Here is a 144,179-nt window from a genome sequence, read left to right as displayed (position 1 = left end):
TTCTCTTTATTTTCAACTCTTCTTTCGTCAGCTTTTGTTTTATGAAATTAAACCTCAAAAATGTAATTTTTGACTCTGTGGATTTACCCCTTCCCAAAATAACTATTTGGCGATTGGCTGTGTACTGTAGGCTATTTGGCACATTTAGTGAAGCCCTGAAGCTTAGGTTTATGCACTAATACCAGATAACCTAAAATAATGAAATTAAAACCTCCATGTAGCCTACATAAAGTGCACAAGAATTATACAATTTTTTATTTTTTTTAAGGTATTGTTTCTCTTTATTCAACCCGCCCGCCACCTGTCCTTCAGCCACATAATATTTAATGACCTTAAACCCATCCGCCATGCGACTATAACCCGAGTCAACCTGTGCATCACTCGTTCGAACCATTCACTTTGAAAGGTTCGCCATTGATTTATATTAAGAACAGTTTCCAAAAGTTGAGCCAACATAGCGTAGTTAAAACACTTTCCTGCAGGACCAATGTTAGGCATATTTGCATATGCAACAGTAGTGTCAATGTGTGCTTTGTGAAACGTGATACAACTGTAGTGTTTACATAACCCATCACACTACCCAACTACATTGAAGGCCATGACTGCCAGAGAGCTAAAATAGCTTTTCAGAAATCCACCGACCTGCCATTTGGTTAAAAACAGCTCCAAAGGCATTCATTGACTGACATTTAGCTAGCTGTAGGGTGATCTGAGTGATAGTTTACATAAGCCAAACAAAAATCACCCTTACAGTCTAGTCTCGAAAACCTGACCCTAGGGCAACACAGTGACTAGGATCTGCTTTCCATGAAGGACTCCTTTGGACTCCAACCATGTCACTGTCTATGTCGATAAGGGCAAAATAATCTGGGGGATCTCCCAACAAATCATAAGGCAGATCTGCCAGAATGTTGTGATTCAAAACCTAAGTTTGCAGGCAAAACCTTTGCAGTGGTTTTAGTGGAGGTAGTTGATGCAAACTAGCCACTTGTAAAATGCACTCATTAAAAATAACCTCTGTGATCTCAGTCTTGCTAGCTACTATTTTGTATTTTATTCAAGCGGATAAAGTAGTGATGTAGGCAGTGACGTGGTTCCTCCATGTCATAAAGAGTCCATCATTGAAACCAGACCCTAGTCAGTGACTCTTTTGTCTAGGGTCGGGTTTTCGTGACTACTTACAGACTGGGCATGTACAGATGTGGGATCTTAATTTGATCACTCTTTTGTTGTGGAGAATTTTACTGCACAGCAGGAAATGCAAACTTGTGGTGTATTTGTATTTTTAAAATGGCTTCTAAAGTTTGTAATTTCCACTTTGAAATTGCAGACTTGATTTGCCCTATGAAAAATGTAACAACCTCTACACATGTCCATTAATTATAATCCACCTTTCCTAATGCTGCACGATTATTTTCCTGCTGTAGAAAACTGTCTCAAATTAAGATTCTACATCTGTATGGCTTAGAATAAGCAAGAGTAACTGAATGTAGAGACAGTTGAATAAACAGCAAGCTACAGTGAGCCAGTGGGAAAGGTCATAGGGAAAATGAGAGAGATTGTGAACATTCATGCTTAATTACAGTACAATGCAGTCCTTTGTGAGTCATGACGCCGCTAACGGCTAACCGCTCATGTTGGCAACCAGGCCTTCGAGCCCCGCACCTTGTGAAGAAAAAATAAATACAAATTGTGAAACAAGAATCTGACATTGCAGAAAGTGCAAGCACAAGCATTTTGCTACACCCGCAATAAAATCTGCTAAACATGTGTATGTGATAAATAAAATGTGATTTGATTTGAAGAGGTCACCAGGTACCTGAGATCAACCTAATTTCACAGCAACTGTTGTCTTGACATAAAGCTAGAAAAAAATCCCTTAAATCCTTAGTGTAAAGTGATTCATTCATAATTATCTGTGAATTATGTGTACTGAAACCCCATTTGAAAGTGTTTGCTTAATGAATATCTTCTAAACCTGATTAGTTTGCACATTCAACAATACCACCTCACCAATGATGTTTGTACCTAATTTACTCACTCACTCTCCAAATCACAAACCATTTCCATCCAACCATACAATAACGCGATGGCATATTGTATGGTCATCCCAGTACCACTACGATGGGAAAACACGCGGTTAAACTACAGATTAAATAAATTATGAACTTCACTGGGTGGTAATAGTGTAGGGTTGATGCGCCTTTCCTATAGATACCAAGGGTTTTATTATGGTGACATGATAATCCATGTTTAGCTGCAGTTTGACAAATAAAAATAATCTCGATCTTTTGTTATTAATAATAATCTCATGTAGGTTGTGTGCTCTAGCCAACTGCGCGCAGATAGTGATGTTGGCTAGAGAGCACGTGCCAATACCGGGCACACTCACTATATAACGCTTTTTTTTTTTGAGAACACCATCACACACTTTTATCGGCAACAAGTAATTTTGATGGAAACACATTACTGGTGGGAAAATTCGCATCTTTTTTTATTGGGATTTTAGAATATTCTCATTAAAATCTGTTGCCAATTGGATGGAAAAGAAGATTAGAGCTGCACACTCGGAGCTCAGATGCAATATTTGAATAACATAATATCCAATGTTTCAACTGACAAGCTGTCTTCATCAGGATATAATGACAAACGCTGCAGGGGTGACTAGTTTATATAGTGTCAAAGGACACACAGGTGTCTAATCATGGCCGGGTGTGGCTTGAAATCGTTGGTTAATTTTCAGATATAAATAGAACATACAAAAAACATGAATGGATAGCATGGATCACAGATACAATTTGGCTACATAGGCCTACAAACATTTTACAATGAATAGCAAAATCACAATAATCACAAGATTGGCTTCAGATCAAAGTCTACGTTGAGACCGAGGGAAGCAATGGTCTTTATATTAAAGATCCAGGCAGCCTCTCGTTTTAACAATAAATTGTCAAGGTCACCCCCTCTCCTAGGGAGGGTGAGGGCGTTCGATGCCGATATAATGTAGGGAGGAATTCGAGTGGTTCGCTTCCAAAAAGTGGGCCGCAACTGGGTAGTCAAGTTTTTGTACCTAATGGTGCAACGATCCTCTGACATTCCAATTGGATGGAAACCTAGCTAATGTCGAAGAACATATTTGGATCATTCAGTGATTGAATCCACCCATAACTGTCATATATTGTCTAAACTGTTCAATGATGCCTTCATGAGAGACCGTCTCCCTATTCATTGCTTGATTAGACAAATTAGCTCTAAATGCATGACTATTTACGTTACTTAGGAAGGAAAGGCCATAATTAATTTAGACGCACAATGCTCAAAAGCCATATAAAATGCATGAAAGGCCACAAATATTAGACGGTCACATTTTGATCAGTTCAAACCACTTACAGTGATTCAATCTTCTGTACTTACCGAAGTTAAACTCAATAGTAGTTTATGGGCTATGTTGTCATATGATTTTTCTGATAGCATATCAACATTTTACTCAACTTATGTAACTCTGTAACAATTGAAGCACCTAATGAGTGTCCTGGGACAGGCATGATGAAGGGTCATGACAGCTCAGCTTCTAGAACATTAGACTGACACAAAGTGTCAAACCAAACAGACCAGCATGAACCCCAAGTGGAGAAAGCGTAGACATCCACTGGGCAAACAGAGACAGGAGGGGGACAAAAGTATGTTATTCTTTCTAGGTGACAGTAATGCCTTGAATACACTAGTTTGGCTGTAACTAATGCTAGTAATAGCATAGCTGGCTAATCCTGGCAGAACAATCAGTTGTTTAATTTATGAACATTTAGTGAAATGACAGACTGTTTGATGTAACTATTTGCAACAGTTGTTATTTTGACATTATAACCACGCTGTAAATGTATTTCTGACAGGTAAATTAACCTTAGTTTAAGGTCTAATCTGTGGGAGCCGGCTGTGATGTCATGAAGAGTGTACCATCCTTGTGTAACCTGAAAATCCCTTTTATGAAAACTTAAGAGTGAATGCAATTAAAGAAACAGTGTATCAACCAACATGTTTTTCTAATTTGATATGTTGTCACTTTTCAGTGATAGAAACAAACTGAATATGAATACCAACGCATATGCTCTTCTGAATGGCATCTGCATTGCCCACAGCTAGACTGAGATCAGTTCTGTTTGCCTGAGCCCTGCATCGCTCCCCCAGTCCACTTCTATAGTATACATCTATGTAGGCTAGCATGTACCCTAGCAGGATATAGTACCTTTAGTGGAGGCTGCTGAGGGGAGAACGGCTCATAATAATGGCCGGAACGGAGCAAATGGAATGGCATTAAACACATGGAAACTCATTCCACTGATTCCGCTCCAGTCATTATCACAAGCCCGTTCTCCCCATTTAAGGTGCCACCAACATCCTGTTCTGTATACTGCAAAGCCAGCTCATCTCCAAACATGCTGAGCATGGATACTGTATTTCACTGGCTCACTGAAATGGGATCAATTATCAGCTGGGCCTTTTTATAGGTCAGTGGGTAGTCTAATGCTGAGATCACAGATGGCTTTACACTTAGCCTATCTGTGTCATCAGTCATGTGACAGATTCACTTTCCACTTCCTGGTAAAATGCGGACTGGACTTACCTGCATTCTTGTGCAAGCACGTCTGATCTCATCTCATCAAACAACTTAGTGGTGTTGCTTGAGGACAGACTTCATTCACAGTAACCTTCCCAGTGAGCACCATCCGACGCTCACTGGTTTGTCATCGAATTACATCAATAAAATATTCAGGACAATGTACTAAACGGATTAAGTGGACAATGGCAGTGCTTTAAAGTCTGTGGCCCGAGTTTGTGTCTGTCTGTTCTCGTCCACTTTAATTGCTAACCTCTCCAGTCTCCTTGTTTGTTTGACTCTTTGAAAATATGATGATTCTAGTGATAGACAAGACGACAAGTGAAATGTAATGTTCTCGATCAAATGTAATAACAAAACCCACTAAATATGCAACTACAGTTATTAGCAGACCTGGGTTCGAATACTATTTTAAATCTTGCAAATCATTTGAGTATTTGCTCTAGCCTGCCTGGAATGCCAGATGGGTCAGTGTTTGCAGTTTTGGGAAAATCTGCCGCCAATTGGTTGGAAACCTAGCTACTGTGTTGGTTTTAATACATGGTTGATAGTCCAGCATATAGGCCTGGACTAAATAGCTGGTATTCGTCCCCCCCTCCTTTCCCACAATTGATTTTTACATTTTTAGTTCACTACCCACCCGTACAGTAGGTTGCGCTAATACACCAATAGGTGTAGTCTGCCATAAAACCTTGACAAAGAAGAAAGGGCGCCAGTGCATTCATGCTGTCCTTCCATCCATTTAAATTGTTAAATGCGCGCATAGGCTGATCATTACTGCTTTGCCTAGCTTGAAGTAGCTTCATCCGTTGCATTTGTCACATGCGTATTGGCTAAAAATATTGTGTGTGTAAACCTGGGGTAAGCTCTGCACATTTGGCCGTTTCTAGATAATTTGGCGCTCGCATCCTTTGAACTGAATGAACATGTTGTGTGTGTGTGTAAACCTGGGGTAAGCACACACAACCTGACAAATGGACACTATACTGCACCTCAAACAACTTTCCAAGTTGGAAGAGACATTTGCAGTGTTCAAAGAGTGGAAGGTCAACTATAATGAAAGATGAGACTGAGACATACAGCAGCTCTACAAGACGGACTTTATTCATGACCGGAAACAACCATCCCCTTGTGTATCTTGGCTACATTGCTATTTACATTTGGTGAAAATTGTTTGTCAATTTCAGTTAATAGCCTACTGTATGTTACTCTGGTTGTTGGAGCTATCTGTTGTGTGGAGAACTTGGGCTTTATCAAGGTTTATTTGTGAGTAAATCTGGCTTAGATAGTAGCCAGTGCCTACCCAGACACTGATCTCACCTCACGTCACTGGTCAGTAGGTAGGTTTTTGTGTTGTGGCCTTTTGAGTGGCCCTAGAATTGGAGTGGAGGACATCCTGTAAACAAGTTGTGTTGCATTTGATCCAGACATGTTGGCAACCCCACAAGACATGCCTCAAGAGGTCTCTTCACAGTCCCCAAGTCCAGAACAGACTATGGGAGGCACACAGTACTACATAGAGCTATGACTACATGGAACTCTATTCCACATCAAGAAACTGACGCAAGCAGTAAAATTCTATTTTAAAAACACCTTATGGAACACCGGGAACTGTGAAGCAACACAAACAATGGCATACACACACACACACACACAATAACATACGCACTATACATACACATGGATTTGGTATTGTAGATATGTGGTAGTGGTGGATTAGGGGCCTGAGGGCACACAGTGTATTGTGAAATCTGTGAATGTATTGTAATGTTTTAAAATTTTATAAACTGCTATAATTTTGCTGGACCCCAGGAAGAGTAGCTGTTGCTTTGGCAGCATAATAAATACAAACTCACATTCATTGTCAGCACAAAGACAGGTGTTTCAGTTAGCTCCAGTTTGATATGTATGTGAACATTGTGTTGCTGTTGTGTTGCTGTTGTTGTTTTACATTGATGTAGTCCTTCATTCTTCATTCTACAATTACATTTCTGGTCAAATCAAATATGGCCAATTTCAAATACTGTTGAAATCAATTGCTTAGAACTCCATTTAAGTTCAGGTCAATGGATTGGGTAACTTGATATCTTGGTGAGGGTCATGTGAGGCCACTGTGAGTGTGTCAGGTTAATTTGGTATCACTGAGCGGAATCCACCTGCTGATCCAGGGACCAGCATAAGGCTAGATATCCTTTCACAGCCAACTTGTGCACTGCTTATGGGAAGGATCTTCCACTTATCTAATTAGTATTAATTAACCATCAATGCAGTTCAAGAAATAGAGTTAAGAAAATATTTACTAAATAAACTAGTAAAAAAAGTAAAAAAATGTCATCAAAAAGTAACACAAGAAAATTACATAACAATAACGAGGCTATGTACCGAGTCAATGTGCGGGTGTACAGGTTAGTCAAAGTAAGTAGGGGTCAATGTAAGTAGTCCGGGTGGCCATTTGATTAATTGTTCAGCAGTCTTATGGCTTGGGAGTAGAAGCTGTTAATTAAGGAGCCTTTTGGTCCTAGACTTGGCGCTCCGGTACCGCTTGCCGTGCGGTAACAGAGAGAACAGTCTATGACTTGGGTGACTGGAGTCTTTGACAACTTTTTGGGCCTTCCTCTGACACCGCCTAGTACAGTATATACGTCCTGGATGTCAGGAAGCTTGGCCCCAGTGATGTACTGGGCCGTATGCACTACCATCTAGCACCTTACGGTCAGATGCCGAGCAGTTGCCATACCATGCGGTGATGCAACCGGTCAGGATGCTCTCGATGATAACAGCTGTAGGTAGAACTTTGAGGATCTGGGGACCCATGCCAAATCTCCTGAGGGAGAAAAGGTGTTGTTATGTTCCTCTTCACAACTGTCTTGGTGTGTTTGGACCATGATTGTTTGTTGGTGATGTGGACACCAAGGAACTTGAAACTTTTGACTCGCTCCACTTCAGCCCCGTCGATGTTTATGGGGGCCTGTTCAGCCCTCCTTTTCCTATAGTCCACGATCAGCTCCTTTGTCTTGCATCACAGTGTTTTGCGGCATAACTACAGCCTGGGGTTCGATCCCGTGACGGGGAGTCCCATAGGGTGGCGCACAATTGGCCCAGCGTCGTCTGGGTTAGGAGAGGGTTTGGGCTCATCGGGCTCCAGCGACTCCGTGTGGCGAGCTGGGCGCCTGCAGGCTGACTTCGATCGTCAGTTGAACAGTGTTTCCTCTGACACATTGGTGCAGCTGGCTTCCGGGTTAAGCGAGCGAGTGTTAAGGAGCAGGGCTTGAAGGGTCATGTTTCGGAGGACGCATGACTCGACCTTCGCCTCTCCTCAGCCTGTTTGAGAGTTGCAGCGTTGAGACAAGATCGTAATAACAAAAAAGGGGGTAGAAATGACAAATATATTTAAAAAATAAGTAACTTTCAGCCAGTTTTGTAGTATTCGAGACCGGTCTTGAGTCCAGTCGAGACCAGATATTGAGTGTCTCGGTCTTGTCTTGGTGTCGGACAGTGAGGACTCGTAATTTCTTTCCCGAGACCAGCGGAATAAAAAAACTCATCAGCTTCCATTCAGTCAGCGCGTAACACCGCTTCACCAGGCCAAATACATACACTACTTTCTGGAAACATTTATCTTAACAGTCTTTACGTCTATAATAGACATGTTTGCGCAGTGGTGAACCTATAGGCCTTCAGTGGTGAACCTATAGGCCTTCAGTGGTGAACCTATAGGCCTTCAGTGGTGAACCTATAGGCCTTCAGTGGTGAACCTATAGGTCTTCAGTGGTGAACCTATAGGCCTTCAGTGGTGAACCTATAGGCCTTCAGTGGTGAACCTATAGGTCTTCAGTGGTGAACCTATAGGCCTTCAGTGGTGAACCTATAGGTCTTCAGTGGTAAACCTATAGGTCTTCAGTGGTGAACCTATAGGCCTTCAGTGGTGAACCTATAGGTCTTCAGTGGTGAACCTATAGGTCTTCAGTGGTGAACCTATAGGTCTTCAGTGTGTGTGACATGTTAGTACAGTGGTGAACCTATAGGCCTTCAGTGTGTGACAGGTTAGTACAGTGGTGAACCTATAGGCCTTCAGTGGTGAACCTATAGGCCTTCAGTGGTGAACCTATAGGCCTTCAGTGGTGAACCTATAGGCCTTCAGTGGTGAACCTATAGGCCTTCAGTGGTAAACCTACAGGCCTTCAGTGGTGAACCTATAGGCCTTCAGTGGTGAACCTATAGGCCTTCACTGGTGAACCTATAGGCCTTCACTGGTGAACCTATAGGTCTTCAGTGTGTGTGATAGGTTAGTACAGTGGTGAACCTATAGGCCTTCAGTGTGTGACAGGTTAGTACACTGGTGAACCTATAGGCCTTCAGTGTGTGACAGGTTAGTACACTGGTGAACCTATAGGTCTTCAGTGTGTGACAGGTTAGTACACTGGTGAACCTATAGGTCTTCAGTGTGTGACAGGTTAGTACAGTGGTGAACCTATAGGTCTTCAGTGTGTGACAGGTTAGTACAGTGGTAAACCTATAGGCCTTCAGTATGTGACAGGTTAGTACAGTGGTGAACCTATAGGTCTTCAGAGTGTGACAGGTTAGTACAGTGGTGAACCTATAGGCCTTCAGTGTGTGACAGGTTAGTACAGTGGTGAACCTATAGGCCTTCAGTGTGTGACAGGTTAGTACAGTGGTGAACCTATAGGCCTTCAGTATGTGACAGGTTAGTACAGTGATGAACCTATAGGCCTTCAGTGTGTGACAGGTTAGTACAGTGGTGAACCTATAGGTCTTCAGTGTGTGACAGGTTAGTACAGTGGTGAACCTATAGGCCTTCAGTGTGTGACAGGTTAGTACAGTGGTGAACCTATAGGCCTTCAGTATGTGACATGTTTGTACAGTGGTGAACCTATAGGCCTTCAGTATGTGACAGGTTAGTACAGTGGTGAACCTATAGGCCTTCAGTGTGTGACAGGTTAGTACAGTGGTGAACCTATAGGCCTTCAGTATGTGACAGGTTAGTACAGTGGTGAACCTATAGGTCTTCAGTGTGTGACATGTTAGTACAGTGGTGAACCTATAGGCCTTCAGTGTGTGACAGGTTAGTACACTGGTGAACCTATAGGTCTTCAGTGTGTGTGACAGGTTAGTACAGTGGTAAACCTATAGGCCTTCAGTATGTGACAGGTTAGTACAGTGGTGAACCTATAGGCCTTCAGTGTGTGACAGGTTAGTACAGTGGTGAACCTATAGGCCTTCAGTGTGTGACAGGTTAGTACAGTGGTAAACCTATAGGCCTTCAGTATGTGACAGGTTAGTACAGTGGTGAACCTATAGGCCTTCAGTGTGTGACAGGTTATTACACTGGTGAACCTATAGGCCTTCAGTGTGTGACAGGTTAGTACAGTGGTGAACCTATAGGCCTTCAGTGTGTGACAGGTTAGTACAGTGGTGAACCTATAGGCCTTCAGTGTGTGACAGGTTAGTACAGTGGTGAACCTATAGGCCTTCAGTGTGTGACAGGTTAGTACAGTGGTGAACCTATAGGCCTTCAGTGTGTGACAGGTTAGTACAGTGGTGAACCTATAGGCCTTCAGTGTGTGACAGGTTAGTACAGTGGTGAACCTATAGGCCTTCAGTGTGTGTGACAGCTTGGTGATTCTGAAGGGACAGCAACCGTAATACCAGTGCTCTCATGTAGGAGAGTGCACTTTTTGTAAAACACAAAGGGCCAGTGGTGTAGTGTAGGGTATATGCAGGTATAAGCCGTATACCCACTTTTTTTTTTCAGTGGGCATTGCGTATACTCACTTCTTAATCCCTATTGATGCGTATTTAAGTAGTGTAGTGGAGGTATACAACGTGTCAATTATGTAGGACAATAGAGAAATCATGCACCAAGTAACCTACACAACAATCTCAAAGCACGTGAAATATATTCACATCTGCGCCGCACATATAGCCTAGTTTCAGCGGGAATATCATCTGCAGGCAGCATGAGTGTGCAGCTCTCAACTGATTTTGGCATGGAGCAGCTCACAGAAGAATGACAATGGTAGCTGATAGGGTGAGAAGATGTTTATACCAGTAAATGCTAACTAAGGCAACAATGGGTATGCAAACCAGGCATTGAAAAAGTTTAGTCCAAAGTGTTGGTTAGTAGGCTATTTGTGATAGTAGGCTATTTGTCATCATGCGCTGTTTGCATCAGGGGCGTAGACATGGATGGGTCTGGGTGGACATAGGCCCACCCACTGGTTAGCCATGCCCTGACAGGCCCACCCAATCAGATTGATGTGGTTTAAACACTTCTTCAGGATCGGTGGGTCCCCCACGGGACGGTTGAGCTAACGTAGGGTAATGCGATTAGCATGCGGTTGTATGTAACAAGAACATTTCCCAGGACATAGACATATCTGATATTGGCAGAAAGCTTACATTCTTGTTAATCTAACTGCACTGTCCAATTTACAGTAGCTATTACAGTGAAATAATACAATGCCTTTGTTTGAGGAGAATGCACAGTTATGAACTTGAAAAGTTATTAATAAACCAATTAGGCACATTTGGGCAGTCTTGATACAATTTTTTTAACAGAAATGCAATGGTTCATTGGATCAGTCTAAAACTTTGTACATACACTGCTGCCATCTAGTGGCCAAAATCAGAAATTTCACCTAGGCTGGAATAATACAGTATGGCCTTTCTCTTGCATTTCAAAGATGATGGTACAAAACAATAAAGAAATTCGTATTTTCTTTTGTTTTATTTTACCAGATCTACTGTGTGTTATTCTCCTACATTCATTTCACATTTCCACAAACTTCAAAATGTTTCCTTTCAAATGGTATTATAAATATGCATATCCTTGCTTCAATGCCTGAGATACAGGCAGTTAGATATGGGTATGTCATTTTAGGCGAACATTTTTTTTTTTAAAGGGTTTGATCCTTAAGAGGTTTTAAGCATTATTGTTGACTTAGACCTTCAAATTTCTGTATTTTTTTCTATTTAAAAAAAGTGACTTTGAGAGTCAAAATATACAGGAAAACTCATAAAAAAACATAGGAAATAGGAAAAAGATTTTTTCACACGGGGTGACTTTCCTTCATTGGGCGGGCTTTTTGGGAACATATCTAAGTGGTCGCTTGTCAGATTTTTTTTTTTTTAAACTGTCATATTCTTCCTGGGGGTGTATATGAACAGATTTTAATAAGATTTCATGTTACTAAATGCTGTCAGTTCCACTTAGACAAGTTCAAATGCAACAATGCAAATGCAACAATGTTTCACACACACACAAGTTAACAACAGCAAGCGCGCTGCAATAAAAAACACAGTTCCACTCACCAGATTATGATAATTTGAAACTTAACTTCTTGTTGAAAGTTATTCTTGAAAAGGGAGAAGCTAACAAATTAGCAACAACACCCTCTTTGATAACACCTGCTGCAGCCGCTGCAAACTAGCCAACAACAAAAGCTAGCTAGCTAGACCGTGGGAAAACTACTGCTCGCTATTGCGCAGTGACCTCTTCGCCTTCAAGAAGGCAGAAGTTTCCATACGTTTTTGTAAAAACGGTCCCACCCATATACAGTTGAATGGCAGATGCCTTTATCTAGCTTCTGATGGCCTGGCCAATGGCTGACTTAGCTAGCTGTATTTATCTCCTCAGAGACTAGCAAAGAAAAATCCTGATTGGATTTGTTTATTTTCAGTCTTAATCCTTTCCTTTCCAACAAAAACTGAAGAGATTCAATCATAATATCATTAAAAACAACACTATAATTATTGTATAAATCCTTAGCACTTCTCTGAAGGTGTAGAAGGCCCATTGTTCTCCACTGTGTGGGTTAGTAATAATTTGTAGTGGCTCTATTTTCCCTTAGAATGCATTTTTATCACTCTTCTGATGTCTAAAGAGTCCATGTGTTGTTCTGCAATATGAACACAGAAATACTGGACATGTTGAACTCTTATTATGATGGTGATTTGACAAAATTACATTCATGGTTGTTCTGGACCTGTTCGTTGTTTAGCACCCCTTAGTGGCAGTTTAAGTGCGGCAGTGTAGAATTGACCTGTTTGTCATGTGACAGGAAGCAGTTTCAAGAAGTGAAGCAATGTGTAAGATGTGCAAGTGTGACAGATTAGTTGCAATCCTTCAATATACTTCTTTATAAGCTTTGTAAGACTCAATGTCTGTAAGAACATTTGTTGATTAACACAAGATAAATGTTTATCACATCATTTATGTTTCTGTAAAAGATGTAGAATTGAGTTAGCTGTTAGCACTGAAGCTAATGCAAAGTAGCTATTTCTCCCTAGGGTAGGGTGACCAGACGTCCCCATTTTTGGTGGCCTGTCCCCGGCTGGAGCTGTCCCCGGAAATGTCCCTATTTTTAACTGTGCATTTTTAAAAACAGACCAAGTGAAATAAAATTTTACATGGCAAGAAAGACCAGGCAGCAGAGCCTACCGGTTGACGTCTCAATTGCGTTGTGCTTGTGTTGGCCAATAGAGGGGGCTGCTCATTATAGCAGCTTCATTCACTCTTCTTCTACTAACTTCTTGCTCGCGCTAGTTATAGAGAAAACTGCTGTGGAAAACTCGGCCAGAAGTGAATCCACAACATCACCACAAATTTATTTTCAATCCAGGTAAGTTACAATCGTTTGAGATACTAGCTAGTGATGTTATTTCACAATTTATTATATAGATACAGTAGATGATCTGCTCTATAAGGTTTTAAATAGGTTATGCTAGCTAACATTAGTCTACATAGCTAAGTTAGCTAGCTAGGTTAGCTCGTTTTCATTCGTTTTCATTGCAGCCTCGTTTGAATGCCGCGGTTATGCACATTTGTAGGGAATGGGGTGAGTTTACGTTAGCTACCATGACAGTAGCTAGGTTAACTAGCTACTGTCATGGTAGCTAACGTAAACTCACCCCATTCCGTACAAATGTGCATAACCGCGGCATTCAAACGAGGCTGCAATGAAAACGAATGGGACTGTAGTGACTGTGTTGGCATCAAAATCCGGGGTGTGAAACTACGTTTCGATTCAGCGTTGATTGACATGGTAAAGTGCTAACAGTATTGGAGAAAAGATGAAAAAACGAACCCCTCTGATGCTGTACGTTACATCGTGACGTGTCACTACGTAACGTACAGCGCGTATTTGCAACTCATTTTGTGCCGTACAGCCTCTTTCCACCAGGGGTAGCCCTTCTCTCGCAGATTAAAATCATGCTTAACCATGTACACTTGTAAGAAAACTTCATGATTTTTGTCTAAATTAATATAATTATTGCTAATATTAAACTAATATTTCATGACTAGGGTGCCAATTGCATTTTTTTTGCGCGTCATTGCTGCAAGCCATCATGACACTCAAAAGCCGGAACAGCTGCAGTTCACTTGTGAGGCTAACATTAGCGCAGCCCTAAACCCCTCTTCAAATTCGACACAAACCTTCAAACAGGTATGTGATGAGACATTACATAAACTCTTTACGTTTTATTTACATTTTAAAGTTGATTAGTTGGACAAATCGGGTGAAAAAAACTTTTCTTCACACAACATATTTCCCCCTTTCAAGATCACTTCGTAGCCTTCGCTCCCCACCCGCCATTTTTAGAAAGACCTGACGGAGCTCATTGCCTTGTTGAATTATGCAGAGATGGGCATCATGAAGGTCTCAACATTAATTTTGTTGGAAAGGGGAGAAATTGTGCTTTACATTGGTATTGATAGTACAGTTGATCTGGAAGTATTACGTTTTTTGGGCACAAAAATAAGGTCAATTGTACGGACCAAGGCGATGTACAAAAGTGAGTGAGTTTACGTTAGGTTAAAGGTTCACATGTAAACATGCAGTGGACGGGCTATTTTGAAAATATGATTATATTAAATGAATGCACAATTAATTATGAGAATATTTATTTGTAGATTACAATTTTAATGGTTTGACATAATAAGTAGTGTGAAAATATATTTGGAAATTTTCATGGCTAACATTAGCATAATGTTTTCTGTTAGAGAGTGGAGAGGAAGGAGAGGAGGAAGACTGGATAGGAAGAAGAGTGAAGGAGATTGAGGAGGAAAGGTAAAGATATGATTACAGAGCCTGCCAATTTATTATTCCAAACAATGTTTTTGAGATAAAATACAAAAATGAGGCAAGCAATGGGTATCTGTTAACCAAAGTATTTTATCTAATAGTGTACTATTTATTATTAAAGATTGGAGAGGAAGGAGAAGGAAAAATTAAGGGAGTAAAAAGAGTGAAGTGAGGAGTGTAGAAGAGTGAGGTGGAAAGGTAAAGAGAAGGAAAGGAAGAAAGACGAGTGAAGAAAAGAGGAGGAGAAAGATTTGAGGAGAAGAAAAAGTTAATAGAGTAAGAAGAGTGACACAAGGAGAGTGAAGAAGAGCAGACAGAGGTACAATGGCTCTTTCCAAGAAACGGAAATGCCATTTTAATGACAACATGATGAGAGAATTTCCATTTATACTCTCAGGTCAAGACGATAGAATGGTTCACTGCACCCTTTGTAATTCCTCTCTTTCAATTGGCAGCGGGGAAAGAACGGCAGTGGTAGAACATCAACAGACAAAAAAGCATAAAGCCTCTGATTGCCCGTGTTGGTATGCCCTCTGTCACCACATTCTTCAAGAAGGTAGAGCCTTTACCTGTGTAGGAGGGTGTCTTTGCATACCACACTATGCGACACAATCATATTTATGAGCTAGAGTTTACATGTGCTAGGACAAAATGTGACGCCATAGTGAGTAACGTGTTAGCACCATGGGCAACTACTTTGGTGACACAGGACCTAGTCCAGGTTGAATTTGTGTCCCTGTCCATTGATGCGTCCAATCATGGACATGTAAAGTTGCTGCCAATAGTAGTCAGATATTGTAAGATATATGATGGCAGCACATCTGTGGAAACAAAACGGTTTGATTTTGTTGAATTGAAAGGAGAAACAGCAAAGGAAATTGCAGATGAGGTCCTGGTAGTCATCCAAAAATGTAAGTCGTGGCATTCTCTGCCGACAACACAAATATCAACTTTGGAGGACTGAATGGGCTGGGGAGGGTCAATGTCCATACCAAAGTTAAAAATGCTCTGCAACGGTAGGTGATTGGTTTAGGTTGTCCTGCACACATCATTCATAACACGGCCAGAACAGCTTTGGATATGATTCCCCTTGATGTTGAGTACCTGCTCACAAAGATATTTGGATATTTTCACCATTAGAGTAGAGACTGAAGAGCTTTTGTGAGTTTGTTGCCCAGAAGTACCATAACATTTTAGGACACAGCAATGTTTGCTGGCTGTCCATGCTCCCTGCTCTAGAAAGATTGCTGAAAATGTGTGTGCCATTTGAAATCCTTTTTTCTTTCTGAAGACAAATGCCCTGTTGTACTGCGAACAATGTTCGAAGATCCACTGACTGAACTTGGCTGGCCTTTGTCCATGGAAACCTGACTGTATTCAGTGACAAGATCAAGATGCTTGAAGGCCAGGACCGCTGTGCTGTGGCGTTAGCTGCAATTCTGAGAAACGTTGAGGCAAAATTGACTGCAAGACGTGATGACGACTTCATTCCAGTTTTGGTCAGAGAACTTCTGAGAGAGCTAGAGGAAAATGGAGCAATGTCTAAAGAGAGCTTTCTCAAAACATCCTAATCATTCTTCACTACGGCTGTGAACTACTTGCAAGCATGGGGAAAGCACACAGATAATCTAAAAGATTTACATTGTCTCCTTTTAAAAAGGCAACCTCAGCTTGAAGAGATCCAGAAGGCAGGAAAAATGCCCCAATGTGACCATCAATGAGGATGCATTGTGTGACGAGGTTACTGGCCTGCAAGAGTTCCTAAAGGGGGGATCACTTGAAGAATGGAAAACATCTTAGACACCGCTTAGTCAGAGATGGAGCACGGTGGTTACCCACTTCAAAGAGGATGACATCCCACACACTAACCTGGCTAGATTAGCGTCTGTTGTCATGTGCTTACCTGGAAGTAATGCACCAGTCGAGAGAGTGTTCTCCCAAATTAATGATATGTGGACAGCAGCAAGAAATAGGTTCACTGTTCCTACCATCAAGGCCATGCTTATTGTGAAGACGAACTTCAACCTCCCCTGCCAGGAGTTCATGGAGAAGCTGGCCAAAGACAAAGCAGTCCTGAAGAAAATACCTTCTTCTGAGAAATATATTTATATAATATGGCCTACCTGGTTAAATAAAGGTGAAATAAAAAAAATAGGTTGGTACTACCAGGATCACTGAGTGGCTATTCAGATCGGACAGTTCTGTCTTGTCTGTAGTGTTTCAGAGAAAACAACTATTTTACAATCTATCACAGTTAGACTAAATACATGAAACTGGAATTGTCCCCCTTTTTTATTTCATAGATAATAACATTGGATATTTTAATGATATATTGACCGCCGAACTGGAAATGTCCCCGGTTTTTAATTTCAGAAATCTGTTCACCTTACATTAGGGACACCTAGCTTAGCAATATCAAGCATACAGTTGCATTCTAGTAACTTTATTTTATATTTGACTCTAGATTGAGTACTCTTATTCCTTATTTCGTACTTTTAGTGCAGTTATTGTGTAAGACACTCTGTGCTCTATACTACTGTAACTGAAAACATGTACTTTTGTATTTGTTGCAGTTTCACACTGATCCAAGTAAACTTCCGAAACGGCATCCTGCTTCTCACGGAGTTATTTGAATGAGTGTTTAGCTAACTGAATAGCTGGATAAGTGCTACTGGACATTTAGCGAGTCCAGTATAATGGCCTTGAATTGGAGTCGCAGTTTTCTGGTCTTGGTCTTGATTCAGTCCCCCCCTCCCCCCCTTCTGTATTCGTCTTGATTCGGTCTCGCCCCCCCCCCCCTGTATTGGTCTTGATTCGATCTCGCTCCCCCCCCCCCCCCCCCCCTCCTGTATTGGTCTTGATTTGGTCTCGCCCCCCCCCCCCCCCTCCACTCCTGTATTGGTCTTGATTTGGTCTCCCCCCCTCCCCCCCACCCCACCCCACTCCAGTTTATTCGATTTGTAATATCACTTTTTTAAGTTTTCGTTCATTAGCGTAAAGTTCGATGGACACGTGAACTACACATGCTAGCCAAAGTTGCTAATTTGACAGAAGTAATGGACATTATAAAACAAAAAAACGATTTATTGTGGAACTAGGATTCCTGGCACTGCATTCTGATGAAAGATCATCAAAGGTAAGGGAATATTTATGATGTAATTTCGTATTTCTGTTGACTCCAACATGGCGGAGAATGGCTGAGCGCTGTCTCAGATTATTGCATGCTGTGCTTTTTACTAAAGTTATTTTTTAAATCTAACACAGCGGTTGCATTAAGAACCAGTGTATCTTTAATTATATGTTAAACATGTATCTTTCATCAAAGTTTATGATGAGTATTTCTGTATTTCACGTTGCTATCTGTAATTACTTTTGCTATTTTGGAACCATTTCTGAACATGGCGCCAATGTAAAACCACGATTTGTGGCTAGAAATATGCACATAATCGAACAAAACATAAATGTATTGTATAACATGATGTCATATGACTGTCATCTGATGAAGTTGTTCAAAGGTTAGTGATTAATTTTATCTCTATTTGTGGGTTTTGTGAAAGCTATCTTTTCTGTGAAAAAATGGCGGTGTGTTTTTGGATATTGTGGTGAGCTAACATAAATATATGTTGTGTTTTCGCTGTAAAACATTTTAAAAATCGGACATCTTGGCTGGATTCACAAGATGTTTATCTTTCATTTGCTGTATTGGACTTATGATTTCATGAAATTATATTATATTTTAAGAACAAATTCTTACTTACAATGACGGCCTAACCCGGACGACGCTGGGCCAATTGTGCCCCACCCTATGGGTTGGGATTATCGTTAATTGTTTACCTAGCTAGCTACATGTCTTAACAAAAGACTCCACTATACAAGTAACCATTTCAATAGAATGTCACTGCGACAACTGATAGACGTAGCTGGTAAATTCGCTCTGGCTATCTACTCCGATTTCAGAGCACTCTCGTTTGAGTGTGCCAGAGCGCAGAATAACTGACGAATTGACGAATGCTCAACACCCGTTGAAAATGGCCGGTGTCAGTAAGATTTGTCAAAAAAGTGTAAATTGTTGCCAGCAGCACAGTTGCAGTCACCAATGTTCTAGGTAACATAAAAACAGCCTAACCAGCTCTGCTAGTGCAAATAAAATGGTCAGCTGTTCTCTCATTTGTGTCTGGAAGTAGCTAGCAAGCTAGCCAACATTAGCCAGTTAGCTTGGGTGCTTGACTGCTGCTGTTAGGACAGCATGCTCAGATCAACCCTAAAAGAGATGGGTGGGGCTAAATCTTAAGAGGGTGTGAATGATGCTGAATGAGTGTAGACAAAGAAGAGCCCTCAAGTAGATACCAAAACATTCAAAGGCCATTTTCTCAAAGTGAGGTTTCAAGTTTATCAACTTTCAAAGCAGAATGACTTTCCCATTGTTCCTCAAATCAGTGTATGATATACCATTTTGTAGCTCTGTCTCTGCTTTTATTCAATGTAAAAAACACAATTTCAAATTTTGCTACAAGCAATCAAGGTGGTCAGTCACATTTATCCTCTTGAGATGGGGTAAATGTGTTTTTTATTAAATTGAGCATGTGCTCTTTAAAATGATATGTTAAAATTATTTGGAATAAAACATATTTTCACCACGTTACACTACCCGAAAGGGACTCATTTTGTGGAATGACCCAGCAGTGGTAAATTGGCCATATACCAAACGCCCTTGGGCCTTATTGCTGAATTACAGTGGGGCAAAAAAGTATTTAGTCAGCCACCAATTGTGCAAGTTCTCCCACTTAAAAAGATGAGAGAGGCCTGTAATTTTCATCATAGGTGCACTTCAACTATGACAGACAAAATGAGAAAAAAAATCCAGAAAATCACATTGTAGGATTTTTTATGAAATTATTTGCAAATTATGGTGGAAAATAAGTATTTGGTCACCTACAAACAAGCAAGATTTCTGGCTCTCACAGACCTGTAACTTATTCTTTAAGAGGCTCCTCTGTCCTCCACTCGTTACCTGTATTAATGGCACCTGTTTGAACTTGTTATCAGTATAAAAGACACCTGTCCACAACCTCAAACAGTCACACTCCAAACTCCACTATGGCCAAGACCAAAGAGCTGTCAAAGGACACCAGAAACAAAATTGTAGACCTGCACCAGGCTGGGAAGACTGAATCTGCAATAGGTAAGCAGCTTGGTTTGAAGAAATCAACTGTGGGAGAAATTATTAGGAAATGGAAGACATACAAGACCACTGATAATCTCCCTCGATCTGGGGCTCCACACAAGATCTCACCCCGTGGGGTCAAATTGATCACAAGAACGGTGAGCAAAAATCCCAGAACCACACGGGGGGACCTAGTGAATGACCTGCAGAGAGCTGGGACCAAAGTAACAAAGCCTACCATCAGCAAGGGCATTGAAGATGAAACGTGGCTGGGTCTTTCAGCATGACAATGATCCCAAACACACCGCCCGGGCAACGAAGGAGTGGCTTCGTAAGAAGCATTTCGAGGTCCTGGAGTGGCCTAGCCAGTCTCCAGATCTCAACCCCATAGAAAATCTTTGGAGGGAGTTGAAAGTCTGTGTTGCCCAGCAACAGCCCCAAAACATCCCTGCTCTAGAGGAGATCTGCATGGAGGAATGGGCCAAAATACCAGCAACAGTGTGTGAAAACCTTGTGAAGACTTATAGAAAATGTTTGACCTCTGTCATTGCCAACAAAGGGTATATAACAAAGTATTGAGATAAACTTTTGTTATTGACCAAATACTTATTTTCCACCATAATTTGCAAATAAATTCATAAAAAATCCTACAATGTGATTTTCTGGAATTTTTTTTCTCATTTTGTCTGTCATAGTTGAAGTGTACCTATGATGAAAATTACAGGCCTCTCATCTTTTTAAGTGGGAGAACTTGCACAATTGGTGGCTGACTAAATACTTTTTTGCCCCACTGTCTGTACCGGTGTCATCCTAGTCTCATAGACTAGGCGTAACATAGTAAATGTAAATTACAGGACACTTAAATTAGTATGATATGTTTTCTATGGTTACATAAGACAGAAGGTTGCTTAAGGAAGAAATCAAAGTAGGGAGGTTGGATGGGTGGGAAACTTCTTCCAGTGTCTGCCTGCAAGCTGAAAATCTTTGCCAGTGTGTGTATAGGCTACCTGACCCTCCCCCTCCAAAGCAGAGGCTACTGTAGCATACTGGCGATACAAGCGTGATTCAGAAATTAGGCAGAAATTTTGAATTAGGGAAGAATGGATTCACTTTTTCAATGCTAGTTACAGATACTATAGTCATCACGTTTCACATTGTATTTATTAACTCCAAAATGTGAATACGTGTTTTTAATTCTGCTGCAGCTCTGCACACACAAGCTTATTAGCTAGCTCAACGTTGATTTTATTTTATTCTTATTTAACTAGACAAGTCAGTTAATAACAAAGTCTTATTTACATAGACGGCCTACTCCGGCCAAATCCTAACCCAGACGACGCTGGGTCAATTGTGCGCCGCCCTATGGGACTCTCTGGAATCGAACCAGGGTCTGTAGTGACGCCTCTATCACTGAGATGCAGTGCCTTAGACTGCTGCGCCACTCGGGAGACCTAAACGTTAAGCCAACTTACCCTCATTTTCTCACCTGCTGTTTTTCAGCAACAGTTTTCGACAACCATCCACCTCCAACACCTCCAGCTATAATAACCTTAAGGCCAGTCATTGAAACTGGCCTTAAGGGGGGACAATGCCAGCAGCCCTGCATTGGGCCACCTGCCATCACATCATCTGACTGAGGATCAAGCCAACTCTCGGAAGTTCAAAGTTCCTCCATAGAAGCCGCTCCTCCATAGGTATAATTCTGTGGGACAAATTCAGATAATGCATGTCATAACAAGATGCCCAGCGCTTCAAGCCAAGCCTTCTCCTCTACCCTGTCTCACTTTCTCCCCACCTGAAAAATGTGTTGCATCTCATGCCATACACTTGTCTGTCCATCACGCAAATATACAACTATAGCTTGCCTGCTCCATAGCAAGCTGCTCTAGCCGCACTGATTGGCGAAGTCATTTAACGTCAAGCTAATGAACTGTTACTTTTTTAGGGTTCGAACCGGTTCAGAACTGTATTTTGCTGGCCGGAGCAGTGAAACGGAACGAAACAACTATGGTTCTGTTGAGCACGAAACGATTGGAAGTGGTTTCAACCCCTGGTTTTCAGTGACATTCACCCAATAACCAAGTCATGTACAGACTTCAATGAATGAACAACAAAGACGGAACGCAATATGACATTTTATTAAATAGTTTGGGGAATTTGCCTCATCTCGGAGGGAAGATCCTCAGTCAGATGATGTGATGGCAGGTGGCCCAATGCTGGCATTGTCCTCCCCCCCCCCCCCCCCCCCCCCCCCCCCACCCCCCACACACACACACACAGGGGAAAGGAGTTTCAATGACTGGCCTTAAGGTTATTATAGCTGGAGGTGTTGGAGGTGGATGGTTGTCGAAAACTGTTGCTGAAAAACAGCAGGTGAGAAAATGAGGGTAAGTTCTTATATCCCACCCCATTCTTATATGCCACCCCATTCTTATATCCCACCCCATTCTTATATCCCACCCCATTCTTATATGCCACCCCATTCTTATATGCCACCCATGTCAATAGTTCAGAACAATTGCAAGGTGATGATTGCAAGGTGTTCCGATATCTTTTTCAACTGTCCCATTATCTGGTATTAATGTCCATTCTAGAGTGCCCTTTTAGCCAATCAGACATGAGTATTCATCAATGCTGTGGTTTAAATATAAATAATGACACTCAAATTGAAAATCATTAAACGAAATAGGGATTTCAGCCTAATCGAGGAGTAGATTACATCCCACATTCCAGTGTTTAAACTTGTAATGCGGCTGCATGGGATTTCTATTAATGCAACTCAGTGCATCCAGTGGCATTGTCCGCAGTAAGTATAACACCGCAATGATATGTTATGCGTTTGTCGCTTATTGCGGGTTAATGCTGATCTGATTGAAACCTGGCCTTAGTTGAATATCTTGAGCACTTTATGGCCAGAATTGATCCATTCCTCCTTGTCTTGTTTGTGTGCGCAAAAGAGACACAATCGCACACCTCAGAGAAACACAATATCTCACACCTCAGACACACACCTGTTTTGTCGTTGATTTCTCCAGTCTAAATGACCCTTCAATGTACCTTCACTTTATATATATTGCCAACATATATTACCACACTTATGACATAAAAGTGATAAATACCTGAGCTTTGTTGGTCTCTGGCCTAGAAGGGCGACCTACGACCTAGAAGGGTTGCTTTAAGTGACTTGAATTAGTGGACAACCATGCTAGATTGCTCCAGTCACATTCCACCCCAATCAACCCATTGGAGACTCCCATGGTAGTTTTCCACTGACAATTAGGCCTGCTGGAAATCTACAGACGGGACAAATGGAACAAAACAACTGGAACGTTTAAGGCCCAATGCAGTAAAAAATGGGATTTGCCCATGTTTTTATATATATTTACACACTATGACGTTGGAATAATACTGTGACAATTATGATAATGCCCTTTTAGTGTACGAGCTGTTTGAAAAGACTACCTGAAATTTCTGCCTGTTTAAGTGGGATTGAGTTTTGGCCTTCCATGGTGACCTCAACATGTGGTAAATTAGTTAATAGACCAATAAGAAAGAGAGTTCCAAACCTCTCTGCAAATAACATTTCTGTTTTCCCCTCCTGACTCAGACCACTCCCAGACAGTCCTAGGAAAATTCTTGCTTGAGAAATTGCCATTTGCTAAGAAGTTATTTTTGTTTGTTTTCAATTAAAATGTTCAAAAATAATCACAGTAAGGTACTTAATTGTTTGCTCAGAAATGATTTGACATTGATAATAGTGTATAAAGTGTGTGTGGAACGTGGATTCATCTTGACATTTTGATTTTGACTACTTTTGATGTTTTGAAAACATCTAGCATCAAATATCTTGCGATGCTCTGCCTAAGTTTATAACCCACCAGGTGGCACCATGGTGACTGAACGAGAAACTGGGTTCCATTTCAAATTAAGTGATTTTACATCTGTGTGAATTACTTTTCAAAGGGAGCACATTTTGTAATTGAACCCAGCCTCTGTCCCAATTGTGGAAACAGCTTTTCTTAATCTTTCCAACCTATGATTCCAACATTTCTGACTTCTACTCTTTCTTCCACGAGTTGGAACCAAGTTCTGATTTTTGATGGCTTGATTCCAAGACTCTTCTCTAGACCAGGTCTTTCCAGCCCTGTTCCTGGAGAGCTACCGTTTTGTAGGTTTTCACTCCAACCCTAATCCGATGCACCTGGTTCTAATAATGCACTGATTTATTTATTTTTATTTTTTATTTTTCACCTTTATTTAACCAGGTAGGCTAGTTGAGAACAAGTTCTCATTTGCAACTGCGACCTGGCCAAGATAAAGCATAGCAGTGTGAACAGACAACAACACAGAGTTACACATGGAGTAAACAATAAACAAGTCAATAACATGGTAGAAAAAAGAGAATCTATATACAATGTGTGCAAAAGGCATGAGGAGGTAGGCAATAAATCGAATAATTACAATTTAGCAGATTAACACTGGAGTGATAAATCATCAGATGATCATGTGCAAGTAGAGATACTGGTGTGCAAAAGAGCAGAAAAGTAAATAAATAAAAGCAGTATGGGGGGTGAGGTAGGTAAATTGGGTGGGCTATATACCGATGGACTATGTACAGCTGCAGCGATCGGTTAGCTGCTCGGATAGCAGATGTTTAAAGTTGTTGAGGGAGATAAAGGTCTCCAACTTCAGAGATTTTTGCAATTCGTTCCAGCCGCAGGCAGCAGAGAACTGGAAGGAAAGGCGTCCAAATTAGGTTTTGGCTTTAGGGATGATCAGTGAGATACACCTGCTGGAGCGCGTGCTACGGGTGGGTGTAGCCATCGTGACCAGTGAACTGAGATAAGGCGGCACTTTACCTAGCATAGCCTTGTAGATGACCTGGAGCCAGTGGGTCTGACGACGAACATGTAGCGAGGGCCAGCCGACTAGGGCATACAGGTCGCAGTGGTGGGTCGTATAAGGTGCTTTAGTAACAAAACGGATGGCACTGTGATAAACTGCATCCAGTTTGCTGAGTAGAGTATTGGAAGCTATTTTGTAGATGACATCGCCGAAGTCGAGGATCGGTAGGATAGTCAGTTTTACTAGGGTAAGTTTGGCGGCGTGAGTGAAGGAGGCTTTGTTGCGAAATAGAAAGCCGACTCTAGATTTGATTTTGGATTGGAGATGTTTGATATGAGTCTGGAAGGAGAGTTTGCAGTCTAGCCAGACACCTAGGTACTTATAGATGTCCACATATTCTAGGTCGGAACCGTCCAGGGTGGTGATGCTAGTCGGGCGTGCGGGTGCAGGCAGCGAACGGTTGAAAAGCATGCATTTGGTTTTACTAGCGTTTAAGAGCAGTTGGAGGCCACGGAAGGAGTGTTGTATGGCATTGAAGCTCGTTTGGAGGTTAGATAGCACAGTGTCCAAGGAAGGGCCAGAAGTATACAGAATGGTGTCGTCTGCGTAGAGGTGGATCAGGGAATCGCCCGCAGCAAGAGCAACATCATTGATATATAATTGATTGATAAAGCTGAATCATGTAAATTACAACTGTGGTTGGAGTGATCCTACAGGAGGGAGGCTCTCCAGGAACAGGGTTGGAGTGATCCTACAGGAGGGTAGCTCTCCAGGAACAGGGTTGGAGTGATCCTACAGGAGGGAGGCTCTCCAGGAACAGGGTTGGAGTGATCCTACAGGAGGGTAGCTCTCCAGGAACAGGGTTGGAGTGATCCTACAGGAGGGTAGCTCTCCAGGAACAGGAGGAACAGGGTTGGAGCCCTGCTCTAGACTCTCCCATGTAGGCAGGCAGGCACACACACACACACACACACACACACACACACACACACACACACACACACACACACACACACACACACACACACACACACACACACACACACACACACACACACACACACACACACACACACACACACACACACACACACACACACACACACACACACACACACACACACAGTTCCTTCCAAGAGAGCATGACACTCCAACACATGACCCCTACAAGCTGTGTAACAGCCAACAAAGCTGCCATTCATTTCAATAAACACATGTACCCCTTATTTATAGAACTGTTCCAAGTCCAGGCCTGACCCACAAAGCCCCCTAATACAGTTAACAGTCAGGTCATTTGAACTTGACCTCAGACTGGCTTGAAATGACATGTGTTTTATGTAATCGCTAAAGGACCAGGGGTTATCCAAATCTACAGCGCTGTTATGGTACTGCATCACTACTAGATCTTGCGAACATCCACTCATCAATTCTGCTCGTGACATGGTGACCTGATTCAAGTCTTGAGCAGTTTGAAGCTCTGTTATTCAGGCACTAATTTCGCCATTTGAACCCAAATTCACTTTGTACTCATCTCGTGAATGGAGCTATCACAGTTCAATGGGCTCTTTCTTCCACCTGTTCTATAACTTTTCTCCCACAGGAGCTTTGTTGAACAAAAAAGTAAGTGAACAGTCATTCAATTGGATGATAAAAAATGTCATTGTATTTAACCAGGTAAAATAAAGGTGAAATAAATATTTAAGATTGATTTTTGGTTGATTTTGACCTGAAATATACAAAGTTGTTCTTATTATACTTTATTTGGGTCAAATAATTCATTCACCTGGCCTTAAGAGATCGCAGGGATTGACTTAATTCCTCTCTGTTTATCACAAGACAATAACAGACCACCAGATGTCATGCTTTTTTTGGATTCCCCACAAGTTCACATTGTCGACACGCCTGTTTCAACAACAACAACAACAGCAACAGGATTGTGGGTTTTGAACAACAGGAAATGTCATGCCGATTTAAGTCTAGGAGAATAATACACTCATAGTAATGACTGGTTACAAAACCATTCTCATACCCCACAGATGAGCTGAGTGCATATTTCAGAAACCTCTGGCTCATTACATGTCAGGGGATAGTATCCGGTTTCTCTCTGGAGTAACCTGACACACTACTAGACTGTGGAATTAATTTTACGTGAGGAAGTTCCTAATATGTATTCTGCACTAGACTATGGAATTCACTCTACATGAGGAAGTTCCTAATATGTATTCTGCACTACTGGACTGTGGTATTTAATCTACGTGCCATAACAATCAGTTCAAGGGTTTTGAACCAGTCTTTATTATCAATCAATAATTTTGCACAATCACTTTTTTTTTAAGGAGTGGAAGTGGAGAGTCACTCTCCTTGTGTATATTTTTTAATGCTTTATTGATAGACAAAGTATTCAGACCCCTTGACTTTTTCCACATTTTGTTCCGTTAAAGCCTTATTCTAAAATGGATTAAAAAAAATAAAAAACTCATCAATCTACACACAATACCCCATAATGACAAAGTGAAAACTGGTTTTTAGACATTTTAAAACCAGAAATACCTTATTTACATAAGTATTCAGTCCCGTTGCTATGTGACTTGAAATTGAGCTCCGGTGCATCCTGTTTCCATTGATCATCCTTGAGATGTTTCTACAACTTGATTGGAGTCCACCAGTGGTAAATTTAATTGATTGCACATGATTTGGAAAGGCACACACCTGTCTATACAAGGTCTCACAGTTGACAGTGCATGTCAGAGCAAAAACCAAGCCATGAGGTTGAAGGAATTGTCTGTAGAGCTCCAAGAAAGGATTGTGTCGAGGCACAAATCTGGGGAAGGGTACCAAAAAATGTCTGCAGCATTGAAGGTCCCCAAGAACACAGTGGCCTCCATCATTCTTAAATGGAAGAAGTTTTGAACCACCATAACTCTTCCTAGAGCTGGCCGCCTGACCAAACTGAGCAATCAGGGGAGAAGGGCCTTGGTCAGGGAGGTGACCAAGAACTCAATGGTCACTCTGACAGAGCTCCAGAGTTCCTTCCAGAAGGACAACCATCAGACGGAAGCCACTCCTCAGTAAAAGGCACATGACAGCACGCTTGGAGTTTGCCAAAAGGCACCTAAATACTCTCAGACCATGAGAAACAAGATTCTCTGGTCTGATGAAACCAAGATTGAACTCTTTGGCCTGAATACCAAGCGTCACATCTGGAGGAAACCTGGCACCATCCCTACAGTGAAGAATGGTGGTGGCAGCATCATGCTGTGGGGATGTTTTTCAGCAGCAGGGATTGGAGGACTAGTCAGGATCGAGGGAAGGATGAACAGAGCAAAGTACAGAGAGATCCTTGATGAAAACCTGCTTAGGATGTCAGATTGGGTCAAAGGTTCACCTTCCAACAGGACTACCATCCTAAACACACAGGCGAGACAGCGCAGGTGTGGCTTTCGGGTAAGTCTCTGAATGTGCGATGCCTTATGGGACTCACGATCACGGCCAGTTGTGATACAGCCTGGGATCAAACCAGGGTCTGTAGTGATGCACTGTAGCACGGCAATGCAGTGCCTTAGACCTCTGCACCACTCGGGGGACCCTGCAAACATTTCTAAAAACCTGTTTTTGTCATTATGGGGTATTGTGTGTAGATTGATGAGGGGGAAAAAAGCAATTTAATCCATTTTAGAATAAGGTCCATAATGTAACTAAAATTTGGAAAAAGTCAAGGGGTCTGAATACTTTCTGAATGCACTGTATGTGAAGGGAAGACACAAAGAGAAGGGAGCACACATGGATTAGGACCCCGGTCTCCGGCAGGGAGTCTTATATGTGCATAGAGGCGGGAGTGTTACCACTGGACCACAGCTCCCCACACAATCACTTCTTTCACGTGGAAATGTCTACATTTAGTTACACCTAGAAACATCTATATGTTTTTGCTTTTGTCAAACCATGTATTTATTTGGAGGAATGGCCAAACCAATGTTATTGAGTTAGTTGTTTGATTTCTCACCAGGCAAAGATGCCAGATCAACATCAGTTGTTTTTTATTGACAATAAGTCATTAACAAACGTGATATACATTTTTTTCTCGAGTGGGATGTTTTCTACATAGCATCAACCAAGTTGCTCAACCAAGGAAAGGTACTTGAACCCCAGGTTCTGTGTGCATGCTTAGACATTTTGCTGAGTGTATACATTGTGCACATGGAGAGATTATGCAGTGGTGCAGTCAGTACTTTGCACCGGCCTCTGCTGAACTTCAAATGTATGTTAGCTCATGCCTGTATAGGTCCCTTAAAGCGGCAATAAGCAACTGAAACAATAGCAAAGCATACTCCCCGCACCTGTTTTGATAAAAAGCTGAGGGATGGGGCTGGAGAAATGTTACCACCACTCTGAAATTCATAGACAGCTATGGTTGCAAGGACTGGCTATCCATGATATGAAAATTATAGATTTAATCAGGTTTTGAGGCTATAGCTAATTTTCCCCCAACATCGGACCCTCTCTAGTGGTTAGAGGATCAAATCACCTTTTTTTGCGACAAGTCACCTTTTTAGCTACCTGACCACCGATTTTCATTGCAATTTATGTAAGTTAGGTTTTGAGAGTTTTCAAAAAAGTAATATATATATATATATATACAAATTTTGTGGGACACGCTGTATATTGTAAAATTCGACTGCGCGGCAGACCACACATAATTTAATATCCAACTTTTTATCTCTTTTTTTTAAACAAAAGTAAACGGATATATCTTGTAATTGAACAAAATATTAAGGTGGCCAATAACTGGGGACCATATGCCGATAATACAGGATGTTGTTTTTTGTTGCTAAACCACTTATCAAAAAGCTGATAGTAGGTAATATATTTCTTCAACGCTGTTGACCATGCCGATAATACGGGGTGCTACGCTATATTGTTTGTTTACATTTAAACAAACAATATAGTTCTCTGCCGCCAATGACTGGAACGAATTGCAAAAATCACTGAAGCTGGAGACTCATATCTCCCTCACTAACTTTAAGCATCAGCTATCATAGCAGCTTACAGATCATTGCACCTGTACATAGCCCATATGTAAATAGCCCATCCAACTACCTCATCCCCATGTTGTTATTTATTTTATTTATATATTTTTTGCTCCTTTGCACCCCAGTATCTCTACTTGCACATTCATCTTCTGCACATCTATCACTCCAGTGTTTATTTGCGAAATTGTAATTACCACTACGGCCTATTTATTCCCTTACCTCCCTCATCTTTCTTCATTTGCACACACTGTATATAGATTTTTCTATTCTGTTATTGACTGTACGTTTGTTTATTCCATGTGTAACTCTGTGTTGTTTGTGTCACTGCTTTGCTTTATCTTGGCCAGGTTGCAGTTGTAAATGAGAACTTGTTCTCAACTGGCTTACCTGGTTAAACAGAGGTGAAATAAATAACATTTTAAAAAGTAAGTAAACTATCTTATATTTTGGGTTCTGATAGGGTATTACATTTTAACTAAGTTCATGAGGCATTTATATGTTATATTCTTCAAGAATCAATCGGTACATATAATTAATTTTACAAGTCCAAAAATGGATGTAGCAACTGCAGATTGCTACATAAAACAGCTAAAAGTTCACTCGATACGGATAGCATGTGATATATCATAGGGAAAATCGTTAACTTTTATGGTTTAACTGATTGCCAGATTTACTAGGAATTTCCATTGAGTCACAGTTTGCCTCTTGCATCATGAGGCATTAAAGGTGAACTGCATGTGTTTCTTCCGGTGCTCATTAAGAAATGCAGCGGCCGTTATTGAATCCCAAACAAGAGCTGTCTTTGGGGTGTGGTTCAATGTGGGTGTTTCTTGGGTGTGTCTTTGCCATTCAATTACAACAAACAAACAAGGGTAGTAGTGAGTAACTTAGTGACAGTGAGGAAAGCTGAGCTAGCTTTGTTATGGAGAGAAGTTCTGAAGTTGAAGACTTGTCCCCTCCTGAGTGACCTGCCATCTCAAGATGATCTGCTGATTCAGTTCCATGTGTAGGCTAAAGCCTGCCCTGACCTTGTGTTTAGCCAATCTAGCTAGCTAGCTAGCATAGCTTGGGGATAGCTACAGCTGGCTAGCCTATCTAGCTAACTGATATTTCTCTGACAAATCACAGCTATACCAAGATAGCAATTGAAATAAATTCATTAGGCCCGAATCTATGGATTTCTCATGACTGGGCAGGGGCCCACCCACTGGGGAGCCAGGCCCAGTCAATCATAATACATTTTTTAAAGACAGAAACAATCCTCTCAAACACTCCACTCTCTCCCAGACATCTGTATGAACCTGTCTTTTAGTCAGGGGACTCCATGACAAACCATCTCTCCTGTCCTCCATCTGTAGAAAAACAAGGTAGAGTTGGTACACACAGCACTGATTACATTATCAGTGGTTGTTAGCTAAATTGCAGGACAGACAAGTGATAGTATTTTGACCTATGAGCAGATCAAAAGTGCCCAACCTGAAGTGGGACTGGTGTCTGGCCACGTACTTCCTCAGCCTTCTGCTCCTGATATGGTAGGGGGGTTCCCACGACACTGCCGATCAGCAAATCCACCACACTGTTAAAATAGAGAGACTCATAAAACCATCATTGTGTAGTAAAACCATGAAAAGTAGTGCACCTAAGCTGAGACCTGGTGTTGGGAGTTTTTTTAAAATGTAAACCAATGTAAGTGTTATGATACACTGAATATATTTCAAAACAGAATGGATGTACTCTGAAACACCCAAAGTGGTTCTTCAATGTGAGTAATTGAGTTTAAGAGAGTGATGTGAAAACACTTGTTGGTGTTTCAGTGCATGTAAAAGGCTGCAGCCAAACACAAAATGTTTTGTCAGACAGTCTCTCATATAATCAAATGTTTTTTAAATTGCAAATGGTTTATTAAAGCATAAATATTGATTGATTATAAATATTGATTTTCTGTCAATGTTTTAAATAATGTTCATATTTTTTTCCTAGGGTAGACTTTGGCACTAATTATAGGCTACAGTTGCCAGGCAACTTTGAGAGATTATAAATAATGTTACAATCAAAATGTTCAGGGCTACACTACCGGTCAAAAGTTTTAGAACACCTACTCACCTACTTTAGAACACCTACTTTAGAACACCTACTCACCTACTCTGCCTTGATGACAGCTTTGCACACTCTTGGCATTCTCTCAATCTTAACCAGCTTCACCTGGAATGCTTTTCCAACAGTATTGAAGGAATTCCCACATATGCTAAGCACATTGTTGGCTGCTTTTCCTTCACTCTGCGGTCCGACTCATCCCAAACCATCTCAATTTGGTTGAGGTCAGGGGATTGTGGAGGCCAGGTCATCTGATGGAGTGCTGCAAAGCACCATCACTCCTCCTCCATGCTTCATGGTCGGAACCACACATGAGGAGATCATCTGTTCACCTACTCTACAAAGACACAGCGGTTGGAACCAAAAATCGCAAATTTGGACTCATCAGACCAAAGGACAGATTTCCACCGGTCTAATGTCCATTTCTATAGGGCTATCTTCTGTACACCACCCCTACCTTGTCACAACACAACTGATTGGCTCGTATTAAGAAAGAAAGAAATTCCACAAATTAACTTTTAACAAGGCACACATGTGAATTGAAATTACTTCCAGGTGACTACCTCATGAAGCTGGTTGAGAGAATGCCGAAAGCCGTGCAAAGCTGTCATCAAGGCAAAGGGTGGCTACTTTTAAGAATCTCAAATATATTTACATTAGTTTAACACTTTTTTGGTTACTACATGATTCCATGTGTTATTTCATAGTTTTGATACCTTACAGATCTTTATCAATATAAAAATGTCTATCAATATAAAAATGTTTAAGACCTTTTAATGTTTTGTCGTTTTATAATTTGCAAATAGAATATATAGCATTTGAAGCTATAAATCATATCTTGAAAAAGTAATTTTATACTTATTAATTATTATCCTGGACAAACGTATTAATTTGTAATTTCACAACAACAAAAAAATCTCATGTCCTTTTGTTTGAGGATAATACTGTACATTTGACCTTTTAGAATTACCGATGAGGAGTTTATCAACACACCATATAAGAGCAGGGAATATACAAAAAGAGGAGGAACTCCCATTTACAGTATTTGGAGACTCCAGAAGAAGGGATCTAATTCTGCACTAGACAGGATTCAAAACAGCATCATAGTGTTTAGGAGCTTTAGAGAGAGGAAACAACACCAAAAGAGAAGGGATCTAATTTTGCACTAGACAGGATTCAAAACAGCATCATAGTGTTTAGGAGCTTTAGAGAGAGGAAACAACACCAAAAGAGAAGGGATTTAATAATGCACTACACAGGACTCGAAACATTGTAATAATGTTTTCAAGCTTTTCCGGGTTAGTGCTCCCAGTCTTTGGCAAGATGTTGCACAACTCTTGACTATTTGGTGTTACAACATACCATGTCATGTTTCATAACACCTCAGGATGAATGTTTCTTAAATCTGGCCCAATACCATCCCAACCATGTGTTTCAATACTCAAGCAAAGTTAAAGGAAAACTTCACCCATTTGATTCATTAGTCCATTGTTGATATAGTCCCAAAATGTTTTGCTTGTCAGCAATCAAGTTTTCAAGACATGTAACTTTCAAAATACAGAAATATATATATATTTTTTAAATGAGTTTTTGGATGGAGTTTTCCTTTTTAAGGTTTTGTCTCGTTTAAGGTGATGGCAACTCAGTTGCCATTAGTTTTAGTTTTACAAATCACTTCATTTTTGACATGCAAGTTATTAAGTAGCATTGCTGAATGCTTTCTGCCACATATTTGTAGCATGTTAGCTAAAAAGACTGATACTAGACAAGTACCATCCTTCCTTTATTTTTACCATAGAAAATACACAATAGATTGTTTAAGAGAACATGGATGTTGTTTTAGCATTAGTAGCAGATGAAGCCCCCAAATGCTAGATAGCTAGTGCTAACCAACCTTGATCATGACTCCCAATTCCATTACAGTAAAGGCAGAAAACCGCCAGGGACTGAGTTATTGAGAGCAAGTACTAACCCAAACAACATGTGTATTCTCATAAAAGTAGCTAGCTACCTAACTTACAAATCTGGTTTAGTTATCAATATCTCTGTCCGAGGGATCTTCTTAGCTAACCAGTTCCAGTGGAAAAATTATCGATAGCAAGCCAGCTAACGTTACATCTAATCGTCAAGTGCAACGTTAGCTATGCAAATCTCCTCTCTATGACATTACACATTAGCCAGAGGCTATGTACTTATCTAGTTAAATCACAGTATCATAGCAGACCAGTCACAGTCATCATGTCGTACGTTTGTTGTATGTAATCCATTCTTTTCCATATTGTTGAATGCATTAGAACTGTGCACCAACTTTACGGAAGTCCATTTTCACTCCTATGCCGAGCAAGTGTGTGTGCATTGCAGACTTGAAAACATGTCCACAACACGTGGCAGCTGGTGCGGACCACATCTTGTTGTCTCTGGGCAATTGGACATCATTGGCAAAAGCTAGCATGTCAGTAATCCATACCCCACCCATCCATACCCGTTGTGACACATTCAGTTACAAATCTTGTTTTGGACAAGACAAAGACAAAATTATCCTATTTACACTTTGTATTCAATTTTGACATTGTAATTAATGTTTCTGACTCATATTGATGCCCCATAGGCTGTTTATAACCAGAGAATTTGGTTCTAGTAGACAGTTCCCCTTTAAAACTTCTTATGGATCAAATCCCGTCAGCGGGATCGATTTGACAACATCCGGTGAAATGGCAGAGCGTCAAATTCAAATTAAATTATTAGAAATATTTAACTTTCATACAATCACAAGTGCAATACACCAAAATTAAGCTTAACTTCTTGTTAATCTAGCCACCGTGTCAGATTTTCAAAAGGCTTTACGGTGAAAGCAAACCATGCTATTATCTGAGGACAGCACCCCATCATACAAACACATGACAATCATATTTCAACCCGCCAAGGACACAAAACTCAGAAATAATTATATAATTCATACCTTACCTTTGAAGATCTTCTTCTGTTGGCACTCCAATATGTCCCATAAACATCACAAATGGTCCTTTTGTTCGATTAATTCCGTCGTTATATCCCCAAAATGTCAATTTATTTGTCGCGTTTGATTCAGAAAAACACCGGTTCCAACTCGCCCAACATGACTACAAATGATCTAATAAGTTACCTGTACTCTTGGTCCAAACATTTCAAACAACTTTCCTAATCCAACTTTAGGTATTTTAAAACGTAAATAATCGATAAAATTTAAGACGGGATAAACTGTGTTTAATAGCGGATAAAATCAAAGTGGAGCGAGCTTCAGGTCGTGCGCTCCAAACAAAAAAAGTCCACTAGGATCGACTCCCAGAAAGGAAAGGGCTACTTCTTCATTACTCAAAGGAAAAACATCAACCAATTTCTAAAAACTGTTCATATCCAGTGGAAGCCATAGGAACTGCAAGCATATTTCTATTAAAACGGGCTTGCCATAGAAAACTAATGGAAAACAGATTGACCTCAAAAAGAAAATTCCCTGGATGGATTGTGCTCGGGGTTTTGCCTGCCAAATCAGTTCTGCCAAATCAAACATCATTCAAACAGTTTTAGAAACTTCAGAGTGTTTTCTATCAAAATCTACTAATAATATGCATATCCTAGCTTCTGGGCCTGAGTAGCAGGCAGTTTACTTTGGGCACGCTTTTCATCCGGACGTGAAAATACTGCTCCCTATCCCAGAGAGGTTAATAATTTAACAATATTTCACATGCCTGCAAATACATCTGTTGTTGTTATTTGAGGGGGAGGGGGGTTATGATAAGCCAAGAAAGTTGTACTCAGCTATTATTTAAGACATTTCTAGGTCATATTCTTCAAAACAACAAGTTGAAATAGATGAACTATTACAGCGGCTCAAACAGTTTCTTAACCACAGGAGAACACTTAATCACCTTGAGGCAATATGTGAACGCTCCACAGGTATGCAGAGCCTATAGGCGTGGCATTTCACATGACATGTGCACACATGGAGATATACAGTGTGGTTTTACCCTCCTATATATCAAATGAATGCCTGTCTGTAGATCTCCTGAGGACACGATCAATGCAGGTTCAAGTTAAATCCATATAGATTGCATAGGGCTTATCATGAATAAATATAATTTGTCTTTACCATATCTTTGTAATGGCTATAGTAACTGTTAAAGACAGTTGAACATGAAACCTTATGCAATATTTAAAAAGGCCTTTGCCTCTCTTGGCATTCTGCATTACGTAATGATACACTATCATGTACATTTTTTGTGTGCCTGTTGCTCTGTATTATTATTATTATTGTTATTGTAAATGCCCAGCTTTCTGTCTTTTAATGGTAAAGCATTATTTTACAGCTCAGTTTAATTCTTAAATCATAAATAATAAGGTTTTGAAGTATCTGCCCTATAGCTAGGAGATATAAGAAAGCTCAGGAAATATGTAAATATATTTTTACACAATTTTAACCACTTAATTTTTTTACTAGATTGACACAATAGACTCTAGGGGGTTTTAAGCTGGTACTTAATTGTTATTACCATGGTAACAATGTATACGTTCTGGTACTTACCTCAAACTCAAATGTATATGCTTATCTCAAAGAAACCAAAATGTAATTACAATGCAATATTAGGTCATGTAATTTCTAAGTAACTACCTGATACACAAAGTTCTGTAAAAGAAGAAGAAGAAAAAGAAGAAGCATTACCAAGAAAAAAGGAAAAAAATCTGACCTACTTTGAGGATTCATGAGGGGGTTTTTTATCGAGCGAATTTAACAACATATCACTTTCAAATGTATGCAATAATTCTGTCATCAGAATCATTGCTCTGAAGCTTTGGACTTATTTACCTTCACACTATCCGTAATGAATGAGCGGGTGTTTTGCAAACATGACCTTTGACCCCTGTCAGGTAACTATGCACCTAGGTAAAGTTTGTGAGATGGGGCATGTAGATACTTTCAAATATCTACAGTTCAAGGGTGGAGCAGGGAAGCTCTTTCGCAGAGCTCAAACTGGTTTCAAACAAATATACTTTCAGACCAACACAACAGACTATACAGTGCATTCAAAAAGTATTCAGACCTCTTAACTTTTTCCACATTTTGTTACGTTACATTCTAAGGTGGATTAAATTGTTTTTTTCCCCTCAACAATCTACACACAATACCCCATAATGACAAAGCAAAAACTGTTTTAAAAAATATTTTAGCAAATATAAAAATAAACTGAAATATCACATTTACATAAGTGTTCAGACCCTTTACTCAGTACTTTGTTGAAGCACCTTTGCCAGCAATTACAGCCTCAAGTCTTCTTGGGTATGACGCTACAAGCTTGGCACACCTGTATTTGGGGAGTTTCTCCCATTCTTCTATGCAGATCCTCTCAAGCTCTGTCAGGTTGGATGGGGAGTGTTGATGCACAGCTATTTTCAAGTCTCTCCAGAGATGTTCAAGTCCGGGCTCTGGCTGGGCCACTCAAGGACATTCAGAGACTTGTCACAAAGCCACTCCTGCGTTGTCTTGGCTGTGTGCTTAGGGTTGTTGTCCTGTTGGAAGTTGAACCTTCACCTCAGTCTGAGGTCCTGAGCACTCTAGAGCAGGTTTTCATCAAGGATCTCTCTGTACTCTACGTCGTTCTTCTTTCCCTCAATCCTGACTAGTCTCACAGTCCCTGCCGCTGAAAAACATCCCCACAGCATGATGATGCCACCACCATTCTTCACCTTAGGGGTGGTGTCAGGTTTCCTCCAGATGTGACGCTTGGCATTCAAGCCAAAGAGTTCAATCTTGTTTCAGAGAATCTTGTTTCTCATGTTCTGAGAGTCTTTAGGTGCCTTTGGCAAACTACAAGTGGGCTGTCATGTGCCTTTTATTGAGGAGTGGCTTCCATCTGGCCACTCTACCATAAAGGCCTGATTGGTGGAGTGTTGCAGAGATGGTTGTCCTTCTAGAAGGTTCTCCCATCTCCACAAAGGAACTCTGGAGCTCTGTCAGAGTGACCATCGGTTCTTGGTCACCTCCCTGACCAAGGCCCTTCTCCCCTGATTGCTCAGTTTGGCTAGGTGGTCAGCTCTAGGAAGAGTCTTGGTGGTTCCAAACTTCTTCCATTTAAGAATGATGTAGGCCACTGTGTTCTTGGGGACCTTCAATGCTGCAGAAATGTTTTGGTACCATTCCCCAGATCTGTGCCTCGACACAATCCTGTCTCGGAGATCTAGGGACAATTCCTTCAACCTCATGGCTTGGTTTTTGCTCTGACATGCACTGTCAACTGTGGGGCCTTATATAGATAGGCGTGTGCCTTTCTAAATCATGTCCAATCAATAGAATTTACCACCGGTGGCACAATTAAGTTTTAGAAACATCTCAAGGACGATCAATGGAAACAGGATGCACCTGAGCTCAATTTCGAGTCTCATAGCAAATGGTCGCAATACTTATGTAAATACGGTATTTTTATTTTTTATACATTTGCAAACATTTCCAAAAATTGTGTGTAGATTGATGAGGATTTAAAAATATATATATTTTAGAATAAGGATTTAACGTAACAAAATGTGGGAAAAGTAATTTGGTCTGAATACTTTCCGAATGAGCTTATAAGTCTTGACATATCAATCTGGTAAATACACCACTCGCAATATTGTGTTTGCCTCCCTCAACAATGTCTATAGAGAATTATACATTTTCATATCATCAAAACAGAGATGGGCCTATGGAATTTTGTTTTAAAATATATAGTATGCTCATTTTTTGTTAACATCTTATTGCTGCCTTGTGTTTTTGTCAATCTGAACCTTTGACCTTGAAGTGTTTGAACATTCTCCTTGACGTCACAACCAATTTAGAAAGACTTTGTCTCGTCTAAACTACACTAAGTCCATGACCATAAAAGAGCATTATAAACACATTGTATATTCTATATTTATGAACATAATATACATGATGTAACGTCATGATGAGATGTTTCCTGCATTGTGATAGAAGATATGTGGTTAGTGGCAGACAAAACTAGCCTCATCCTTTAACATGCTTCTCTTTTGAACTGCCAATGTTTTTTACATACCAACAGTGTTACAACCCTCTTACATCATGCCTCAAATGGACACTAAACAACACCAACAATAATTTATTTCAAGATACAGGAAACTGCATATTTTCAGCTGTCCAGTTGCCCTACTTTGATGAGCATTAAGAAAAATACGTTTTTCACACTTGACATTGACTGATTCCTCTTATGTTGTCTGAGACTAAATCAATTAGTCTCTTGCATACGTTTAACTTCAAGTGTATTTTTCATTGGCCTGACTCTCTGTACATGAAGGTTTAGCTCCTACTCTGATATAGGAATGGAAGAGGCCAGAAGATCAACAGTTCTGGTGCATGTTCATCTTGCAGCTCTCAGGAAAGATGGCTGCCTCGCTGTCACTGTGGTGTGTGGGAGGAAGACAAAACAACTACACACCAATGGGACTTTGAAACCTCACAAACCCTGACTATTGGTCTTTTGCTTGAGTAAGTATTTACCACAAGCTGTGTATGTATGGGTTTCTTCTTGCCCGTGTTCAATTACACCAAAGTCTCGAAAGAATGCTGCTAAGATGATTAAACCACATGATGTTTCAACCACTAAAGATAAGCGAGGACAACATAGGCCTATGGAGGGGACATCACGTCCTAGAAATAGAACAATCAGTTACCGTAGTCGCCTAAACCTCTTTACCTTTTGTTTAAGTATGTAGGATTGAGAACAGCTGGAGGAGATGTTCCCACTTCAAAATGCTTTAATTAAAATAGTATTGTTTTAATCCCTTGGCTTATTACGTACAGAGTAGCATTTCATTTAACATTTCAGCTGGTGTTTGTTATTAACTAAGCAAGTATGTAGTAACAATTAATATTTTGCTGTTACTTGCTCAAATTGATTGTGAAGCTCAACAAGTTCACTTAGTCACTTATAGAGGATTTGAACATGATGAGCGAAAAATGCTACTATCAGTCCCATGACTTGAATGGGTTTTGTGCCACAAATGCTAAAACATTAGCATCTGGAAACAGTGCCAGGGACACTAAACCAAAGCATGGATTGCTGTACCTTGTCCATAGACTGCTTACAGGGTAAGGAAACCAATATGTAATTTTGTAATTTGAGTGAACTATCCCTTTAATTACAGATAGGATATGGTAAGTAATAATGTTTATTTTAATAAGAAACAAGAATCATCATTATGTAACTATTATGAAATGAACCTTTTACATGGCTATACCATTTCCTCTACCATCTCAGACACATCATTGTGATTCTTTTGCCAAACTTGCCCAGGTTAGTTACCACACTCCCTCCTAGATTAGCCTACTCATGAATCATAATATAGATTAGAATGCAGATCAAATTGACAACCCAGAGAGTGCTTTTCCCAAATGTTTTAGAACTCATAGCTAGAATTGCATCAGTGCCATATGGCTTCTTGAATTAGCTCTGTTTTAAAGAATGAGGAAGCATGTTCGGAATCCCTTTGGCCTTCGTTTCTCTCCATTTGACCAAAAATGAAATCTCTGAGATTCTGGAGTGAGGCAATAGTGGCTTAAACGGACAGCATAAATATATGATTAAAAAAGCACTATTGTATTGTATGTAAGTATCTTATATTGGGATGTTTGGATTGGCCATGTATTATTTCATGTATTAATTATATTGAATTTAATGTATACAAATATGTCAATATTTTCCTATTATTAGGATATTTGCTTATCCGAATAGATTGATTTTAGTATTTTACTTAACAAATACCAATAAGCACAACTTTACAACAAGCATTTACTTTACAATAAACATTATTGTACTCCCCCCTCCCCCCCCTTTTATTATTATGTCACAATGTGTCATAATGCATGTTGTTCAACTAAAAATGTAATAAGGCTTTCATTACTAATAAAGTTAACACATTTCAAAATGACAACTGAGTTAGACAAACGTGATCTAAAAGCCACAGTGGTTGCTGCTGTTGTCATACATGTGAAGATTTGAAGATTTATCTAGAGGATGTGGTGTCAAAGAGCTGATTTAGAGAGAAAACATTGCTGTAAGAATCATGGCTGCTCCACATCAACAAGAAACATCAGAGAAGAAAAATAATATTGCGAAGAGCGAAGCTTCTGAATCAGCATTAGGTGCTATCTGAAAGTCAGACTCACTCACTCACTCACTCACTCACTCACTCACAATGTTACTTCATTTCAAGTATATATTGTAGCTTACTAAACAGTGATTTCAAGCAAGTAAGGTTCACTACAATGGGGGCTACACAATGAGAATATCACCTTTGTTAACATTTTGCCTGGCACCTTAATAGGTTAGGCTACTCAAGTTCAATCAGTGGAGGCTGCTGAGGAGAGGACGGCTAATAATAATGGCTGGAATTGTGTCAATGGAATGGTATCAAACGTGGTTTCCATGATGTTGATACCATTCAATTGACTCCATTCCAGGCATTACTATGAGCCGTCCTCCCCTTAGCAGCTTCCACTGAGTTGAATAAATGAAATAGCATAAACACAGGCGAAAGTTCACACCTCATTTAGTGGTTCAAGCTGCCTACTGGACAGGCTATTGTCCTTTAAAGGGATGATTTAATATTTGTGTCCCTATCTCTTGATTGACTGAGGGTGCAAGGGGATAATGTCAACAACTCATGTAAAAGTATCAGTAAATAACCGGGATTAAGTGTAAATCCATTCCAACATGTGTATTACAAATTGATACAATTTAATAAATAGATAAATCACACAGAGCCGTGCGCATTACTATAGCACATAAACCATTGCTGCCGTTGGAGCTCTTGCGCAAGAGTTTTACGCACGCCTTTAGGTGGAGATTTCTGTAAAGGCAATTCTTCACAACAGATTGTTGGCTGCGCTTACTATTAACTATTACTATAAACACAGAGTCCAATTAACTTACAACGTTTGACATTGTTTGCCACTGTGGTGCTTTGCTATTTTCAAAGTCTAGCGTGCGGAACCATCAACGATTATAACGTTCATTATTGAGTCCCCCAAAATACAAAAATGAATGTAATCACTCGCACTTTCACACAAAAGCGCACGGAAAAAATGTTGGAATCCCAGGTCGATAGCTGAACGTGACGAAGTCAACAAAGTCAGGTCTGACGATGTTCGGCCACAATTATTAGTGGTAGGATTACGCGTAAAAGCAAAAAGAAGTATCTAACTACAAGCCACCTATCGCCTGATTTATAGATCAAATGCTCATGCGCAGGCCGTGCTCGTGTCTAGCCTCGTGAACGAGCTCAAATTCTTCGAGGTCTACATAATGGTCAGGTGACCTTGTATTTCGACAGTTCCACTTTAGAGGGAGAATAGAGCAAGAATAAAATAGTTGTCATAGTTCAAATCCATATCACCGTTTATTTTCGAATCTAAATCAATAGTATATTATGTGTAATTTACTGTCTAAATTGAATATCCAAATATATTTCCTGTAATGACGATAAAACGAAACCCACAACATCATGTACCACCCTCAGTCTTTTGGTAATGGTATGGCCCTCTGGTAGAATTCCGAGAATTAAGCCCTTGAGTTTCTTAGAACGGCATTCTCAGAACTGGTGATGCACGAAGTTTCCAGGAAAGTTTTACAAGGTGATTTTTTCCCCCCATTATTTGACAGTATTATACCAGAAGTTATAGTAGTGGTAGACATGCGTTGTGGCGCATTGGCTTTATTGATCAAATTTAAATACTTAAAAATACTTTTGTTTTCTTTCGTTTTGTGAACAGTGGGGTTTCTTAGACTGCAGTTACTAGACTTCTTGCTGATGTTTATGCTTGATGCATGGGCAGGTAGTTTAGTATCTCCTCTGCTTAAGCAGCATGTATCTGAGAAATTTACTCGGAAGTTCGTCTTTCATTGCGAAACTATATATATTTTCATTGCCTATGCTCTCACCTTTTGATCATGTTGGTTTATCGAATATATAGATATTATCGCGAGATAATATATTAGTCTTAATGTGGAGTTGGTTTACAGCCTATCCTACTGTACAGAAAGATTACCTTTGGGTTATATAGTTAATCAAAAGTAATTTTTCCGGGTAGTATGAATTTAATATTCTCAAAAAGTATTTATCTGTAATAGTCGTTAAATATCACTAAACGAATAGCAAGAAAAGTAGCGCAACAGGGCGAGCCAGTCTGGTTAGATCACTGCGTACTACTTTTCAGCTTTGCGCACTGTTTTCCTCTCTTATGGTGGTTTCACTTCGGTGGTAGATTACTGCTAAACTGTCGAAAACGTTAACGATCGTAGTGAGTCAAAAACTAAGTCTAACAATATGTTGACGCAGATGTACATTCTTGATATGTTTTTATGGAACGTTATAATCAATAACTGCCTACTAATTTTGTACTAAACATAGGGAGCCTCTGTGCAATGTTTAGGCCTATGTGCACATGGATTTGAAACTCCTAAAATCCTACACCCTAATTTACGCATAGGTCTACTTTCCCATATTCCATTTTTTTTAGTTCTCTTTTCAAGGTAAAAATAAATTGGTTCTAACCAGTGTGAAATGTCATGGGTTAAACAAGGTGGCTTTCCACTTCTAGACCTATCGAAAAGCAGGAAGCCTATTTAGAAGCAACCTAATCTGTGCGCACCCAAGACGGAATGTACTCAATGCGAGACACGTTCCAAGCGCGAAACTCGGGCTCCTCTTGAGGTGCCGCCTGTATTCGTGGGCTTGGATATATGCCAAAAGCAAATCGGTCATAACCGAATACCAATCAAATTTGATTGGTTACATACACGTGTTTAGCAGATGTTATTACGGGCTATTAATGGATGAAATTGGTTTTAAACGTGTTTTTCTCAAACTGTTTCTAAGTAATGTAGCCTATAGTAAAACATTTGCAGTAGAGTAAAACTCACAATTTATAAAAGTACAAATATTTTATTTTTAAGCTTATTGTTTTTGGTAGGTCTAAAAGCAATATGTAACCTGCTATGTGCACCAACAAATAGCCTAACTTGTTCACTGTAGCCTGTACAAGTCTATTTTCCCACTGGCCACAACAATCATGGCCTGTCACTATGTTATGAACATCAGTTCAATGCCTATACCCTATAGTTGACATGGTTAGTAATATCAGTCTGTAGCCTCACTCGCAGAAACGTGGTCCACTTTCCCCAAATTATTTGTACTTTGTTGGACTTTGAAATGGTGCTACCTATTGAGGAAATATTTCTGACCTGCCAACTTCAATGGGAATAGAATGATGGTGCTATGTCCTCATATATAGAATATTATATATTTAAATCAAATCAAAAGCAACAGCTTTGCTTAATTTATGTTAATATCATCCTGCAACTCTCACAATCTGTGTTAGGCAGATTGTCTATAATTTACAAGGTATTTCCCATGTTTCATCAGATTCTGACACCATGGCCTCATTGGCAGATGGCTGCATTCAATTTACCCGTCATGCCGGTGATGTTCTGCTCAACTTCAACCGCCTCCGCAGTAGAAATATCCTGACGGATGTCACTATCCAGATTGACGGTCAGCACTTCTGCGCTCACAAGACGGTCCTCGTGGCCTGCAGGTACGTTCAAGACCAACTACCAGTTTTTAGGCCAATCATCCTTCTTGTGCTATAGGATTGTCATTGTGAGAGAAGGGGCATAATCATATTATTTTTATTTTTTTGATAGTGGACTTTTTTACTCCATCTTCACGGACCCCCTGAAGAGTAACCTGAGTGCCATCAGCCTGGACCCCGAAGTTGACCCTGATGGTTTTGCCATCCTGCTGGACTTCATGTACACCTCCACTCTGACCCTGAAGGACAGCCTGGTTCTGGTTACCATGAACACAGCCTCCTACCTTCAGATGGAACATGTGGTGGACACCTGTCGCAGGTTCATCAAGTCCAGGTATGGAAAAAATGCATAATTGCTCATCTATTTATACTTGGTCTGTAGCCTACTAGTGCCTGGAACCTTTCCTGGTCAGTTCTGGGAATATTTCCAGGCCCTATCTTTCTTATTCACATCTGAATAGTATCAGTTTGGAACTAAATGGTTGCTGTTCCTTACTTCTGCCCTTTTAGAGAGCAGTCTGTGAGTCTGCAGAGAGAGGAGGTACTGGCCAGCCCGATGCATCTCTCTCAGGACCTCCCTGCTTTCAGGGTTCTGGATAGGGTGGCGACCAGCCCCAGCCACACATCCATATCTCCCCTCAGAGACTGGAGGAGCTACTGCCCCAGTGTATTCAGTGGTATCAATGCTTCAGGTAGCTCCCACCACGTCCACGGAAAACACATCCCCATCATAAAAATGTCAGATGCCTGCAATATCAGTGACATTCCCAAAGGGGTCACCATCTCTAAGAAACTCTGCTCTACCGTGAATCGCACAGAGACCACCATCATCCACCACCCTTTGTCATCCGACTCCTCATCCTCCTCAGTTATGACCATCTGCCCTCTCCCCTGCTCCAGCCGTCAGTCGGGGCCACTTGGGGGCCTCCAGGGGCCTGAACACAGAGGGGCCTCCCCCATGGAGGAGGACAGGAACCAGCACCCACAGCCCAGCTCCCTCAGCCTGTCCCCAGGCTGCACCAAAGGGGTGATCTGCAGTCCTCAGAGCCCTCTCCGTTCTGACTGCCAACCCAACTCCCCCACTGAGTCCAGTGGCTGCAGCAGGAACGCAGCCCCGGCCCTGACCCAGCCATCCGGCTGCTCCCAGGAGCCCAAGGCCCGCAACTGGAAGAAGTACAAGTTTATCGTTATGAACCAGACCTCTGGGGAGAAGGAGGACGAGTCCCAGGTAGGGAGTGTTGAGGCTGGGGACTGCTCCCCTCCACAGGGCCGCTACAGGACCAGTGGATCAGAGGGACCTGTTGAAGAGCTCCAGACTGGAGAGATGGTCAATGAGCATTGGGAAGAGATCCTTGTGCCACAGGCCAGCCATCGCAGCATTAGCCAGCAGAGATGCTCCTCCTGTGGTACGGACGCCCCTCAGCACCTGGAGGTGTGTTCCCGCTCCCCTGGGTCCTACACGGGGGAGGACACCAATGAGCTGCACTCTGAGTACTCCGACTCAAGCGGTGGTGAGTAGTGTGTTTCAATGAGTGGGGCCGATGCAATAAACATTGACACAGTATAGTTACATTCATGCTGTTACACTTTTCAATGACTAAATCTCAATGTTTCCGTTGCAGAGAATGGTTCCTACTTCTGCAACGAGTGCGACGGAAAGTTTGCGGAAGCGGACTCCTTGAAAGGCCACATGCTCCAGGTCCATGCTGATAAGCCATACAAGTGTGACCGATGCCAAGCTGCATTCCGTTACAAAGGGAACCTCGCCAGCCACAAGACTGTCCACACTGGTAAGACTTCTGTTACATCTTAACTCATATCTGTCCTGTCAAACTAATAAGGTCATTGTGTTGTCAGATGTGGGATTCGTATGACTAAGAACAGTGTATTTACAGGGTTCTGTGTGGCATCAGTGTCATGGTTTCTTTATGCCTCTTGTAATTCCAGGAGAGAAACCATACCGCTGTAACATCTGCGGCGCTCAGTTCAACCGGCCGGCCAACCTCAAGACCCACACCCGCATCCACTCGGGAGAGAAGCCGTACAAGTGTGAAACGTGTGGCGCTTGCTTTGTACAGGTGAGGAAACCGCTATGAGCTGTCATTCACTCATGAAGGACAAATATCATTCATATATAATTATGTATTTTGTTCCTAGGTAGCTCACCTCCGGGCCCATGTGCTGATCCATACAGGGGAGAAGCCTTATCCCTGTGAGATCTGTGGGACGCACTTCCGCCATCTTCAGACCCTCAAGAGCCACTTACGGATCCACACAGGAGAAAAGCCATACCACGTAAGCGCCTTGTCTTTCCCTTCACATGGCCCAGTGTGTATCTGGTTAATTTGGACTGCTTCCTCTAATCCCATTCCTGGCTTCCTGTGACTGCCTATCAATAGCCTAAACTGAGTACCCAGGGCCTCAGCTTAAATGCATAGTGGCTATAGCCTTTGTCCTCCTGCTAATCCTGCGTTTAATGTATGAATGAACCCATTGAGAGGCAGTTTGATTCAATTAGTGACTCATTGCATTTGTTCTTTTTCTTCCCCAGTGCGAGAAATGTGACCTTCACTTTCGCCACAAGAGCCAGTTGAGGCTGCATCTCCGTCAGAAGCACGGCGCGGTCACCAACACCAAGGCTCAGTACCGCCGGGCGAACACGGACATGCTCGTTGGCTTGGCCAAGGCCTGCTAAATGGACACTGGGACGATGGAGTGTGATTTGCTGGCAATTTTACGTTGTTTTAGGAACACGTTGTCATAGTACCACGCTGTCAGTGATTGTTGTGTTTGTTGGCACTGGCAGACAGGTTTCCTCCAAATGTGAATATTTCATATCGCTTATAGCCCTTTTACTGTATGTTTGTATATAAATCTAGTATGTACTGTGTATAAATGTTAATGTGTTTTAAGTTCTTGTGAAATTTCCTGCATTGGAATATACATTTTGAAAATTTGAATTTTGTAATATGAATTCTTATCGGGTAATAATGTTTTCTTAATGTTTTCAGTTAAGTATGACTTTTTTCCTGAATGTTTTCAGTTGAAGGACAGTAGTCTTCTAGAAAACTGTACGACACATTTTCATTCATATTGAGAAACACTGTTACATTGGTACAGTTCTGTTATAGATAGTATATGGCGGCATGTTCAGCTGGACATTACATAATATATTACCCAGTTCTTTGTAGTTTCTCATCTTATTATTGTGAATATATAATGTACTACCTACCCAGATTTCCCTCTGCTGGCAGAGTATATGTCTGCATTACTAAGGTACAGACGCTTTTTATGTCTTTCTACCTAGTGAAAGTTTGTCATTGAATCTGTCGTTTGGTCAAAATAATATATTATTCGACGGATACATATACATGCATACGCAATGTATTCAAGGTGCTTTACACTGAGTTGTCAGATTTTCTGTTCATTAGCGCAATGTCCCACGTCAGCACTTTGTACTGTATTTGTTTTGTCCGCTTTTTGTCTCAAGCCCACAAGCTGTAAGTACACCAGGTCTCAAGCTACAAGTCCTCAGGAATGTTATCAACATTTGTCTTTGTAAACTGCAGAGCTTTATGTGAAATAGAAATAAAGGAATGTATTGTGAAAACATACATTTGTCTCTTTGTATCATTTGTCAATGTGAAAATGCACATAACATCACAACACTAATTACTATCTTCTATCCCATAATCATATCATGGTCTTATAGTCAGTGTAGGTTTGCATCTACCATAGAATGACACACTCAAAGGCATCAGATGACAATACAATACCATCAACTTCCCCAGAGGATTAACCACAGTATGAGCCAGAATGACACACACTGAGTGTACACAACATTCAGGACACCTGCTCTTTCCATAACACAACTGACCAAGTGAATCCAGGTGAAAGCTACGATCCCTTATTTATGTCACTTGTTAAATCCACTTAAATCAGTGTAGATGAAGGGGAGGAGACAGGTTAAAGAAGGATTTTTAAGCCTTGAGACATTTGTGTATGTGTGACATTCAGAGAGGGAATAGGCAAGACAAAAATTGAAGTGACTTTGAACAGGATATGGTAGCAGGTGCCAGGTGCACTGGATTGTGTCAAGAACTGCAACGTTACTGGGTTTTTCATGCTCAACAGTTTCCCGAGTGTATCAAGAATGGTCCACCACCCAAAGGACATCCAGCCAACTTGACACAGCTGTGAGAAGCATTGAGCCAACATGGGCCAGCATCCCTGTGGTGGGGGGGTGGTTCCTCCTTGATCATTTACAGATAGACAACACTGCTTTCATTTTGTTTTGACTAAATAAAGTTCATTTGGATAGATTCTGTTAATATTTGGCCACACAGTTGAAAAAGCAAAAATAATGACACGTTTATGAGTGCTCTTTGAAGAACACTCAGAGTCAATGGACATTTTCCTTGAACACAAATAACAGAAGTGGTGGTATGCTAGAGAGTCAAGGAATCACAATATGTAATTCAATTAACTAATTCACTGAATAGTATGTGAATGTGACACTTTAAAAGTGGACATTTACATTAAAAACTAAAATAACTAATAAAGTAAGAATGATGACGTGGCATTTCTCAACTCTAGCCAATCAATAGTAATGTCAGTCTGCCCTCTGCTGGCTCATTGGTTGACTGACATGGGAGTTATTCCTATCTGTACAGACCAGTATCTACTATGTAGAGTTACATGGGTAGGTACAGTGTAACTGCCCATTGCTACATAATACTTACTCTGCTGGCTGTTTATATATTTACTTGCATAATGAAATTCTCATCAGATTAAACTATAACACACAAGCAAGCTTGGATGAAATAATAAGGAATGTAAACAATGTTGAATGATTTCTGTGACATGAGTTTGGTCTGTATGGCAAAGTTTTTCACTTACAGCACAATAACCGTTTAAGGCTTGTGGCAGACACAAAATAAATAGATCGTAAATATCGTTACAGATATCAAAATCTCAGTGAGGAAGAATTCTAATTGTTCCAGGAAGACTTTGTCAAACCTTTTTTGTACCAGGGACTTAAAAGCTATGGTCTCTTTTGTGTCAGGGATCAGCAAGCTATGGTCATTTCTCCTCAGGAACCGCTTACATTAAAGAGCACTGTAGAACTGACCAAATTAGAGTCTCAGGGACCGCCAGCAAACAGTTGCGAGACACTGATATAGCCTTGAGATAGTGTGATCTTCTGTCTGTGAGTGTGGAATTATCAGTTTGAGTGGGTCCGTCAGTAAGTATTCACCTGTCAAAGAAAAATGAAGTACAAACAGACAGACACGAGAGGGAGGTATATTTGGTTTGTCTGTCATTAACTTTTTCTCCCACTTTACATGGTAACATACTCAGATTCAACAAAACTGGTACTTTTTTCCTTTGTTGTGTAATCAATGATTAAACAAATAACACACAACAAAAACTTAAGTCGAGAGCTGATCTTTGTGCACTTTTGTAGTGACGCATAAAGCCAGAGCCAAGTGATCATGGAGAACTAGGTATCTATTGGACTTGACATTTTCAGTCACCCTACATGGGACCACAAAGACACTCAGTATTTCAGCATTCTGGAGAACACCAAATAATCTTTCATGTGCAGAACACCAAATAATATTTCACGTGCAGAACACCAAATAATATTTAATGTGCAGTGTTGCACTCACAGATGAACAGAGTTTAAATTTAGGACTAAGCCCAGTTTAAATTTCGAACTGGTCCAACACTGTATGTGCTGTAACCAACTATCGTTGTCATGCCAGTTTAATATACAAATTTGTACTACTGCAATCAAGGTTGCTTGTTTCTCCATTACCTTAGTTCATATTTCTTTCAACATGAGACAGGTGTTTTCTATGTTTAATTAGTATACAGGGGAAGCCCATAAGACAACAGTGTTTATCTAAATTGATTTAGCAGAGATGCTCTCTCTCTCCCCCTTGGTCTGTCCTTTTCTTCATGATTCTTCTCTATCTAGTCCAGAGAAGTGGTTGGTCTGTGAAAAAAGCATGTGCTTGTCTAGGTTACTGCTGACAATGATGTACGGAGATTTTATCACAGAAAATGTCATTTTGTTAACATACTGTATATGCCTCTGCTTCACAAGAAAAACAAGCACCTCGCGGAGCAGAGCAATTCTAATAGTCTTGTCCGTATACAAAGGCCCCCGACTAAAATGACAGACCTGTCAGTCGGTGTACTACTATCATAGTGAACCCCCTCAGAGGGTTCATGTAAGGTTTTTCAGCAGAGCATCTCATTCACTCTAACACACACACACACACACACACACACACACACACACACACACACACACACACACACACACACACACACACACACACACACACACACACACACCTTGGCATTGACAAAAAAATAGGCCCCCCCCAAAAAAAATTATAAGTGTAAAAAGTAATGAATGGAAATAAACTAAGTATATTGTTGCTGCAACTAAAAGTATCTGTGAATGGTAGTTGTTGGCAGTGTGCGGAATTTCAAATCTCCTTGTCCAGGATGGTTTTGACATTGGCAAACACCTGAAACAGAGGGAGAGAAAGAGATGGATTAGAGAAAACCAGATTCGTGTTTGTGTTTTTGTACATGTGCAATCGCCTGGGCAGAAGTGTGTGATTGCCCTCCGGAGGGTACAAGGGAACAGAGAGACAACTTATAGGGAAAGAAACAGCTCAGATTGAGGGAATTCATACTGAATTGTAAGATCATAGTGAATGAGTGTATACTACGGAGTGTGTACTACGGAGTGTGTACTACTGAGTGTGTACTACTGAGTGTGTTCTAAATGCCCATCATGTGTGACTGCAATGGCGCAGTGCTGTATACTCCTGTTGCTTACCTTGTCCACACCGCACGAGGCATCCACAGTGCGCACCTTGCCCTGTTTCTCATACAGTGAGATGACGGGCCGTGTTGACTGCAGGTAGGTCTGGATCCTTCAGGGGAGGAAACGGAGGCTCAGAAACAGGGCTGACCAGTGCCTAGGACTCAGAGGAGACCCAAGTACATACAGCCAAGCTAAAACATGCTCCAGGGTGTATTACTTTTAAGGGTAAGTCAAGGCGGGACTGAAAATCGCAATCTCAAAAGCAATGTTCCGTCAATGTTTTTTCACTATTATTAAAGGTGCATTATCTAGTTGTGTACATGTAACGGATGTGAAATGGCTAGCTAGTTAGCGGGTACGCGCTAGTAGCATTTCAATCAGTTACGTCACTTGCTCTGAGACTTTAAGTAGGGTTTCCCCTTGCTGTGCAAGGGCCGTGGCCTTTGTGGAGCGATGGGTAACGATGCTTCGTGGGCGACCGTTGTTGATGTGTGCAGAGGGTCCCTGGTTCGCGCCCGTGTTGGGGCGAGGGGACGGTGTAAAGTTATACTGTTAAATTGATGCTGTTGACCCGGATCACTGGTTGCTGCGGAAAAGGAGGAGGTTGAAAGGGGGGTGAGTGTAACGGATGTGAAATGGCTAGCTAGTTAGCGGGTACGCGCTAGTAGCATTTCAATCAGTTACGTCACTTGCTCTGAGACTTTAAGTAGGGTTTCCCCTTGCTGTGCAAGAGCCGTGGCCTTTGTGGAGCGATGGGTAACGACCGTGCTTCGTGGGCAACCGTTGTTGATGTGTGCAGAGGGTCCCTGGTTCGCGCCCGTGTCGGGGCGAGGGGACGGTTTAAAGTTATACTGTTACATTGATGCTGTTGACGGCAAAATCCCTCGCATCACATTTTCATACTGGGCGAACAAAATACAAAAATACAATACAAAATATAACATGTGTAAATACCTGTGATTAAATGGGAAACAGCACGTTAGTTGTGCAGGGCTCAACAGTGTTGATGGCTGTCGATGGCAAAATCTGTAGCATGAAGACAACTGTGTTAGCCGTGGCTTATGTGACCATGACATCGGTGTATGCTAGCTAACACAATTATTTACAGCAATCATATGCCAAAGCACATCCCAGAAAGCCCCTCAATCCCTAACAGGTACCATATAACCACACATGTATAAAATCAGTAACGTACAGCAAATTTGTACACATTGTAAAATAGAAAATAGAAAACAGTATTCAGAACGTGACCTACCCCTCGCATCACATTTTCATACTGGGAAGACCTGACGTTCGCGATCTCCCCCTATCTGCAAGCGGGGCCAATCACAACACCCCTTATTGTCATCAGAGTTGAACTAACCAATAAGAATGCTTGAACATCAAATACACATTTCTTTAGAGGCAAGTGGAAACATAACCAACCCTGTTACATTGTAACGGATGTGAAATGGCTAGCTAGTTAGCGGGTACGCGCTAGTAGCATTTCAATCAGTTACGTCACTTGCTCTGAGACTTTAAGTAGGGTTTCCCCTTGCTGTGCAAGGGCCGCGGCTTTTGCACAACAAAGGGAAACCCTACTTAAAGTCTCAGAGCAAATGACGTAACTGATTGAAATGCTACTAGCACGTACCCGCTAACTAGCTAGCCATTTCACATCCGTTACACTCACCCCCCTTTCAACCTCCTCCTTTTCCGCAGCAACCAGTGATCCGGGTCACGGCACCAATGTAACAGTATAACTTTACACCGTCCCCTCGCCCCGACACGGGCGCGAACCAGGGACCCTCTGCACACATCAACAACGGTTGCCCACGAAGCACGGTCGTTACCCATCGCTCCACAAAAGCCGCGGCCCTTGCACAGCAAGGGGAAACCCTACTTAAAGTCTCAGAGCAAGTGACGTAACTGATTGAAATGCTACTAGCGCGTACCCGCTAACTAGCTAGCCATTTCACATCCGTTACACTCACCCCCCTTTCAACCTCCTCCTTTTCCGCAGCAACCAGTGATCCGGGTCAACAGCATCAATGTAACAGTATAACTTTAAACCGTCCCCTCGCCCCGACACGGGCGCGAACCAGGGACCTTCTGCACACATCAACGGTCGCCCACGAAGCATCGTTACCCATCGCTCCACAAAGGCCACGGCCCTTGCAGAGCAAGGGGCAACACTACATATTGGTTTCAGAGCAAGTGACGTAACTGATTGAAATGCTACTAGCGCGTACCCGCTAACTAGCTAGCCATTTCACATCCGTTACACTCACCCCCCTTTCAACCTCCTCCTTTTCCGCAGCAACCAGTGATCCGGGTCAACAGCATCAATGTAACAGTATAACTTTAGTACGTCCCCTCGCCCCGACCTCGGGCGCGAACCAGGGACCCTCTGCACACATCAACAACGGTCGCCCACGAAGCATCGTTACCCATCGCTCCACAAAGGCCACGGCCCTTGCACAGCAAGGGGAAACCCTACTTAAAGTCTCAGAGCAAGTGACGTAACTGATTGAAATGCTACTAGCACGTACCCGCTAACTAGCTAGCCATTTCACATCCGTTACATACAACCTGACTGATTTCAGATAGAAATGCGAGTTATAGATCTGTCATTCTCATTACAATCAAGTCTGATTCACAGTAGATCTGTTCTATATGAAATATTTCTATGCTTCACCTCGTTTAGTTTTTGCTTCATATTACTTTCGGTTTTGTACATTACCTTAAAACTGCTGAAAATACAATATTTTTGGTGACTGAAACTATATTTCACAGCGGTTTAGATAGCATGATGATTCTCTACACTATACATTGCTTGTTGTGTCACATTAACTGAAATTAGAATTTTAGAAACCAGGAAATGGCAGAGCTATTTCAACATATGGCGCTTTATAAGAACACATTTTTTTAAATGAGCAAGAGCCGTGTCTCCTTTTGAGAGGTCCAGTTCATATTAAAAAGGTCAATAGTCAGTGATCATAGAAAGCTCCCGAGCATACTACTCGCCAATGTCCAGTCTCTTGACAACAAGGTAGACGAAATCCGAGCAAGGGTTGCCCTCCAGAAAGACACCAGAGACTGTAACGTTCTTTGTTTCACGGAAACATGGCTCACTCGAGACACGCTATCGGAGTCGGTACAGCCACCTGGTTTCTTCACGCATCGCGCCGACAGAAACAAGCATCTCTCTGGTAAGAAGAAGGGCGGGGGTGTATGCCTTATGATTAACGAGACGTGGTGTGATCATAACAACATACAGGAACTCAAGTCCTTTTGTTCACCTGACTTAGAATTCCTTACAATCAAATGCCGACCGCATTATCTACCAAGAGAATTCTCTTTGATCATAATCACAGTCATGTATATTCCCCCCCAAGCAGACACATCGACGGCCCTGAAATAACTTAATTCGACTCTATGTAAACTGGAAACCACATATACTGAGGCTGCATTTATTGTAGCTGGGGATTTTAACAAGGCTAATCTGAAAACAAGGCTCCCTAAATTCTATCAGCATATTGATTGCGCTACCCGGGCTGGCAAAACCCTGGATTATTGTTGTTCTAACTTCCACGACGCATATAAGGCCCTCCCCCGCCCTCCTTTCGGGAAAAGCTGTCCACGACTCCATTTTGTTGCTCCCAGCCTATAGACAGAGGGAGCAGCCCCCTATCCACATCGACGGGACAGTAGTGGAGAGGGAGGAAAGTTTTAAGTTTCTTGGCGTACACATCACGGACAAACTGAAACGGTTCACCCACACAGACAGAGTGGTGAAGAAGGCGCAGCAGGGCTGAAGAAATTCGGCTTGTCACCAAAAACACTCACAAACTTTTACAGATGCACAATCGAGAGCATCCTGTCGTTCTGTATCACCGCCTGGTACGGCAACTGCTCCGCCCATAACCGTAAGGCTCTCCAGAGGGTAGTGAGGTCTGCACAACGCATCACCGGGGGCAAACTACCTGCCCTCCAGGACACCTACACCACCCGATGTCACAGGATGGCCAAAAAGATCATCAAGGACAACAACCACCTGAGCCACCGCCTATCATCCAGAAGGCGAGGTCAGTACAGGTGCATCAAAGCGGGGACCGAGAGACTGAAAAACAGCTTCTATCTCAAGGCCATCAGACTGTTAAACAGCCATCAATAACATTGAGTGGCTGCTGCCAACATACTGACTCAACTCTTTAATAACTTTAATAATCACTTTAATAATGGAAAAATGTATGTAATAAATGTATCACTAGCCACTTTACACAATGCCACTTTATATAATGTTTACATACCCTACATTACTCATTTCATATGTATATACTGTACTCTATACCATCTACTGCATCTTGCCATCTTGATGTAATAAATGTATCACTAGCCACGTTAAACAATGCCACTTTATATAATGTTCCCATACCCTACATTACTCATCTCATATGTATATACTGTACTCTACACCATCTACTGCATCTTGCCTATGCCATTCGGCCATCACTCATTCATATATTTTTATGTATATATTCTTATTCATTCCTTTACACTTGTGTGTATAAGGTAGTTGTTGTGAAATTGTTAGATTACTTGTTAGATATTACTGCATGGTCGGAACTAGAAGCACAAGCATTTCGCTACACTCCCATTAACATTTGCTAACCATGTGTATGTGACAAATACAATTTGATTTGATTTGTTTGGACGCTACCTTTTCTCCAGGCTCGCTCTGTTGTCATCGGTGCGCCCACTGCTCTTCCCTCTTTCTACACATCTGTTGATACAGACCTGTAGACAAACACAAACAGAGCTCTCAGGATAAAGATTACACTGTCAGCCAAGCAATAAAGACATTCACACTCGGAGGCAACTTTCAGAAATAAAAGTCGTACTCCAAATGTGTCATATCTGATATGTTGCCCCTTCCTGTTCATCCCCTTCCCTTCCTCTTGCCCCCAAAGCTGTATTATTACCTCATTGCTACAATCGAAGAAAAGCACAAATTTGACGTCAGCCTCCCCATCCATGATGGTGGTCCACCCCTGGAGGTTTTCCTCGTTTCGGGGGAAGCCGTCGATGAGGAAGTGGATCTTCTTCTCGTCTAACTTCCTGGTCTCCTCCATGGCCTGAGGACAAAGGAAATTGAAAGTTAAAGGGATATTCTTCTCCAAATCGAAGTCAGACATTTTTATGTCTAAAAAGTATTTATTACACACCACCTGTAGACCCCACTGGGTGAACTATCCCTTTAAGGGTGAAGCAAGGATTAATTCAGCCTATGGAGCAATGACAGAGACTATTTCAGTACTCAGACCAACATTACTGTATAGTGCTACTCCATATTATCTAAGCTAATAGTAATGCTAACTGCCAGCTTACTGAACGTCAACAGTTAACACAAACCCTGTAGTCATAGGTACCTGGAGTTGGTGCATACCTTCTTGAGTAATTTAATGGTGATCTCGAAGGGGACTATCTTGCCATCCTTAATGTGGTTATCGATGAGCTGTCCGAACTCGGAGCCCTCTCGGCTCCGTTCAGCCCTCAGCAGGTCTCCGGCAGACAGATGAGTGTAACCGTAGTTCTGGGAAAAACACAAAGGGTTAATGCCAGCCTTAACCAAAACAACACAGTGCACTCCTCTAATAATAATAATTACTGATTCAACTGCTTATGGAGAACAATCGGACAAAAACATGTGTATACTTGTATTATAATAGGAATGTCCAGGTGAACACAAAGGAGAGCACTCGTTGGTAAAGTCAATCAAAAATCTATCCGGTTTAGTACAAGTTGCAACAGGGAGACACCGTCCAACCAACACAGAAGCAGAGAAAATGTCTAAATGGCCTCTTCTGAGCAGGCCCTTACATCCAGATCAGACAGCACCAAATGTTCTGTAAACACCCGCCTCTTGGAGACAGGCCCTTACATCCAAATCAGACAGCACCAAATGTTCTGTAAACACCCGCCTCTTGGAGACAGGCCCTTACATCCAAATCAGACAGCACCAAATGTTCTGTAAACACCCGCCTCTTGGAAACAGGCCCTTACATCCAAATCAGACAGCACCAAATGTTCTGTAAACACCCGCCTCTTGGAGACAGGCCCTTACATCCAAATCAGACAGCACCAAATGTTCTGTAAACACCCGCCTCTTGGAGACAGGCCCTTACATCCAAATCAGACAGCACCAAATGTTCTGTAAACACCCGCCTCTTGGAGACAGGCCCTTACATCCAAATCAGACAGCACCAAATGTTCTGTAAACACCCGCCTCTTGGAGACAGGCCCTTACATCCAAATCAGACAGCACCAAATGTTCTGTAAACACCCGCCTCTTGGAGACAGGCCCTTACATCTAAATCAGACAGCACCAAATGTTCTGTAAACACCCGCCTCTTGGAGACAGGCCCTTACATCCAAATCAGACAGCACCAAATGTTCTGTAAACACCCGCCTCTTGGAGACAGGCATTTACACTACCAGTCAAACGTTTTAGAACAGGGAACACCTACTCATTCAAGGGTTTTTCTTTATTTTTACAAATTTCTTCATTGTAGAATAATAGTGAAGACATCTAAACTATGAAATAACACATGGAATCATGTAGTAACCAAAAAGTGTTAAACAAATCAAAACATATTTTATATTTGAGATTCTTCAAATAGCCACCCTTTAATGAGAAAAACCCTTGAATGAGTAACGTTAGGTGTTGTAAAACTTTTGATCGGTAGTGTATATGCTAATGAGACAGCACCAAATGTTCACCAAATGTTCTGTAAACACCAGCCTCTTGGAGACAGGCCCTTATATACTAATCAGACAGCACCAAATGTTCACCAAATGTTCTGTAAACACCAGCCTCATGGAGACAGGCCCTTATATACTAATCAGACAGCACCAAATGTTCACCAAATGTTCTGTAAACACCAGCCTCTTGGAGACAGGCCCTTATATACTAATCAGACAGCACCAAATGTTCACCAAATGTTCTGTAAACACCAGCCTCATGGAGACAGGCCCTTATATACTAATCAGACAGCACCAAATGTTCACCAAATGTTCTGTAAACACCAGCCTCTTGGAGACAGGCCCTTATATACTAATCAGACAGCACCAAATGTTCACCAAATGTTCTGTAAACACCAGCCTCATGGAGACAGGCCCTTATATACTAATCAGACAGCACCAAATGTTCACCAAATGTTCTGTAAACACCAGCCTCTTGGAGACAGGCCCTTATATACTAATCAGACAGCACCAAATGTTCACCAAATGTTCTGTAAACACCAGCCTCATGGAGACAGGCCCTTATATACTAATCAGACAGCACCAAATGTTCACCAAATGTTCTGTAAACACCAGCCTCTTGGAGACAGGCCCTTATATACTAATCAGACAGCACCAAATGTTCACCAAATGTTCTGTAAACACCAGCCCCAGAGGCTTGTAGGAAGTCAAAACTAAAGGCAGTGCTGTCAGCTGCTACAGAATCACACAGTGTTCACAGAATGTCATCAACACAATACAACAGTGAATAATCCGTGTGTTCTCTGTCCTTATACATTCCATTTGGCGTCAACCACTATCAACAGATATGAGAATAATCCATAACATTCAGCATCAAGTCAAGTGACCATCAACACACACCTTCAGTGTCACAAACACTGGAAATCATGTGTATTACAGAAAGGACAAATATATTCAAATTCTGTTGATCACTCTAATCTAAATAGGAACTTTAGTCACCTTAAATCTCCCTATTACATCTTTCCTAACAATTTAGCTAGCCTAATTTGTTAAGGAATCAATTGGGTTATGAGAATGAAATTGTCCGGGAGTAATGTAGATCCTTTAAAAGGAGTGCAATAGTAACAATGTCCTCAGCAGAGAATAAACATAAAGGAGTCACGTGGTGTTATGCCTAGATGGTTATTGTTCAACAGTGAGTTGCTGTGCTCCATTGACACTGAAAGCAGGGGAGGGGTTTAGGGAGAGACGAGACAGCATCACTAGTGCGCTTTAACTATTATTGTGCTGAATGAATGGACACTATGTGTGAGTTGGTGTTATTTCATGCTGGAACAGGATGCTTGCTCAAACTCATTTGGCCACAGCCCTAAATTATGAATATAGGGCAGGGATTGACATTAAGGTCTTAAAGACACGTCAGGAAAACTTTTAGGTTGCCAAAAGATTATGATCACATGCCTGAAAATAAGGACAACCCTTAATGCCAATCCCTGATATGTCAAAACACACAAAGTATTTGGCAAATACATGAAACAACTTGTCACAGAAGAAAGCCAAAGGAGGCCTGCTGAATATCAGTAGTAGACACTAAATCTTTGCTTGAGTTTATCTATTGACGCAAAACACCACCCAGACAGACATCTGCCTTGATTTCTCATGCCTCCCTGTTCAAGGGCCCCGTTGGTTGGAGAGGTAGAGCAGGTGCTTAAAAAAAACTTGACAAAGTGAATTGCACGACAGCTGAACATGATAAGATGTACACTACACATCTGCATGACGTCAATAGCAGTGCATAGGCTACTCTGTATGTAGTTAGAAGCCGACCCCCATAAACACATTCCATCCGTTTCTCAACGGATGTAAGACATGAAAACACTAGCTACTGATTAGAATAGAAGTCATTGCTGTTTTACATAACAAGCTAGCTAGCCTCTGTCTCTCGTTGGTGAACTATAGCCCACGTTGAATTCCTGAGGGGTAAACTACAAAACAGAACAGAATGAGTTAGCCAGCTAAATAACTTTTGATTTTTAAGAAAGATAAGCTAGAAATGAACATGTTCTAATTGACACAAAAACCCCAAACAATAGATTGTGATTATTGCTGGTTGTTTATCGAAGTTATAGTCCCTGCGAACGGATTAATAGCAGCTACTATACCACTCTTTCAGGTATAACCTTTTATTCATAGCTAGTTTGCTAGTCGAAAGTGTAATGATGGGAAAAATATATAATTATTATTCATAGTTATTTAGCTAGTGTGGTCCTGGCATAGTTATACTGGTAACTGCTCCTTCTTCTATATGTGGCTATGCTAACATACATTGATACATTTAGCTGGTCTCCACTCGACGGAAGTTGCCACAACCCCCTCAAATGTATTAGTGGTTTCTTTCCTAACACACTTCAATGCCCTGTCAAATGATCATGGTCCTTTTCATGGTTCTTTCTCACCGTCTCATACCTCAACGATTCTGACGCACTGGGTTCCTTTGCCCGAGCCAGGCCCACCTAGCACAAACACAACCTGCGCCTTCTTCATGTCGATCAATGAGACGGTCGCAGCCCTGTACACAACGCTCCGCAACTTCGCAGATAAGCTACTCAATAAACGGAAACTCATAAACCGAAAACAACAACCGATCAGGAGTCGGCAGACCTGGGGCCTGTTGCACAAAACTAGGATAAGGGATTAAGCCAGGATATCTTGGTGATCCTGGCTCAATTGATCCGTAATCCGGTTGCACTAAAGATGGATAGGGGGCAGGAGGATATGTTATGGTATAAATTACCATGGAGATTTATTCTGTGGAGCTAGCCTGCTCCAGACCAGGCTAAATTCCAGGATCTATTTAATCTCATCCCTAATGTCAGTCAGCAGTCACCACAAATGGAAACCAATAGTTATTTCACTGCTCACTATACATTGTTATCACATATAACTAGACCCACTGTTATTATTTAAACGTTTGTGATCATTAATTTCAATGATTTTGGATAAAAAATGATTTTTAGATGATGTTGCTATCATTAGATAATTTACAGTTTCCCATAGACTATAAGGCTATATATAAAATGATAGAATATTAGGGCCACAGAGGGGAAAAAAACACAAGTCATAATATTGTAACCAGTTGTTTTAAAGGAGGACAGTTGTTAAAATGACAGATGTGGGGCATTTCGTGAAATTGTACTTCAGTATGGTTTCATAAACAAAGACATGCTGATGTGCCAGAATATTAAGTATCACATTGTCATAAGTATCAAAACTGTAAAAACAATATGTAGCTTTTCTGCAGAAAGAACCAGCCTCATAAATTTATGACTTTATCCTTTTTCTTCAGTGTGGCCCTAGTACTCTGTCATATAAACAAATACACATTCCATATGAATATAAAAACACAATGTGTAACATTATGTTCCTTTATTGAATAAGGACAAAACAAAGCAGGTAAACCATCAGCTCCTTTCGAAACTGAAGTCACAGTGACTCTACAAGATGGAAAGCACAGAATCCAAGCATATTATACAAAATGATACATACACATTCAAAGGTCTGTATATAACACACCCTGCATGTCTGCACACTAAAATAAATGCAGGACAAATCCATACACATCAACTGAACAGACAAATGAATGGATGCAGTAGCCTCCCTGCAGCCTTGTATTACACACAGTATACCGCACAAACATCATAAGAGGCCAAATTCGTCAAAAAACGAACCCAAAAAAACTCAAATTACTCTGCCACCGCAGGACATATTTAACCAAAATTGAAAGCACACATACTAACTAAAATAATTCAACACATATTGGTCCCTCAGCAGCCGACCACTGTCGTCATCAGGGAAGATTGCCGGATTGTCCCAGTCCATGGCTGGTGGCACTCTGGGGGCCCTCTCCTTCCTCAGGCAGGCCACATTGTGGAGGACAGCACAAGCCACAGTAATATCACATGCCCTAACAGGGCTGACCCTTAATTTGTGAAGGCAGTGAAAGCGTGCCTTCAGGAGGCCAAAGGTCATTTCAACTCTGGCCCTGGTCCTGGCATGGGCATGGTTGTAGGCCTGCTGTGCTTCCTGGGGGTCTGTGAAAGGTGTCAGGAGAAAAGGCTGGCAGCCATACCCCCTGTCTCCCAGCAACACACCAGAGAATTCACCTGTCAACACAAAATCTCATCATTACTACCTCATAAACACAGTGATATTCTTGACACAGCCATGATGGTTATAAATAGGGGTTGTGTGGCTTACCTTGTGATAGGCACTGATAGATTTCAGAGGCCCGAAAGATTCTGGAGTCATGGACTGAGCCAGGCCATTTTGCCACAACATTGCTGATCACACAGTCAGCATTGCAGACCATCTGAAATCATAAGATGAGGAATATTACACCAATCAATGCACATCACTGGCAATGCAGAGTGTTCGTCAATGGACAATATCAAAAAGTTATGTTCACCTGAACATTAATGCTGTGAAAGGATTTCCTATTCACAAAATCGGCCTCATGGGCACCTGAGGGGGCTTTTATCCTTATGTGTGTGCAGTCCACTGCACCAATGACATTGGGGAAACCTGTCACACAAAGTAATGAGTATCCTACTATGTGTTAACAGTTGTCCTGTAATTTGTAGATCCTCTTACCTGCAATCCTATAGAACTCCTCTTTGATGTCACAGAGTCTTCTGTGGCCAGGGAAGGAGATGAAGACATCTGCTAATGCTTTGATAGCCAGACACACACTCCTTATTGTGCGGCAAATTGTGGCCTTGTTCAGCTGTTCTGCATCCCCCACTGAGTACAGGAAGGCTCCACTAGCAAAAAAGCGCAAGGCCACACAAACCATTTGCTCCACACTCAGTGCATGGCTCCGTGCAGTGCGGTGCTTAATCCTGGGACCCAGTAGTCTGCATAGATACCTGATGCCATCTGCAGAAAACCTGTATCTTTCATATAGATGGTCATCAGGGAAGGCCAGTGGGTCCAACCGGTCCCTGAAGACCCTTTCTCGCCTGAAGGCTCTCCTCAGCACAAGTGCTTCTTCATCCATCACATCTCGCACGAATGGGCATGCCATTGTCAGAGCAGAAAGGAACACACAATTTTGGGCCTTCATATAGGCTAGTGGCCACACCTGGTGCTGGGGGGGTGGGCAAAAGAGGGCGATGCCTTATAACGATGACTTGGTTGTACTGATTGCTGGGAAAATAAAAAAAACCTTAGAAAGATGCCACCGTCCTGTGTGCTCACAATAAGAGCTCATATGTCATGGCTCACTTGACTTTACGAGAATATACCTAATTTTTATTTTGAGCTGTGTCATCTTCTTGGAGCTGGGGGAGGAAAGAAAAATAATGATTAATACATTTGTGTTACAGTTAGCATACAGTGTACATTGAAGGCATATCTCACCTCCCTCTCAAGTTTTTTTTATTTCAAGGTCCAGTTTCCTAATTGTCCTCTTTTTTATTTCGGACTCCAGTGCAAGATTTTCCATCTTTTTCTTCTTGTACTGAATGTCTATGTCTGCCAGTTCTATTTGGCGCCGGAGGTGGTTGCCATACAACTTTCTGATAGCTTGTGAGCTCTGTGAACACAATACAATTAGCGCAGCTGGAATTTGGCAGGATGTGGTGTCCTTTTATTAATACGCACTATGTTGCCAGGCTGGTTTTCCCACTGTATAGCATCTGGGTCCTGTAAAAGAAATTAGATTTTTTGATTTTGATGAGGACTCCTCACCATTGTAGAGTAAATAGTACTTTCACAGTCTTAACATGATACCTCATGCCTTCTGGAATCCAGAGAGATGGTCTCCTCCTCATCATCGTCTCCATCATGTGCTGTTGCTGCTGCACTGGGGCCTTCACCCTATCACATTTAATCGGATTCATATTGAAGCTAGTAGACAAGACATGCCAGGCCTACAGTATGCCTTTGATGGAGTACTCACTGGATCAGCATCGTCTGGTGCTTGTGCTGGTGGCTCTAACAGGAACACAGTGCTGCCAGACACTGCAAGGCAATAGGTAAACCAAAGTCAGACAGTCCAAATTGATTCAATATGAATGTGGTTGTATCCCATGTAGAGATGGAAGGACATACCTTGAATGAAGCGGGTGGCATCTTGGGAGGAACCTATGCTCGTCTCTTTCCCCCCAGGGATCCCCTCTAAGACGGGCCTGCCTTTATTTAGCTCCAAGGCCATGTCCTCTGCTGGGGTAAGGTCAGCCTTTGGTGACCCACCACCCGTGCCTTGTCTGTGGGTATTCTTTTTCACTGCTAAAACAGTACAGACAATGTGTGAGCAGGCACCTTCTGGGTACAATATATGCTTGTGCTTTGTTAAATATTAGTCAGGGACCATACCATTCTGCAGAATGTTCTTGTATTTGATTTTGACCTGCTGCCATGTCCGTTTTGGCCCGTTCATGTTTAATCTACACACACACACACACACATTTAATGGAGTCACACTGCAAAAAATTACTTGGTATTTTTGTCTTGTTTTCAGTAAAAATATCAAAAAATGTATCATAGCTTTATACAGTGTGATGGAGTTACTTTACACAATTTCACTCATATCTGCAGTGCATTTCAATTAAAAATTTAACCGTTTCATAATTACAGTACAACTGCATTTTTGGAGATGTGAATTAAATATTTGAATTGTAATTGTGATGTTTCAGCGGAGCGGTGAGTGTGTAATTGTGCACTACTTACGCATTCAGGCGGTCTGCAATACTTTGCCACGCTTTTTCTCTTTGCTTTATCACTGTGGCGGTGTTGCCTTTCTTCTTAATTATATCTTTTACCTCCTCGTATGCCTCCATGAGGATTTGTGCTTCCGACGGTGAAAAGTACGCGGCTCTAGTTGCCATGGTAAATCAGTTAATCTGTGATCTGTGGCGGGGTCTATTTGAGTGAGCCGTGAGCGCGCACCTATCCAGGATTGGTTTCACCTGGCTTAATGAATCCGTGTCTGCTCATCCTGGCTTGGTCTTTGTGCAACCAATTAAGCCTGGACGCACATGTTTTGGCTTCATTGAGCTCAGCTGAGTCATTTATCCCGGATGTCTTAATTCTACTTTTGTGCAACAGGCCCCTGGTTGGAACGTCAGTGGGAAGTCCGCAATAGCCAACACCACTTCCCACTGTTGACATTGCCAACCAATGGCAGCACAGGAGTGTCCATGGGGTGTTAACCACGCCCATATACTTGTTTTTTTCAACGCAGGGGTCTGGTGTACGCCTCTCCCTCACTGGTTGTCGCTGTCTATCCTCCCAGCATCAGCACCTAGCCAAACTGAACAGCGAACGACCTCGACTAAATGATGCTCTACCAAGCGAGGGAGTTGGACGGATAATGGTTAATCGGTCGACGGAGATAGAAATGGATGATTCGTGTCACCAAAACATTTAAGGGATAACTGAGCGGCTGGGTATCACACGACGTCCCGGGCACGTTTGTGCAGCTCTGGCTGCTTTCTCTCACCATTCATAATGCACCATTCATGATGCGAGTTTCCCTCATCCTTGATCTCAAGAACGGCAAGAAGAAAACATTGAAATAGCCTAGCGTTCATGGCTCGACAGGGCACCATAGCCTGCCACGCGCTGTTTCGTTGATTCATATAGACTATTAGGCTATAACTAGCCTACTATCATCGGGTTTAGGAAAGATATGAGCCAAAGTCTTCTTGTTGTGCCGACCAAGACAATCTTCTGCGAGGGCGCCGTACCAAAAGCAGGGCTATGCAAGCCATCCAAACAAAGGCACCCCAACACCCCCATTGACTCACCTGCTGTCCCGTCGCCACTGACATGACAACGCCGAGCCGAAAGAGCAGGATCAAAGGGCACCGACCTGCAGCCGGACGCGTGGACTCGAAAAGGAAGGGGGCGACGGACTCGAAGCGAGGAAGCAGCAGCCCGAGGGATGCCGAATTGCAGTTTCTGGGGATAAGCACCAAGGGCAGTGCGGCACTCAACAGTCATATCGGGGGAAGGTGGTGGGGGAGCTGTTCAGTGTACCTTCCCCCCACTCTTCGTTCTGCGCCTACCTTGTCCTTAACGTTCCATTTTCCCGGCGCGAAAAAATGCTTGAAAACAACTGCAGTATTGATTTGATTTCGAATGTTGGCTCTGTGTTTATATTCAAAATGATTAACCTATTTCGTTTTCTTAAGCCATTTGACTGCATCAGTGATGGGCAATTAAAATATTAATCTTGATTTACAAGCTCGCTGGAATTCGAGAGGGACTGATGTACATACTGGTCAGGTATCGTCTTCTCCCTCCGTCTCTTGTTCTGCTTACTCTGCTACTTGCCAGCACCATGGGCTGTATCCAGAGCATCTCCTGCAAGCCGCGCATTAGAAGGGAGAACATTGTAGTCTACGAGGTATCGGCCTCCATTGACCAGTGCCCAACGGTGATAGAGGAGAACTCGCCTATAGTGCTGCGGTATAAGACACCATATTTCAAGGCCTCCGCCGGGATCGTAATGCCTCCAGTGCCCCGCAATGAAACCTGGGTGGTGGGTTGGATCCAGGCTTGTACTCAAATGGAGTTCTACAATACTTATGGTGACATTGGCATGTAAGTTCTGAGCTGTCACCATCAGTAATCATTCAATCTGACTGACTCTGACTCTTTCTCACTCTCTCTCTCTCACACACACACACACAATAGGCTTTAGTTCAGTGGGCTAATGTCTTGAGTCACTTGGCCAGACGATCCAGGTTTGGTACCCAGTCGGTCACATGATGTGAGCTGTTCTGTCTATATGTGTCCGTTGGATGAGTGAAATTCTAGCAACTGTACATTTTCTAGGCTACTATTAACATAGTCCATTAAGCGAGGCTATTGTAATGTATCGTTATCATAAACTGTTGTACTGTTTTGTAGCCAGATATGATATAATAATATAATCTCTTTGTCCACTACCCCAGGTCCAGCTGGGAGTTACCGGAGCTCCGCGAGGGCCGGGTCAAGGCCATCAGCGACTCGGACGGGGTCAGCTACCCCTGGTACGGCAACACCACCGAGACAGTCACCCTCACGGGCCCCACGTCCAAGCCGTCGCGCCTCACGGTCAGCATGAACGACAACTTCTACCCCAGTGTGACCTGGGCCGTGCCCATCAGCAACAGCAACACAGCCATGCTGTCACACATCACCCGAGACCAGAGCTTCATCACCTGGCTGGTTGCCATCAACTCTGTCACCAAGGTACTGTAGGCTTCAGAACATGGACTTTCTTGGACTTTATGAACTGCTCTGTTTAGTTTTTGTTTCATTATCTTAAAAGGTATAGTTCACTTCAAAGTCAAAGTTTGTCCGTCGTTTTCCAACCTCTAAAGTGGTCTAATTTCGAGATAAATCCACATCCCACACAATCAGTTGTATGGATCCAACAATACGTTCCTCAATCCCAAATGCATGGGAAGAATTAGCACCATCTAATTAGTTTGATGAACCCAACAAATGGTGTGCAATGTGGACTCATCCCAACATATGACCACCTTTGAGGTCTGAAAACATCTGACAAACACATTATGGACTGAACTAAGGCTTTAAATTAGTGTTTTCTATGGTGTTCCTGGAGTACCCTCAGGGCTGTTCATTTCTGTCCTAGCCCAGTGCAGCCTTGGGCCGGGGGTAGTTAATGTAGGCTACATATTGCGAAACACTTCTCTATGTGCTAACTGTAAAGCTCTTTGGGCTGCAGCGTATTACATGACAGTTGCTATACAAGACTCAGTGGAGGCTGCTGATAGGAGAACGGCTCATAATAATAGCCAGAACGGAGCAAATGGAATGGCATCAAACACCTGGAAACCATGTTTGATGTATTTGAAACCATTCCACTGATGCCGCTCCAGTCATTACCACAAGCCTGTTCTCCCCAATTAAGGCGCCACCAACCTCCTGTGATGCAAGTTAACTTTTACGAATATAATTTTTTCACTTCCCAGGAGCGCATTGTGCTGCAGACGGTGCGGTGGCGGATGCAGGTGGACATCGCCGTGGACCCTGACATGCCCCTGGGCTCCCGGGCCTCCCTAGTGGGCCGTTCTCACCAGGAGCAGCCCCACATCCTCAACTATCAGGAGCCAATCCTCTCCAACGCCCTGGGACGACCCAATGCCAACGACGCCCAAGTGCTGATGTGGAGGCCCCGCAGAGGGGCGCCCCTAGTGGTCATACCACCCAAATAAGGTCCAAAAGACTGAGAAAGAGAGATGTGATTGGTTCATGGTAATGAGGAAGTGTGGACCATCACAAAGCAGGGAAATTATGAGTTATCTTGCCAAGATGTCAGCTCTTCACTCACACCTCTACTGTCAGGGTTCAATGGATGATAAGAAATTGTGAAAAAGTGTAGGTATTTTCTCTGGACTGGACTGCATTGGAATTGGCACAGCGGAAATGTACAGAGCTAGACTGGTTTCAGGTGCAGGCTCAACACTGCATCAGCGTTTGATTAAGTAGGACTGTTTTTGAACGGCCACAGTCCTGAATTAGAGTTGTATCCATTTTACAGAAAGGGACAGAGCTATCGAAGTTTCATTGAGGTGCACTGAACACAGAACTGCATCCTACTGTAGATCTTATTGCATGAGAAAGAAAACGGTCTTTGACTGGAATAAGAATACCATTTTATATAAGCTCATCACATTAAGGATATTGAATGGAACTTCTTACATTGGCCATGAAATCCTGCAAGCTGGAAAATCTCCTCAGTGCCAATTATGGATATAACAGCCTTTAACGCTCATACAACATTTAAGAACACATCATTAGATTTAATTATGAGTCAAATCATATTATATAAATCTTCTGTTAGTTTAAGATCAACTCACATCAATCAGATTGTATTAAGAACACCGACTTGGCATAAAGTTCTACAAAGAAATGGGCTGATTGTAGTCTTATTGAAATACGCCATGTTTATCCATTCACATAGAAACATAGAACATGGATGGGTTAAAGGTGTGGGTTTTCTGGTGTCAGTTGAGTATCTACACGTACAAACACGAATGTCCAAGTCTAAGACCAACCCTTGCCCCTACCGATGTTGCTTATCTTTACAATCCTTTCCGATATACTCAAAGTGTCTTGGGTGAGGGGATAGGGGTTTATTTGGGATTGGGCCATAGTCCCACAGTACACTATTAAGGCAGTAGACTGGTCTGGTATTGGGTTTATTCATAGGGGTCCCTGTCATATTACACAATGTCACATGATTCACGCTCCATCTATGCTGCTCACCAGGTTCAGTCCACACCTTCCCATCTGTCTGTCCATTTCTCTCCCTCTCATCACTCCATCATCCTCTCTCCTCTCTACATGTCACAATCCCGGAATTTCTCTCCACTCCAAGACTATGCAAACACATAGGGACTGTTGAGTGAGATAAAAAGTACCAGTCAGAAGTTTGGACACACCTAATCATGCAAGGGTTTTTCTTTATTTTATACTATTTTCTATAATAATAATAATAATAATAATAATTAATAATGAAGACATCAAAACTATGAAATAACACATAGAATCATGTAGTAACCAAGAAAGTGTTAAACAAATCAAAATATATTTGAGATTCTTTGAAGTAGCCACCCTTTGCCTTGATGGCAGCTTTGCACACTCTTGGCATTCTCTCAACCAGCTTCACCTGGAAGGCTTTTCCAACACTCTTGAAGGAGTTACCACATATGCTGAGCACTTGTTGGCTGATTTTCCTTCACTCTGCGGTCCAACTCATCCCAAACCATCTCAATTGGGTTGAGGTCGGGTCATTGTGGAAGCCAGGTCATCTGATACAGCACTCCATTACTCTCCATATTGGTCAAATAGCCCTTACACAGCCTGGAGGTGTGTTTTGGGTCCTTGTCCTGTTGAAAAACAAATGATAGTCCCACTAAGCACAAACCAGATGGGATGGCGTATCACTGCAGAATTCTGTGGTAGCCATGCTGGTTAAGTATGCCTTGAATTCTAAATAAATCACAGAGAGTATCACCAGCAAAGCACGCCCACACCTCCTCCTCCATGCTTCATGGTGGGAACCACACATGCGGAGATCATCCGTTCACCTACTCTGCGTCTCACAAAGACACGGCAGTTGGAACCAAAAATCTCAAATTTGGACTCATCAGACCAAAAGACAGATTTTCACCGGTCTAATGTCCACTGCTCATGTTTTTTGGCCCAAGCAAGTCTCTTCTTCTTATTGGTGTCCTTTAGTAGTGGCTTCTTTGCAGCAATTCGACCATGAAGGCCTGATTTACGCAGTCTCCTCTGAACATTTGATGTTGAGATGTGTCTGTTACTCTGGGTCTTCCTTTCCTGTGGCGGTCCTCATGAGAGCCAGTTTCATCATAGCGCTTGATGGTTTTTGCGTCTGCACTTGAATAAACTTTCAAAGTTCTTGATATTTTCCATATTGACTGACCTTCATGTCTTGAAGTAATGATGGACTGTCATTTCTCTTTGCTTATTTGAGTTGTTCTTGCCATAATATGGACTTGGTATTTTGCCAAATAGGGCTATCTTCTGTATACCAACCCTACCTTGTCACAACACAACCGATTGGTTCAAACGCATTAAGAAGGAAAGAAATTCCACAAATTAACTTTTAACATGGCGCACCTGTTAATTGAAATGCATTCCAGGTGACTACCTCATGAAGCTGATTGAGAGAATGCCAAGAGTGTGCAAAGCTGTCATCATGGCAAAGGGTGGCTACTTGAAGAATCTCAAATATAAAATATATTTTGATTTGTTTAACACTTTTTTGGTAACTACATGATTCCATATGTGTTATTTCATAGATTTGATGTCTTCACTATTATTCTACAATGTAGAAAATAGTAAAATAAAGAAAAACCCTTGAACGAGTAGGTGTGTCCAAACTTTTGACTGGTACTGTAGGTGGATAAATGATTAGGAAACACAGGATGGAGGTATTTTTCACAATGATGGCTTCGTCATTTTCCCAAAATGGCTGCCGTTCATTGATTAAACTGAATATTTTTCTAGCCACATTCACAATTTTCATTCTTGGGTAAGATGGAAGCTATTTCCATGTTAGATACACAAAGAAATGAAAATAGATTATATATGAACACAGCTTATGCACCTCTGACTAGGCACCAAACATATTCAGTGATCTGTTGTTATAGAGACTGTTTTGGTTTGTCTAAACTCGACACCATAGGAACCAGGGTCGCTTTCATTAGGGCACAACATAGCAGGGTGCTTTGCAACACAAAAATTTGGGCAGTCCCACCCTGTCTTTAGCCTGTTTTGTTCCGTTTGGTGCCCAATATGACCCAGTTGTTGTGAAACATCACACAATTTATTACCTCTTTGCTCATCAATAAATCCTGCTTTGTGATTTCATGCCTAGATGAAACAACACACATACACACATACATACATACATACATACATACATACATACATACAAACAAACAAACAAACAAACAAACATACTACTGGCTTTTCAATACTAAACATCTGTTTAGACCCATATTTCACATTTGATCACTTTAATTATTAATTTCTGTTGTTGCATGAAAGGCAATTTTTGCATACAAACATCAGCAACTGTATGTGCAATTCTTTGGATCTGAATGTCCGGAAATGAGCAGCAAATTCAAAGCATTCCTTCCTTTAATCCTTTTCCTCCTTGTCCCCAATACAAATACATCCAGGATCTAGTCATTCGTCTCAACCCCTCCCCTCTGCAGTAAATGTGCTATGGCCCAACACTCCCACTAGGTGGAGCTGTCACTCAAAGACAAATGAGGGGCTTTGTAACGTGTGAGGCATTCAATTCATTAGAATGCCCTTGGTCTTATTGACCGTCAGTACCTCTAAAATACATTCATACTACAAACTGCCTTTACCCTACTCCCTTATTCCCCAAATACATAAAAACATGATAAAATATATAAAAATTGAATATTTATCTCAAACTAACATTGTCAGTGAATTCTTGGATTCATCCAAACATTTTTGTTGATACCTCCAATCTAGACTCTGCTGTGGCTGGTGGCCTCATAGCCATACAGGAAGGTGGCAGCAATGACCAGCACTGCTCCTAGGAAGAACACACTGGGGGGAGAGAGAAAGAGACAGAGAAAGAGAGACACAGAGAGAGAGAGAGAGATCGGAGGTTGTTAGAGTTATAGACAGAACATTTATATTCAGGTCGTTCTCATATTAATTCAGCTCTCTTTTCGTATTCCCATCTGTATTTTATCAGGAAATCTGTTGAGAGTAAGAACCTTTGATCCAAGATGGACCTGGCCAGATGATTTATCAAAGTGTGTGTGTGTGTGTGTGTGCGTATATGTACCTGGTGGGGTCGAAGTCCTCCAACCAGAAGTAGGATATGAGTGTTGACAGGATGATGGAGAGTGAGGTGGCAAACCCCTTCAGGATGTTGTCTGCATACTTAATGACTGCTGCTATGACCAACCCACCCAGAGCCTGGAAACACAAGCAACACAGAGAGGACATGGATTTAACCCTTTACTGCAGTGGGCTAAATCAGTGTTTCTTGGTAGCCTTAAACAAATCTACTTTGAAACAAAAGTATACACCTCACACACAGGGGGGTACACCTAATTTTTGAACGTTGCTATGGGCACAGCCAAGCAATGGAAGTGCAGAGTGAGGGTGGCAAACTTGCCAGAGTAAATTATTTGAAGGAGTCAATTTATAGAGTATACAAGTCAAGTATACAAGTGTAAGTGTAATTTTATATTTATTTTATTCAAGTTCGCTAACGTTAGCTAGAACTACTACTAGTTCTGTTGTGATAATAACGTTAGTTAGACCTACTAGTAGACTAGTTCTGTTGTGATAATAACGTGAGTTAGACCTACTAGAAGACTAGTTCTGTTGTGATAATAACGTGAGTTAGACCTACTAGTAGACTAGTTCTGTTGTGATAATAATGTGAGTTAGACCTACTAGTAGACTAGTTCTGTTGTGATAATAACGTTAGTTAGACCTACTAGAAGACTAGTTCTGTTGTGATAATAACGTGAGTTAGACCTACTAGAAGACTAGTTCTGTTGTGATAATAACGTGAGTTAGACCTAGTTGTAGACTAGTTCTGTTGTGATAATAACGTGAGTTAGACCTACTAGTAGACTAGTTCTGTTGTGATAATAACGTTAGTTAGACCTACTAGAAGACTAGTTCTGTTGTGATAATAACGTGAGTTAGACCTACTAGTAGACTAGTTCTGTTGTGATAATAACGTTAGTTAGACCTACTAGTAGACTAGTTCTGTTGTGATAATAACGTTAGTTAGACCTACTAGTAGACTAGTTCTGTTGTGATAATAACGTGAGTTAGACCTACTAGTAGACTAGTTCCGTTGTGATAATAACATTAGTTGTGTTGTGGTAGAGGTTAACTCAGGCCCGGGCCATCCACCAAGCCAATAAGTCTAACAATAACTATAATGATAAACTATAGGCTACATAACTATACCATTTTGGTGAGCATCCACACTGGAGGAAAGTTTACCATTTATCGTTCTACAGTCCCACACCTGTCAATCGACTGATCAAAGCATCCAACTGCAGGCTGCCTAGTAATAAGGTGGTGACACATGATCATTCATGAGTAATGTTCCCTCTCATTTATTTCGGCACTGAGCAAATGTAGGGTCTGCTGAGCGCAAACTTGAACGTTGTGAAAATTCTGGTGCACTGTTTACTGTGAACACTGAGGCTGTAGCCGCTTTAACTTACAGTTATAACAGTGGCCAAGTAGGCTACTGTGGCAATTTTATCATAATGTAGGCCTATCAGAGTGACCTACCATCAAAAACAATGGAGAAAATGCATCCCATAACATTTTAACATGGAAATAGATGTTCTATTTATAAGCATACAGTAGCAGCCAATATGTGGTGTTCAATGTCGGCCTACATTCCATGAGACTTTTGGAAAAAATATGCAGGCCTTGACATGAACTTGTTTACCAACTTGTCCTTCAGACAAGGTGACTAAAAATGTGTTGTTTGATGCAAGAAATTACTTTACAAAATGTAATTAATTATTATTCCCATACCATTATTACAGAGAATCAGACAAATTATGCTACACTTTGCCTATTGGCTACTTAAATTATTCAAGCCTGTTTCAAAATACAACACTGCCCCTTTAAGACATAATTTTTTTCTTTACCTGACTCACTTTTCAAAGATGGCTAGAAATGCACACATTTTGTGCTCCTGTAGGAAGCAGCCACTCCCCCATTGCTGACTAGAAATTAGCTATAACTGGGCCAATAACTCACTAGCAAAGAATATGAACAAATGTGCACACATGGCTACATGCAGTTCTTGCTTTGATCTCAAAACATGCGCATCTACTCGCAACCACTCATGTGGTAAACACAGTCCAGTTCAAAGAAAATGGCACAGATCCATAAATGGCAATGGTCTATTTGGCTCTGATTGGTTTTGCTGCACTCGTCTGTAGAGTATGGGCTGAGAAGTTAGTTTCAATGCAATAGAATCCTACTCCAGTGCGTTCTGCCTACAAGAAAATCTCGTGCACAGATAGTTTGTTTTGTTTCAGTATGTTTCAGTGAAAGTGGCTAACATTGGCAATTCCCACAGTAGATTGAAACGTTGATAGTGTTAACTAAAGGGGAAAGCTATAAAGTTGAGTAATGTTCAATCTCATGCTTCTCTGCACAGGCTGATATTTCTTATGTGCGCGCACCAGCAGAGTTTGGAGGGAACATTGTTTAAGAAGTCTCTAATGCACAGATAGGCTACTGGTTCAGTGACCATTCAGTGTTTTCATGGTGTGTTCATTGTCATAGTGACCACTACAGATAATAGGCTACTTCAATGTACATGTAGGCCTAATGAAAAATAATATAGTAACTCTTATTTAAATGTAGCGATTCAACATCAATTGCCATTTAGTCTGCTCATATTTAACAGTATGTCATTGCCTCATTGCTCAAGTGGTTTGCAATTGATTTCCATTTTTCTAAAGGTTGTCAATTCTTTTGGGTCTTCTTTTTCACTGTGCTCATCTCTACATGTCCTGTGCAACTATTTGCAATGCATCAGTGCAACAATGTTATAATAACCGGCCAAAAGTGATCACACAATGCACTTTCCCTCCTCACTTTCCCTCCTCACTTTCCCTAACATGCATGTTCTATGCTGTAGGCCTGTTTTACATTCAGCAATTAGCAAGAGCAAGCCTGATTCTTTCCCGAATAGGCTATTAGGCCTAGTATAAAAATAGCTTTTGTAGCCTATAGCATTCCCTGGGAATTTCACAAGGAATTGCTTATTTCGGAGAGGCTTGCAGCCTATAGCCTGTTGCGCATGTGAACTGCTTGGATAAGAGAGGCTAGTGACTTGTAGCCAAAGTAAGAAGCTAAATATTAGCTAGATATTAGGCCATTCACTAGCTAAATGTTAAGACTATAGGCTAAATATTAACCTATCAACGTGCAAGAAAGATAAATTAACAGATTATGAAGGGCAGATCGGTAGTCAGTTCCCACAGGCTGCGCTCTGTGGTCCCTGGGCATGCAAAGCTCCACTAATGATTGGTCCTTAGCCTACGTTTTTAGACAATACAAGTATTATACCTGGGCTACAACAACACAGTGCAATGAGGAATCAATTATTGTTATTAAGTGAATATGCAAGTATTGTCCATAGTCTGTAGACTGCCGTGATGTAGGCTAATTTGAATAACAGCTCACATGCCCTGTTTTGTTTCAGGCCAAAATAACTGCATAGGCCTACAGCCTAAGGCTGCTTATACAGCCATTTGGATCACTGTGGGTCTATACTCGACAGTTTAGAAGGTTCAGAAAGGTACATTAGCAGGCCACTCATATGGTGTAGGCCTATTTTGTCATGATGTAACCAGGTGTTAATCTAGGCCTAGGCCTACTATAAGAAAATATAGGCTTCTCCTTTCCACCTTCCCGCCCGTAAATGCTGTAGCCTATTTTACATTCAGCAAGCAAGAGCAAACGTGCATCTCCCCTCCAATAGGATATTAGTAGACTAAAGAAAATAAGTCGAAATATGTGTCCAACAAGATTTTGTAGTCTGTCTTTTCCTGGAACTCCACAAGATTTAAGAGGAATAGCCATGGCAGCGGAGAGGCCAGGAGCGCAATTGCGCAACAGAACAATAAAGACAACATATATATAGCCTAAGTGTTACGTCCGTCATTGGAAGGAGACCAAGGTGCAGCGTGGTAGGAGTACATTTTTCTTTATTTTCAAATGACACCAAAAACAACAAAACACGAAAAGAACATAAAGCTCTGTAGCGCTAAACAGCAACAAGATCCCACAAACTAGGGTGGAAAACAGGCTGCCTAAGTATGATTCCCAATCAGAGACAACGATAGACAGCTGCCTCTGATTGGGAACCATACCCGGCCAACACAGAAATAGAAAACTAGAATGCCCACCCAAATCACACCCTGATCTAACCAAATAGAGAAATAAAAAGGCTCTCTAAGGTCAGGGCGTGACAGTAAGTTAGAAGCGTATGCATATTACACCATTATTCATAAGGTCAATGTTAGGGTTAATACTGCACTGAATACATCCAGTCAAAGGAAAAAAAGTTTCTAAAATAAAGAAATCAAAGGTAGCCTACACTACACTCTTAAAATTAGCATACACTACACTCTAAAAACAAGGGTTCTTCTAAGATCCTCAAAGTTCTTCGAAGAACCTTAGGGTTCTCGGCACTGAAAATGGCCGCCAAAAGGTTATTCCAAGAACCCCATAGGAGGTGGGGTTCAACAAGGAACCTCCTTAGTTGGTGGGGTTCTTGCAGGAACCTAACAGCCCAACTGAAACATTTGGATTTGAATTTGAAAGGATAGCAGGTGCAGGCACTTAACTGAAAAGGTAAGGTTTGTCCCTTGTATGATTTACATTGATATTGTTTTATGATGATACCATCTATCTTTTCATATTTGTGCAAATCTTTCTAAAACAGAAAATGGACACAATTCAATGGATATATCAATAAACAAAGAGGTAATAATATGTAGGCTATAACAATATGTTGAAGGCTAGCTGTATTGAAAAGATGGCACCGAAGAACATGGCTTATGTTTTACATTCTCCCAACCAATTGTGCAATTATTTAATTATTTTTGCATTTTGTGTAACTTTAAAAAAAACAACGTATTTTGTACATAATGTTGCTGCTACCGTCTCTTATGACTGAAAATAACTTCTGGACATCAGAAAAGCGATTACTCACCGCGGACTGGAAGAAACTTTTTCCTTTAACGAGTCCGACGAGAAAGATATCCTGCTTTCACTGGAACAGACACAGATCCACGCCTTTTGCGTGAAGAAAAGACGCCGGAAAAGGGGACGAAGATCGGGGATCCTTCTGAGAAGCCGGAGGCGAAACTCCCAATGCCTTCCATTCTCCTTGTTAACGTGCAATCGTTACAAAATAAAATTGATGACCTACTATTAAGATTATCCTACCAATGGGACATTAAAAACAGTAACATCTTATGTTTCACCGAGACGTGGCTGAACGAAGAAACAGACAATATAGAGCTAGCGGGATTTTCCATTCACTGGCAGAACAGAGACGCTACCTCTGGTAAGACGAGGGGTGGGGGTGTGTGTCTCTTTGTCAATAACAGCTGGTGCGCGATGTCTAATATTAAAGAAGTCACGAGGTATTGCTCGCCTGAGGTAGAGTACCTTACGATAAGCTATCGACCACACTATCTACCAAGAGAGTTCTCATCTGTATTATTCGTAGCCGTCTATTTACCACCACAAAGCAAAGCTGGCACTAAGAACGCTCTCAACCAACTCTATAAGGCCATAAGCAAAGAAAAAAATGCTCATCCAGAAGCGGTGCTCCTAGTGGCCAGGGACTTCTTATTAACTTCTTATGGCTACAGGGGCAGTATTGAGTAGCTTGGATGAAAGGTGCCCAGAGGTGCCCATAGTAAACTGCCTGCTCCTCAGTCCCAGTTGCTAATATATGCATATTATTATTAGTATTGGATAGAAAACACTCTGAAGTCTCTAAAACTGTTTGAATGATGTCTGTGAGTATAACAGAACTCATATGGCAGGCAAAAAACCTGAGAAGAAATCCAAACAGGAAGTGGGAAATCTGAGGTTGGTCGATTTTCAACCCAGCCCCTATTGAATACACAGTGGGATATGGATCAGTTTGCACTTCCTACGGCTTCCACTAGATGTCAACAGTCTGTAGAACCTTGTCTGATGCCTCTACTGTGAAGTGGGGCCGAAGGAGACAGGAATGAGTCAGGTCTATCATGACCTGACCATGCTCTGACTATGCACGTTCACATGAGAGGGAGCTCTGTTCCATCACACATCTGAAGTCAATGGAATTCTCTGGTTGGAACGTTATTGAAGATGTATGTTAAAAACATTCTAAAGATTGATTCAATACATCGTTTGACATGTTTCTACTGACTGTTTATGGAACCTTTTGACATTTCGTCTGCTTTTAGTGAACGCGCTTCCTGACTTTGGATTTGTTTACCAAACACGCTAACACAAATAGCTATTTGGACATAAATTATGGACATTACCGAACAAAACAAACATTTATTGTGGAAGTGGGAGTCCTGGGAGTGCATTCCGACGAAGATCAGCAAAGGTAAGTGAAGATTTATAATACTATTTATGAGTTTTGTTGACTGCACAATTTGGCGGGTAACTGTATGGCTTCCTTTTGTGGCTGAACGCTGTTCTCAGATTATTGAATATTGTGCTTTTGCCGTAAAGCTTTTTGAAATCTGACACAGCGGTTGCATTAAGAACAAGTGTATCTTTAATTCTATGTAAAACATGTATCTTTAATCAAAGTTTATGATGAGTATTTATGTTATTTGACGTGGCTCTCTGCAATTTCTCCGGATATTTTGGAGGCATTTCTGAACATGGCGCCAATGTAAACTGAGTTTTTTTGTTATAAATATGAACTTTATCAAACAACACATATATGTATTGTGTAACATGAAGTCCTATGAGTGTCATCTGATGAAGATCATCAAAGGTTAGTGATTCATTTTATCTCTATTTCTGCTTTTTGTGACTCTTGTCTTTGGCTGGAAAAATGGCTGTGTTTTTCTGTGATTTTGCGGTGACCTAACATAATCGTTTGTGGTGCTTTCGCTGTAAAGCCTATTTGAAATCGGACAATTTGGTGGGATTAACAACAAGATTACTTTAAAATTGTATAAGATACATGCATGTTTGAGGAATTTTAATTATGAGATTTCTGTTGTTTGAATTTGGCGCCCTGCAGGATGCAACCATAAGAAGTTTTAACGGGATTGCAGCATTCTGCTAGCACAGAATGGAATATGTTCCAGGATTCATCCAATTGCGTTGAGGAATACACCACTTCAGTCATCGGCTTCATCAGTGATTGTACGTACATATTCCAACCAGAAGCCATGGATTATAGGCAAAAACTGCATTAAGCTAAAGGCTAGAGCTGCAGCTTTCAAGGAGTGGGTGACTAATCCGGACGCTTATGAGAAATCCCGCTATGCCCTCCGATGAACCATCAAACAAGCAAAGCGTAAATACCGGATTAATATTGAATTCTACTACACCGGCTCTGACGCTCGTCGGATGTGGCAGGGCTTGAAAACTATTACGGACTACAAAGGGAAACCCAGACGCGAGCTGCCCAGTGACACGAGCCTACCAGACGAGCCAAATGCCTTTTATGCTCGCTTCGAGGCAAGCAACACTGAAGTATGCACGAGAGCACCAGCTGTTCTGGATGATTGTGTGATAATGCTCTCGGTAGCCGATGTGAACAAAACCTTTAAACAGGTCAACATTCACAAAGCCGTGGGGCCAGACGGATTACCAGGACGTGTACTCAAAGCATGTGCGGACCAACTGTCAAGTGTCTTCACGGACATTTTCAACCTCTCCCTGACCGAGTCTGTAATTTCTATATGTTTCAAGAAGACCACCATAGTCCCTGTACCCAACAGCTTCTACCCCCAAGCCATTAGACTGCTGAACAATTCATAAAAATCGCCACTGGGCAATTTGCATTTACCCCCCCCCCCCTCTTGTACACTGCTGCTACTCGCTGTTTGTTTGTTACCTATGCATAGTCACTTCGCCCCCACCTACATGTACAGATTACCTCAACTAGCCTGTACCCCCGCACACTGACTCAGTACCGGTGCCCCCTGTATATAGCCTCGTTATTGTTATTCTTTTTATTATTACTTTTTATTTTAGCCTACTTGGTTTTCTTCTTCTTGAACTCCACTGTTGGTTAAGGGATTGTAAGTAAGCATTTCACGGTAAAGTCTACACTTGTTGTATTCGGCGCATGTGGCAAATAAAGTTTGATTTGATATTGGGTGCAGCTGACTGAACTGCTCACTTTTGTGTGTGTGTCTTTGTCTGCAGGTATACAGACAAGAAGGCATACAAAGGTACGTCAATTTGTATTGGTATGTTATGCAGATCACATTTACCATCCTCCTTCCTTACCTCTTCAATGAATATCCCATAGGCCTCTACATTATGGACAAGGTATGTGTTTGAAAACCAATATAAAAAATAAAAAAAAATCATTCACATTCACCACAAAAACCAAGGTAACAACACTGTTGTGTGCATATTTTGGTAATCATCTGTATAATTACATTTTTGGGGATTCCCAGACTTCCCCCTCCCTACACCTCTGATGAATAAAACAGGAAACCTGTTCGATAACCATGCACTGCAAAATCATTCTGGCTGTGGATACGGAGAACATCAACACATTAACATTAACACGCCAGAGGATAAACCCATTGGACTTTGTGCTCTGCTGGGAGTTTACCTCATATCTGGATTTTTTTATTCTGCTTTGCCACTAAAATCATACTAAACACTGAGAACTAAAATATTGTGTTATTGTTATGCGTATTATTATTATTATTATTAATAATAACAGTGGGGGGGGGGGGGGTGTAGTTCATGATGTTTAAGCTAACAGAAACATGCTATTAAATTCAGGGATTTCAAATGGCGAGTTTATGAATTATGATAATGCATGAGCATGGAGGAAGTTGTATCCATATTTTCTGAATTTGGCTTCTGTGTCTTAAAAGCATTCGAAAATGAGGTGGATATCTGTCAGCTAATACAGGACTAGTAAAGGATCAGTGCTTTTGTGAGAAAAAAAGTCACATATTTATTTATTTAGTAATATTTTGTTTTAATTCAGATTTTTCAGGGGATGCTGCAGCACCCTCAGCACCCCTACTTCCCGCAGCTGTTGTTATGGGCTATAAAAAAAAGAATACACTTGTACCATGTCAGATATAGACTGAAATATATTCAATTTTGTCCTCCTGAGCGGCGCAGCGGTCTAAGGTACTGCATCGCAGTGCTAGAGGGGTTACTACAGACCCATGTTCATTCTCGGGCTGTGTCACAACTGGCCGTGGCTGGGAGTCCCATAGGACAGCGCACAATTGGTCCGGGATAGGGGAGGGTTTGGCCGGTGGGGCTTTACTTGGCTCATGGCGCTCTAGCGACTCCTTGTGGTGGGCTAGGTGCCTGCGGGCTGACCCCGGTCGCCAGTTGAACGATGATTCCCCCGACACATTGGTGCGGCTGGCTTCCGGGTTAAGCGTGGTTAAGCGGGTGTCACGATCGTGTGGCGGATTGACGGACCAAAACGCAGCAGTAGGAAAATAAGCCATCTCCTTTATTTGATGAAGAAGGCAAAACGAAACAAACACACTTACGAACTAATCAAACCAATAAACGATCGTGACAGAATTACCCACCATAGGACCAAGCGGCATGGAAGGCGGCAACAGGACCTACCTACACAGGATTTCTGGAGATGGGAGGAAATTCTAGACGGGAGAGGACCCTGGTCACAGCCAGGGGAATATCACTGCCCCAAGGCAGAGATAGAGGCAGCACGGCGACACGGGAGGAAGCCCAAGAGACAGCACAAAAAAATTTTTGGAGGGGGGCACTTGGAGCAGTCGGCGAAGTTGAGGGGTGAGTCTGAGTGTGTCGAGGAGTTATTGGACAGATTGGAGGAGAGTGAACGAAGGGGAGATTATGAGACATTCGAAGAGTTGTTGACGAAATTGGAGGAGAGTGAAGAGAGAGAGCTGTTGGTTTGGCAGAGTATGCAATGCATTCTTCCTGAGGAGCGTATTAGCTGTCCGATGCCACCTGTGTCAGTTCCTCGTACTCAGCCTGAAACTCGTGTTAAAGTTCCGGAAGATTTGATGCCGGCTATACACACCAGGTCTCCAGTACACCTTCACAACCCGGTGTGTCCTGTTCCTACTTTTTGCACTCATCCTGAGATGCATGTCCCCAGCCCTGTACCACTAGTTCCGGCACCAAGCACTAGGTCTAAGGTGCGTCTCCAGAGCCCTTTACGCACTGTTCCTGCTCCCCGCACTAGCTTTGAGGTGCGTGTTTCCAGCCCATTACCACCAGTGCCTACACCACGCATCAAGCTTCCTGGGTGTCTCCAGAGCCCTGTTGTTCCTCCACGTACTAGCCCTGTGGTGCGTGTCTCCAGCACATTACCACCAGTGCCTACACCACGCACCAAGCCCTCTGTGTGTTTCCAGAGTCCTGTACGCACTGTTCCTTCTCCCCGTACTCGCCCTGATGTGCGGGTCCTCAGCCCGGTACCACCAGTACCGGTACCACGCACAAGGCCTATAGTACGCCTTGAGAGTCCAGTGTGCCCTGTTGCTGCTCCCCGCATTAGCCCTGAGATGCGTGTCCCCAGTCCGGTACCACCAGTTCCGGCCCCACGCACTAGGCCTAATGTGCGTCCCCAGGGTCCAGTATGCCCTGTTCCTGCTCCCCGCACTAGCCCTGAGATGCGTGTCCCCAGCCCGGTACCACCAGTTCCGGCACCACGCACTAGGCCTAATGTGCGCTCCCAGGGTCCAGTATGCCCTGTTCCTTCTCCCCGCACTAACCCTGAGATGCGTGTCCCCAGCCCGGTGCCACCAGTCCCGGCACCACGCACCAGGCCTACAGTGCGCCTCAGCCGGCAGGAGTCTGCCGTCTGCACAGCGATGACTGAACTGCTCGTCTCCCCAGCGCCATCTGAGCCATCCGTCTCCCCAGCGCCATCTGAGCCATCCGTCTCCCCAGCGCCATCTGAGCCATCCGTCTGCAATGAGCCTGCAAAGCCGCCTGTCTGCCATGAGCCTGCAAAGCCGCCCGTCTGCCATGAGCCCACTGAGCCGTCCGCCAGACAGGAGCCGCTAGAGCCGCCAGCCAGACAGGAGCCGCTAGAGCCGTCCGTCAGACAGGATCTGCCAGAGCCGCCAACCAGACAGGATCTGCCAGAGCCGCCAACCAGACAGGATCTGCCAGAGCCGCCAACCAGACAGGAGCAGCCAGATCCGTCAGCTAGCCATGAGCAGCCAGATCCGTCAGCTAGCCATGAGCAGCCAGATCCGTCAGCCAGCCATGAGCAGCCAGATCCGTCAGCTAGCCATGAGCAGCCAGATCCGTCAGCTAGCCATGAGCAGCCAGATCCGTCAGCTAGCCATGAGCAGCCAGATCCGTCAGCTAGCCATGAGCAGCCAGATCCGTCAGCTAGCCATGAGCAGCCAGATCCGTCAGCTAGCCATGAGCAGCCAGATCCGTCAGCCAGCCATGGGCCATCCCTCAGTCCGGAGCTGCAGTCCTTCAGTCCGGAGCTGCAGTCCCTCAGTCCGGAGCTGCCATTCTTCAGTACGGAGCTGCCCCTTACCCTGGTGCTGCCCCTTACCCTGGTGCTGCCCCTTACCCTGGTGCTGCCCCTTACCCTGGTACTGCCCCTGACCCTGGTACTGTCCCTGACCCTAGTACTGCCCCTGACCCTGGTACTGCCTCTTACCCTGGTACTGCCCCTTAGTCCGGAACTGCCCCTGAATGCAATGGGGTTAAGGTGGAGGGGGGTCGTTTGGAGGAAGCCTAGGAGGTGTTTAGGTACTGTGGTGACGTGGGGACCGCGACCAGAGCCGGAGCCGCCACCGTGGATGGAAGCCCACCCAGACCCTCCCCTAGACTGTGTATGGTGCGCCCGGAGTTCGCGCCTCAAGGGGGGGGTTATGTCACGCCCTGGCCTTAGTATTCTTTGTTTTCTTTATTATTTTAGTTAGGTCAGGGTGTGACATGGGGAATGTTTATGTTTTGTTGGTTTTGGGTGTTGTTTATGGTAAAGGGGTTGTGTATAGTATATGGGTTTGTGTGGAGTACATGTTTCTAGTGTTGTCTATGTATGTTTAGTTGTCTAGGAGAGTCTATGGTTACCTGAATGAGTTCCCAATTAGAGACAGCTGATTTCGGTTGTCTCTGATTGGGAGCCTTATTTAGGGTAGCCATAGGCTCTCATTGGTTGTGGGTAATTGTCTATGTAGAACGTTTGTAGCCTGTATGTATGTGCACAACGTTTGTAGCTTCACGGTCGTTTTGTTGTTTTGTTAGTTTGTATAGAGTTTTGTGTCGTGTTCATCTTCGTGGTGTTAATAAAGAAGATGGCTTATTTTCCAACTGCTGCATTTTGGTCCGTCAATCCGCCACACGATCGTGACAGCGGGTCATGTTTCGGAGGATGAATGACTCCACCTTTGCCTCTCTCGAGCCCGTTAGGGAGTTGCAGCGAGACAAGATCAAAAATTGGGGAGAAAAAAAAGAACAAAATGAAAATAAATGTGTTCAAATTTGATTTAAATCCAAATATTACACTTTATATACAGTACCAGTGTAAAGTTTGGACACACCTATTCATTCAAGGGTTTTTCTTTATTTTTACTATTTTCTACATTGTAGAATAATAGTGAAGACATCAAAACTATGAAATAACACATGGAATCATGTAGTAACCAAGAAAGTGTTAAACAAATCAAAATATATTTGAGATTCTTTGAAGTAGCCACCCTTTGCCTTGATGGCAGCTTTGCACACTCTTGGCATTCTCTCAACCAGCTTCACCTGGAAGGCTTTTCCAACACTCTTGAAGGAGTTACCACATATGCTGAGCACTTGTTGGCTGATTTTCCTTCACTCTGCGGTCCAACTCATCCCAAACCATCTCAATTGGGTTGAGGTCGGGTGATTGTGGAGGCCATGTCATCTGATACAGCACCATCACTCTCCTTCTTGGTCAAATAGCCCTTACACAGCCTGGAGGTGTGTTTTGGGTCATTGTCCTGTTGAAAAACAAATGATAGTCCCACTAAGCCCAACCCAGATGGGATGGGGTATCGCTGCAGAATGCTGTGCCATGCTGGTTAAGTGTGCCTTGAATTTTAAATAAATCACAGACAGTGTCACCAGCAAAGCACTCCCATGCCATCACAACTCCTCCTCCATGCTTCACGGTGGGAACCACACATGTGGAGATCATCCATTCACCTACTCTGCATCTCACAAGGACACTGCGGTTGGAACCAAAAATCTCCAATTTGGACTCCAGACAAAAGGACAAATATCCACCGGTCTAATGTCCATTGTTGTGTTTCTTGGTACAAGCAAGTCTCTTCTTCTTATTGGTGTCCTCTAGTAGTGGTTTCTTTGCAGCAATTCGATCATAAAGGCCTGATTCACGCAGTCTCCTCTGAACAGTTGATGTTGAGATGTGTCTGTTACTTGAACTCTGTGAAGCATTTATTTGGGTTGCAATCTGAGGTGCAGTTAGCGCTAATGAACTTATCCTCTGCAGCAGAGGTAACTCTGTGTCTTCCTTTCCTGTGGTGGTCCTCATGAGAGCCAGTATCATCATAGAGCTTGATGGTTTTTGCGACTGCACTTGAAGAAACGTAAAAAGTTTTTGAAATTTTCCATATTGACTGACCTTCATGTCTTGAAGTAATGATGGACTGTCATTTCTCTTTGCTTATTTGAGATGTTCTTGCCATAATATGGACTTGGTCTTTTACCACATAGGGCTATCTTCTGTATACCACCCCTACCTTGTCACAACACAACTGATTCGCTCAAACACATTAAGAAGGAAAGACATTCCACAAATTAATTTTTAACAAGGCACACCTGTTATTTGAAATGCATTCCAGGTGACTACCTCGTGAAGCTGGTTGAGAGAATGCCAAGAGTTTGCAAAGCTGTCATCAAGGCAAAGGGTGGCTACTTTGAAGAATCTAAAATATATTTTGATTTGTTTAACTTTGGTTACTTCATGATTCCATATGTGTTATTTCATAGTATTGATGTCTTCACTATTATTCTACAACATCTTCATAATTTTAAGGGTCAATTGTCACTTAGCAAACAAAAATGTACATCCTGTAGCTCTAAAGTCCATGGAACACAACTGTAAAGTCAACTGTAAAGTCCATGGAACACTGTAAAGTCCATGGAGAACAAGAGCACCTCATCCCAGCTGCTCACTGCACTGAGGATAGGTAACACGATCACCACCGATAAATCCATGATAATCGAAAATTTCAATAAGCATTTCTCTACTGCTGGCCATGCTTTCCTCCTGGCTACCCCTACCCCGGCCAACAGCTCCGCGCCACCCACAGCTACTTGCCCGAGCCTCCCCAGCTTTTCCTTCACCCAAATCCAGATAGCAGATGTTCTAAAAGAGCTGCAAAATCTGGACCCGTACAAATCTTCTGGGCTAGACAATCTGGACCCTCTCTTTCTAAAACTATCCGCCGCCATTGTTGCAACCCCTATTACCAATCTGTTCAACCTCTCTTTCATATCGTCCGAGATCCCTAAAGATTGGAAAGCGGTCATCCCCCTCTTCAAAGGGAGTGACACTCTAGACCCAAACTGTTATAGACCTATATCCATCCTGCCCTGCCTTTCTAAAGTCTTCGAAAGCCAATTTAACAAACAGATCAATGACCATTTCGAATCCTACCGTACCTTCTCCGCTGTGCAATCCGGTATCCGAGCTGGTCATGGGTGCACCTCAGCCACGCTCAAGGTACTACACGATATCATAACCGCCATCGATAAAAGACAGTACTGTGCAGCCGTCTTCATCGACCTGGCCAAGGCTTTCGACTCTGTCAATCACTGTATTCTTATTGGCAGACTCAACAGCCTTGGTTTCTCAAATGACTGCCTCGCCTGGTTCACCAAGTACTTCGCAGACAGAGTTCAGTGTGACAAATCAGAGGGCCTGTTGTCCGGACCTCTGGCAGTCTCTATGGGGGTAACACAGGGTTCAATTCTTGGACTGACTATTTTCTCTGTATATATCAACGATGTTACTCTTGCTGCGGGTGATTCCCTGATCCACCTCTACGCAGACGACACCATTCTGTATACATCTGGCCCTTCTTTGGACACTGTGTTAACTAACCTCCAAATATGCTTCAATGCCATACAACACTCCTTCCGTGGCCTCCAACTGCTCTTAAACGCTGGTAAAACCAAATGCATGCTTTTCAACCGCTCGCTGCCCGCACCCGCCCGCCCGACCAGCATCACTACTCTGGACGGTTCTGACCTAGAATATGTGGACAACTACAAATACCTAGATTTCTGGCTAGACTGTAAACTCTCCTTCCAGACTCATATCAAACATCTCAATCCAAAATCAAATCTAGAGTCGGCTTTCTATTTCGCAACAAAGCCTCCTTCACTCACGCTGCCAAACTTACCCTAGTAAAACTGACTATCCTACCGATCCTCGACTTCGGCGATGTCATCTACAAAATAGCTTCCAATACTCTACTCAGCAAACTAGATGCAGTCTATCACAGCGCCATCCGTTTTGTCACCAAAGCCCCATATACTACCCACCACTGCGACCTGTATGCTCTAGTCGGCTGGCCCTCGCTACATATTCGTCGCCAGACCCACTGGCTCCAGGTCATCTATAAGTATATGCTAGGTAAAGCGCTGCCTTATCTCAGCTCACTGGTCATGATAACAACACCTACCCGTAGCACGCGCTCCAGCAGGTATATCTCACTGTATCATCCCCAAAGCCAGCACCTCCTTTGGCCGCCTTTCCTTCCAGTTCTCTGCTGCCAGTGACTGGAACGAATTGAAAAAAAAATCGCTGAAGCTGGAGACTTACATTTCCCTCACTAACTTTAAACATCAGCTATCTGAGCAGCTAACCGATCGCTGCAGCTGTACATAGTCCATCTGTAAATAGCCCACCCAATCTACCTACCTCATCCCCATATTGTTTTTATTTACTTTTCTGCTCTTTTGCACACCAGTATCACTACTCGCACATCATCATCTGCTCATCTATCACTCCAGTGTTAATCTGCTAAATTGTAATTACTTCGCTACTATGGTCTATTTATTGCCTTACCTCCTCATGCCATTTGCACACACTTTATATAGACTTTCTTTTTTTCTATTGTGTTATTGACTGTACGCTTGTTTATTCCATGTGTAACTCTGTGTTGTTGTTTGTGTCGCACTGCTTTGCTTTATCTTGGCCAGGTCGCAGTTGTAAATGAGAACTGGCCTACCTGGTTAAATAAAGGTGAAATAAAAAATAAATAAATAAATGGAGGAGACAGTGGTGCTCTCGGAACGTGCAGACAGAAACCACATTAGGCCAACTCTCTATATATAATTTTGGATAAACCTAATAACCAACGTTTCGGCAATGCAGTACCTTCAGGTGCCTTCAGGTTTATTTTATTGTTATTGTATTTTTACAAGGGGGCCCACTTTTTTTCTGCTCGTTTGCCTCACTTTACAAAAAACGTAATGATAAATCCATTAAACACATCCATTTGTATGGCCTGAGTTATAACTATAACTTAAGCATATGTACATTACCTGCAGGGCCACAACAGTCCAGGTGAGTGGGTTGTAGCCTTGGAACACTCCGAACTCCCTCACTCTCTCTCCGTCGTACACAAACACTCCCATTAGACTAAACACTAGGCTAAACAAACCTAGGAGAGGGAGGTAGAGAGAGAGGTCAAATCAACATGTATTTGTCACATGCACAGGATACAGCAGGTGTAAACAGTACAGTGAAATTATTACTTGCAAGCTCTTCCTCAACAATGCAGTATTCAATATAACAAAATGGAAATAAATAGAAAAGTGTCCTAAAAAGAGCACAGAATCAATTCTAAGTCAGATAAAATACACAGGAGAAATACAACACACACTATAAATTCCAGCCACCCAAGTCATAGACTGTTCTCTCCTACCGGAGGACCAAGTCTGGGACCAAAAGGCTCATGAACAGCTTGTGCCCCCAAGCCATAAGGCTGCTGAACAATTAATCAAATGGCTACCTGGACCCTCTTGCACTCACTAGACTCTACTCACACACTCACTAGACTCTACCCACACACTCACTAGACTCTACCCACACACTCACTAGACTCTACCCACACACTCACTAGACTCTACCCACACACTCACTAGACTCTACCCACACACTCACTAGACTCTACCCACACACTCACTAGACTCTACCCACACACTCACTAGACTCTACCCACACACTCACTAGACTCTACCCACACACTCACTAGACTCTACCCACACACTCACTAGACTCTACCCACACACTCACTAGACTCTACCCACACACTCACTAGACTCTACCCACACACTCACTAGACTCTACCCACACACTCACTAGACTCTACCCACACACTCACTAGACTCTACCACACACTCACTAGACTCTACCCACACACTCACTAGACTCTACCCACACACTCACTAGACTCTACCCACACACTCACTAGACTCTACCCACACACTCACTAGACTCTACCCACACACTCACTAGACTCTACCCACACACTCACTAGACTCTACCCACACACTCACTAGACTCTACCACACACTCACTAGACTCTACCACACACTCACTAGACTCTACCCACACACTCACTAGACTCTACCCACACACTCACTAGACTCTTCCACACACTCACTAGACTCTACTCACACACTCACTAGACTCTACTCACACACTCACTAGACTCTACTCACACACTCACTAGACTCTACCACACACTCACTAGACTCACTAGACTCTACCCACACACTCACTAGACTCTACCACACACTCACTAGACTCTACCCACACACTCACTAGACTCTACCCACACACTCACTAGACTCTTCCACACACTCACTAGACTCTACTCACACACACACTAGACTCTACCACACACTCACTAGACTCTACCCACACACTCACTAGACTCTACCACACACTCACTAGACTCTACCCACACACTCACTAGACTCACTAGACTCTACCACACACTCACTAGACTCTACCCACACACTCCAACACACACATACACACACACTACATGCATATTGACGCCGCACATACACACTTTCACATTATTCACATACGCTGCTGCTACTCTGTTTGTTATCTATCCTGATTTCGTAGTCACGTTTACCCCTACCTACATGTACATATTACCTCAACTACCTCGTAACCCTGCCCATTGACTCGGTACCGGTACTCCTTGTATATAGCCTCGTTGTTGTTATTTTATTCTGTTACTATTTCCTTCTTCTTCTTTTTCTCTTTTCTTACTTTTTCCTTTTCATATTTAGAAAATGTTTTTTTTACTTTTGCACTGTTGCAAAACTCTGCACTGTTGGGAAAGGGCTCGTAAGTAAGCTTTGCACAGAAAAGTCTACACTTGTTGTATTTGGTACATGTGACAAATACCATTTTATTTTAATTATTTACAAGGTCAATACCAGGACCAATATCAATGTGCATGGATATTGGTGATAGTTATGTAATCAGGGGTAAAAGTGACTGAGCAGCAGGATACACATAATAAATTGTAGAAGCAACGTATACTGTATGGTGGTTTTGAGTGTGTGAGTATGTGTGTGTGTGTGCATCAATATGTGTGAGAGAGAGAACGAGAGAGAAAGAAAGAGAGAAAGAGAGAAATGGGTGAGGTTTTAAGGGAGGACTCTAAAATATTTGTCAAGTATTCCATTGCTTGTCACAGTTTATAATTACATGCTTGTATAGTTTATTGTTTCATGAGCTAAGACCACCATTTTGGCACCAGGACATTGCCTAAGGATTGGAATTACAAGGGCTATGGGACTGTGCCTCCAACCTAAAGTTGCTATACTGTTGTGAGAATACATTCGATTTAATTTAAAGTTGATGATTTAACTTTTTTTAGAAGCTCTGGATTACATGGAGAGACCATAAATTATATAAATGGTGTAATTGCTATAGAGAAAGTGGAAAGATATTCACACATACCAAGAGAGTGCCGTTTATGTAGAATTAAATGAATCAATGAACCAAACATGCATACACAAACAAACAAACAAACAGGTTCCAGTGATGCTGACCTAGCTGGATGTTGCGGACCCACACACTCTGTTTGGTCTCTTTGAGGATCTTCTCAAAGTAGACTCCAGCGAAGCCACTGGAGAAGCAGGCTATCAGTACGGCTATCACACCGACTAACTGGGAGCCTGCAGACAGAGATGACACATCCAGAGACTTTGTAGGCCACTGTGGAGACAAACACACACTACATCGCTCAGTATGGGAAACCTGTGCAAAAATTAAATAAACTTTTCCTGGACATCATGTTAACACTGATTTATTCAAATTATCCTGAAAAACCTGTGAACTTTAGAACAATTTAGACTTCTGCCTCCCTAATGTGGACACTCGAAGATCAACGACTAATCGGACAAAAACACTTGCAAACAGGAATGATGAGTTATTGACTTGTCGGGTGTGTTTAGCCTTGTTACCTGAACGAGAACGATACCAGTCATGAGGATGAGCAGGGACAGCCACTGGTAGAGCCCCAGTCTCTTCCCCAGCATGGATACTGAGAACAGGGCCGTGGTCAGGATCTTCAGCTGGTACGTCACCTGGTTGGGGACAATATCAATTTAAATTCATGCCAGTCAAAATTGGACATGAAATGGAATATGAAAGCCCTGAGTGTTCCCCTTATACTGAGTCCCTCCATTTGTTCCCATTATACATGTTGCAGCACACACGCACATGCAAACACACACACACACACACACACACACACACACACGGGTGTCACATCTCTCACCTGGTAGGTAGCAGCGTCCAGGTTGGACAGGGCGACATAGAGAAGGTTATTCTGGAGTGTGTAGATGCTTGATGGGATGGCCAGCTTCAACGTCTCCATGGGCTTGTTGAGAATCTCTTCCTTCAGCACCCGATTCAACACCCAAAAACTGAAGCCTGACAGAAAGACAGACAGAAATTGAATGGTCACACAACGAAGCCTAAGACAGAGATAGAAAGACAAAGATACTGTAGGAGTATTATCTCTGCTGTCATTAGAAAGACAAAGATACTGTAGGAGTATTATCTCTGCTGTCTGCTGTCACATGACTGTGTTACACAGACAGACAGCCAACCAGCCAGACGGACAGCCAGATGGACAGCTAGCCAGACGGACAGACAGCCAACCAGCCAGATGGACAGCCAGATGGACAGCTAGCCAGACGGACAGATAGACAGCCAACCAGCCAGCCATATGGATCACTAGACTTACTGTGGTCATAGAAGACGAGCAGCAGGCAGATGAGGATCTTAAGCAGTTCGGCCGACACCACGGCTGAGGAGGCTAGGTAGCGGGGCCCCTCGCCCTGCAGTGTGCGCGAGTACCTCATGGTGAGCACCAGTGTGGTGGTCTGCAGCACCAGCACGCCCAGGGACATGTACTTGAGCCGTGACTGGGATGGGGAGACACGGAGCGATGACATGGAAACGAGGTGGGATGCCTCCATAGAGTCAGGGGATGAGGCCAGGCGGGAAAGGCCTGGTTTAGGCTGTGGGAGAGAAAGATAGACAGTGAGATAGGCTGGGTTACGCCATAAGTCCAGCAGATACACATGCGTTTTGCCATACGTTGTTTTTGCCGGATGTCTAACTTGCATCTTCCGTACTTGATGCACATGTGCTTCTCAAAGCTGCAGAACGGTTTGCAGCTTGGAGAAGATCATTTTCGCCCTGTTTGACCAAAACTAATAATTAGAACAGATCGACCTACTGGTTTCATAGGCTGGCAGAGCTACCAACAGACTGGCGCGCACAAAGGCACATTACAACAATGAATCTACTTTGTTTCTATTCTTCTGTCACATTAATCTCTAGCAACATAGTCATTATCATTTTGTCTCTGTATGGTGCCACCCCCTCCATGAGGAACTTTTTCTCCCCAATTTCGATCTTGTCTCACTGCTGCAACTCCCCAATGGGCTCGGGAGGTGAAGGTTGAGTCATGTGTCCTCCGAAACATGACCCGCCAAACCGCGCTGCTTAACACCCGCCAGCTTAACCCAGAACCCAGCTGCAGCAATGTGTCAGAGGAAACACCATTCCACTGATGACCGAGGTCAGCCTGCAGGGGCCCAGCCCGCCACAAGGAGTCACTAAAGCGCGATGAGCCAAGTAAAGCCAATTGTGCACCGCCCTATGGAACCCCCGATCACGGCCGGTTGTGATACATCCTGGGATCGAACCCAGGTCTGTCGACATTTAGAAAGTTTGCATAGAAAACAGATGCGACAATTGCCTGCTGGGGTGCATTTCCATTTTATGCAGTTTTCATCGACTGTTTTTAAATCGATACAAGACAGTTAAATCTCTGACTTCCGACTTCAGTGTGTTCAAAACAAATGGGAACTTGGAGAAAAACGAGCTCCAACTCGGGAACTCAGGCCTATTTCTAGAGCTCCAACTTTCTGACCTGAAGATCACTGACATCATGATTTGACCTTGTATTTTTCCGAGTTCCCAGTTCTTTTGAACGCAGCATAACTTTCTTGTGTCTATAAAAACAGATGGATGTAACGAAGTCACACCGAAAAATAACGCTTTTTTGCAAAAAAACTACAGTGTTGAATAAATATTTTGTGGTTGAAGTGTTTCCATTACCCAATTTAGGCAAATTGCGCATTCATAAATTGGCGACAGCCTGTATACCCTTCCATCTATCTATATTCTAATAATTTTCATGTGCCACAGCCCGTACCATGGTGAAACTTGCACTCTTGTAGATCTGAAATAATTGGATGGTGAAACTTGCATCCAGCCAACTAGAAAAGTAAGGCGAAGCAATTCAGGCATTCTTGAAAGTCCAGACATACATTTTTATTGTTGACCATTTTTATTTTGCAATGAGTAGGAATTCAGAAGTTAATGTGGAGTGGAGCTTATAGTTATGTGATGACATCCTGTGCCCTACGTACCTTCAAAAGTATTGTGCCTGTTTTTTTATTTATTTTTAACCTTTATTTAACTAGGCAAGTCAGTTAAGAACAAATTCTTATTTACAATGACCGCCTACTCTGGTCAAATCCAGAAGACGCTGGGCCAATTGTGCACCGCCCTATGGGACTTCCAATCACGGCCAGATGTGATACAGCCTGGATTTGAACCAGGTACTATAGTGACGCTTTTTGCACTGAGATGCAGTGCCTTAGACCCCGGTGCTCCACTCGGGAGCCTTGGCGACATCGTGATGTATTTCGTTCCGCTCTACATCATCCACACGGAGTCTTGCGGAGCACCGGTCGAATGCACTGCATCTCAGTGAAGAAGCGTCACCATAGTACCTGGGTTGTTGCGGTTTTGGTGTCTAGTTTCCCCTTCCTCAGGAGATTCACCTATGTGATATTTTTTCACATCAAAATGTAAGCAAATTCATCTCTATAGTCAGTTGTACAACTGAATGTGTCTTCCGCATTTAACCCAGCCCCTCTGAATCAGTTAAGGGTCACACTTGCAAAAATTAGAAAAAGTTAGCTTTTTAGTTTAACAGCCAATTAAATTTGTTGACGTATTTGTTAAATAAAGGTTAAAAAAATATATATATAAAAAGGCGAAATGTTTTCAATGAGAGCGTCCTTAAAACTTCTTATGGCTGCAATCCCGCTAACGGGATCGATATGACAACAGCCAGTGAAAGTGCAGGGCGCCAAATTCAAACAACAGAAATCTCATAATTAAAATTCCTCAAACATACATGTGTCTTATATCATTTTAAAGGTAATCTTGTTGTTAATCCCACCAAAGTGTCCGATTTCAAATATGCTTTTCAGCGAAAGCACTACAGACGATTATGTTAGGTCACCACCAAACCACAATAAGCACAGATATTTTTCCAGCGAAATATAGCAGTCACAAAAAGCAGAAATAGAGATAAAATTAATCACTAACCTTTGATGATCTTCATCAGATGACACTCATAGGACTTCATGTTACACAATACATGCATGTTTTGTTTGATAAGGTTCATATTTATATCAAAAAATCGGAGTTTACATTGGCGCGTTACATTCACTAGTTCCAAAAACATCAAGTGATTTTGCATAGCCACATCGTTTCAACAGAAATACTCATCATAAATGTAGATGATAATACAAGTTATACACATGGAATTATAGATATACCTCTCCTTAATGCAACCGCTGTGTCAGATTTCAAAAAACTTTACGGAAAAAGCAGACCATGCAATAATCTGAGACGGCGCTCAGAACAATAGCCAAATTAGCCGCCATGTTGGAGTCAACAGAAACCAGAAAATACATGATAAATGTTTCCTTACCTTTGATGAACTTCATCAGAATGCAGTCCTAGGAATCCCAGGTCCACAATAAATGCCTGATTTGTTCGATAATGTCCGTTATTTATGTCCAATTAGCTACTTTGGTTAGCGCGTTTGGTAAACAATTCCAAAGTCACAAAGCGCGTCCACTATAACGTGACGAAATGTCCAAAAGTTCCATAACAGTCAGTAGAAACATGTCAAACGATGTACTGAATCAATCTTTAGAATGGTGTTAACATACATCTTGAATAACGTTCCAACCGGAGAATTAGATTGACTTCAGTTGAGCGATGGAACGGAGCTGCCTATCACGTGAACGCGCGTGGTCAAAGCATGGTCAGCTCGTGGCAGTGGTGACTAATTCCTGTCTCCTTCGGCCCCCCTTCACATTAGACTCATCAGACAAAGTTCTATTGACTGTTGACATCTAGTGGTAGCTGTAGGAAGTGAAAACTCATCAATATCTCGCTGTAATTTCAATGAGAGCTTGGTTGAAAATCTGCCACCCTCAGAAAAAATCCAAACAGGAAGTGGAACTTCTCAGGTTTTTGCCTGCCATATGAGTTCTGTTATACTCACAGACATAATTCAAACAGTTTTAGAAACTTCAGAGTGTTTTCTATCCAATACTAATAACAATATGCAAATATTAGCAACTATGACTGAGGAGCAGGCCGTTTACTCTGGGCACCTCTGTGCACCTTTCATCCAAGCTACTCAATACTGCCCCTGCAGCCATAAGAAGTTAACAGCAGTCAAACGGCACCATCTCCTAATCAAAGTCACTAAAACAAGCACCAATTTTCCATTGGACGATTAGCTCACAGTGTCGCGAGCCTGGCTCAGGTCTCCACACTAAAATGTTCCCCTTTTTCAGTTGGTGGCACCAGCCCATGATTTTGTCGCACAATTAGGTTATTTTTGTTGTATTTTACTGTTAAAATAGGGCTCCAGAATGTTTAGATTTTTTGGTTCAATAGGGATGAATTTGCCTTAATCTTTATGTGCACTAGGCTAATATTACATACTACCGGCAACCTGTCCTTACAGTCGGTAACTAATTGGAAAGGAATAATTTGATTCAATGCAATTCTAGCCTCCTGCAAAAAAAGAAGTGTTTATCTGTTCAGCTTTTTGGTCTCTGGATATACCATTATTGTCAATTCAAGAGCATTTAAGAAACTCCCACAGGCCTATTTAGTGTGGGATCATGTCACTTGTTTCTTTTTAAAATTCAATGTTGTGATGGCCTTTCATGACAATTAGGCTATTGTTGCTATACTTTTACTGTCAAAATAGGGCTCCATAAAGGGCTCCATAATTGTAGATTCATTTTGTTCAATAGAAATTAATTTGCTTACATTTTGATGTGAAAAATGATCACATAGGTGAATTCAATTGGGGCTAATTACTGAGGAAGGGGAAACTAGAAACCAAAACCGTAATAACCCACTGTTTCTTCGTGCGATTGCATTTTTCTCTTCCTCCCCTTCTCTCCATCTAGGCTACTAACACAGGGAGAAACAGGAACAGGGCAAACACTTTAACATGGGGAGAAACAGGAACAGGGCAAACACTTTAACATGGGGAGAAACAGGAACAGGGCAAACACTTTAACATGGGGAGAAACGGGAACAGGGCAAACACTTTAACATGGGGAGAAACGGGAACAGGGCAAACACTTTAACATGGGGAGCAACAGGAACAGTGCAAACACTTTAACATGGGGAGAAACAGGAACAGGGCAAACACTTTAACATGGGGAGAAACAGGAACAGGGCAAACACTTTAACATGGGGAGAAACAGGGGCAGGGCAAACACTTTAACATGGGGAGAAACAGGGGCAGGGCCAACACTTTAACATGGGGAGAAACAGGAACAGGGCAAACACTTTAACATGGGGAGAAACAGGGGCAGGGCAAACACTTTAACATGGGGAGAAACAGGAACAGGACAAACACTTATGCAGGAATAAGGATATTTGACCAAATCATGGTTTTATCCGCACAAAAATATAACGTTTCGAATGAAGTGACCCGCTAGAATTTATAGCTCACATGGATGTGACCACATCAAAGCATGGAAGTAAAATGTTCACCTTTGTCTACCAGCTCACATTTGTTGCTTATGCTTTAGGCCTAGTGTTTATTTGGCACATTATATACGTTGCTTTATTTGACATAATTATTTGAAAGGATTTGAGGGTTAGTTTAAGATTTGGGGAAAAAAGGGCATCTCAACATCATGAGATGTTGAAGATTTTACACAGTCGCCATAGATAATAAGCACAGTTGTTACTGTACTGGATTGTTGCATGTGGCTAAATTATGTTTACCGTGTATTATGGTTTGATCTTGAATTTATCCTATAAACATTATAAAACTAACAGTCTGTCAATTTATATTCCCCTGCCCAGGTGTAAGTCAAGGGGTATATTCTTTCCCTTCCCATTCCAAAACCTGGTCCAGGTAAGACTCTGTGCCAACCATGAGGAAAGAGTGGCAATGACTTACAAGGTCAGTAGAAGGGTGCTGTAGGCATATTGGCCAGGACAAGAACAACAGAGCTACAGTCTTGCTTCAGTATGTTATTTTTTTAAGTCCCCCTCACTAGACTTGGGTGTATTCATGACAGACACCATATATCTCTCATTTGCAAAACCTTTTTGAAAACAGATGAAACGTTTTGCAACAGAATCAGCGTAATGATTACACCCCTGGATGCATCTGACACGGTACTACCAAGTCATTATGTTTTTTTCTCAAGGTTCTCCCTTTGCTTTACTTTGTATGTGTAGTCATTTCTGCAACCTGGCATATGGCATGGGAAACGCTTCCTCTGTAGAGGTTGGCCCCTGGATGTATTTCTAAAGCCGGTTGCAATGTCAGTGATGTCACCAAACATGACGAATCTGTCCACAATTTGTGACACAGAGGCATGCAGCCAGCTCCTCTTCACATAAGGTGAACCGCTACTGCACATCGGCTACGGAGAGCGTGATCACACTGTCGTCCGAAACAGCTGATGCTCTCATGCATGCCTCAGTGTTGCTTGCCTCGAAGCGAGCATAGAAGTCATTTAGCTCGTCTGGTAGGCTCGTATCACTGGGCAGCTAGCAGCTGTGCTTCCCTTTGTAATCTGTAATAGTTTGCAAGCCCTGCCACATAAGACGAGCGTCGGAGCCGGTGTAGTATGATTCAATCTTAGCCCTGTATTGACGCTTTGCCTGTTTGATGGTTCGTCGCAGGGCATAGCAGGATTTCTTGTAAGCTTCCGGGTTAGAGTCCCGCACCTTGAAAGCGGCAGCTCTACCCTTTAGCTCAGTGCGAATGTTGCCTGTAATCCATGGCTTCTGGTTGGGGAATGTACGTACAGTCACTGTGGGGACGACGTCCTCGATGCACTTATTGATAAAGCCAGTGACTGATGTGGTGTACTCCTTAATGCCATCAGAAGAATCCCGGAACATGTTCCAGTCTGTGATAGCAAAACAGTCCTGTAGTTTAGCATCTGACCACTTTTTTATAGACCGAGTCACTGGTGCTTCCTGCTTTAATTTTGCTTGTAAGCAGGAATCAGGAGGATAGATTTGTGGTCGGATTTACCAAATGGAGGGCGAGGGAGAGCTTTGTACGCGTCTCTGTGTGTGGAGTACTGGTGATCTACAATTTTTTTTCCCTCTGGTTGCACATTTAACATGTTGATAGAAATTTGGTAGAACTGATTTAAGTTTCCCTGCATTAAAGTCTCCGGCCACTAGGAGCGCCGCCTCTGGGTGAGTGTTTACCTGTTTGCTTATTTCCTTATACAGCTGACTGAGTGCGGTCTTAGTGCCAGCATCTGTCTGTGGTGGTAAATAAACAGCCACAAAAAGTTTAGCTGAAAACTCTCTAGGCAAGTAGTGGCCTGCAATTTATCACAATATACTCTACTTCAGGCGAGCAAAATCTAGAGACTTCCTTAGATTTCGTGCACCGGCTGTTGTTTACAAATATGCACAGACCGCCCCCCCTCGTATTACCGGAGTGTGCTGTTCTATCTTGCCGGTGCAGCGTATATCCCGCTAGCTGAATATCCATGTCGTCATTCAGCCACGATTCTGTGAAACATAGGATATTACAGTTTTCGATGTCCCGTTGGTAGGATATTCGTGATCGTACCTCGTCTAATTTATTGTCCAATAATGGCACGTTGGCGAGTAGTATTGATGGTAACGGCAGCTTTTCCAGTCGCCTTCTCCAGGTCCTGACCAGGCATCCGGCTCTTTGTCCTCTGTACCTGCGTTGCTTCCTCTTGCAAATAACGGGGATGTCAGTCCTGTGGGGTGTTTGGAGAATCTCTTGTGCGTCGTCTTTGTTGTGGAAAAAATCTTTGTCTAATCCGAGGTGAGTGATCGCTGTCCTGATATCCAGAAGCTCTTTTTTGCCGTAAGATACGGTTGCAGAAACATTATGTACAAAATAAGTTACAAATAACGCAAAAAAAAACACATAGTAGCACAATTGGTTGGACGCCCATAAAACTGCTGCCATTTCTTCCGACACCATTTTAGAAACGGTCTATATAACTGCTCCTATAGCAACATCAACACCAACCTGCTCTTGCTCTTTGGTTATATTGCGGTCCGCAAACAAATGTTATACGTGCATGCCACCACCTACTGTATTGGTTGTGTATCAGCCTACTATTTTGTAGTATGAATTGCCCTACCAACTAACCCTGCACCCATTAAAACCTCACCACTATACTAACTAACCCTGCACCCATTAAAACCTCACCACTATACTAACTAACCCTACACCCATTAAAACCTCCCCACTATACCAACTAACCCTACACCCATTAAAACCTCACCACTATACCAACTAACCCTACACCCATTAAAACCTCACCACTATACCAACTAACCCTACACCCATTAAAACCTCACCACTATTCCACTACTTTGGCCCCATCTGATCCTACTCCAGGCCAGCAGCCTGGGAGAACGGGACACTATCGTTCAAAACATCATGTAACTCTTCTGCAGTAAAATCTCATACACCCAAGAACTTCTTTGAAGCTGCCACCACAACATCTATCCGCTGTGATTTACGCTACATTCCTGTGGTACAATTGACAACCATGGCCATGAACGGCAAAAAAACACACCATACTATCACTCTCTATTGGTCTCGGCCTACTCACAAAGATCCTCTTGTTGTCCTCTTAGGATCCCTCACCCTGGACCCATCTTCCTCTACTACTCTCTTCACTGCCTCAACATAGGGCACCTTCTGTACTACTCTGATCCTGGCAATCTCAACCTGCCTTTCTCTCATCGGGGACACACACACACACACCCACACACACACACGTTTCCCAACGATACTACACATTCCTTTGTCTCATGTCCTCCTGCACACTTCTCCCATCTAAAAATCTCCCTCCTACACACTGCTTCCACATGACCATAAGCTTCACACGTAAAACACTGTAATGGATTCGGGACAAAAGCTCTCATGGGATAACTGACACATCGTAACTTGACTTTATCTGGTAAAGACTCTGCATCAAAACTCAGTAGTACAGCCAGTATCTTCTCAGTTTCACCACGTTCTCCACCTGGTCTGCGTCGCACCAAACAGTGGATGTCACAGACTTAATGCCACTCCAGGTACCATTCCTTTCAAGGGCGCTCTGCTCCGGAGAGGAAAGCAAGTCACAATTCTTGTCCCCAGTCGCATGGGGCTCCTTCTTCCTTGCTGTCCATAACCACGTCTATCCATTCACCACACTCTTAGCGCACCTTCATCTGCTGTATGGCTTGCAGAGTACGCATTATTTGTGTTTTTCAGAAAACCCAACTTCTGTTCCTTAGCCCAAGTTACAAGTCTGGCTATCTCTGGCCTCATTGTTATCTCATTACATTTGCTCCTCATTGTTGTTATGATTTTCGACTTCGATGTTGTCATCAACTAAACCACCTCCACAGATTATCAGAGGACACTGATTGGTCCGGCCACACGGTGAACGGAAGGGAGGGGCTTAAACAGTTTGAATCTAGCCGTGGCCAAACTGTATCCATGTAGCGAAACAGAATGTAAGCTCGCGAGATCAGGATGGTTCAGACGAGGCTAAGCTAAAGTAGGACAGCATGGAGTAGCTACAGTGGTAAAGTCTTATAGGCTTTTCCAATGGAGGAAAGACATCCAGTTTACATTTGGGATCCACTGCACTGGGACACCATTATTACAGTCCTAATTGTACCCCAATGACAATTCAATTTTGTGTGATTAGGAAACATTTTGAGTATTTCAGAAAGGTATCATGTGTTGGGCTAGATGTTGAAAGAGGTTACAGAAGACAGAAATGCAAATATTTATTTTTCGAATTCACTCTAACCGTTGAATCAAGAAATTATTGTAGGCAGAACTTTTTAGTACAGTCCCATTTACCTGGGACTGTATTCAAGATATAACACTGCCTCGCATGCCTTGTTGCTTTTATAAATCTGTTGCCAACACATATTAAAATAGCAATGAATGTCACGCCCTGACCTGAGATATCTCTGTTTTCTTTATATTTTGGTTAGGTCAGGGTGTGACTAGGGTGGATACGCTAGTTTCTGTATTGTCTAGGGGTAATGTAATGTCTTGGGGTTTTGTATATCTAGGGTTTTGTAGGTCTAGGTATTTGTATGTTTATGGTGGCCTGATATGGTTCCCAATCAGAGGCAGCTGTTTATCGTTGTCTCTGATTGGGGATCATATTTAGGTAGTATTTAGTATTTCCCCTTTGGTGTTTGTGGGTTCTTGTTCTATGTTTAGTTGCCTGTCTGCACTATTCATATTAGCTTCACGGTTCGTTTTGTTCAGTGTTCATTCTTTTAATAAATATAGAATTTACGCATACAACGCTGCGCCTTGGTCCGATTCATACGACGAACGTGACAATGAATTACATATTTTCATTCAAATGTTATTTTGATAAGTCAATTCATACAATTTCACTCTTCCACCAGAATATATAGTTCCGATAAAAATCTGGTTATTTGTTATTTTGGTCACGTTGCTACAGGCGCGACCAAGTCATTAATTATTTTTCCATACCGGCTATGCAAAAGGACTGGTCGTTCGTTCTAAATAGAATCAATAACGTTCTTGTCACTTACTAGCTAGCTAGCCAACTTAGTCACGTCAAACAATGAACCTGGACAATACACTAGCTGCATTGTTTGAGCTTTATTTCTAATGGCATTTACTTGGATATTGTACAGATCTCCTTTATATTTTCTCCGTAAAAGCACATGGACGTATGTGAAACGGATAAGCAAATACTTTGGGATTTAGTTATATATGCGAAAACTAGTCTTATGAATTTTGTCTAAGGCGAAGTTAATAAGTAGTCTAGTCAAGGATGCGATGATAATGCATTATTGGCACTCTACACTTTAGACAGACCAAGTAAAAGGGAACAAAAGTAAACCTTTAATTTAGAGGTTTAAAGAACGACTGCCTCTAAAACCCAATTAATCCCTTTGGAAACAGCCCGTGTCATCGATATGAGTCAGAAACTTTTATTCTAGTGTCAAAATTGACTACAAAGTGTAAATAGGATCATTTTGGTCATGAAGTCAGTATTGTCTGACAGAGTTTGGAACCTGAGTGCGTCACGGCAAGTAAATTAAGGTGAGGTTTGGATTACAATTATGTCAACAATTCATGCCCCCTTTTGCCAAGCTCCACGTGGATATCGGACTTCTGCCCACTTCACTTCCCTTCATTGAATGGGGCTCCATTGTTTCATCGCCCCAACGTGTTCAAAGGATCAAGGCCGTTTGAGACTGAAAAGCCCTCTCCGGTTCGACAATGCATGCTTCCAGCAGGATGTACCGCCAACTATTGTAAAAGGTCTGGTATCGAATCTGGTATCAGGATAAAATGTGATTGAGTCACCAAACATACTTTAATTATTTTTATTTAACACAAGCGATAAATGGTAAATGCAATTTTCGTATATACGGGTTCACTGTATCACCACGCAGGGTAAAGCAGAGAACTTACTGAAATAGTACAGACATCTTATTTTATACTGTGACAAAGGTAGTTCCAACTTTAGAGTTAGAGGCTTAGCGTGGTTTAAACTTGCTAGCCTATCGGTGGTGCCCAGGCTGGTCCCAGCCTCACAGCACACAGGATCCAGATATCCGGAAGTGTTTGTTGTGAAGTTTGAGCTGAGTTGTCGGTGGCTACACTGCTCAGTTCCTGTTTTCTTGTTATTCAGCATTTTTCCATCTTGTCTCAACCTTCTGGTTAGCACAGTCGACACCCTAGATTAACAACAGCTTTTCTGCAGTCACACTATGTTTTGTGATTAACATGTCCTATTTCTATAAGGCATATATTTTTGTTAAAAAGAGAACAAAACCATCCTTCACACTATGGTTTGTTTGCATGCCCTGCTGAAACACCCTACCATGCGGTATAGGTGGTTGGAGTTCGTTGGTCCCCAATGGTGGTGAGTATATCGGTAGCTAGACCATAGACTGCTGCTTATGTATCTGGCTATGTATATTTTGATAATCATTATCATCGCTAGCATAGCTGGCTAACATTAGCCTACCTCAATACAACTCGGATTTAAAATGAAGGCAAATAATAAGTAGGAAAACATTTAGTCATGATTGTGATGTCGCCAGATTGACTGTAGAGGCAGTATAACTTTAGCCAGCTAACTAAGATTGAGGGGACCACCGTATTTTAGCTAGCTAACATTACCATTGCTAGCTATTTTTGACAAACTTCACTAGTAACAGTAATGGCAACATTGCCATCTCTCTAAAGTCAATTTGACAACGTCATAATATGGCAAAGTTGTTTCCTACTAATTATTTGCCTACTTTAGCGATGCCATCGTATTTCCATGACAATATAAGTTATAAGGTAGCCTAGTGATTGGAGCAGGGGTTTCCAACTCCATTTGCCCCAGGGGCCGTATTCGGTCTTCAACGAGGTCCAGAGGGCCCGGACTGAATTTTTGTAGTATTTCCCTTGCTATAAAAATGTGCAAAAAATGGTCAATTTTTTAAAACATTTTCTACGCTCCCTGACTGTCTACGGATTATTAGTGAGCTGGACAGTCAAGAAACTGTATGAATAATGTCCATTATTATTTCTACACAGTTCCGATTTGGTTTTAGTCATTTTAAAGTATATTGAGTTCATTTCCCTCCACAATGTTTTGTATTACTATTATGATTTAATGTTTTTTTTTACAGGATTGGACCACCTAGCCATATGTTTGACACCCCTGGGTTAGAGCGTGGGGCCAGTGACCCAAAGGTCGCCGATTTGAATACCCAAGCCGACAAGGTGAAAAATGTCAATGTGCTCTTCAGCATGGCACTTAACCATAATTTACTTCAGGGACGCTGTACTACTATGGCTGACCCTGTAAAACAACACATTTCACTGCAGCTATCTTGTGTATGTGACAATAAAACAGTATTATTTATTTATTTATTTGGGACGAAACAGTCACATTAGCCCCCGAGGTGCAACCCATGTCCAGGGCACAAATAAATATTGGATGCAGCTATGGTGGTACTAGCTAACTTATGTCTGACTATAACAGTGTACTACCTAGCAGCAACAAACCCAAACCAACTCAGGGCCATAGCGAACATTTCACAGTTGGTTACATAGTGTAATGGCGTCAGAGGTCTGACTCCAATCTGGAGCCAGTCAGTCTACATCTCTGAAGAATAGAATTATCTCCCAAACAAGATTGATATTTCTCGAGCTACATTATGTTAAGGGATGATGACCCTGTTTTTCTGTTAGACAAAGTGCACAGTTGGGTGCCAGGCTGATTCCCTGGTCATGAACAGATGCCGGGACCTACCAGAAGGAGGAATGGTGGTATCATAATATGTCAAGCAATGTGATTGCAATGGTTTAGCGACTTCCAAAAATAATTGAATTCACTGTTCACTTGCTATTTTCACAGCTTGTCAGGCAAGACCTCAGAATAAAAGAGTATCATGTGACCCAAGTAAACACTTGTGTTGTTGGCAGAGTCTCCCTCGACTCCCTGTTAATTGAGGTGACTCCCTGTTAATTGAGGTAGGTGACTACCTCATGAAACTGGTTGAGAGAATGCCAAGAGTGTGCAAAGCTGTCATCAAGGCAAAGGGTGGCAACTTTGAAGAATCTAAAATATATTTTACTACATGATTCCATATGTGTTATTTCATAGTTTTTATGTCTTCACTATTATTCTACAATGTAGAAAATAGTAAAAAGAAAAGAAAAACCTTGGATTGAGTAGGTGTGTCCAAACTTTTGACTGGTACTGTATATTTTCAGCAAAACAGTGTTCTTTTTAGACACAACTACAAACTTAAAGGAGTAGGGCGTTCAAGGAGTTGGTCTGATGGGAATTGGTGATGTCATCAGCCTCCCCCTTACTTGAGGAACAATAGAGAACAAAAGAGGAAAGGAGTAAAGCACACATGTGCTATTACATGACTTACCTGGACCACCTATTGAGATTTGCCTTAAGTAAATCAGGTGTTAAATGAGGTGAGAATCAGACTGGAGTGCTCTTACCCTAACCGTAACTCTTACCCTAACCCTTTTTCTAACAGATAGTTTGTTGATATCATGACATTCTATAGAGCATCTACTTGGGACTATCCAAATAAACTCCACGTTTTTCTAATGTTCGCAATTATGGCCCCACCACGATGTGGGATGACTAACAATCAATTGTATTCAGGCCTTACACAGTTATTAACACATACCTTGCAGAGATATGCAGAGATCTAACCCACACCCCTGGAACACAAGAAAGCAATACACATTTATTTATTTAACTAGGCAAGTCAGTTAAGAACAAATTCTTATTTACAATGATGGCCTACACCGGCCTAACCCAGACAACGCTGGGACAATTGTGCGCCGCCCTATGGGACTCCCATTCACAACCGGTTGTGATACAGCCTGGAATCGAACCAGTGTCTGTAGTGACACCTCTAGCACTGAGATGCAGTACTTTAGACTGCTGCACCACTCGGGAGCTGCCACATGATGAATGCCTAAAAAGTTTGATATCAGAAATAGAACAGAGACTAGCCTGGTTTCAATCTGGTGTTTCTGCTCTCTTGCCAACTCCTTATGGAATTGTCATGTAAAACATTTGGCTTGACAATAAAAAAGGATTAGGCAAAAGTACAATCAGATCTCGGACCAGGACAGACAACATGTTAACTTGAAATACCAGCACAAATGGCAATGTATATATCATAACAATCAATCTCTTCTGAACAAACAGTAATTCAGAACAATAGACATCACACAACTAGTAACTAGTGAGAGGCAGAACTTAATCATAGACTTCTATATTATCCTACATTATCCTTTCTAAGTGTGTATACCACCCTACTAATCAGTGGTGTGTATTCATAGATGCCAAGGGAAGCCAGGCTTCCCTAAAACATTGACCAATATATATATTTTTAATAATAATAATTTATATTTTGTGTCTCTGTGTTGTCATAATTTTCCTTCACGTCGCATGAGGCTGAATGTATCTCACCGGAGAAAGCATCCGAGCGAGCGAAACAGCGCCTCTCTGTCTCTGTATGCCATCTATATGATGCTGTCTGGTCGTAAAGAGTATGACATTGTTGCCGCCTGTAGCATTGAATGCAAGGGAAGCCAACGAGCATTTGGCCTCCCTTGATCATTTTTTCTTTTAAATAATAGCCAATCAGCGTCGAGCTAAACTGAGTGAGCTCAACTGTGAACGGTCCTGGCGCACCAAAAAAAGTGTCAAGGGAAGCCAGTTTGGATTTGGCTTCACTCCTATCACAGAGAAATATGTCATTGACAGAAACATCTTGAATTGATTGACAGAGTCATAGACCAATTTGTCAACATAAAAGAGAGGAGGATGGTATTGGCGTTTCTCTACAAGTAGGGTTCCATGTTTTTTTCTACTCACAAGAACGCTCACACACATCAGAACCATGGACAGCCACATCATATTCAGCTTACGATGATCGGACTCAAATTGTGTTGTTATCATTTAGTTGCCACTGTATTAGACTAAGCATAGGTGATTTGATGATGTTGAAATGTTTAAGGTGAAATGGTGCTGGAATAGTGGAGGCATCTCCTGTTTTCTTTGCGACTTGCAGTAACTCTCCATGGTTCTAAATCAATAGTTGTTTAGTGGTCTGAAAATGTCAGAAACAAACTTTCTTGACCATGCTGTAGGTCATGTAACTGTCTGTTACTGTACATGCAATATACTTTGTGAACTGCACTGGACAGAGGTTGTTATCCGGTTTTGTGATGAAACAAGGTTGAATTTATTCTGCCACTGTGTCTTCTTATTGTCTCGGCCTAGAGCAAACATCGCAATTATCATAACACATATACACACACATTCGTATACGATCAAATACAATACCTGACCAAAAGTATGTGGGCACCTGCTTGTCGAACAGCTCATTCCAAAATCATGGGTATTAATATGGAGTTGGTCCCCCCCTTTGCTGCTATAACAGCCTCCACTGTTCTAGGAAGGCTTTCCACTACTAACACTGCTGCGGGGACTTGCTTCCATTCAGCCACAAGAGCATTAGAGAGGTTGGGCACTGATGTTGGGCGATTAGGCATGGCTTGCAGTCGGTGTTCCAATACATCCCAAAGGTGTTCGATGGGGTTGAGGTCAGGGCTCTGTGCAGGCCAGTCAAGTTTCTTCCACACCAATCTCAATAAACCATTTCTGTATGGACCTCGCTTGGGGCATTGTCATGCATAAGCCGGAAAGGGCCTTCCCCAAACTGTTGCCACAAAGTTGGAAGCACAGAATCATCTAGAATGCCATTGTATGCTATAGCGTTAAGATTTCCCTCCCTTCACTCAAACTAGGGGGCCTAGCCCGAACCATGAAAAACAGCCTAGACCGTTATTCCACCGCCACCAAACTTTACAGTTGGCACTATGCTTTGGGGCAGGTTGTGTTCTCCTGGCATCCGCCAAATACAGATTCGTCCATCAGATTGCCAGATGGTGAAGCGTGATTCATCACTCCAGAGAACACGTTTCCACTGCTCCAGAGTCCAATGGCGGTGAGCTTTACACAACTCCAGCCGATGTTTGGCATTGCATATGCTGATCTTGTGTGCGTGCGGTTGCACGGCCAAGGAAACCCATTTCAGGTAGCTCCCGAAGAACAGTTATTGTGCTGAGGTTTCTAAAAACCTGTTTTCTAAAATTTCTAAAAACCTGTTTTCACTTTGTCATTATAGGGTATTGTGTGTAGATTGCTGAGGATTTATTTTTATTTAATCCATTTTAGAATAAGGCCGTAATGTAACAAAATCTGGAAAAAGTCAAGGGGGCTTAATACTTTTGTAATATGGCTTTTTTTTCTGGCTTGACTTCACCACTGATTTTACCCACACAAGCTACTACTACTAATACAAATACATTGACAATGCCGAAATACAGATAGGACAACCAAGATGACCGGACTAGCCTGTCTGAAATATATAGCTTAATATTACTGACCATGCCTTTACTGAACCTCATGCACACATAATAGTCAAAGCCCACTTTGTCTCAAGACCAAGAAAAGACCACAATGTGCTTTCACTAACATGTCCAATTTACCCAACCTACCTTTCCTGAGCAACTCATAACCCTCCCCAATCAATAAAACAAGACAAACCATAGCAGGACGGCTGAGAAGGCAACGCGCTCCTGGAGGTAAAATCAGCCCGGTCACCTTGGAGGCAGGATGCCACTCCTTCCTATGTGTTAGCGCTCAGTGACTGGTGAGCCAGATGGGAGAAGCAAATTCAGTAATGTTGCAAGATCTAGGTCTAATTACTGGAAAGTTGTCGACAGTTACGCATACTGACTGGGCTAGCCATAGGCTCACTCACAGGCAGGCACAGCTCTTAAAGGAATACACTCAAAAACTATTAGTCCACTGTTGATACAGTCCCAAAATGTTTTGCATTTCAGCAATAAAGCTTTCAAGATATAGGACTTTCTAAAAGCTAATTGTCACTTGCCACATCAACACGATGCAAAGGCATTTATAATTTTATTCAGGCTCCCGTGCAACAGTAACTTCAAATAAACGTGTATCTGATTGGAAGGACTTTTTCCTGTTCATCCAGTTTTGCATTTTCCCATCGGCACCTTCACTAACCTGTTTTGGGATTGCGGTTGATTCTGCTTATTACCTTAAAGCTGCTATATGTAACTTTTTGGGCAACCCGACCAAATTACCATAGACATGTGTGTTATAGATCTGTCATTCGCACTGAAAGCAAGTCTAAGACGCTGTAGATATGTTCTGTGTGCGCTATTTCTATGCTTCCTGTTCTTAAGTTAAGTTTTTGCGTCTTTTGGTTTCGGCTTTGTACACCAGCTTCAAACAACTGAAAATACAATAAATCTAAACTAAGATATTAGTTTAGATTTAGTACATTGATGTTCTACACTCTATTGCTCTATTCTCTATTGCTTGTTTTTAGCGACCAGGAAATGGCAGAGCTATTTCTGTATATTTGTCACGCCCTGACCTTAGAGAGCCTTTTATTCTCAAATTGGGTTAGGTCGGGGTGTGACTAGGGTGGGTACTCTAGTTTTATTATTTCTTATTTTTATTTCTATGTTAGCCTGGTATGGTTCCCAATCAGAGGCAGCTCTCTATCGTTGTCTCTGATTGGGGATCATATTTAGGCAGCCTTTTCCCACTGGGTTTTTGTGGGATCTTGTTTGTGTATAGTTGCCTTGAGCACTGCATAGCTTCACGTTCATTTTGTTCTTTATTGTTTTTTGCCGGTTCACTTAATAAAAGATGACGAACCCAAACCACGCTGCATTTTGGTGCGATTCTTACAACAACGATCGTGACAATATTACACCTTTAAAGTAAGAGAATGTTACCACTGATATATTCGTGAAGACCAGTATGAAGGGGATCTACTTTCAGGCATGTATTTTACGGCTGCTACGTTAGGTAAATGAGTAGGCAACGTGGGTGCAGGGAGAAGGGCTAAAGCTGAAAGAGCAGAGCAGAGACGTGACAACGCAACAACACACTAGCCTCTTTGTGTAGACACTCTCAAGCTGCTGCTAGTGGGGAGTGGCCACACAATCCCTCTGTGTGTGTGTGTGAGTGTGAGTGTGAGTGTGTGTGTGTGTGTGTACCGGGATGGGGAGGAGGGTGTGGGGATGTCAAAGCACTGGGTAGCCAGAAAGCCGCCCTTCACACATACACACACACACACACACACGTACACACACACACACACACACACACACACACACACACACATGCACCCTCACACACACATGCATACACACACACAGCCACTTCATAGGAATCCTGGACGTACACACACATTCCCTCTCACTCCAGTGGTTTAGCACTGAGGACCCAATGAACACACAGTTGAACGGTTACACACTCACACACCTATTCCCAAAAGGCATTATACTGCACACTGTGTACACTAAGATACTTTGTAAGTGAACACAGAATCCTTTTGATGAATTATTAAGCATGAGATCAAAATGAATGACAATGCCCACTGGGCACAGACAGACGTCAATTCAACGTCTATTCCACGTTGGTCCAACATATTTTCATTGAAATGACGTGAAAACAAAGTTGATTTAACCAGTGTGTGCGCAGTGGGTGATGTGTGGTAAGCAGGCATTTGCCCCAGCACATTTGTTTAATTTGGTTTAATAAGACATTTTAACGCAAGAATGTTGAAAAAAATGGGCAAAGTAGGCCTACTGTTTTTAGACTGACTTGCCTTCGTCATTCGTCAACTCGCGCACTATGTCCATCTGATAAAAGTGCTGCAGTGTGTGCGTGTGTGCTTGCGTCTTTACCAATCAGATTCACGGAAATCACAGGTCGGGCATGGCGCATCCACTTCCCTCCAATATTATTTTAGCAAATAGGAAAATAACTCCAGACAGCCACAAGCAAAAACTCTACACACAAATGTTGTAGCAGCCTACCTAAACATTAGCAATCAGATAACCTGTATTAGTCTGATCAACTGTAGGCCAGAGGTGTGTTCAATTCGCTTGAACGTTTGCTACATTGCGGAACAGTTTATACTGACGTTTACCCGAAACACTTTTTTTTTGTGTTAATCAAATCAAATGTTATTTGTCACATGCTTTGTAAACAAAAGGTGTATACTAACAGTGAAATGCTAACTTACAGTTGAAGTCGGAAGTTTACATACACTTAGGTTGGAGTCATTAAAACACGTTTTTCAACAACTCCACAAATTTCTTAAGGTTAGAAGACAGGGTTAGGACAAGAGATTTCTACCATGCTAAGTAATTGCAAAGTAACTAAAAAGTAGTAAATAGTTGCATAGTTGCTAAATAGATAAAATTCTAAAGTTGTCCGTGATGAGATTCGAACATGCAACCTTTGGGTTGCTAGACGTTTGCGATTTTGCCTTAAGTAACCTTCTTCTGTCTTATGTAAACATACCAAACGTAACATATCACACTAATTTGAGTGTCCCGGATTTACATTTACTATGTTACGTCTAGTCTGAGACCAGTCTGCTCTGTCAACAGAGATGCAAATGTAGAGAGATTTATTCCTGGGGGCACTTTCTGAAGTTCTTTATGTACACTTGGCTCAAACTACCTGCCCCTCAAGTAGTCAGAAGAAAATTGACTACTTCAAAATGGAGATGGCCTCTGCCAATGGCACTGCCCATACTCTCACAGACACCATAATGGGACAGATACAATGATGTGATGTCTATGGTTTCAGTCAACTTTTTCTTCATTTTGTTTTGGAACTTGGGCCTCAATAAAACTTTAAATTGATTTACACCTGCTGGATCGGCATGTTAACATTGACTGTCTGTCTGCAGTGTAGCAGAGTCTCTCACACTAGGCCTATGTCATCCTGAAGTCTAATCCCTGCTCTCTACAAATTTTTTCACCAGTGGATTTTACATATATACTGAACAAAAAATATAAACACATCATGTAAAGTGTTGGTCCCATGTTTCATGAGCTGAAATAAAATATCCCTGAAATGTTCCCTGAAATTTGAGTTGGATGATAGCACAGATAGGATTATCTTTAATGATAGCCTCAATGTCGACAGAGATCCAGCCATATATTAGCTATTAGCAACATAAAAATATATATTTTTAAAAGGTTGCGCTGTTGATAGAGAACCCCATAATGCTAAGTCTGATAACCCCCAGAACTCTGTCCCTACTTAACAGCCTCAGTGCTAGCCTTATTTTACAGGGACAGAGTTCTGGGGGTTATCAGACTTAGCATTATGGGGTTCTCTATCAACAGCGCAACCTTTTAAAAATATATATTTTTATGTTGCTAATAGCTAATATATGGCTGGATCTCTGTCGACATTGAGGCTATCATTAAAGATAATCCTATCTGTGCTATCATCCAACTCAAATGAAGCCTGTAGGTTAGCCAGCAGATCTGACCCACTTGTTTACAGCTGCACTAGTTTTGGACAGCCTTCCAGTGTATATTAGGACACCATGGAGCCGGTATGAGATATGGCCTCAAAACGTACAAGGAATGAGAAATGCACTGTACTGCCGAATTGTCCCATTATCCCAACTGTTACTCCGAGAAGATTCAACGATCACAATAGCCATGGTAACAGTCTGATCTTTAAGCAACCTAGGTGCTTGTTTACCAGGCTGATAAATCAGACTGTGATTCCAGCTTTCTGTTTACACACCCTGAAACTAAGCACTGCAAAAACTTTCCTTACAAGCCAGAATGTTGAATAAAATTACATTTGAACTTACTCTACCCGTTGTCTGTGCAGTTGGTCCTTCTGCTGGTCGAAATTTGAGATATAATATCTACTGGAAAGTATTGTTTACCTGACTTTTTAGAGCGCCGGTACTGCCATTGAGATTTCTATCAGCTGGCACATGCGCAAAACCATGTAAACACATGCACGACTTAGATTAGTATGCATGCATCGTGTGCATGTATTTCTGTCTTGTGCATGTGCCTTAGGTCAGTTTTTCCAAACTCCATTCCTTGAGTACCACCAACAGCGCACAATATTGTTGTCACCTAGGACAAGCACACAGACTGAACTTGTAAACTAATCATCAAGCCTTCAATGAGTTGAATTAGATACGTTTTGCAACAACAAACGTGTGCTGTTGATGGTACTCAAGGAGTTGGGAAACACTGCCTTAAGTGATGAGCAAACAAATCTTGATTGCCAGACAGAGACCAGGGGCCTGTTGCACAAAAGTAGAATTAAGACATCCGGGATAAATGACTCAGCTGAGCTCAATGAAGCCAAAACATGTGCGTCCAGGCTTAATTGGTTGCACAAAGACCAAGCCAGGATGAGCAGACACGGATTCATTAAGCCAGGTGAAACCAATCCTGGATAGGTGCGCGCTCACGGCTCACTCAAATAGACCCCGCCACAGATCACAGATTAACTGATTTACCATGGCAACTAGAGCCGCGTACTTTTCCCCGTCGGAAGCACAAATCCTCATGGAGGCATACGAGGAGGTAAAAGATATAATTAAGAAGAAAGGCAACACCGCCACAGTGATAAAGCAAAGAGAAAAAGCGTGGCAAAGTATTGCAGACCGCCTGAATGCGTAAGTAGTGCACAATTACACACTCACCGCTCCGCTGAAACATCACAATTACAATTCAAATATTTAATTCACATCTCCAAAAATGCAGTTGTACTGTAATTATGAAACGGTTAAATTTTTAATTGAAATGCACTGCAGATATGAGTGAAATTGTGTAAAGTAACTCCATCACACTGTATAAAGCTATGATAAATTTTTTGATATTTTTACTGAAAACAAGACAAAAATACCAAGTAATTTTTTGCAGTGTGACTCCATTAAATGTGTGTGTGTGTGTGTGTGTGTGTAGATTAAACATGAACGGGCCAAAACGGACATGGCAGCAGGTCAAAATCAAATACAAGAACATTCTGCAGAATGGTATGGTCCCTGACTAATATTTAACAAAGCACAAGCATATATTGTACCCAGAAGGTGCCTGCTCACACATTGTCTGTACTGTTTTAGCAGTGAAAAAGAATACCCACAGACAAGGCACGGGTGGTGGGTCACCAAAGGCTGACCTTACCCCAGCAGAGGACATGGCCTTGGAGCTAAATAAAGGCAGGCCCGTCTTAGAGGGGATCCCTGGGGGGAAAGAGACGAGCATAGGTTCCTCCCAAGATGCCACCCGCTTCATTCAAGGTATGTCCTTCCATCTCTACATGGGATACAACCACATTCATATTGAATCAATTTGGACTGTCTGACTTTGGTTTACCTATTGCCTTGCAGTGTCTGGCAGCACTGTGTTCCTGTTAGAGCCACCAGCACAAGCACCAGACGATGCTGATCCAGTGAGTACTCCATCAAAGGCATACTGTAGGCCTGGCATGTCTTGTCTACTAGCTTCAATATGAATCCGATTAAATGTGATAGGGTGAAGGCCCCAGTGCAGCAGCAACAGCACATGATGGAGACGATGATGAGGAGGAGACCATCTCTCTGGATTCCAGAAGGCATGAGGTATCATGTTAAGACTGTGAAAGTACTATTTACTCTACAATGGTGAGGAGTCCTCATCAAAATCAAAAAATCTAATTTCTTTTACAGGACCCAGATGCTATACAGTGGGAAAACCAGCCTGGCAACATAGTGCGTATTAATAAAAGGACACCACATCCTGCCAAATTCCAGCTGCGCTAATTGTATTGTGTTCACAGAGCTCACAAGCTATCAGAAAGTTGTATGGCAACCACCTCCGGCGCCAAATAGAACTGGCAGACATAGACATTCAGTACAAGAAGAAAAAGATGGAAAATCTTGCACTGGAGTCCGAAATAAAAAAGAGGACAATTAGGAAACTGGACCTTGAAATAAAAAAACTTGAGAGGGAGGTGAGATATGCCTTCAATGTACACTGTATGCTAACTGTAACACAAATGTATTAATCATTATTTTTCTTTCCTCCCCCAGCTCCAAGAAGATGACACAGCTCAAAATAAAAATTAGGTATATTCTCGTAAAGTCAGGTGAGCCATGACATATGAGCTCTTATTGTGAGCACACAGGACGGTGGCATCTTTCTAAGGTTTTTTTTATTTTCCCAGCAATCAGTACAACCAAGTCATCGTTATAAGGCATCGCCCTCTTTTGCCCACCCCCCCAGCACCAGGTGTGGCCACTAGCCTATATGAAGGCCCAAAATTGTGTGTTCCTTTCTGCTCTGACAATGGCATGCCCATTCGTGCGAGATGTGGTGGATGAAGAAGCACTTGTGCTGAGGAGAGCCTTCAGGCGAGAAAGGGTCTTCAGGGACCGGTTGGACCCACTGGCCTTCCCTGATGACCATCTATATGAAAGATACAGGTTTTCTGCAGATGGCATCAGGTATCTATGCAGACTACTGGGTCCCAGGATTAAGCACCGCACTGCACGGAGCCATGCACTGAGTGTGGAGCAAATGGTTTGTGTGGCCTTGCGCTTTTTTGCTAGTGGAGCCTTCCTGTACTCAGTGGGGGATGCAGAACAGCTGAACAAGGCCACAATTTGCCGCACAATAAGGAGTGTGTGTCTGGCTATCAAAGCATTAGCAGATGTCTTCATCTCCTTCCCTGGCCACAGAAGACTCTGTGACATCAAAGAGGAGTTCTATAGGATTGCAGGTAAGAGGATCTACAAATTACAGGACAACTGTTAACACATAGTAGGATACTCATTACTTTGTGTGACAGGTTTCCCCAATGTCATTGGTGCAGTGGACTGCACACACATAAGGATAAAAGCCCCCTCAGGTGCCCATGAGGCCGATTTTGTGAATAGGAAATCCTTTCACAGCATTAATGTTCAGGTGAACATAACTTTTTGATATTGTCCATTGACGAACACTCTGCATTGCCAGTGATGTGCATTGATTGGTGTAATATTCCTCATCTTATGATTTCAGATGGTCTGCAATGCTGACTGTGTGATCAGCAATGTTGTGGCAAAATGGCCTGGCTCAGTCCATGACTCCAGAATCTTTCGGGCCTCTGAAATCTATCAGTGCCTATCACAAGGTAAGCCACACAACCCCTATTTATAACCATCATGGCTGTGTCAAGAATATCACTGTGTTTATGAGGTAGTAATGATGAGATTTTGTGTTGACAGGTGAATTCTCTGGTGTGTTGCTGGGAGACAGGGGGTATGGCTGCCAGCCTTTTCTCCTGACACCTTTCACAGACCCCCAGGAAGCACAGCAGGCCTACAGCCATGCCCATGCCAGGACCAGGGCCAGAGTTTAAATGACCTTTGGCCTCCTGAAGGCACGCTTTCACTGCCTTCACAAATTAAGGGTCAGCCCTGTTAGGGCATGTGATATTACTGTGGCTTGTGCTGTCCTCCACAATGTGGCCTGCCTGAGGAAGGAGAGGGCCCCCAGAGTGCCACCAGCCATGGACTGGGACAATCCGGCAATCTTCCCTGATGACGACAGTGGTCGGCTGCTGAGGGACCAATATGTGTTGAATTATTTTAGTTAGTATGTGTGCTTTCAATTTTGGTTAAATATGTCCTGCGGTGGCAGAGGAATTTGGGTTTTTTTGGCGAATTTGGCCTCTTATGATGTTTGTGCGGTATACTGTGTGTAATACAAGGCTGCAGGGAGGCTACTGCATCCATTCATTTGTCTGTTCAGTTGATGTGTATGGATTTGTCCTGCATTTATTTTAGTGTGCAGACATGCAGGGTGTGTTATATACAGACCTTTGAATGTGTATGTATCATTTTGTATAATATGCTTGGATTCTGTGCTTTCCATCTTGTAGAGTCACTGTGACTTCAGTTTCGAAAGGAGCTGATGGTTTACCTGCTTTGTTTTGTCCTTATTCAATAAAGGAACATAATGTTACACATTGTGTTTTTATATTCATATGGAATGTGTATTTGTTTATATGACAGAGTACTAGGGCCACACTGAAGAAAAAGGATAAAGTCATACATTTATGAGGCTGGTTCTTTCTGCAGAAAAGCTACATATTGTTTTTACAGTTTTGATACTTATGACAATGTGATACTTAATATTCTGGCACATCAGCATGTCTTTGTTTATGAAACCATACTGAAGTACAATTTCACGAAATGCCCCACATCTGTCATTTTAACAACTGTCCTCCTTTAAAACAACTGGTTACAATATTATGACTTGTGTTTTTTTCCCCTCTGTGGCCCTAATATTCTATCATTTTATATATAAAGCCTTATAGTCTATGGGAAACTGTAAATTATCTAATGATAGCAACATCATCTAAAAATCATTTTTTATCCAAAATCATTGAAATTAATGATCACAAACGTTTAAATAATAACAGTGGGTCTAGTTATATGTGATAACAATGTATAGTGAGCAGTGAAATAACTATTGGTTTCCATTTGTGGTGACTGCTGACTGACATTAGGGATGAGATTAAATAGATCCTGGAATTTAGCCTGGTCTGGAGCAGGCTAGCTCCACAGAATAAATCTCCATGGTAATTTATACCATAACATATCCTCCTGCCCCCTATCCATCTTTAGTGCAACCGGATTACGGATCAATTGAGCCAGGATCAAGATATCCTGGCTTAATCCCTTATCCTAGTTTTGTGCAACAGGCACCAGCGTTTTAAAGTCGGTTTGTTTTTTAATAATAATAATACTTCCTGTGGATATTTTGTCTCAAATTTCGACCCGAATAAGAACCAACCCCATGGATAATCGACAGTAAGTTCAAATAAAATTGTATTCAACATTCATGACAGACAAGGGATGTTTCATTATTTTTCCATATAAAAATGCGTGATTATGCTATACAGGCAATGGAAAGCATAGTCACATTCGGGACTAGTTGTTAACCTGCAGTCTCCACATGTACAATAAGCTGAGCCGTAACAGCAGAGAGCTTGCTCAAAAGATCTGTGATCTGGATGAGAAGGATGGCTTCAGAGCCCACAGCACAGGTCAACTACTTGAGAAAATGTATCACTGTGACCTACTGAATTCGAACTCAGGTCCCCTGCACCCAAACTGTCATCTAAAATTAACGTGTGGTAACACAGGTTTACTACAGAGTGATGATGGTGTCTAACATTTGCATCTCTTCTTAAGTACGGCACTGGGCTAATCCCTACCAAACAGAACTTGGCTCTCAGAGAAAGTCACAGCCTCTTCATTCAGCTGGTGAATGAACCCATTCCATCTCTCAATACCAAAAGTAGATTTAGATCACGTTATTCATCAATTGTACACAAGGTCCAATGGAAATTTGACTTCTGCTTTATCCCAATCCTTCTGGAAGACACACATACTTACACAGGTTGGAGCAGGGGGCCGCCACACTGGGCACCCGTGAAACAGTTGTTGTGGGGGGGTTAAGCAGTGGTGTAAAGTACTTAAGTAAAAATACTTTAAAGTACTACATAAGTAGTTTTCTGTACTTTACTTTAATATTCATATTTTTGACTACTTTCACTTCACTACATTCCTAAAGAAAATGTTATTTTTACTCCATACATTTTCCCTGACACCCAAAAGTACTTTGCAGGACAGGAAAATTGTCTATATCTCCATCTCTGATTTCCAGGAGGTGGCTGCCCACCATAACGGTTAGCTTACAAATGGCTCAGAACCTGAACAGGAATGTACATGAACGATGTAGAGCTGTGTGTATGTGTGCTGTGGCAATGTGTTTTTCAACCCTCTGAAATGTTAGATTGTGCTTCTGTGATTATCTACAGTATTGAGTGCTTTGTGGCATTGACTGTACCTTAGTGTGGGACCAGAGACTGTCACAGACCCAGCTCTCCTTGTCACTAGGTAAGTGTTGGGTTTTGATTTTGTCTTGACTACTTTTTTTATTTTCTAACATCTTGTCATTGCTCAAACCAGCTGCACTGTCCCCAAATCCTACATTATTTATTTAATCAGAAATATGATAGACTTTGTAACCTGGACTGACTCTTCAAAAACAAACTGCATGTTTGACCTACAATGATGTGAGACCACTATCAAACATAAACTGCACTTTGTCACACTTATCTTGAGAATATGTTTGAAAGCTCAAAAGTTCCAGGCATACGTTTGGATGAAGTAGTCTATGATGGTAAATAGTGTTGTACAAATGGGGATTCTGATCGTCTCATTGGTGCCTTTTGTTTTCCAGAGGGAGAATCTTGTGGCGCAGACCTATTGACCGACTGGGTCATTGAAGAGGCTTGCATGCTTATGTGTGCATTTCAAGTATGAGCATGTGTGTGCGTTTAACCGTGCCACAATGTTTTTGGAGGATTATTTCTAATTTCAACATGTAGTGTTCCAAATTTTTATTTTTTTAATCTGATAAACATTGAGAAGATAGTAAATATACCTTTCAACAAATAATTACTTACAATTATGTATGTTTTGTAAACAATAAACTCACGGTAACAAGTTGTTTCACACTTAAGACCATTTGCATATAGAATTTTCCTTCAAAGACATGGTAAAGAACCCCCACCTCGTAATGTAAACATTGATAACGCATTTTCAATCCCTTTTATAATCCAGCGAATGGGATTATACAAACACTATGAATGCACAGAAAGCTACACCTCGCTCACATTTGCAACCACAGGTCAGTATGTGTCCATACAGGTATGTGACATGACACACAACTGAAACAGACATGAGTCCATCCATTACACAGAACAGGTCCCACCCTCCCCCTAAGGCACCCATGCACAAGGTCCCACCCTCCCCCTAAGGCACCCATGCACAAGGTCCCACCCTCCCCCTAAGGCACCCATGCACAAGGTCCCACCCTCCCCCTAAGGCACCCATGCACAAGGTCCCACCCTCCCCCTAAGGCACCCATGCACAAGGTCCCACCCTCCCCCTAAGGCACCCATGCACAAGGTCCCACCCTCCCCCTAAGGCACCCATGCACAAGGTCCCACCCTCCCCCTAAGGCACCCATGCACAAGGTCCCACCCTCCCCCTAAGGCACCCATGCACAAGGTCCCACCCTCCCCCTAAGGCACCCATGCACAAGGTCCCACCCTCCCCCTAAGGCACCCATGTACAAGGTCCCACCCTCCCCCTAAGGCACCCATGTACAAGGTCCCACCCTCCCCCTAAGGCACCCATGTACAAGGTCCCACCCTCCCCCTAAGGCACCCATGTACAAGGTCCCACCCTCCCCCTAAGGCACCCATGTACAAGGTCCCACCCTCCCCCTAAGGCACCCATGTACAAGGTCCCACCCTCCCCCTAAGGCACCCATGTACAAGGTCCCACCCTCCCCCTAAGGCACCCATGTACAAGGTCCCACCCTCCCCCTAAGGCACCCATGTACAAGGTCCCACCCTCCCCCTAAGGCACCCATGTACAAGGTCCCACCCTCCCCCTAAGGCACCCATGTACAAGGTCCCAGCCTCCCCCTAAGGCACCCATGTAGGAACTTAATGGTTTCTGTTAACAGCACAGCTTAATATATTACAATTGACAGTTTTAATATTTGGTTAAAGGGAACCCAGACTATCTCCTCTTTCACAGTCCTTACGCATCAGATCCACCAGAAACGCACATAGACGATAAGTGTAATGAAGAAGACTGCCCCGGCTGCTATCTTAGCATAGGTGGATCGGGTGTTGAGGTATTTGGCATCGCTGCGGTACTTCTTTGAAAGGCTGGACAGATTGCTGGCTTTGGTGTCGAGAGCTGGAGGGGAAAAAATGTCTGATTAATATTTAGGACCGTAATGTAACCAATAGCTGCATTATATCTAACCGTGAATGTATGCAGGCTTCAATCATAAATTAATAGGAAAGATGGGCAATTCCTGACATCAAAATACGACTAAAAGTTTAAAAATAAATTTAAAAAAGGGGATTTTCAAAATGTGCAACAATTTTCTAAGGGAGAGTATATGTAACTGTGAATCTCAGTGTTTGGAAAATCACTGTTTTAACTTTGATGTCATCAGATAAAAAAAAAGTTCTAAGTATTCTACAAAACTTAGAAATGTGCCTTTTTCACATGTTGAAACTGGTATTGTGCTGGTGATAACTGATGTATGAAAGTGATGGTTGCCATTTAATAGATATTGCGATTCAACAACTGATGTCACTGAATATGGACCCAGCTCCATGTTAGACAACTATACAGTTGAAGTCGGAAGTTTACATACACCTTAGCCAAATACATTTAAACTCAGTTTTTCACAATTCCTGACATTTAATCCAAGTAAAAATTACCTGTTTTAGGTCAGTTAGGATCACCACTTTATTTTAAGAACGTGAAATGTCAGAATAATAGTAGAGAGAATAATTTATTGCAGCTTTTATTTCTTTCATCACATTCCCAGTGGGTCAGAAGTTTACATACACTCAATTAGTATTTGGTAGCATTGCCTTTAAATTGTTTAACGTGGGTCACATGTTTCAGGTAGCCTTCCACAAGCTTTCCACAATAAGTTGGGGGTATTTTGGCCCATTCCTCCTGGCAGAGCTGGTGTAACTGAGTCAGGTTTGTAGGCCTCCTTGCTCACACACACTTTTTCAGCTCTGCCCACAAATTTTCTATGGGATTGAGGTCAGGGCTTTGTGATGGCCACTCCAATACCTTGACTTTGTTGTCCTTAAGCCATTTTGCCACAACTTTGGAAGTATGCTTGGGGTCATTGTCCATTTGGAAGACCCATTTGCGACCAAGCTTTAACTTCCTGACTGATGTCTTGAGATGTTGCTTCAATATATCCACATAATTTCCCTTCCTCTTGATGCCATCTGTTTTGTGAAGTGCACCAGTCCCTCCTGCAGCAATGCACCCCCACAACATGATGCTGCCACCCCCATGCTTCACGGTTGGGATGGTGTTCTTCGGCTTGCAAGCCTCCCCCTTTTTCCTCCAAACATAAATGGTCATTATGGCCAAACGGTTCTATTTTTGTTTCATCAGACCAGAGGAAATTTCTCCAAAAAGTACGATCTTTGTACCCATGTGCAGTTGCAAAGCATAGTCTGGCTTTTTTAATGGAGGTTTTTGAGCAGTGCCTTCTTTCTTGCTGAGCGGCCTTTCAGGTTATGTCGATATATGACTCGTTTTACTGTGGATATAGATACTTTTGTAACTGTTTCCTCCAGCATCTTCACAAGGTCCTTTGCTGTTGTTCTGGGATTGATTTGCACTTTTCACACCAAAGCACGTTAATCTCTAGGAGACAGAACGCGTCTCCTTCCTGAGCGGTATGACGGCTGCGTGGTCCCATGGTGTTTATACTTGCGTACTATTGTTTGTACAGATGAACGTGGTACCTTCAGGAGTTTGGAAATTGCTCCCAAGGATGAACCAGACTTGTGGAGGTCTACAATTTTTCTTCTGAGGTCTTAGCTGATTTCTTTTGATTTCCCATGATGTCAAGCAAAGAGGCGCTGAGTTTGAAGGTAGGCCTTGAAATACATCCACAGGTACACCTCCAATTGACTCAAATTATGTCAATTAGCCTATCAGAAACTTCTAAAGCCCTGACATCATTTTCTGGAATTTTCCAAGCAGTTTAAAGGCACAGTCAACTTAGTGTATGTAAACTTCTGACCCACTGGAATTGTGACACAGTGAATTATGAGTGAAATAATCTGTCTGTAAACAATTGTTGGAAAAATTACTTGTGTGCACGAAGTTTGCCAAAACTATAGTTTGTTAACAAGAAATTTCTGGAGTGGTTGAAAAACGAGTTTTAATGACTCCAACCTAAGTTTATGTAAACTTCTGACTTCAACTGTATGTATGAAAACATCTGCTAAACTATCCCTTTTAAATGAATTGTGTGTATTTTATGTCTGTATGGTGGGTTTGATGCCAGGGCTGTGTACTGTGTGAGGTATAATTATTATAAATTACCCGATAGGGCCTCTCCACGTTGCAGGACCTCTTCAATGTTTGCCACCATGATCCGCTGGACATCCTGCAGTTCTGTGTTGATGCTGCCCAGGTTCCTCCGTGCCCTGCTGTCAATGTAGGTTCTTTTTGTTTTCTGGATGTACGTGTCTGAGGACAGAGGAAGTATGAGACGCAATTACACACTAAGTGTTGGTTTATGGTGCATCTCAATTACATTAAGTCATTTAGCAGACCCTCTTATCCAGAGCGACTTACAGGAGCAATTAGGGTAAAGTGCCTTCCTTCAGGGCACCAACAGATTTTTCACCTTGTTGGCTAAGGGATTCAAACCAGCGACCTTCAGGTTACTGGCCCAACGCTCTTACCTCTAGGCTACCTGACACCCTACTCTAATGTGGCATCCTATAGTTGTCTACTTGTCTCTGCACTGAATCAAAAAACATGGAATGGGGGAAAGCAATATAGCAGGGAATTTGCTTTTGCCAGACTTATTTAGTTGTTGGTTTTTTACATCAGTGTGGATTAAGGAAAGGAGTTATGAAGGAAAGGCATTATGAAGGAAAGGACATTTCCCAAATGCTTTTTGTTTGCCTGGGATGTCTTAATGGGACGATAATGAGTGAAAAAAGAAAACCTCTCACCAAACTCAATGAAAGAGTACGGCCTGGAGACTGTGGGGACTTTCTTTCCATACTGCTCATGGAATTCTGTCTGGAGGTCTTCCAGGTACCCAAAGACCAGCTTCTTGGGAAACACAGCTTCGCACAAGGCCAAGTAGCATACACCATGTTCTAATACATAGCTGGGGAGACAGACATTAGTATGTTAGTGGAAAGTAACAGAGTTATCGTGAAGCTTGATTGAGATTTCCACATAGACCCACAGCATCCGTCCAGTGACAGGCTAGGGAGTTATCGTAAAAGGGTAATAGTCTCCAGAGTTACCACTGTCCACATAACCAGTCTTGCCTAGTTTACTCACAAAAAACTCTGGGCCCTGAATGACACAGCAGACACACCGCGGTGCATACTAAATGAACGGTGAGGACACAATCTGAACATCACTTTAACTTCCTTAATACCAGGAAATACACAAAGATAATAATGACAGTATTATAAACAGAGATTTAGGGGGAGGTCCTAGAGAGTTCCACCTTTGATTATCACACAAGACTGCTACTTGACTGGTAAATATAGAATGGTGGGTAGGCTGTATGCAAAATATAAATGACAATTGTGCATAGAAGATGAATCATGTTACTTAGTGTTAGTGTTTTCAGTATGCTGGTTATTCAAATTTAAACAAGGATGTGTTCTTAAGGCCTCATCAGCCTGGTTATTATCAGTTAGTCAATAGTTACTCAATTAATAAGTAACTTTTTGGTACAATTTTGCATGTTCAGCCAAGGAGAGCCTGTTGAGTGTGTGTGTGTCTAGTCCTTCCAACTACAATCCTATTGGCTGTGTGTGTGAAAGAGAAATTCATCTTCATTAGCTTATTATACTGAACAAAAATATAAACAACAATTTCAAAGATTTTACTGAGTTACAGTTCATATTAAGAAAATCACTAAATTGACAAATTCTTTAGGCCCTAATCTATGGATTTCACATGACTGGGCAGGGGTGCAGCCATGGGTGGGCCTTGGAGGGCATAGGCCCACCAACTTGGCAGTCAGGCCCACCCACTGGGGAGCCAGACTCAGCCAATCAAAATTAGTTTTTCCCCACAAAAGGGCTTTATTACAGACAGAAATACTCCTCAGCAACCCCCCTCAGACGCTCCCGCACGTGAAGAAGCCTGATGTGGAGGTCCTGGGTTGGCGTGGTTACGTGTGGTTTGCGGTTCTGAGGCTGGTTGGACATACTGCCAAATTCTCCAAAACGACATTGGAGGCAGTTTATGGTAGAGAAATTATCATTAAATTATGTGGTAACAGCTCTGGTATACATTCCTGCAGTCAGCATGCTAATTGCGCACGCCCTCAAAACATCTGTGGCATTGTGTTGTGTGACAAAACTGTACATTTTCAAGTGGCCTTTTATTGTCCCCAGCAAAAGGTGCACCTGTGTAATGATCATGCTGTTTAATCAGCTTCTTGATATGCCACCTGTCAGGTGGATGGATTATCTTGGCGAAGGAGAAATGCTCACCAACTGGGATGCAAACAAATTTGTGCACAAAATTTGACAGAAATAAGCTTTTTGTGCGTATGGAACTTTTCTGGGATTTTTTATTCAGCTCATGAAACCAACACTTTACATGTTGCGTTGATATATTTGTTCAGTGTAGTAACCTTCCCCAACAATATCACTCTGGATGCAGTAGTGACTATGATATTATTTAAGACAAACATAAAAGATATATAAAAAATATAATATATTAAGAAAATCCACTTATAACAATACTTACTGGAAAGACATGACCCCAGCCTCCAGGGTACATCTGTTGGGGCTCTGGGCATTGAGTTTGCGGCAGAGCTGCTTAGCCTGGCTCTGGTAGTGTTGCAAGTCTCTTCCTGACTAAACATAGGCGAGATAAAGGGGTATAAAATAACAAGTTTGCAGTTATAACAAACAGCTACACTATATCTGATAGAACGCAAATGGGAAAAATAAAATGTTGGCTAGTAGTATTCAGCAGAATATGATACAACTTAGCCTTGCTAACTTTACAACCATGATTTAGCCTTCTAACTAGCTAGCTAGTTAAGTTAGTTAGGAAGTATGCTACATGACCAAAAGTATGCGGCTATAACCGTCCTCCTGAGAAGGGTTTCCACTAGATGTTGGAACATTGCTGCCATTCAGCCACAAGAGCATTAGTGAGGTTGGGCACTGATGTTGGGCGATTAGGCCTATCTCGCAGTCACCGTTCAAATTCATCCCAAAGGTGTAAGATGGAGTTGAGGTCAGGGCTATGCCAGTCAAGTTCTTCCACATCGATCAACAAACCATTTCTGTATGGACCTCGCTTTGTGCATGGGGGCATTGTCATGCTGAAAGAGGAAAAGGCCTCAAACTGTTGCCACAAAGTTGTGCAGCACAGAATTGTCTGGAATGTAATTTTATGCTGTAGCATTAAGATTTCCCTTCACTGGAACTAAGGGGCCTAGCCCGAACCATGAAAAACAGCCCCAGACCATTATTCCTCCACCACCAAACTTTACAGTTGGCACTATCTACTGGGGCAGATAGTGTTCTCCTGGCATCTCTCAAAACCAGATTCATTCTGTCGCACTGCCAGATGGTGATGCTGATTCATCACTCCAGAGAACGCATTTCCCCCTGCTCCAGAGTCCAATGGTGGCGAGCTTTACACCACTCCAGCCGACGCTTGGCATTGCGTAGGGTGATCTTAGGCTTGTGTGCGGCTGCTCGGCAATGGAAACCCATTTTCTGAAGTTCCAGACGAACGTTGCTTCCAGAGGCAGGTTGGAACTCGGTAGTGAGTGTTGTAACCGAGGACAGACGATTTTTACACGCTTCAACACTCGGCGGTCCCGCTCTCTGAGTTTGTGTGGCCTACCACGTTGCTGCTGAACCGTTGTTGCTCCTAGACATTTCCACTTCACAATAACAGCCCGTACAGTTGACCAGGGCTGCTCTAGCTGGGGAGAAATTTGACTAACTGACTCGTTGGAAAGGTGGCATCCTGTGACGGTGCCACGTTGAAAGTCATGGAGCTCTTCAGTAAGGTCATTTTACTGTCAATGTTTGACTATGGAGATTGCATGGCTGTGCGCTCAAACAACTATCAGCAACGGGTGTGGCTGAAATAACCAAATCCACTCATTTAGAAGGGTGTCCACTTTTGTATATACAGTGCATTCGGGAAAGTTCAGACCCCTTCACTTTTTGTTACGATACAGCCTTATTCTAAAATTGATTAAATTGTCCCCCCCATCAATCTACACACAATACCCCATAATTACAAAGCAAAAACAGCTTTTAGAACTTTTTGCTAATTTATTAAAAATAAAAAAAACTCAAATCACATTTACATAAGTATTCAGACCCTTTACTCAGTACTTTGTTGACGCATCTTTGGCAGCAATTACAGCCTCGAGTCGTCTTGGGTATGACGCTACAAGCTAGGCACATGTATTTTGGGAGTTTCTTCGTAGGTTCGTGCCTTTCTAGGGAGTTTTCCTAGCCACCGTGCTTCTACATCGTTTGCTGTTTGGGGTTTCTGTATAGCACTTTGTGACATTTGCTAATGTAAAAAGAGCTTTAGAAATACATTTGAAAAATTAATTCCTCCCATTCTTTTCTGCAGATCATCTCAAGCTCCGTCAGGTTGGATGGGGAGCGTCGCTGCACAGCTATTTTCAGGTCTCTCCAGAGATTGCGTTCACTTCCCTGACCAAGGCCCTTCTCCCCCAATTGCTCAGTTTGGCCGGGTGGCCAGGTCTAGGAAGAGTCTTGATGGTTCCAAAATTCTCCCATTTAAGAACGATGGAGGCCACTGTGTTCTTGGGAACCTTCAATGCTGCAGACATTTTTTGGTACCCTTGCCCAGATCTGTGTCTCGACACAGTCCTGTCTCGGAGCTCTACAGACAATTCCTTCGACCTCATGGCTTGGTTTTTGCTCTGAGGGTATACTTATGTAAATAAGGTATTTCTGCTTTTTCTTTTTAATAAATAAAAAAGTCTAATAACCTGTTTTTACTTTGTCTTTATGAGGTATTGTGTGTAGATTGATGGGGGGGGGGGGGGGGGAAATTACTTGATCCATTTCAGAATAAGGCTGTAACTTAACAAAATGTGGAAAAAGTGAAGGGTATTAATACTATCCTAATGCACTGTATAGTGTAGCTCTCAAACTCCAGGTATCATTCTGCCTTCTTCCTAGAGTTCTCAGCCATAAGCTTCACCGAAGACTGGTTCAGGTTAACTACAATCCCAACTCTGTGATTTAACGCTTAGAAACGTCAATAATCATTGCTTGCAATATGGCTTTCGAAACATATGGCCCTTATCTTTCAACAGCGAGAAAGAATCCTTCAAATAAATTAAAAAATACACTTACTGTCTCAGTTTTGCACAGATCCATACTAGAGGTCGACCGATTAATCGGCATGGCCGATTAATTAGGGCCGATTTCAAGTTTTCATAACAATCAGTAATTGTCCTTTTTGGACGCCGATTATGGCCGATTACATTACAATCCACGAGAAAACTGTGTGGCAGGCTGACCACCTGTTACGTGAGTGCAGCGTCAAAAGGACCTTGTGGCTGCAAGGAGCCAAGGGAAGTTGCTAGCTAGCATTAAACTTTTCTTATAAAACAATCAATCTTCACATAATCACTAGTTAACTACACATGGTTGATGATGTTACTAGGTTAACTAGCTTGTCCTGCGTTGCATATAATCAATGCGGTGCCTGTTAATTTATCATCGAATCACAGCCTACTTCAACTTTTCCAAAAGTGTGATGATTTGACAAAAGCGCATTCGCGAAAAAAGCACATTCTTTGCACAAATTTACCTAACCATAAACATCAATGCCTTTCTTAAAATCAATACACAGAAGTATATATTTTTTTAAACCTGCATATTTAGTTAGCAGGCAATATTAACTAGGAAAATTGTCATTTATCTTGCGTTCAGTGCAAGCAGAGTCAGGGTATATGCAACAGTTTGGGTCGCCTGGATCGTTGCAAACTGTTTCTTCCTAACAAAGACCGTAATAAATTTGCCAGAATTGTACATAATATTGAAGGTTGTGCAATGTAACAGCAATATTTAGACTTAGGCTTGCCACCTGTTCAACAAAATACGGAATGGTTCCGTATTTCACTGAAAGAGTAAACGTTTTGTTTTCGAAATTATAGTTTCCGGATTGGACCATATTAATGAGCAAAGGCTCGTATTTTTGTGTGTTTATTATAATTAATTTGATAGAGCAGTATGACTGAGCGGTGGTAGGCAGCAGCAGGATCGTAAGCATTCATTCAAACAGCACTTTACTGCATTTGGAAGCAGCTCTTAGCAATGCTTGAAGCACAGCGCTGTTTATGACTTCAAGCCTATCAACTCTTGAGATTAGGCTGGCAATACTATAGTGTAAGACCATCCAATAGTCAAAGGTATATGAAATACAAATGGTATACAGAGAAATAGTCGACGCGTCATAATTCCTTTAATAACTACAACCTAAAACATCTTAACTGGGAATATTGAACCACCAGCTTTCACATGTTCTCATGTTCTGAGCAAGAAATTTAAACGCTAGCTTTTTTACAAGGCATATATTGCATTTTTACTTTCTTTTCGCATTATTTAACCCAAATTGAACATGTTTCATTATTCATTTGAGACTAAATATATTTTATTTATGTATTATATTAAGTTAAAATAAAAGGGTTCATTGTTCATTCGGTATCGTTGAAATTGTCATTATTACAAATATATATAGAAATTGGCCGATTAATCGGTATCGGCTTTTTTGGTCCTCCAATAAATCGGTGTTGAAAAATCATAATCGGTCAACCTCTAATCCATACAGCTTCCACTTCCTGAGTCACACTTACACACAGGTGTTCTGAGCATAATAAATAATGGCGCCGGAGATGGCTGCCATTTTACGGTCTCCTAACCAATTGTGCTATTGTGTGTATTTGTAACTTATTTTGTACATAATGTTTCTGACACTGTCTCTTATGACCGAAAAGAGCTTCAAGATATCAGGATATCAGAGGCAAAGGATTTACTTCAGACACCCGAGAAGAACCAAATCCCTGTGATTCACATTAGAAAGCGACGGAGAAATCGGGGACGTAGGTCGGGGTGCCTTGTAAGGATCCGACGGCGAGTGGGTAATCTGCCTCTACCATCAGTCCTATTAGCCAACGTATAATCACTGGATAACAAAATAGATTAACTACAATCACAAATATCCTACCAATATCTTATGTTTCACGAGTCGTGTCTGAACGACGACATTAATAACATACAGCTGGCGGGGTTTACGCTGCATCGGCAAGATAGAACAGCCGTCGTCGGTAATACAAGGGGTGGCAGTCTGTGTATATTTGTAAACAACAGCTGGTGCACAAAATCTAATAGTAAGGAAGTCTCAAGGTTTTGCTTGGCTGAGGTAGAGTATCTCATGACAAGCTGTAGACCACACTATTTACCAAGAGAGTTTATCTATTTTCTTCATAGCTACTTCATAGTCTATTTACCACCACAAACAAATGCTGGAACTAAGACAGCAACCAATGAGCTGTATACGGCCATAAGCAAACAGGAAAAGGCTCATCCAGAGGCAGCGCTCCTAGCGGCCGGGGACTTTAATGCAGGAAACTTAAATCCGTTTTATCTCATTTCTACCAGCATGTTATGTGGGCAACAAGAGAAAGAAAGAAAAAAACTCTAGACCACCTTTACTCCACACACAGAGACGCGTACAAAGCACTCCATCGCCCTCCACTTGGACAATCTGACCATGATTCTATCCTCCTGATTCCTGCTTACAAGCAAAAACTAAAGCAGGAAGCACCAGTAACTCGGTCAATAAAGAAGTGGTCAGATGACACAGATGCTAAGCTACAGGACTGTTTTGCTTGCACAGACTGGAATATGTTCCTGAATTCTTCCGATGGCAGTGAGGAGTACACCACATCAGTCACTGACTTCATCAATAAGTGCATTGATGACGTCGTCCTCACAGTGACTGTACGTACCCCAACCAGAAGCCATGGATTACAGGCAACATCTGCACTGAGCTAAAGGGTAGAGCTGTCACTTTCAAGGAGCTGCCCTCCGAACAACCATAAAACAGGCAAAGCGTCAATACAGGACTAAGATTGAATCGTACTACACCGGCTCTAGCACTCGTCGGATGTGGCAGGGCTTGCAAACTATTACAGACTACAAAGGGAAGCACATTGCCAAGTGACACAAACCTACCAGACGAGCTAAATTACTTCAATGCTCACTTCGAGGCAAGCAACACTGAAGCATGCATGAGACCATCAGCTGTTCCAGACGACAGTGTGATCGCGCTCTCCGTAGCCGATGTGCTTAAGACCTTTAAACAGGTCAACATTCACAAGGCCGCAGGGCCAGACGGATTACCATGACTTGTACACCGAGCATGCACTGACCAACTGGCAAGTGTCTTCACTTATATTTTCAAACTGTCAGTGACTGAGTCAATACCAACATGTTTCAAGCACACCACCATAGTGTTCCTGGGCACAGGGACTAAGGTAACCTGCCTAAATGACTACCGACCCATAGCACTCACATCTGTAGCCATGAAGTGCTTGGAAAGGCTGGACATGGCTCACATCAACACCATTATTCCAGAAACCCTAGACCCACTCCAATGTGCATACCGCCATACTGCAACTGGATCATGGACTTCCCGACGGGCCGCCCCCAGGTGGTAAGGATAGGTAACAACACATCCGCCACGCTGATCCACAACACGGGGGCCCCTCAGGGGTGCGGGCTCACTCCCCTCCTGCACTTCCTGTTCACGCATGACTGCATGGCCAGGCACGACTCCAACACCATCATTAAGTTTGCCAACGACCCAACAGTGGTAGGCCTGATCACCGACAAAGATGAGACAGCCTATAGGGAGGTCAGAGACCTCGCCGTGTGGTGCCAGGACAATAACCTCTCCCTCAACATGAACAAGACAAAGGAGATGATTGTGGACTACAGCAAAAAGAGGACCGAGCACGCACCCATTTTCATCAACGAACGGGGCTGTAGTGGAGCAGGTTGAGAGCTTCAAGTTCCTTGGTGTCCACATCACCAAGAAACTGTCATGGTCCAAACACACCAAGACAGTCATGAAGAGGGCATGCAAAGCCTATTCCCCCTCGGGAGACTGAAAAGATTTGGTATGGGTCCTCAGATCCTTAAATAGTTCTACAGCTGCATCATCGAGAGCATTCTGACTGGTTGCATCACTGCCTGGCATGGCAACTGCTTGTCCTCCGACCGCAAGGCACTACAGAGGGTAGTGCTTACGGCCCAGCACATCACTGGGGCCAAGCTTCCTGCCATCCAGGAGCTCTATACTAGGCAGTGTCAGAGGAGGGCACTAAAAAGACTCCAGCCACCCTAATCATAGACTGTTCTCTCTGCTACCGCACGGCAAGCGGTACCGAAGCACCAAGTCTAGGTCCAAACGGCTTCTTAACAGCTTCTACCCCCAAGCCGTAAGACTCCTGAACAGCTAATCAAATGGCTACCCAGACTATTTGCATTGCTCCCCTTTTACGCTGCTGCTGCTACTCTGTTTGTTATCTATGCATAGTCACTTTAACTCTACCTACATGTACATATTACCTCAAATAACCCGTGCCCCCGCATATCGACTCTTTACCGGTACCCCCTGTATATAGCCTCGCTACTGTTATTTTACTGCTGCTCTTTAATTATTTGTTATTTTTAACTTACTTATTTTTTACTTAACACTCGTTTTTCTTTAAACTGCATTGTTTGTTAAGGGCTTGTAAGTAAGCATTTCTACACCCGTTGTATTCGGCGCATGTGACAAATAAAATTCGATTTTCTAGATAGCTAGCTAACTTTAATTAACACAGGTGGTTGCCTCTTGTCTTCAGTGTTTTCCGTAAACTTGCGCTGTACCATGGAGATATGGCCATGTGGGAACACTAACCATTTCAAGGTGTGTATCAAATAAAAAATAAAAAAATATATTATTTCTAGCTGATTTGAAAGACAAGGTCCTTAAGTTTCCAAAAACTGTACCGTAAGCGATGTGTGTAAATGTTCAGATTGACACAACACCCACATACAGAAGACGCCTTCGTCAAATGACTTATGTGCAATGTAATGACACCGAGTCGTGATCGAGGGCTAACGTTAGCTAGGAAACACATTTTATTCATTCAAACCTGCTCGTCTTCTTGCATCGATGCAGCAAGTGGCAGTCCATCTGCTACCCGAGCGATCATTGTCAGCAAAACCATATTGACCGAAATCTCTCAAATTCACACTACAGATTGAGTTGTAGGTGTTTACTGGCTGTGCCGAAACTTGAAACTTCCTATAAACTTGGCTGCGTAGCTTCTGCTGTCAAATCTGACGCGCTGGAGGGAAGCTCGATGTGTGAGCTGGCCGGAAGTCCATGTTGTTGCGCCCTGGAATTGGGTCCGACTGCAAATCCTTTTTTTTGCAACTTTCTTACAAATAGCCATAACTGTATCGTTTGTCAGTTATACAATAACAAACGCAACTGAATTTGTTGCAATAAAAACGACAATATGTTGTAATGTAATTTTGTTTATATTTTTGTCTCATGAAGTTCGATTATCCAGACCGGACCAGACAGTGAGCCAGACGGATAGCACCTCGATTGCTTATGTCTGATGGTGTATTTAGAGATGCAGATGTCCCTGATGCCGGTGCCTGTCCTTTGAAGCTGGTCGAACGCCTAAGAACCAATACAGGCAGAGAACCATGAACAGATCCTGTAAAAAATGGTAAATTTACTAATGTTTGTCCTTGCGATAACATTGTATATTTGTATTTTGTCTTGTCCAGTCGTTTTGTTTGTGTTAAGGTTTGCTGGCTCTTTGTATAGGGAATCTTTGTGCAATGGAACCGTGTTCTTATTGGATTTTCTTTTGTTATTATACTCAAAAGCTGATATTCAGCTTTCTTCAGTTTTTCATTTAAATTCAATTCTGGTCCCGTTTTTCCAGCTCTTGCTTATGAAATAAAATAATAATAGTTGCTATAGCCTGCCTATAAATAAAGCTCAATTGATCGCATCCTCGGTGCATTGAAATAGCCTGATGATGGCATACATGACCATATAGCCTATTGCATGTTTGCAGTACAAACAATACGTCTCCATTTGAGGGCTCATGTTATAAAAAATGTATCCCTGCTCTTGACCATCAACAAACATGCCTCAATAGCACACACAACCAGCCATTATTTATATACTCTCTCGTCTACCATTCGTACAAGACATCGCTGGTAACTTGATTGGGTCACGAACGCATATTGCTAATTGTCACGTCCCTCCATTTGCTGGTCGCCCAATCCGTCTCGCAGGAGATTACCCCGCGCGTTGGCACCATTGGCATCGCGAACGCCTTTGAATGGCCCATGGTGTGAGGTGCAGCAGTTGTGATTGGAGTTTACGACTGCGCATCGCTAAACCGTGTGTTGTGATTGGACAATTAAAAAGCAAGGCCCCTTCATGTAGACTTAGTGGCCTTGGCCAGTGGGATATTATTGGATATTCATGATTACTTAATCATGGTGGAATGTTCATTTGGGTGGCCTGCTAATAGGCAAGTTAATTGACTAGTCACTGACACAAGGTCAGATATTTTCCCATCCTCCTGAAGGTTAAGTTCAGATCTGTGGTTATGGGCCACTTCTATCTGGAATGTATATCCTTCACCACCACTCCTCCCCTACTCTTCACCCCCACTCCTCCGCTTCCAGCAGCATACCACCCTGGTCTGCATCCCACTTCTGGCTTGCCTCTGTCCTACACACTGAAGAAGGCTGTAAAGCCGAAACGTCTGTGTACACTATCCCTGACACAGTAAAAAAACATTTAATAATGAAGTAATCTTTTTGAGACATATTTTTGAGTGCGAACCCATTACACCTCATTGTTTGCCTATAAAGCTAAGCAGGGTCGGTCCTGGTCAGTCCCTGGATGGGAGACCAGATGTTGCTGAAGTGGTGTTAGAGGGCCAGTAGGGGGAAAGTCTTCCCTCTGGTCTTAAGATCAAATCCCAATGTCCCAGGGCAGTGATGGGGACATAGCCCTGCGTAGGGTGCTGTCAAAGATGGTGGATAAATTAAGATAGTTCGTACCACCTCGTTTCTAAAGGGCATATATCACTCATCACCTCTCCAACTGATAGCTGATGTTTGATGAGCGTCCTGGCGCAAATTGGTTGCCGTCCATCACCCAAGTTGGTGCTACACATTAGTGGTGGATGAGGTGAGCTTCCTCCTTGCTACAGTAGGTAAAGCACTTTGGGTGTCTAGAAAAGCGCTATGTAAGTCCAATAAATTAATTATTAATATCTTTGTCTCCTTTTACCTCCCTCCCTTCCTCTAGGTCAGCCTGTGATGTGTGTGGGTGAGGAGATGGGCTGCACCTCGGCCAAGCAGGTGTTGGCCGTGCCCAGTGGTGAGGAGGGCCGCAGTAAAGCCTACAGCAATGGGGATGTTCTTTCTGGTCAGTGCTGGAAACACATTCACCTGGGTTGCGTTCAGGAGACTCAGACCATCCATTCATATCGGAACATGCTGTAAAACAAAAATGTGTGTGTCTCAGTAGAATATGGAATTGTATGTTAGTTTCATTTGTTACAATTCTGTCTGCAATGTTAGGAACATTTCGCCTCACTGAATAAACCCCTGATTTACAGACAGCACACTGTGCCAACGTGCTTTACCATCCTGAGGTGAAGTTTCCCCTTGGTACAGATCTAGGATCAGCTTCCTCTCCCCCAATCATAACCTAACCATTAGTGGGTCAAATGAAAAACCGCTATTCACACAGTCCCAATAGGGTTAACTTTGGTTACAATGAAACAGCAGTTTCAGTAAATTATTCAGACCAGGAGGAGTTCCTTACAGGGTTTGGAACCGGTTCTGGGAACAGAACAGAAAACCGGAAAATAATTAACATTTTCAAGGAACAGAACCGATCCATACTGTTCTGGTTATTTTAAAAGCTTGGGAACCGGTTAGTAACGTTATTTTACATTCCAGGCATTTTTTTCTAGTCCCACAAAAAAACGCAACAAAGCGCTTATGCAAAGCCCTTACTCTGTGTGTTTGCCTCCCTGCCTGCCAGCTGAAAATCTTTGCCAATGTGTGTGCATGTTTAGGCTACCTGCCCATCCACCCTCTGAAGCATAGGCTACTGTACTGACGTTATCATAGGCTGTACTGACGTTACCACACTGACGTTACAATAGGCTACTGTACTGACGTTACCATAGGCTACTGCACTGACGTTACCATAGGCTACTGCACTGACGTTACCATAGGCTACTGTACTGACGTTACAAACGTGATTCAGAAGACAGGGAAAGAGATTCTTTATTAGCTAGAGAAGAATGGATTAACCTTTTCAATGCTATTTAAGGATACTATAGGCCTAGTTATCACGTTTCACGCTGGATTTATTAACTACAAAAAGGTAAGACGTGTTTAGCTAGCTAGCTCAAAGGACATTCAAAGTTCCTCCATAGAAGCCCCCTAGGTATAATTCTACGAACCTAATTCAGAGATAATGCATGCCATAACAAGATGCTCAACCCTCTCTCGCTCTCTCCTCACCCGCAAAATTTCAGTCGCATCTTGTGCCATAAGGCTACACTGTCCATCACGCATGTAAACAACTAGCTTGCCTGCTCAATTCGCACTGATTGGTGAAGTAATTTAGTTTAAAGTTTTAATGTCACATTCAGAAGTACAGTGAAATGCCTTTCTTGCAAACTCAAAACCCAACAATGCAATAATCAATAACAATGTAATGCTAGAAAAAAAAGAAGAAAAAAAAGAAGAAATATGAAGAACACAATAAGTAAATATGCATATTATAAACAGGGTCGGTTCCAATACCATATTTAGAATGTGCAGGGATACTGGAGTGATGGAGGTAGATATGTATAGGGGTAAGGTGACTAGGCATCAGGATATAAGATAAACTGAGTAGCAGCAGCTTAATGAGCTAAATGTTGTTTTTTTTAACTTGATTTCACAGGTTAAAAAAGGAACAGAAAGGAACAATATAAACCTGCACTTTTTGGGGGTTCGAACCGGTTCAGAACTTTATCTTGCCGTTTGGAACAGTGGAAAGGACCACATTTTTTTGTGGTTCTGTTCAGAAAAATAATCTTGGTTCCAATCCTTGGTTCCTAATATGGGTCCCATATTTTCCATTAATACCAATCATTTTATCTTGTTCCTATTGACCTGTAAAATGAGGAACAAGAAGACCTTGTACTACTGTTATGACATTATGTTCTGATGAGGCTTGTTTATGGCTGCATGTCTGTTGTCAGGTCATTCTCTCTTTATTAGGTCATTGGCTGTGCATCATGCATCTGTTTCCCTTTCCTCTAATCTCTCTGCTTAGTGTGTGTGTGTGTGTGTGTGTGTGTGTGTGTGTGTGTGTGTGTGTGTGTGTGTGTGTGTGTGTGTGTGTGTGTGTGTATATAAGAGAGGGGGGGGGGCTTTCCAACCATTTTGAAAAGAGGATCTTCTTTGAACAGTTAATTTGAGCATGTCATTATTTTAGTCAAGTATTGACCTGGATGCCACTGATTGTTCTGCTGATTACTGCAGCTCCTCCTCTCCTCTTATCTGGATGAACAGTCGATTCCTGATCAATATAATTGATGGGGACTGTCATGAATATATGCTCTAATCAGTCATCCTCTAATCTGAAGCATGCAGATATCAAATAAAAATGTATTGTCACAAGCAAAAATAAGTTGATGTTGCTGGTAGTGTTAACAATGGCAAAAAATATAAATGCACTCTTGCATGTTTTTTTTTAACCCAAATCCCTCATACGCCCGCTCCTTCTTACAGATGAGTACAAGAAAGGCGTGGCAAGTGTGAAGTATATAAATAGAGAAGAGGACAGACTAAACAACTGCGACCAGGACAGCACGGTGAGAAAGACTGATGTTAAGTTACTCATTAGATTTATAGATCAATAGATTTATTTTTCATACAGTTTGACACACACTTTTTCAAATCGTTTAAAAAAGAATGTCCTATTTTTTAAATGTATTTAACCAGGTAGGCCAGTTGAGAACAAGTTCTCATTTACAACTGCGACCTGGCCAAGATAAAGCAAAGCACTGCGACACAAACAAAAGAGTTACACATGGGATAAACAAACATACAGTCAATAGAAAAATCTATATTCAGTGTGTTCAAATGTAGTAAGATTACGGCATTAAGACAATAAATAGGCCATAGTGGCGAAATAACTACAATTTAGCATGAACAGTGGAGTGATAGATCTGCAGAAGATGATGTGCAAGTAGAGATACTGGGGTGCAAAGGAGCAAAAAAATAAATAACAATATGGGGACGTGGTAGTTGGGTGGGCTATTTACAGATGGGCTGTGTACAGGTGCAATGATCAGTAAGATGCTCTGACAGCTGATGCTTAAAGTTAGTGAGGGAGATATAAGTCTCCAGCTTCAGTGATTTTTGTAATTCGTTCCAGTCATTGGCAGCAAAGAACTGGAAGGAAAGGCAGCCAAAGGAGGAGTTGGCTTTGTGGATGACCAGTGAAATATACAGTTGAAGTCAGAAGTTTACATACACCTTAGCCAAATACATTTAACCTCAGTTTTTCACAATTCCTGACATTTAATCCTAGTAAAAATTCCCTGTCTTAGGTCAGTTAGGATCACCACTTTATTTTAAGAATGTGAATTGTCAGAATAATAGTAGAAAGAATGATTTATTTCAGCTTTTATTTCTTTCATCACATTCCCAGTGGGTCAGAAGTTTACATACACTCAATTAGTATTTGGTAGCATTGCCTTTAAATTGTTTAACTTGGGTAAAACGTTTTGGGTAGCCTTCCACAAGCTTCCCACAATAAGTTGGGTAAATTGTGGCCCATTCCTCCTGACAGAGCTGGTGTAACTGAGTCAGGTTTGTAGGCCTCCTTGCTCGCATGCACTTTTTCAGTTCTGCCCACAAATTTTCTATATAATTGAGGTCAGGGCTTTGTGATGGCCACTCCAATACCTTGACTTTGTTGTCCTTAAGCCATTTTGCCACAACTTTGGAAGTATGCTTGGGCTCAATGTCCATTTGGAAGACCCATTTGCAACCAAGCTTTAACTTCCTGACTGATGTCTTGACATGTTGCTTCAATATATCCACAGAATTTTACTTCATGATGCTATCTATTTTGTGAAGTGCACCAGTCCCTCCTGCAGCAAAGCACCCCCACAACATGATGCTGCCACCCCAGTGCTTGCAAGCCTCCCCCTTTTTCCTCCAAACATAACGATGGTCATTATGGCTAAACAGTTCTATTTTTGTTTCATCAGACCAGAGGACATTAATCCAAAAAGTACGATCTTTGTCCCCATGTGCAGTTGCAAACCGTAGTCTGGCTTTTTTATGGCGGTTTTGGAGCAGTGGCTTCTTCCTTGCTGAGCGGCCTTTCAGGTTATGTCGATATAGGACTCGTTTTACTGTGGATATAGATACTTTTGTACCTGTTTCCTCCAGCATCTTCACGAGGTCCTTTGCTGTTGTTCTGGGATTGATTTGCACTTCTCGCACCAAAGTACGTTCATCTCAAGGAGACAGAACGCGTCTCCTTCCTGAGCAGTATGACAGCTGCGTGGTCCCATGGTGTTTATAATTGCGTACTATTGATTGTACAGATGAACGTGGTACCTTCAGGCGTTTGGAAATTGCTCCCAGGGATGAATCAGACTTGTGGAGGTCTACAATTTTTTTTCTGATGTCTTGGCTGATTTCTTTTGATTTTCCAATGATGTCAAGCAGAGGCATTGAGTTTGAAGGTAGGCCTTGAAATACATCCACAGGTACACCTCCAATTGACTCAAATTATGTCAATTATCCTATCAAAAGCTTCTAAAGACATGACATCATTTTCTGGAATTTTCCAAGCAGTTTAAAGACAGTCAACTTAGTGTATGTTTTTTTACATTTTTATTTCACCTTTAATTTACCAGGTAGGCTAGTTGAGAACATGTTCTCATTCACAACTGCGACATGGCCAAGATAAGCAAAGCAGTGCAACACAAACAACAACACAGAGTTACACTCGGAATAAACAAACATACAGTCAATAATACAATAGAAAAAGTCTATATACAATGTGTGCAAATGATGTAGGACAAGGGAGGTAAGGCAATAAATAGGCCATAGTGGCGAAATAAGTACAATATAGCAATTAAACACTGGAGTGGTAGATTTGCAGAAGATGAGTGTGCAAGTAGAGATACTGGGGTGCAAAGGAGCAAAATTAATAAAATAAATAACAGTATGGGGATGAGGTAGTTGGATGGGCTATTTACAGATGAGCTATGTACAGGTGCAGTTATCTGTGAGCTGCTCTGACAGCTGGTGCTTAAAGCTAGTGAGGGAGATATGAGTCTCCAGCTTCAGTGATTTTTGCAATTCGTTCCAGTCATTGGCAGCAGAGAACTGTAAGGAAAGGCGGCCGAAGGAGGAATTGGCTTTGGGGGTGACCAGTGAAATATACCTGCTGGAGCGCGTGCTATGGGTGGGTGCTGCTATGGTGACCAGTGAGCTGAGATAAGGCGGGGCTTTACCTAGCAAAGACTTATAGATGACCCGGAGCCAGTGGGTTTGGTGACGAATATGAAGCGAGGGCCAACCAATGAGAGCATACAGGTCGCAGTGTTGGATAGGATATGGGGCTTTGGTGACATAACGGATGGCACTGTGATAGACTACATCCAATTTGCTGAGTAGAGTGTTGGAGGCTATTTTGTAAATGACATCGCCGAAGTCGAGGATCGGTAGGATAGTCAGTTTTACGAGGGTATGTTTGGCAGCATAAGTGAAGACTCTAGATTTAATTTTGGATTGGAGATGCTTAATGTGAGTCTGGAAGGAGAGTTTACAGTCTAACCAGACACCTAGGTATTAGTAGTTGTCCACATGTTCTAAGTCAGAACCGTCCAGTGTAGTGATGCTGGACAGGCGGGCAGGTGTGGGCGGCGATCGGTTGAAGAGCATGCATTTAGTTTTACTCGCATTTAAGAGCAGTTGGAGGCCATGGAAGGAGACTTGTATGGCATTGAAGCTGGTCTGGAGGTTAGTTAACACAGTGTCCAAAGAAGGGCCAGAAGTTTACAGAATGGTGTCGTCTGCGTAGAGGTGGATCAGAAAATCACCAGCAGCAAGAGCGACATCATTGATATATACGGAGAAAAGAGTCGGCCCAAGAACTGAACCCTGTGGCACCCCCATAGAGACTGCCAGAGGTCCGGACAACAGGCACTCCGATTTGACACACTGAACTCTATCTGAGAAGTAGTTGGTGAACCAGGCGAGGCCGTCATTTGAGAAACCAAGGCTGTTGAGTCTGCCGATAAGGATGCAGTGATTGACAGAGTCGAAAGCCTTGGCCAGGTCAATGAAGACGGCTGCACAGTACTGTCTTTTATCGATGGCGGTTATGATATTGTTCAGGACCTTGAACGCGGCTGAGGTGCACCCATGACCAGCTCGGAAACCAGATTGCATAGCGGAGAAGGTACGGTGGGATTCGAAATGGTCGGTAATCTGTTTCTTAACTTGGCTTTCGAAGACTTTATAAAGGCAATGTAGGATAGATATAGGTCTGTAACAGTTTGGGTCTAGAGTGTCTCCCCCTTTGAAGAGGGGGATGACCACGGCAGCTTTCGAATCTTTAGGGATCTTAGACGATACGAAAGAGAGGTTGAACAGGCTAGTAATAAGGGTTGCAACAATTGCGGTGGATCATTTTAGAAAGAGAGGGTCCAGATTGTCTAGCCCTGCTGATTTGTAGGGGTCCAGATTTGCAGCTCTTTCAGAACACCAGCGATCTGGATTTGGGTGAAGGAGAAGTGGGGGGGGGCTTGGGCAAGTTGCTGTGTGGGGTGCAGAGCTGTTGGCCGGGGTAGGGATAGCCAGGTGGATGCATGGCCAGCCGTAGAAAAATGCTGGTCATCTTGCCGACCCCTATGAGGTCATTGCTAAAATCCCAGATCTGTTTGGTCGTCTTGCCAACCCCTATGAGGTCATTGCTAAAAAATATAAAGGGCGGGGTACGTTCTAAGGAGATGTGTTCCATTACAAAATGTGGATACTTAATATATTGGCCAGAACTCATCTATTAAAATCCAATCAAATTTGTATTTTTCACATGCTCCGAATACAACAGCTATTTGACCTTACAGTCAAATGCTTACTTACAAGCCCTAAACCAATAATGCAGTTTAAAGAGAAAATTAAGAAATAAAAGTAACAAATATTTAAGGAGCAGCAATATCAGTGATAGCCCTGTGTGTGTTTCAGGAGAATACTGCCCTGCTCACCACGGTCCAACAAACAGACGACACAGGATCAAATGGCAATGGGAAGACACAGTGAGCTCAACCAACTATTTATGTTGTCATTCTGTCACACAATGCAGGGTTTTCCCTCTCCCTTTCCATCCCTGAACTAACAGTGTTGAATTGGAACTGTCTTGTGTCTTTCTCCACAGGATCCATTCTTCAGAGAGCCAGCAAGAGTTCTTCAGGATGCTGGATGAGAAGATAGAAAAGGTGAGAGTTCAATGACCTCATAGGGGTCGGCAAGACGACCAAACAGATCTGTGATTTTAGCAATGACCTCATAGGGGTCAGCAAGACGACCAAACAGATCTGGGATTTTAGCAGTGACCTCATAGGGGTAGGCAAGACGACCAAACAGTGTGTGTGTGTGGGGGTGGTTAGATCAGTGTCTGGGGAGGACTTCATTCTACTCTCTTCTGTTTTGCTTTTTCAGGGGCAGGACTACTGCTCAGAGGAAGAGGATATGACATAGCACTGAGGTCCACCATCTGCTCCCCTGAGAGGAAGGATTTGTCCAATGGCATGGACAGGCCTGTACCACATAACCCTTACCCAACGGCCCTCTTCCCTTTAGACCATTTCGAAGATGGAGGGGGAGACACATTGACCCAAACCAAGCACCTTTGCCCGGCCCTGTGTCTATATCTACAACCCTGGCTCCCCGTAACAGATCTACGAGTCCAATGCGACAATGTTTTACCCCCAAAGGAGCAATGTTACAAGACATGGCCAGACATGGCCAGGACTACTTTCAGCACCAGGACAATTATACTGAACGGCTCTCCAAGTCTGTCGCCATGGTAACCATGGACAATAAGTACAGCAGCCGCTCGGCTCTGTGACTGTGGTCCATTAAAAGACAACGGAGGTCGAGTCATTTTGAACCCATGGATTGACTGAGATCATGGTTATTCGTAATGGCTTAAAGGAACATTTGTCATTCCTCATCTGATTGGATGATGAACAATGGAGGTAGTTGGGGGGGGGGCAGAGGAAAATGAATCTGGGAATTATTCCTGGGTCGTATTCATTAGGCACCAAATGGAAGAAAACAGACTGAAACAGGGAAGAACTTCCAATAAGAAACGCTAGTTGACGTTTTCCGTTGCAAAACATTTGGCTACGGTGTGCCTTAATGAATGCAATCCAGGTGGCTGAAACATTCACCGCATTGCAGATAGAAACTTAAAGTAATAGAGCTGGGGATTCTCCCATCATCGTATTGTATCATTGATTCTCTTATCAGTGTTGCTCTATGTAGCGTATTTCTATCTGCAATATTCTGAGCGTGTCACCCCAATGAACACACCCCTGGAGGGGAAACCGGGGTTACTTACTTCCTGCATTCCAGGATACTTTTTGA

At 42.3% G+C, this 144,179-nt stretch overlaps 8 protein-coding genes across 18 annotated transcripts; 4 read left to right on the top strand and 4 right to left on the bottom strand.

The window, feature by feature from the left end:
• Positions 1–42,431: 42,431 nt before the first annotated feature.
• LOC139560306 (B-cell lymphoma 6 protein-like) lies at positions 42,432–48,084 on the top strand. Of its 2 annotated transcripts, none has more exons than XR_011671907.1 (8): positions 42,432–42,511; positions 44,302–44,473; positions 44,583–44,804; positions 44,981–45,981; positions 46,093–46,260; positions 46,418–46,548; positions 46,632–46,765; positions 47,022–47,161. XR_011671907.1 is itself a non-coding variant. In XM_071376956.1 (8 exons), the coding sequence occupies exons 1-8, from the start codon at positions 42,481–42,483 to the stop codon at positions 47,163–47,165; spliced, it is 2,007 nt and encodes a 668-aa protein (XP_071233057.1). In that variant the 5' UTR covers positions 42,432–42,480; the 3' UTR covers positions 47,166–48,084. The 2 variants fall into 2 exon arrangements, 1 of the variants encoding a protein (XP_071233057.1); XM_071376956.1 differs by having other exon boundaries at positions 46,628–46,765; positions 47,022–48,084.
• Positions 48,085–49,758: 1,674 nt separating this feature from the next.
• LOC139560308 (UMP-CMP kinase-like) lies at positions 49,759–114,149 on the bottom strand. 4 transcript variants are annotated; one of them, XM_071376961.1, is made up of 7 exons: positions 114,012–114,149; positions 60,531–60,725; positions 56,749–56,895; positions 56,285–56,437; positions 56,023–56,099; positions 51,333–51,429; positions 49,759–51,015 (listed from the first exon to the last, which is right to left on the bottom strand). In XM_071376961.1, exons 1-7 carry the CDS (start codon positions 114,147–114,149, stop codon positions 50,974–50,976), a joined length of 849 nt encoding a protein of 282 aa, XP_071233062.1. In that variant the 3' UTR covers positions 49,759–50,973. The 4 variants fall into 4 exon arrangements, with proteins under 4 accessions (XP_071233062.1, XP_071233064.1, XP_071233063.1 ...); XM_071376963.1 differs by lacking the exons at positions 60,531–60,725; positions 114,012–114,149 and adding exons at positions 52,275–52,346; positions 65,873–65,980; XM_071376962.1 differs by lacking the exon at positions 114,012–114,149 and adding an exon at positions 52,275–52,346 and having other exon boundaries at positions 60,531–61,015.
• Positions 61,455–65,198, bottom strand: LOC139560310 (myb/SANT-like DNA-binding domain-containing protein 4). Of its 3 annotated transcripts, XM_071376968.1 has the most exons (11): positions 64,794–65,198; positions 64,440–64,510; positions 64,176–64,352; positions 64,024–64,085; positions 63,855–63,941; positions 63,726–63,767; positions 63,483–63,657; positions 63,368–63,403; positions 62,715–63,269; positions 62,322–62,433; positions 61,455–62,227 (listed from the first exon to the last, which is right to left on the bottom strand). In XM_071376968.1, the coding sequence occupies exons 1-7, from the start codon at positions 64,949–64,951 to the stop codon at positions 63,490–63,492; spliced, it is 765 nt and encodes a 254-aa protein (XP_071233069.1). In that variant the 5' UTR covers positions 64,952–65,198; the 3' UTR covers positions 61,455–62,227; positions 62,322–62,433; positions 62,715–63,269; positions 63,368–63,403; positions 63,483–63,489. The 3 variants fall into 3 exon arrangements, with proteins under 3 accessions (XP_071233069.1, XP_071233068.1, XP_071233067.1); XM_071376967.1 differs by having other exon boundaries at positions 62,715–63,403; XM_071376966.1 differs by having other exon boundaries at positions 62,715–63,657.
• Positions 66,337–71,573, top strand: LOC139560309 (protein FAM78B-like). The gene is made up of 3 exons (XM_071376965.1): positions 66,337–66,671; positions 67,025–67,304; positions 68,051–71,573. The coding sequence occupies exons 1-3, from the start codon at positions 66,337–66,339 to the stop codon at positions 68,291–68,293; spliced, it is 858 nt and encodes a 285-aa protein (XP_071233066.1). The 3' UTR covers positions 68,294–71,573.
• On the bottom strand, positions 68,723–114,012 carry LOC139560307 (UDP-N-acetylglucosamine transporter-like). 5 transcript variants are annotated; one of them, XM_071376957.1, is made up of 9 exons: positions 113,647–114,003; positions 92,654–92,930; positions 92,183–92,337; positions 91,866–91,988; positions 91,452–91,617; positions 88,914–89,032; positions 72,442–72,575; positions 72,109–72,197; positions 68,723–69,479 (listed from the first exon to the last, which is right to left on the bottom strand). In XM_071376957.1, exons 1-8 carry the CDS (start codon positions 113,719–113,721, stop codon positions 72,116–72,118), a joined length of 1,131 nt encoding a protein of 376 aa, XP_071233058.1. In that variant the 5' UTR covers positions 113,722–114,003; the 3' UTR covers positions 68,723–69,479; positions 72,109–72,115. The 5 variants fall into 5 exon arrangements, 3 of the variants coding, with proteins under 3 accessions (XP_071233058.1, XP_071233061.1, XP_071233060.1); XR_011671908.1 differs by having other exon boundaries at positions 69,263–69,479; positions 72,064–72,197; positions 113,569–114,012; XR_011671909.1 differs by lacking the exon at positions 68,723–69,479 and adding an exon at positions 88,049–88,145 and having other exon boundaries at positions 71,613–72,197.
• Positions 114,150–114,509: 360 nt separating the features above from the next.
• Positions 114,510–117,397, top strand: LOC139560312 (uncharacterized). Its single transcript, XM_071376969.1, has 10 exons — positions 114,510–114,756; positions 114,844–115,020; positions 115,111–115,172; positions 115,255–115,341; positions 115,429–115,470; positions 115,539–115,712; positions 115,792–115,827; positions 115,926–116,480; positions 116,762–116,873; positions 116,968–117,397. The coding sequence occupies exons 1-7, from the start codon at positions 114,582–114,584 to the stop codon at positions 115,825–115,827; spliced, it is 753 nt and encodes a 250-aa protein (XP_071233070.1). The 5' UTR covers positions 114,510–114,581; the 3' UTR covers positions 115,926–116,480; positions 116,762–116,873; positions 116,968–117,397.
• A 3,897-nt stretch (positions 117,398–121,294) lies between these two features.
• Positions 121,295–133,848, bottom strand: LOC139559559 (vesicle-trafficking protein SEC22b-B-like). The gene is made up of 5 exons (XM_071375658.1): positions 133,601–133,848; positions 126,124–126,233; positions 124,353–124,513; positions 123,712–123,858; positions 121,295–121,530 (listed from the first exon to the last, which is right to left on the bottom strand). The coding sequence occupies exons 1-5, from the start codon at positions 133,673–133,675 to the stop codon at positions 121,376–121,378; spliced, it is 648 nt and encodes a 215-aa protein (XP_071231759.1). The 5' UTR covers positions 133,676–133,848; the 3' UTR covers positions 121,295–121,375.
• A 13-nt stretch (positions 133,849–133,861) lies between these two features.
• Positions 133,862–143,337, top strand: LOC139559561 (uncharacterized protein C1orf21 homolog). Its single transcript, XM_071375660.1, has 6 exons — positions 133,862–134,188; positions 135,799–135,918; positions 138,291–138,373; positions 142,776–142,846; positions 142,966–143,026; positions 143,250–143,337. The coding sequence occupies exons 2-6, from the start codon at positions 135,810–135,812 to the stop codon at positions 143,286–143,288; spliced, it is 363 nt and encodes a 120-aa protein (XP_071231761.1). The 5' UTR covers positions 133,862–134,188; positions 135,799–135,809; the 3' UTR covers positions 143,289–143,337.
• Positions 143,338–144,179: the final 842 nt, after the last annotated feature.

This window comes from Salvelinus alpinus, chromosome 30 (genome assembly GCF_045679555.1).
Source record: "Salvelinus alpinus chromosome 30, SLU_Salpinus.1, whole genome shotgun sequence".
NCBI lineage: Eukaryota > Metazoa > Chordata > Actinopteri > Salmoniformes > Salmonidae > Salvelinus > Salvelinus alpinus.
This window is presented reverse-complemented; position numbering and strand designations above follow the sequence as displayed.

Bases quoted from the DNA above. Each gene is read 5' to 3' on its own strand.
- LOC139560306 (XM_071376956.1), top strand. From the start codon at position 42,481: ATGCACGAAGTTTCCAGGAAAGTTTTACAAG. The intron at 45,982-46,092 runs GTGAGTAGTGTG...TTTCCGTTGCAG, and splicing joins GTACTCCGACTCAAGCGGTG to AGAATGGTTCCTACTTCTGC. The intron at 46,766-47,021 runs GTAAGCGCCTTG...TTTCTTCCCCAG, and splicing joins CAGGAGAAAAGCCATACCAC to TGCGAGAAATGTGACCTTCA.
- LOC139560310 (XM_071376966.1), bottom strand. From the start codon at position 64,951: ATGGCAACTAGAGCCGCGTACTTTTCACCGTCGGAAGCACAAATCCTC. The intron at 64,511-64,793 runs GTAAGTAGTGCA...GTGTGTGTGTAG, and splicing joins ATTGCAGACCGCCTGAATGC to ATTAAACATGAACGGGCCAA. The intron at 63,942-64,023 runs GTGAGTACTCCA...TAAATGTGATAG, and splicing joins CACCAGACGATGCTGATCCA to GGTGAAGGCCCCAGTGCAGC.
- LOC139560309 (XM_071376965.1), top strand. From the start codon at position 66,337: ATGTACATACTGGTCAGGTATCGTCTTCTCCCTCCGTCTCTTGTTCTG. The intron at 66,672-67,024 runs GTAAGTTCTGAG...CCACTACCCCAG, and splicing joins ACTTATGGTGACATTGGCAT to GTCCAGCTGGGAGTTACCGG. The intron at 67,305-68,050 runs GTACTGTAGGCT...TTCACTTCCCAG, and splicing joins CCATCAACTCTGTCACCAAG to GAGCGCATTGTGCTGCAGAC.
- LOC139560307 (XM_071376957.1), bottom strand. From the start codon at position 113,721: ATGTGTTTACATGGTTTTGCGCATGTGCCAGCTGATAGAAATCTCAAT. The intron at 92,931-113,646 runs GTAAACAATACT...TCTCTCCCACAG, and splicing joins CCGGCGCTCTAAAAAGTCAG to CCTAAACCAGGCCTTTCCCG. The intron at 72,198-72,441 runs GTACATATACGC...CTCTCCCCCCAG, and splicing joins GAGGACTTCGACCCCACCAG to TGTGTTCTTCCTAGGAGCAG.
- LOC139560308 (XM_071376961.1), bottom strand. From the start codon at position 114,149: ATGAATCCGTGTCTGCTCATCCTGGCTTGGTCTTTGTGCAACCAATTA. The intron at 60,726-114,011 runs GTCTCTGTCTGG...AACAGGCCCCAG, and splicing joins TTTTGTGCAACAGGCCCCTG to GTCTGCCGACTCCTGATCGG. The intron at 51,016-51,332 runs GTAAGCAACAGG...CCTCTGTTTCAG, and splicing joins CCTCGTGCGGTGTGGACAAG to GTGTTTGCCAATGTCAAAAC.
- LOC139560312 (XM_071376969.1), top strand. From the start codon at position 114,582: ATGATAAATTTTTTGATATTTTTACTGAAAACAAGACAAAAATACCAA. The intron at 115,471-115,538 runs GTGCGTATTAAT...TTGTGTTCACAG, and splicing joins AAAACCAGCCTGGCAACATA to AGCTCACAAGCTATCAGAAA. The intron at 115,713-115,791 runs GTGAGATATGCC...TTCCTCCCCCAG, and splicing joins TAAAAAAACTTGAGAGGGAG to CTCCAAGAAGATGACACAGC.
- LOC139559559 (XM_071375658.1), bottom strand. From the start codon at position 133,675: ATGGTTTTGCTGACAATGATCGCTCGGGTAGCAGATGGACTGCCACTT. The intron at 123,859-124,352 runs GTGAGAGGTTTT...CTCTGTCCTCAG, and splicing joins GTACTCTTTCATTGAGTTTG to ACACGTACATCCAGAAAACA. The intron at 121,531-123,711 runs GTAATTTATAAT...TTTCCCCTCCAG, and splicing joins ACGTGGAGAGGCCCTATCGG to CTCTCGACACCAAAGCCAGC.
- LOC139559561 (XM_071375660.1), top strand. From the start codon at position 135,810: ATGTGTGTGGGTGAGGAGATGGGCTGCACCTCGGCCAAGCAGGTGTTG. The intron at 142,847-142,965 runs GTGAGCTCAACC...CTTTCTCCACAG, and splicing joins AATGGCAATGGGAAGACACA to GATCCATTCTTCAGAGAGCC. The intron at 143,027-143,249 runs GTGAGAGTTCAA...TTGCTTTTTCAG, and splicing joins TGGATGAGAAGATAGAAAAG to GGGCAGGACTACTGCTCAGA.